Below are 113,631 nucleotides of genomic sequence, written 5' to 3'. Positions count from 1 at the left end.
ACGGAAGTCGATTCAGGTTCGATCGTGAACGGTGCGTTTGAAGGAGGATTATTACTTTGTTTGTAAATGAAAAATTAAATATTTACCATGTTTAAGGTGTGGTAATTGAAAATTAATAACGAGATAATTGAAAAATGATTTTGGGTCAAACATGATTTTAGGTCGTCGTTTTTCAATTTTTATTGCTTAAGTAATAAAAATGAATTCTTAATGGCCCATTCGCTCGTCGCGTCACTTTGCTCAGGTGCAAGCATGATAAATTATAGTTTTTTATGTTTGTTTTCAAGTTGAAAAGTTACAACAAGAGGAATTTAAATTTAGTATACGAGATTTAAACGGTTCAGTAGGAAACAATACTGAGAGAAAATCTAATTCATAAATTGATTTAGTAGAGTTTTGGGTGGAGGAATTAAATAACAAAAAACAATAATTCTAAAGAGAAAAAATTTGTTAACAACAATAACCACTTAAAAAATTAAGACAAGAAGAAATTATTTGAAAAAAAAATATATAAAAAAAGAAGAATAACAACAGATAATAAGCGAAAATATTAATGTAATGTTAAGCACAGAAAAACTAAAGACATACATTTTAGAAATGACCAATACAATGTCAACTTGTTAAAAAACACATTTTTTTTTCTTAATTAGCCAATATCATCATTTTGTGCAGAAAATTTGTTTTTACACATACGTACATCGTTATTCTACAGTACCCCAATATTTCGCCAATATTTTTTTTCCTTTTCAGATATTAATTATTTTTTCCCGGTATTTATTTAGCACTTTTTCTCCAAAAATATCACATTTGCTACTTTCTTCTCCCCTTAACTAGAGATCCAGAATGCGAACCTTTTCAACATCCGCTATTCATTTCCGGCGTAATATTCCTTTCATTAATCATGCAGACATTGACATAGCTGTGCGACGAGTTTACGATCCATTAGACATGTGCAAAGTATGTGACATGTGTTTAATAACTTCAATATTGAGTTTTTGAAGAATTGTACTTGATTATCGATGTGCGTGGAGTTTAAATTTTCCATTAATAAAGCAGAAGAAAGTAATTATTAGGATCATTGAACCAGAATTTCCAAAATATGTTTGATCAGCTAGTTTTAGAACTTGTCAGCATGTTATGAACCGTTCAATTTCGGTCATTTTATGCGAATTGGTTTCATTAAATCTGTCTGTGGCTACACGAGAGTTCAAATTTCAGGGTTTCTTAGTTGCACTCTACTTATATTATTCCTTCCTTGGCCGTGGTCATTAAGGGTTGCTACTACTTAAGATAATCAATAGCTTGAACCTGCACGTAATGGGCACTGTAAGCCAAGAGGGAAAAAGTGTGAGCAAATAATAGGTTTTATTACAGCCCTTCGTGTTCATAAACTATAAAAGTTCTCTTTCATGTGTATTTTTTAGATGAACATAATAAAACAACTAGTCATAAAATGTTGTCTTTAGTTGTAATGAGAAAGTTGTCACTGCTCTAGAAAGATAATCCTTTAAGACGTTTTTTTAATTCTTCAATAAACGGTTGTTTAGAAAGTTCTTACGAATGATCGTAATATGGATCTTTCATAAACTGTTGGAAATTAAAAAGAAAACTTTGTAGTAAGAAGTTTAAATTTCTACGTGAAGTTTTCTAACAGCTGCGATTTTATTTAAATCGTAGAAAAAAAACGTAAAGAGTCTCCATTTCCTTCAATAATTTACGAGATGTCTGCATAAAGATTGTTCATCGGAATTTATTTAATAAAATCCCGGATTGAGGAAGTTTATTATTTCTTGAATGCTCTCAGTTTGATAGAGTAACTTCCACAGTGCGTTTTATACGACTTAAAGAGATTGTTTGTAGTACACAGTTAAACATTGCTATGGTTATGAAAATGTCTGGATGTCTAAAAACCGCAAATTTCCACTTTAGTTCACTCACTTTTCAGCAAATTTTAATTCGTTCACTTGAGAATAGCAGTTTGGAAGTGGAAAGTTCCGACGCTGCCAAAGCTGCAGCAATAAGACATAATTTAATAATCTGGTTTGTGCTTTTGACAGCATTGCACGTATTTTTTCATTTCAAGACGATAAGATTCCCGGCGAAAATAAGAGAAATTGGGAGATTTTATTGCCAGTCTCGATCGTAGATCGACAAGCGAAAATCACTAGCTCAAATGTATTTGATAGCTATCAGCCCGCGTTTCTCGAAGCTATTAACAAAGAGGTTGTGCAGGTGGAAATCGCGTGATAATGAAATGAGAACTACGGAAAGCAGACAATTGACTTGTTTTCAATCCGAATATGTAAAATCCGGGATATATTAATAACTGTAAAGTGAAATACTCTTAATAAATTCTGAAGACAAATTTATGACGTAAAGTGGATCTGGTAATTTTAATATGAGCGAGTATGCTGAAAATGAGGTAAAACGTGAAGCGTAATCCGAACATCTCAGTAAAACGTGTTTAAACATTCATATGATAAAATATGCCGTATGGACCAGAATTTCACTATCACGTTTTATCCTACCATTTTTAAAAAGAAGAAGAATGCCGCAATTCCGTGGCTTCTGTCCTAAGTCCAGACAAAGCAGTTTAAATTTTTGCCTTTCGTTGTTGCAATCTGAAGTGTGTGGAAAATTTCCAAACTTTTTGCAGTTATATTGGCATCTTTTTTATTTCTTTTATTTCACAGACGTTCAGAGTGGTATGTAATCTCCGGAATCGTGAAACATTTTTCGATTAAACAGGAAACTATGAATTTTTTTCTTTCGAAATAAAAATCTCATCCTGGATTTTAGTCGTTAGGGACCCATGAAATAGTAATTTAGAACATAAACTCAGAAAAGAGGCTTTTAGAAAAGCGAGGAAAAGCAATGGAGCTCGGGGACGCAGAGGCGCAGATATCTAATAGATGTCTTCTCGTGGCAGGTATTTTTATAAACAAATAAATAACTTGTGTAAAACTTTACCGACACAACAAAACCAACATAAGCTAAAAAGCTGTTTTCTCATTATTGAATAAAAAACACAAGTCTGGTCTTGTTTCAAGATTAATTTTGCTCGGTGGAGATTAATTAGTAAGGACTTTCAGTTTTCTGGTATTTTATTTTGTTTTACTACTTAATTGGAAAACGACTGATATTTCTGATAGCTATTAAATTTTACGCCTTTATTAGAACGGTTTTAATATAGCATCTATTAAAAATAACAGATGGTGGCACTCATCCTAAAGCCACTTGATTCTGGTTATGGCAGTTTATTAGCCGATGATTTATGTGGTAAATTCAAGATTTTCTTCAAGGATATTGGGCGAATATAAGTGGGAAAACAAGGCATAATTTTTACTGAGAATTATAGAATACAAATCGAGCTAGTCACTCGTTTTTATTATTTGTTCTGAGCAGAAGAATAACGGATTAATGTGCTGACACAATAGAAATTAACACATGAAGGATATTTTCAGCGTTTTGCTGTGCTACCTTTTATGTGAGCACTGTTTATTATTGTCTGTTACTTTTTTCTAACAACAACACGGAATTATTATTAAGCATCAGCGAACTGTTTTAAACGTAATTAATTTTAACTTTTTTTAATTTACTTGTTGGGAACAAAATGTTAAAGGTACAAATCAAACTTAAATTAATTAAAAACACATTTATTTAGAACATAACACATCAAATTACAGTCATATTGTTTCTCAGCCGGATTTCGATGAATTGGAACTCCGCCTCATTGTCTCACCTGCAAACAAAAATGTCAAAAATGATACTAATTTGTTTGAAATTTACCATTACGTTTTTTCCTGTCCGCTGACTTCTTCAATTCGTACGATTTCAGCAGCGACTTCTTCAGCAGTCGCAGTTGGAGCGGCTTCTTCTGTCCTTCGATGCTTTTCTTCTTCACAATCTTCAGCTTCTTTTTCCGTTCGGCCACTTGCTTTTTCTTCTTAATTTTGTATGTCTCCTTCTTGGTGTATAAAATTTGAATCGCTTTTTCTCGTCGCAGCGCTGGATCCTTCACTTTTTGACACTTTTTGCAATTAGTAATTAATTTCTGCACGAATTCTTCAAAGCGGGAACTGAACAATTTATCGACATGGTAATCGATGGCGAAATTGTCGTGGACAAATTGGTTTGACATGTTCACTGGTGGAAGGTTTGACCTTTGGAGAGCGTGCTTTGAAGCTTTAAAGGCTTTATAGTGGGACCAAAGAAGGGGGATGAATTTGGGGTGGTAAATGACTTTATTATCATCAGGTAAGGATTATGGCAATGACCTGGCAAAGGTAGTTAGTGTTGATCTTGTAATGATAAAACTAACTATGCGTCAGAGGTGGGTGATAACGCTGAAATTCAAGATAATCACTGGATAATGGGAATTGAAGGTGTTAACTATTATACCATGATTGCTTGTTTAAATTTAACTGAATATGTTGCGACCTGATTTGTTTTTTTTTTATTACACGAAAGTGCGATGAAGCTTTTTGTCGGTGCTGTTAAATTTTGAATAGTCAATTTTTACAATTATTTACATATAAATTATTTATTAGATAAATTTTAAAGTGGTTTTAAAATTTAAGCAGCAGTACTACCTCATTGCTTTTGAATTCAACGGGTAATTAAGCTTTGTTCAGCAAAGTTAACTTGTTTATTATCGGCAATTATTCAGTTTAAACGGCGGCGTGACGCGTCAACTTCAAAGAAAATTAGATTAATTTTTTATAATTAGTTTTGTTGAGTTCAAACGATTTATGATATTGTATAAATTACGGAGTTCTAGTTATTAGCATCATATGATCAAAAAAATCAAAAACTGGGAAAATTGCAAAAAAGCTTGACTTTGTAGAGAAATTTTAAGTTTTACTTAAATTTTAAGGTCAATCAAAAGAGCTCAAAGAAAATTTGCACGTACAGAGTTGCACGTTTAAAGGATCAGAGATAGCCAATGTCCATGTCCTTGATGATTGTGAACCATTTTACAATTTTTTCTTAAAATCGATAAAAGCTTTCAAGACCGTTTTTTCAACCCTCCAAGTCAATTATTTCGTTTTTTTATGGGACAAATTTTACGAATTGCCTCAGGTTATGTTTGAAGCCTGTTTTGACGATGCCGATGTGAAAAAACTCACCGTTCGGGCAATTAATTACATTTTATTTGTAGCAGTCAGTAAACAGATTGTACGTGTCTGCAATGAAATCATTACAATCCTTGCTTTGACAGGGATTAAGAAACATGTACTGAGTGTTGCATCTTAAACGTTTCAGCAGTGCTTATCTATTGATCAATATACTTTTAAATGTTTATAGAAGTTAAATTTAAATAAATACAGATGAAATTTAGTTTTGCTGCTTAGAAAAATAACTAAACGAAGCGTTTGAAAGGAAGTTAAAATAAATATAATTATACCTAAATCTCTGCACTTTTTGGTGGGGCGCTTAATCTGATTGTGCCTTCTTCAAAAACGCCTTCTAAACTTTTAATGAGTAATCCTGCCACGACATGTTCCATAAATCCGACTTTCTGTCTTGATTTATTTTAATCAGATATGTGACGCTGCTACCCCCAGTTCACAATCTGACATTTAAAGTTTCAGAGGGTGAAAATTTTTAATGAAGTTATCCATCCCAAACTTTCAAAAGTATGTAAGATCTATTTGCTCGTTTCCGTTTACTTCATATTTATAAAACTGTAGAAAGTCGGTTTGTACATAAATTACGATTTATTGACTTTATTGACAGGATTTATTAGGATACGAAAATGCTCGAAAGCGACCGCAGCTCAAGTGGCAATATAGTATTTTCAGCATTTTTACTTTCGATTTCATTTCATCGGATATCATTCCTAAATTGAACATGTCAGACACACTCCATTAAAAATTGATTCTTAATGTATGGTAGGAAAATGTCGTTTCCTTTTATTTGGCATCGGATATGAACCAAATAAAAATAACGGTGGTTTTATTATTATTAATTTGCGGCTTATATCCCAAATATTGACTCAAACATTTTCTTTCTTTCTAAAAGCACTTAGTGTGATTAAAAGTAGGTGACACTAATGGACCAGGTAAGTTCAGATAAGTTGTAAAGGACGTGGATTAAGCTCCAAGTTACCGCCACTCACACAATTGCTTTATGTTTTGAAATGTGGTGGTGGTTACAGCTTCGAGAGTGGCATGTAATATGTGTCGATAGCAGTGCAAACAACAATGAAAAGCGAAACGTTACAAACGAATTTTAAAATTTAATCACATGGAACGGTAATCAGCCTAAAAGTGTTGACATGCAACCGCAGATTGGAACAGTTATTTACAATACAAGCGCCGAAGAGCCGTCGTAGTGGAATGAGCTGCATGTGAACGAGTTTTCGCTGCGAGCGTTTCGTGAGAGTACTGCACATGATTTGCCAAAGTATCTACCTATTTTAATTCCGTAAATATTCTCTAATATTTAAATCAAAACTCTCCCACTAAAACGCATTTTGACAATATTAAGCAGAAAATATCGATCTGTATCTTTAGGAATATGATCTTTTTGTGTTAATATGCCATAGTTACAACTATTTTCCAACTGATTTTGGATTTATTTGAAAAAGTTATAAATACAGTGTAGAAATAAACAGGCGTTATTAGAAAATATCATTATCCATACCTCTTCTTCCATAACAAATTAATTGGAACGAAAACATAAATATTATCATGTTTTTATGAGATTCATATTTTCTTAACTCATTAACTGCAGTTAAAACAATATTTCTGCAGACGATAGACATTGATCACGACGTTTTCCGTTTCAGCGGTTTCTTATCAGTACAGAATGTCCGTTGGACTTTAGGCCCAATGTAAAAATTCGGTCACTGCACAAGCAATTCCTGTCGGTTTGTGGAAGCTCACATGGGGGTACATTAATCTGTGTAATCAAACGGTCAATAGACTTTAAATGAATAAAGACAAAAAGGGACATTGGAGGTGTTATTAATTTTAAAAACAATGCAAATGGTCAGGGGGTTTTTCAATTTCAAATTTTTTTTTCAGATTGATCGGAAATCGATAAAGGATTTGGCCGTCTGTCGCTACCTTTCATTAACTTTAATTACGTAGCATTGTTGCATTAATTGATTCTTTTTGATTAATGACATCATTTGTAGTCACAAGGATTTTATCTAAAAATAGGTGGAAAAATAAATTTGTGACAAAGCTTTGACAAAGTTTACTTACATTGGGTTACTTACTCGTCAATTACTTATTATTATCCACTACAAAGGCAATTAATCAGCACCCAGAGAAGAGAACTAGTATCATTTTTTATTCTCTGTTTATTTATTTACTTCAACTGCTATTTATTTCAGTATTTACTTCTAAAGAAAAATTGATCTTTGATTGAAGATTCATTTCTTTCAGGAAACTAAATTAACCATCAATTATCCTTTTGATTCCCTCTCTTCTGATAGCTTTAGAAATCGTTTAATGACCTCCTTGTTTTATAAGAACTGCCCACGCAATTTTCCAACAGTGTTTTAATTGGGAACTGTGATGATTTTGTTTCTCATTTCACCCTTGCAATTTGCCCACAATTTTAAGCTAATTATCAAGTACAAAATTACCATGAAAATTGCAAATGTAATGTTAAATTCTCCATGAAAACTGCATCATTAACCTTGAAAAATAAACCGGACGTTTATATTCCTAGTTAGTTTTACTAAAGTTTGGTGTTGGGGCATGTTTGCTCATTATTTATCACAAATAGCAGTTCATTTGACAAATTAACGTAATTCCAGACTTTGATCAAGTTCATAAAGTTTCCCGAATTTGCTAAATTGTGCGGAGTTTTCATTATAAATCAAAAGGACCGCCGTTTGATCAAATTGGTGTATGCTCGATTTTTTTTATTTGAATGTTTTCAGGACCTACAGAGAAAATCAAACATTCTAAAGTTTAGAAATTATATACCACTTTTCTGGCTCGAGCGTTGTTTCTACTCCCACTAAATATTTAGCTACATATAGGCAACCTAAAATACGCATTTTTTTATCTACTTGTAGGAGAGAAGTTTAATTTCACAGTTCGGAAGCAAATAAACTGGTAGTGAAAAAAATAACTATTTTTCACCACTTACCTTTTAATTGCATAGATGTCTGGAGAACTTTTTGGATCAAATTCACAATGAGGCCATAATAAATATTTGTACTAAATAAAATAGAAATATTTTTTGGTCTTTTACACCTACACAACTAAACTTCTGGCTAACGATTTTTTTCTTTTTAACAGATTACAGTTCTGTTGTACATGTCAATTACTTTTTATCAGTTTATTTTCACAGCTGCTCTCACTCCAGTACGTGTCAAAATGAAGAAACCAGCACATTTTTATATCTTCAATTAATGTAGAATTAAGAAAACGAGTTATAAAAAACATCTTTATTAATAACCAAAATACACTAGGGGGAAATCACAGACAGAACATCAAACGAAGATAGTTACAAAGAGTATAGCAAGAATGGGTTGGATTTACAAATGTCCTCAGTTATGACGAGGAAGTTGGAACTGTAAAGCGTATCTTGCTTTTCTGTATCTTATTTAATATATTTTACACAAACGGACTTAACACTATAGAATCATAAATGTCTTAACTAGGTGGAAATAAATCGAATGATATGATTTTTGATGTGAAAGGACAAAAAAAAATTACATTACAAAACCAAACAGTATCGAGATGAAGAAAACAATGCCATTGGGAAACTATTTAAATTCATACTCCTGCAAGTAAACATTTTCCAGGAATTTTGTTCTTGATAGAAACTGTCAAGTCCCAGTTTGAGGTTCCATTCGTCCATTGCGCCCCCATCAACCCAATTAATTTTAATATGTTTTTGTTCGTTTTCAATGTAATTGAATTCCCCAAATGCCGCTCATCAAACATTTAACTTCTGAGCCGATTAAATCTTGAATAGCACCCAGGCAATTTTCCCATCACTTACACAAAACAAATGATTGTGTTCATCAATTCATGTTGCAGGATTCTGAATTTCAGAACGGGATGTTGAGAAAATTCCACTATCTAGACCGCGCACGTCTTCGTTGTTTTCTGACTCGATTGCAGCTGGTTTTGGACTGTTGGGACAGACTTAATTCTATGCAAGTAATGGAACTGCGTGCCGGATCCCGAGCTGTCGGCCCACTGAATAAAAGATACAAAATTAATATGAAAGTTTCAAACGTGTGTGGTTGAAGCAATTTAAAATTTCGAGCAGACTTTTGACAATGAAATTCAGTGCGACTTTGTTTCAAGGCAAACATTTAAAGGATTCGAAAACAATAAGAAGACAGGGAGCTCAATTTTGACAAAATTTTAATTAAAATAATTTTCGGTTCAAACAAAGGAGTTCTGTCTGCACTTCTATTGATAGAAACATTAGTTTGAAACGTTGTTAAGCCAATTGTTGTTAGAAGTTATGAGGATTTACTCCAATCGTTATCTTTAGATTTTCAAATACGAATTTAAATTGGTAACAAAATTATAGTTTTTTCTGAAAACTTAAAAAATCTTGATCCCAAATTAGAAATATTTAATCTACATACGATTTACAACATCGGACGCTTGCATCACTTAACTTTAACCTTTGCTGAAGCTCCTTTAATATAATTAAAACTATGCAATTTAATTAGAAGTTAAATTTAATTAGAATTGGTGCAAATGCCAGTTAAACTTATAAAAAAGTTAAATCTTGATGTAAAATATGAAAATTAAATTTCAGGCGAGGTATATTTTCGAGTGTTGTATTTACTAAAGTTTAATTAATCGCTTTTTGCTTTCACGATAACTATTTTTGATCATTCGTCTAAAGTACATCATTTCGTTGGCTATTATATCTTCGGCCCAATTAAGTTTTACTGCACCAAATGGGTTCCAAACAGTTGATCAAGCAATTTGTATTAGCAAGTTTACACCAAAAGCAATTTTCTTTTAATCGTTTTGATCTAATGGAGATAAATGAATTTGCAGTATTACAATACCCCTGCAAAGGTGCGAGTTTAAATCTGTTCCAGGAAAATCACGTATTTATAATGAACATGAATTAGCTTGAAATTGTGGAGGTAATTTAATGTTTCTGGAATTTCTGAAGTTTCTTTCATACAAACGGAAATTTGCGCATTCCGAAAAGTTGCACGGTTTTATGAAATACCAAATTAATAATATGATCAGAGAAAAAGCTGAAAACAAATATTTATTATTCTATCCGTAGTGAGATAATGTTTAGTAAAATTGTTATTCTTGGAAATAGAAATTGAAAACTTTTTCCTTGAAGAAATGCAGGAATCATTGGAATTTCATTTGCTAATAAATGTAGGTGCGGGAAATTTCCCATTACTGAAATTACAGCGCTGCATGCGCTGATATTCTTGATTTTGCCAGCATTTCCGCTCGACTGCATTCTTTTTGTACCTCTTGTATAAAAAATGCACGTTCATACACTTTTAAATAAAATTACAGTAGAGTCACTCTTCCAACCTGTGAAAGACTGAAAGAGTTTACTGAAATAGAAAAATATGCTAACACTGTCAAAATATAAAGTACGGAAGCGGAACTAGAACTGAAAGAAGGTTACCACAACAGTTGTATATTAAACGAAATTAGTCTTAATAAATTTGGTTTGCTAATTTTAAAGCTCGAAACTTATGATTTATTCGTTAATTCCGAAATTGCCATTTATAACATTTTTATTACTTTATTAAATACCAACTCTGGTCGCTGAAAAAACTCATTTCGTTCAATCTTTTGTTCAATATTTTAAAGATGGAGAGCCGTTTATGAATTACGACTTATTTCGCTATTAATAAGAATGTCGCTGATGGGTAATTGGCAATTCGGGAAAAATGAATCTAATTTCTTTTTACTTACTTAATTTTAGTCTGAATACATCACAGGATCAAATTTGTGGCAACGCAACGAACTAATTAAAAATATATATATTGAATTTTGGTGAATGCGCCGGGGCAATAGTTCAAAAGTTGCTGACATTTGTTAAATAGGGAAGTATCATTTTATTTAAGAGTTGTTTGATTAATATTTATGGCTGTTTCAAATTTCTTGCAATTTAACTAGCCACCTGTTGATTTGGAATATTCCCGGAACATTCGCATACTGTAATAATTTCTACTTAAGACGGTTTCCTAATAAGAATTCTCAATTGCTGTAAAGTTATGATATTGTCTGTTGTCTGAAAATTATTAGAAAATTTTATGAGTATTTAATTACCTCGAGGATTTATTAATAGAGAAACATATCCGATGTTAATTAAGTTTCAGATTGTAATGTCATGTCATATCAAGCAAGATTCGCATTTTAAAATAACTAAGTTTGGAAACATGGCTGTTACTATTTCCAAATTTTAATTACAGTCGCTCCAATGGACGTTTAATTAATTTCTAAAAAAGTTTTCTTTCATAGTATTATTAATTACTTGATTCCGATATTTATAGCAAATTTGAAATTAAATTATACGTTGTGATTGAAAATAATTTATAATCAGGTCAGTAAACACGTCACATAAAAACCTGTTGGTTTTACATAAAATATTCCGGACTTAATACGAACTGAAGACTTGTTGAACTCTGTACAAAGTAAGAACAATCTTTGATATATTCCCAACTAGTTTCGCAAACTTCTTAACACTAATTCTAAGGAAGCCCGCGAGTTAAATTAATATCCTTAGTTATTCAGTTCTTGTAAGGTTCGGTTTAAACAGAATTAACTTATAAAAGTAGTTAGCCAAACTGATTAAATAATTATAGAAAGACTAGTTATTGTTATTAGATTACAGACTGACACATTTATGTGATGTTAAAATTAATTTCTTCGCACGAATGGTGACGACAGAGATTCGACTGATTTAATGGTCTGGCAGAATTTAATTGCTAAGAATTCACAAAAGCTGCAAATATAAAAGTCGGGGAGTCTCTTGTGAAATTATGCAGAGCAGTTTTATTTTATGTTGTCTGAGGTTGTCTGAAGACGCTGAAGATAATGGAAAAAAAAATCTTTAAAGATTGCGACGAGATTACCATACAACTTTTGAAAAAATGGTATGAGTTTCCCTTTTTTGACGATCTAAAATAAAATGTTAAATTTTTAAAAATTTTGAAAATTCTAAACAACATATGGATATCCAAAATTTCAACTTAGAGAAACTAAAAACTAATATGAACACATATATTATTACAGTATAAGTGCCGAGAAAGTGTAGTTGAAGCGAGCTTTTCCTGTGAGCTTTTCGCGATAGAACTGTTTTTTTCTACAATTTTTACGTTTTATTAAAAAAATTTTTAGTAATGTTAATAAATCAATTCATGTTGGTTAACATTTTGCGGCTAAGCGCTAAATATCAAAATTATGTCAAAGCCAAAAGGATCAGTTGAATCACTCCAGAAAAAAAGCACGAAAGACATCAGCACAATAAATGTTTCAATCGAAATTTTTAAACTGAATTATTAAATATAACAAAAATTGAAAATAAATACTTTTTTATTAATGTTTCCGAAGAGATTAGGTATTCTTAGTATTTATTATTAATAACACAAATATGCTAAGATGGCTATCATTATGTAGATACACCGAAGAAAAATGAGCTGCAGTTGTCGGCATTAATAAAATTCAAAATTTTGTTAGTAAACAACTTTGTGGCCATGGAATTTAAGATTAGCTTTAACGAATGTGGGCTTGGTTTTTCAGCCGCAATTCCCCTTGAAATCCCTACTTTTTCAATTAACTGCTTTATAAATCTTTGTGCATTAAATATACTCCTTCCAGTTGTGTGAATCTTTTGAACTACTGTGCTAGAATGAAGTGTGTTTACGTCTAATTCCATTAAACTTATAATTAAGCGATCCCCTCGCTACTCGAAGCGACAATATACCCAACGTAAGAGCTCTAAAGGCATTTTCGTGGTCACATCCCGCCTTTGTGCACCACATAAAGCCTACCTGTAATTGTTTGTTTAATGTTTGGTTAATAAATTAAGCGAATAATATTTATGGGAGAATAACAGGACAATGTACAGATTAAAGGAAACGTGTTTTGGAAAGGAAATATAATAACATGTAGTTAGTTTATAAAATAAAAAAAAAATAACGAAAGGACTTACCATTGGGGTAACCAAACACCTGAAAAAAAATTGCCAAATGCATTAAAACCGTCTGTTTACTCCTGGAAATTTAATACGATTATATGAAACTTTAGTTTGATCATTACGGGCGATAAAACGTATTAATTGGTGGTGAAGCGTAGCTTTACTATCCTCTCACAAGTTATGGACTCAATTAGGTCAAGTTTTATCCTTCAAAGTCTGGACCGAGCTGATTTTTGTCACGGACTTTAACCATCGATCGAGATGTCGCTGAAGTTAGCGTCATTTTATCGGATTCATTTTCATGAATTAAACGCCCCAGTACTTCGCCTCAAATGACGCATGCATGCCGGTCGCACTTTTCACATGCGAATTTCCACCGATCGTCGTCTTTTTTTCACACAATTTTCGACCAAATGACACCGTAATGACCTTCTGCCCCATCTTCAATCAAAATTCTCCTTCTACATGAGAACAAAGTGGTAAAACTCAACCCTTAACCTAACTAGAAAATTATTATTCATTTCAACCTTCAATAGTAATGTAGCTTCATAAATACGACATCGAAAAATTACAAATAAATCACTTAGTAATCCCCCATATCGCATATACGCCCACCACCCGTCAGAGGGTGGCAATCTCAACCCCTCAAACACGACCTCCGATTATTTTAAAAAATCCGCAATGTAGCCTTATGAATTTGACATGAAAAAATTACAAATAAATCACTTAGTAATCTCCCATATCGCATATATGCCCACCACCCGTCAGAGGGTGGCAATCTCAACCCCTCAAACACCACCTCCCACTATTTTGAAAAATCCGCAATGTAGCCTTATGAATTTGACATGGAAAAATTACAAATAAATCACTTAGTAATCTCCCATATCGCATATATGCCCACCACCCGTCAGAGGGTGGCAATCTCAACCCCTCAAACACCACCTCCCACTATTTTGAAAAATCCGCAATGTAGCCCTATGAATTTGACATGAAAAAATTACAAATAAATCACTTAGTAATTCCCCATATCGCATATACGCCCACCACCCGTCAGAGGGTGGCAATCTCAACCCTTCAAACACCACCTCCGATTATTTTGAAAAATCCGCAATGTAGCCCTATGAATTTGACATGAAAAAATTACAAATAAATCACTTAGTAATTCCCCATATCGCATATACGCCCACCACCCGTCAGAGGGTGGCAATCTTAACCCCTCAAACACCACCTCCGATTATTTTGAAAAATCCGCAATGTAGCCCTATGAATTTAACATGGAAAAATTACAAATAAATCACTTAGTAATCCCCCATATCGCATATACGCCCACCACCCGTCAGAGGGTGGCAATCTCAACCCCTCAAACACCACCTCCGATTATTTTGAAAAATCCGCATGTAGCCTTTTGAATTTGACATGAAAAAATTACAAATAAATCACTTAGTAATCCCCCATATCGCATATATGCCCACCACCCGTCAGAGGGTGGCAATCTCAACCCCTCAAACACCACCTCCCACTATTTTGAAAAATCCGCAATGTAGCCCTATGAATTTGACATGAAAAAATTACAAATAAATCACTTAGTAATTCCCCATATCGCATATACGCCCACCACCCGTCAGAGGGTGGCAATCTCAACCCTCCAAACACCACCTCCGATTATTTTGAAAAATCCGCAATGTAGCCCTATGAATTTGACATGGAAAAATTACAAATAAATCACTTAGTAATCTCCCATATCGCATATATGCCCACCACCCGTCAGAGGGTGGCAATGTCAACCCCTCAAACACCACCTCCCACTATTTTGAAAAATCCGCAATGTAGCCTTATGAATTTGACATGGAAAAATTACAAATAAATCACTTAGTAATTCCCCATATCGCATATATGCCCACCACCCGTCAGAGGGTGGCAATCTCAACCCCTCAAACACGACCTCCGATTATTTTGAAAAATCCGCAATGTAGCCTTATGAATTTGACATGAAAAAATTACAAATAAATCACTGAGTAATCTCCCATATCGCATATACGCCCACCACCCGTCAGAGGGTGGCAATCTCAACCCCTCAAACACCACCTCCGATTATTTTGAAAAATCCGCAATGTAGCCTTATGAATTTGACATGGAAAAATTACAAATAAATCACTTAGAAATCCCCCATATCGCATATATGCCCACCACCCGTCAGAGGGTGGCAATCTAAACCCCTCAAACACCACCTCCCACTATTTTGAAAAATCCGCAATGTAGCCTTATGAATTTGACATGGAAAAATTACAAATAAATCACTTAGTAATCTCCCATATCGCATATACGCCCACCACCCGTCAGAGGGTGGCAATCTCAACCCCTCAAACACGACCTCCGATTATTTTGAAAAATCCGCAATGTAGCCTTATGAATTTGACATGGAAAAATTACAAATAAATCACTTAGTAATCCCCCATATCGCATATACGCCCACCACCCGTCAGAGGGTGGCAATCTCAACCCCTCAAACACGACCTCCGATTATTTTGAAAAATCCGCAATGTAGCCTTATGAATTTGACATGGAAAAATTACAAATAAATCACTTAGTAATCTCCCATATCGCATATATGCCCACCACCCGTCAGAGGGTGGCAATCTAAACCCCTCAAACACCACCTCCCACTATTTTGAAAAATCCGCAATGTAGCCCTATGAATTTGACATGGAAAAATTACAAATAAATCACTTAGTAATCTCCCATATTGCATATACGCTCACCACCCGTCAGAGGGTGGCAATCTTAACCCCTCAAACACCACCTCCGATTATTTTGAAAAATCCGCAATGTAGCCTTTTGAATTTGGCATGGAAAAATTACAAATAAATCACTTAGTAATCCCCCATATTGCATATACGCTCACCACCCGTCAGAGAGTGGCAATCTTAACCCCTCAAACACCACCTCCCACTATTTTGAAAAATCCGCAATGTAGCCTTTTGAATTTGGCATGGAAAAATTACAAATAAATCACTTAGTAATCCTCCATATCGCTTATACTCCCACCACCCGTCAGAGGGTGGCAATCTCAACCCCTCAAACACCACCTCCCACTATTTTGAAAAATCCGCAATGTAGCCTTTTGAATTTGGCATGAAAAAATTACAAATAAATCATTTAGTAATCCCCCATATCGCATATACGCTCACCACCCGTCAGAGAGTGGCAATCTCAACCCCTCAAACACCACCTCCGATTATTTTGAAAAATCCCCAATGTAGCCTTTTGAATTTGGCATGGAAAAATCACAAATAAATCACTTAGTAATCCCACATATTGCGTTTTTTCCTACTACTTTTGAGAGGGTGGCAATCATAACCCTCTTTCTACAGTATCCGGCATTTTTCGAAACACCTCAATGTAGCCCGTTCAAAATAATACAAAAAAATGTATAAATAAAACGTCTGTTAATTTACATAAGAATTTGCCCCCACCGTCAAAGGGTAGAAAACCAGCACCCTTTATGTATTCACGTTCTGTAAATGTAAAAAATTTAAAATTTAGCATAACGTCATTAGTATCAAAAAAATTTAAAAAATTTACTGAATAATGTTTTATTTCAAAAATAGCTTTACTAACTCTCAAAGAGTATCGTTTTATTTAAACAAAATAGCCAGTTTTTTTTATCTGGCAACCCAGAATACAGCTTCTCTTTTTTAGATTTGCAGACTTTACAGGGGATACATTTTACAAATGAGGAGCAGACTTTCAAAATGCAGTTTGTCCCTAATTGCATATTTTTAGAAATTAATAAAATCTGCAGCTCCTTTAAGAAATAACTTGCATTTTTAAACATGTAGCAATAAAATAAGGAAAATTATGTACTATTTGCACACAAATTTCACGACTAGAATAGAAGAGAATTTCGCAAAAAAACAAAATGGCGCCAATATCTCAATTTGTGAAAAAATGGATAAACTGCACTTTGAAAGTCTGCTCCTCAAGTTGGATCTGAAGAAACGTTATTTCATTTGAAAACATCGTAGACAAAATGGCGGGCCGACTGATTATGTAGCCAAGTGCATTTCATATTGTAAATCAAATAAAGAGCTAGGTAAATTGAATTAAATTAAAGGAAATTAAATGGTTCCGTCACGAAACTAAATATTACAATTTCATGCGTAATAAGTGCTAAATGACAAAATGTGCAAGAGGTTACAAAATGTTACAAATCGAAATTGCAAATTCCAAGTAAAATTATCTATACGCATGTTCCTATTCCTTAAAATATCAATTATTATCCTGTGTAGGGTAGACACCACCCAGGGTTTTCCATTACAGTTCACCAAACGATCTAGTGCGGTTGTGGCTTTGACTTTTTAAACCGTTTACAGCAATTTTACCGCAAACCTTCATAAACATAATCGTCCTCAAGTGGTTGGGTCTTATCTGCATTAAAATAAACCCCTAGGATAGACGTATTTTGAAGAATTCTATTGTTTCGATTTGTAAGACTGACCAGCTGGGTAAAAATGTGTATTCCGGTTCAGATCTAACCACCAGAGAATGTTTATGTTTATGGGGGTTTGCGGTAAAGTAGCTGTAAACGATTTAAAAAGTCAAAGCCATAACAGCACTAAATCGTTGCGTAAACTGTACCTACGTGTCGACGCAGCTCCGAGCCTTGACAAAATCACGTACGTCTGATAAGTAAACAATTAATGATAACAATCACATACATAAATTCCTTGCTGGTGACGTGTCAACGAAGAGGATGGTCAAAACAAAACAACCAACTTAGCGAATTTTTTATTGTTATTAGTCTAATTAGATAATTAGGTGGGTACTCAAAACATATAACATCCAGAGTGTCTCAGAACTGGCGAAGATGAGTTAACAACAGATCCTGGCTAAATTTGCTAAAAACAAATTAATTAATGCAATATAAAATTAAACAATCAAATACGTTTCTTTTTATGACAAAAACGATGTTGCTAAGTATCTAACAATGTAAGGTACATTTGAATACTGATTAATAAAATATTTGTGATTGGTTAGCGTTACATTGCTCTAATGTAAAATCTAAGGAGCTATTTCAATTTCATTTGCTTAATGCAATAATTAGGCAGAACCTAAAGTTATCGAGTCGTTCAGAAATTCTGAGACACCTGCATATTATATGCATTGATTTTCTCAAAATTACTTGTATTTATTTACCTTAAAATAAAATAAAATAAAAAGTAAATTCAGTTAAGATAAAAATCCAAAGTCCATGCAAAATTGAAATTTCAAATGTGTTACGGAAACCTGTTGCAGCTATTTTTTAAAGAGACAGCGGAAGAGGACATAACAGATAGCTATTTCCTTTAAATAACAAAAAAGTCAAGCATACCTGCTTGGTAATCTATAATCTATAAAACCTCTATTTTTGTATCTAAAGTTTAAAGAAACTCTAAGGAAAATTTAATGAAAACCTCGAGACATTTTGCGTAAGATTAAACAGCAAAAACGGGCAGTTTTAATTTTCAGATAAAATTTCGATTTTAACGTATTCTCGTAAAAAATCCCATGTTCAGTAATTACTTCAAAAAAATTCTGGTGCATAGTCAAAAACACAATGGCCGTAAATTCAGTAAAAAAAAAATTAGAATGCAACTTACAATTTTACAAGGTGCATTCTGGGTTGCCAGACAAAAAAGTATTATTTTGTTTAAACAATTACACCTTTACCCTCTAACAGTTGGAGGGTGTAAACCGGATATAAGAAATTTTAATAACAATGTCATCGGACTAAAATAAAAGTAATAACTATAATAAAAGTTTTTTGAAAAAAGTTGAAAGTTGTGGAAAGGGGTTGAGATTGCCACCCTCTGACGGGTGGTGGGCGTATATGCGATATGGGAGATTACTAAGTGATTTATTTGTAATTTTTCGAGTTCAAATTCATAGGGCTACATTGCGGATTTTTCAAAATAGTCGGAGGTGGTGTTTGAGGGGTTGAGATTGCCACCCTCTGACGGGTGGTGGGCGTATATGCAATATGGGAGATTACTAAGTGATTTATTTGTATTTTTTCCATGCCAAATTCAAAAGGCTACATTGCGGATTTTTCAAAATAATCGGAGGTGGTGTTTGAGGGGTTAAGATTGCCACCCTCTGACGGGTGGTGGGCGTATATGCGATATGGGAGATTACTAAGTGATTTATTTGTAATTTTTCCATGTCAAATTCAAAAGGCTACATTGCGGATTTTTCAAAATAGTCGGAGGTGGTGTTTGAGGGGTTGAGATTGCCACCCTCTGACGGGTGGTGGGCGTATATGCAATATGGGGAATTACTAAGTGATTTATTTGTAATTTTTTCATGTCAAATTCATAGGGCTACATTGCGGATTTTTCAAAATAGTCGGAGGTGGTGTTTGAAGGGTTGAGATTGCCACCCTCTGACGGGTGGTGGGCGTATATGCGATATGGGGGATTACTAAGTGATTTATTTGTAATTTTTCCATGCCAAACTCAAAAGGCTACATTGCGGATTTTTCAAAATAGTGGGAGGTGGTGTTTGAGGGGTTGAGATTGCCACCCTCTGACGGGTGGTGGGCGTATATGCGATATGGGAGATTACTAAGTGATTTATTTGTAATTTTTCGAGTTTAAATTCATAGGGCTACATTGCGGATTTTTCAAAATAGTCGGAGGTGGTGTTTGAGGGGTTGAGATTGCCACCCTCTGACGGGTGGTGGGCGTATATGCGATATGGGGGATTTCTAAGTGATTTATTTGTAATTTTTCCATGTCAAATTCATAAGGCTACATTGCGGATTTTTCAAAATAATCGGAGGTCGTGTTTGAGGGGTTGAGATTGCCACCCTCTGACGGGTGGTGGGCGTATATGCGATATGGGGGATTACTAAGTGATTTATTTGTAATTTTTCCATGTCAAATTCATAAGGCTACATTGCGGATTTTTCAAAATAATCGGAGGTCGTGTTTGAGGGGTTGAGATTGCCACCCTCTGACGGGTGGTGGGCATATATGCGATATGGGAGATTACTAAGTGATTTATTTGTAATTTTTCCATGTCAAATTCATAAGGCTACATTGCGGATTTTTCAAAATAGTCGGAGGTGGTGTTTGAAGGGTTGAGATTGCCACCCTCTGACGGGTGGTGGGCATATATGCGATATGGGAGATTACTAAGTGATTTATTTGTAATTTTTCCATGTCAAATTCATAAGGCTACATTGCGGATTTTTCAAAATAGTGGGAGGTGGTGTTTGAGGGGTTGAGATTGCCACCCTCTGACGGGTGGTGGGCGTATATGCGATATGGGAGATTACTAAGTGATTTATTTGTAATTTTTCCATGTCAAATTCATAAGGCTACATTGCGGATTTTTCAAAATAGTGGGAGGTGGTGTTTGAGGGGTTTAGATTGCCACCCTCTGACGGGTGGTGGGCATATATGCGATATGGGGGATTTCTAAGTGATTTATTTGTAATTTTTCCATGTCAAATTCATAAGGCTACATTGCGGATTTTTCAAAATAATCGGTGGTGGTGTTTGAGGGGTTGAGATTGCCACCCTCTGACGGGTGGTGGGCATATATGCGATATGGGAGATTACTAAGTGATTTATTTGTAATTTTTCCATGTCAAATTCATAAGGCTACATTGCGGATTTTTCAAAATAGTGGGAGGTGGTGTTTGAGGGGTTGAGATTGCCACCCTCTGACGGGTGGTGGGCATATATGCGATATTTGAGATTACTAAGTGATTTATTTGTAATTTTTTCATGTCAAATTCATAAGGCTACATTGCGGATTTTTTAAAATAATCGGAGGTCGTGTTTGAGGGGTTGAGATTGCCACCCTCTGACGGGTGGTGGGCGTATATGCGATATGGGGGATTACTAAGTGATTTATTTGTAATTTTTCGATGTCGTATTTATGAAGCTACATTACTATTGGAGGTTGAAATGAATAATAATTTTCTAGTTAGGTTAAGGGTTGAGTTTTACCACTTTGTTCTCATGTAGAAGGAGAATTTTGATTGAAGATGGGGCAGAAGGTCATTACGGTGTCATTTGGTCAAAAATTGTGTGAAAAAAAGACGACGATCGGTGAAAATTCGCATGTGAAAAGTGCGACCGGCATGCATGCGTCATTTGAGGCGAAGTACTGGGGCGTTTAATTCATGAAAATGAATCCGATAAAATGACGCTAACTTCAACGACGTTCGATCGAGCACGTAACTGATAAAGGATCGAACAGGGAAATCATATCATAATCTCGAAGGAACCTGTTAATGGCAGCGAAAATTAGTTTTTGTTTGCAGGAAGTTAAACTCAGTAATCTTTGCATAAAAAACATGCGATCGAAATTGGTGTGTGACTGAGCGTGTTCAGCGGTTAAGTGTAAATTATTGATAAATTACGGTTTGGTCTCTAGGCACACATTAGGCTGAACTTATTGTTGCTTTCACAGGTTTAATAAGTGTGCCGCGGGCTGGAAGTTTGTAGTAACAAATTATGAAATAGGAGTTGGGAGGACTGTTGGCAAAATATGAGGAATTACGTATAAAGTTAAAGAAAATACATTTAAGTTGTGAACTCTGTACTTTTACTACAAAGAAAATTGTAGAAAACTAAAACGAAGTAACAACTTTTTAATTGTAATGGAAATGTTAACCACTCAGTTCTGTTGATAGAGTTTTTATAAAAATGTACAAATACTCTTCAGAGCACTTGGTTTTCATTTCATCTTCAGTGGAGCTTTTTTCCGGCTCCGTTCTGTTAACAAAGTAAACACAATAGTTATAAGAGCTCAGCTTCGCACCGATCGAAATAAAAGACACACTGAACTGCTATCTTTGCAATTCGGCATTATAGAGGTTGCTCCATTATTGGTATCATTGAAAATAAATAATATACTTACCAGGGTTTATTGTGGTCGTGCGCGAGAAAAAATGGAAAGGCTGATCTCTTCTAGAATAATTTTAAGCCTCCTCTAAAAAAATAAAATATTGTTTTTATGCGCATTTTTTTGTTCTGAAAGATGCGTGAGTTATGTACACAATGCGTTAAACTGAAGTCTGAGTGGGGTGTTATGTTTTAAGCAGTGTCCTAAAATAACTTCGGATGCTCATTATTTTGTATTTCGATTCCAATCTTGGGATAAAAAATCCGCTTTCTCTTAAATTTGCACTCTCCAGTGAAATTCTTGCAAATTGAAACACAAGCAGCGATCAATTCTCATTAAGTGTTATTTGAAGCAATCGTTCATAAAATCTCCAATTTAAAGAGAATATTTGCTTTGTCAACAACGGACAAATACATGCGCTTTGTCAAATTGATTAATTCTAAAATCATTCTACTATACTGCTTGAATACAAAGAAGGAATCGTTTAGAAGACCAATAACAGCAAACAAAATGTCCTGAAATGAATTTATTTTATTCGTATCATTACGGGACTACACAAATATAAAGCTTACAATTGAAATGGGGTTTGAAGAACCGTTATTAAGAGTGTTATAATAGTCATTTTCTGCTTTCTATAAGCGGTATTTGTTGATTTTGCTTTATGTCAATATTTAGACCATTTCACAGAACTGAAAGTTTAGCTATCTTCAGTACTTATGCATGACTCAATATTTGCTGGAAAACGTTTTAGTAAAAAGGAAATTATTGTGTTATTACAATGAAATGTATGTTGAATTACAAAAATCCGATCCAACGCAAAAACGCTTAATTACCGAGTGAATTAATGTTGAAACTAATTTTTGTCGCACCTCCACTTTCCTGGCTGTCGGGAAAAATGATACAATTCTTTGTTTTCTGCTTCCAAAAAAATGAAAATAAAAAATGGTCACTTCACCCGCCATCATTTACAACTCATATCCCTGGGGGTTAGATTCATTTCCTTTCAATCAGACTCCTTCAGCTCTTTTATCTTATTTGCTTCATTTGCAGCTCACATGTCGAAAAAACTCCCCGACATTTTGACTTTTATTAATGGGCCCTCTAACAGATAATAATTTAATCAGAAACTCTTTTTCAATTAGTGCGTTTATCCTTCCGTTTTTCCCTTTTGATAAATTAAATTTTTTACTTCCGTGAGAAGGAAAATTAATATGTGATTTAGGCAACGGTGCACACAATAGAGTGGTTTCGAGAGGGTTTTATGATAAATTAATGAACATCTTCTGACACTGACAAGTATAAATATAAAATTAAAGTTAGTTTAAAGCAGACTTGGCAAAGTTTTCATAATATTGTTATCTCATAGTGAAACTCCGTTTATTGTTGGATATTATTAATGTTAGTTTCCACAAAAAAGTTTCAGTTTTAATGAACCTAAAACACTAGTATAAGACGTGAAAATAATTTCATTGTGCAAAGTTGATGTGCTTCGCTATTATTTTCTCATTATTTTGCATACCCTAACAAGAATTTTATTTGTTTAACGTTTTTATACACGAAAACTTGTCCTAACAATGAATTATCCATTACGGCGAGTTGAAAGTTTTTTCTGAACGAAATAAACTCTTCAGAATGTTAGAACAGTAAGTTAGACGTTAGGAATTTTGTAATTTTTCTTAAATCAGTTATTTATTTTTGTATTGTTTTGTATCCGAAATTATTGTCAACACACACACTTATCTTTATTTCTATATTTATACCGCGGAGCGTAAACAGCCAACAACAAAGGTTGAAAAGAGAAAATTGCTTAATAATCGCTCTGAATGAAACCGTAGTAGGTATTCCAAATGTCGCTTCAACTTTTTATTGGGGTTTATTATTTTATGTGGGAATTGTGTAGGTTTTATCCGTCTGTTCTAAGTACATATAGGTATGTATTGTTGGTCAGTATTGTATTTTTCCGGACGCAGAGTTTTTTTCAGGTTTTATTTCAACCAGTTTAGGATCTGCTAATCTGATTCTACGTTAGTTCCATTGTATTTGGTCGTAAATTAAAAGGGGAATTTTGAATAGAACTAAAATGTAAAATGATATTGCACTGACTGAATTTATTCCACATTTGGAGACCACACTTCTGATACTTTTTGAATTACAAATTTACGAGCAACACTCAAAGTTTATTGTGGCATTTTTATGATTTTTGAATTTATTATTTGCGAAATTGCTTTACGAATTTTTCCCTTTTGGCCAATCGCCATAAAACTAAAACTTAAGTTAAATTTTTTGGTTATTGACCTATCATGATTTTATAGAAAAATATTTAACTGGAAGATATTTTGTAGTTAATAGTAATTAACACTTTTCTAGCTTAAGCGTTATTGTTTTTCGACGTTAGTTTCCATCCTCACCAAATATTTAGCTTAATATAGGAAACCCAAAATACGCTTTTTTTATCTACTTGTAGGGGAGAAATTTAATTTCACAGTTTGGAAGCATACGACGAAATCACAATTTCTCAAGCTAGTAGTAAAAAAATATAAGCACATTAATGAAACATCGTCGTTATCCATCATTTTTATTTATCTAAAGTTAAATGAAACGAAGTGGATTTTAACCAGGAAACAATTCCGACTCGTTTTTCATATCTTGCGTCCCTACAGACATTCGTTATTTTAATCGCCGAAAACCTTTTCCATTACATGCAATAAATTCAAACGCCTAGAAACTTTTTACTCTCAGAACCATGCAGTTTTTATCAGGACCAATGTGTTTTTTGCCGTTTGGTACGAGAACCGACGACATTAAAATGTCAAAATGGAAATGCCAGAATAACGAGTATTGTAGTTTTTTCACATAAATAGAATTTAAGACCTCAGAAAGGCGCTTCCGTTTACCGAACATCAATATCTATCCTAGTTCCGGAGATGCGATACCCTGAATATCTGAGGTGAGCACCCTAAGGAAATCGATTAGATTTTTCTGTTTTAACAAAATTTATTGAAGAGTCAATAAAATGTTCTGCGTGCAAACCAACGATTTATCTCTTTTACTCGATGAATATTTAAAGCATGTTTCATTTTTTCAGTTCGTCTGCATGCTCATATGTGAATATTCACACAAACCTTCCATCTTGTTGACATGTTGACCACAGAATTTACATGCAAAATTCAAGTAAGTATGTCAAATGGACACCTTTGAGCTGTCAGTTTGAAGCTTGGAATATAATAAATAAGTTATACAAGCAGCCTCCAGGTTCTTTACAAAGCAGAGTTAAGCTTCAAAGCCACATTGAGTTTAGGAGCTTTTATTTTATTATTTTCTTTATTTTAACGCAGTGAAACGTGTGATGTTTCCCACGTCTGCATTCCTGCATTTTTGTTATAGAACATTCTGCATAAAAATGTGATTTTAGGACTAAAATAATGTTCTGATGTCATTTTAACTCTTTATTTTGCTACTAAAGTAACAGTAACAAAACTTAAAACGATATGTAGAATACTGATTTGTGTTGTCTTAAGTTCCTTCGTTGCCTCTTTCATTCACTGAAATTACGAGTCTGCCCTTATTGACTCATTCATAGCGTCATATCGATTTATTTTCCTACTTTCATCAACTGATGAAAAAATGTTTCTCGACATATTTTTTTACATACCTGCATATTCTGACGTCGTCTTGGGAATTGAATGTCAATGCAGATTAAATCTCTGATAGAGCGTCTAAATCTGCGTGAAAGAGCGCAATAGATAATAGGATTCAAAGCGGAATTGGCGTGGCCCAACAGAAGAAGGTTTGCTTTCAACGATTGGCGATTCTTGCTGTTGATATCTTCCAGAAGGTTTATGACGTGGTAAGGAAGCCAGCAGGCGGCAAAGACGAACGCCAGAAGGAGGAGGATGCAAGCGACACGTCTTCGGCCGCGCATCAATCGATTTCTCTGAAATAAAGATGTTGGTGATTTATTATAGAAAATAAGTGATGAATGTGGACGACGGTGGTGAAATGTGCCTCGTTTCTTATTTTACTGCCAATAAAAGTCAGTGTCTTGTTGCATATTTTAGTAGCTTGCCGGCTGTAAAAGTATGAATTGTGGTATTATTTTTAATATTCTAGGAATGCATAAAATAAATTTACGAACAAAGAAAGATTTTCTAGTTGGAGACACGTTATTGAATGATTTCAGGATTTTAAACTGCAGAAGAAAATGTATTTTGTCGACTGGAGATGTATTTGAAATTCTTTGTTGTAAATAGATACACCCATTACACGATTTTCAATGGAAAAAATCTTTTTTGTTTACCGGTACTTATCTGGTCATTGTTATTTCTTTACGTTATAAATTGCAACATAATGAAATTAGCTTCATATTTTGAAAATGAAATAAAACGATTTTGAAATAAAAACATGGTGGATGCGCCGGGTCAAATTTTGAGAGTTATTTGGCCAGAGAAACACAGAAAGAAATTTATTGAGTATGAATTGTGTTGTATAGTTTAATGGGTGGTCAAATAAATATAGTGTTTGCACACGCTTTTTTTTTTCAAGAATTAATGTTTGCCAAGCAAAACTCATCAATCAGTTGCTTCAAAAATGTGGGACATCCCTCAGCCTCAATACACAGCTGACGTCACATTGGACTTTTATTACATAAAAACCCCTACATAATATTGGAATTGGATTAAATATCGCACTACGGACGCCACACAAAAACAAGATATTGTTACCATGACCCAAATGTAGGTATTGTCCGTCCAGTTAAAAAAATGCGGCTCGTAATGATGCTACAACATTTTCAGATTGATGAATTCTCTCACTTTCAGCGACGGAAATGTATAAGGCAATTAGATGCCAGCATTGATCGCAAATTCCGTCGAAACCAGATGCGAAACTGGAAGAGTGATTACGCAGACATTTGAGTCGAATTAACTAACGGCTTTTCGACAATGGAGAAAAGCGCACTTTGAGATTGAAAATTTGAACTAAGTGCGGCCCATTTCCCAGTGTAATAAGAATCTTTTTCTCACCTGTTGCATACAGCAAGGTCCATCGTTGTCGAAAGGTGGCACTCCTGCGCAGAGGGTGCGACTCATCATAGCGTAAGCGAAGAGCATTACAACTCCTGAAATTAAAAACAATCTTAATTGAATTACAGGAAGCAAAATCTTGTTTAACGTAAAAATGGCGAGTGATGGTTGAGCAAGCGATGACATTAATCTCAATTTTATCGCCATTCTTGGAAAATGTTGCATACTTAGGGCACTTTATTACTCGTTTTCTATTGAGGCAATAAACTTCAAGAGGAAATAAATTGAAAGAAATTCCCACAGTACATTACTTGCTTCATTTACTTTCCGCCACAATTGTTGTTTATATCGTACCTGGTACTACAAACATGAAGATGAACCAAGTTATTCCCAACCCTTGCCGCATCTCTGCTGCAGAGTCCCCGAAGTACATCTCCCAGTTTTCAACGCAGAATCTGATTGACACGTTTTGGTTGTTGAGAAGTGGAATATGTTCTACTTTTCCTCCACTTACCAGAAGAACTGGTAAGAAAAGTAGAAAAGACAGAAGCCATAATACAAAAATTACAATGACAGTGGTGCGTCTGTTGAAACACCGATAAAATAATCCGAGCGGTCTTGTTATTGCCAGATATCGGTCTACAGACATTGCTGTTATGGTGAAGATGCTGGACGCTACTGAAACACCTGCAAAAGATATACAACGTTTAAGAAAATGCGTTAGTTTAAAATCGTATATTTTGCAGGATTGGTTCCACACTTTCTTGTCACATTGAATATAATAGTTAATGGATTAGAAGCCGCGTAATAAATTGCTCTACGTTCATCACATGCGATTATGTAACCACAAACTAAAAGGTAATTACAAAATTGGCAATCAATTAACTGATTAATTAAAAAACGTTGACACGGCCTTCGAAGCGAATAATCATTAATTGAAATTGAGTTCCGAAAAATTTGGGGAAATGGGTTTTACAAAAACTTTATGAACTGCCAATAATCACATTTGATGGATTAAATGTTGTTCGGTTTGAATTTGGGGTAACAAATATTGGCATTTTTTTGCGTTTTGGTTGGGCAGTTTCTTAGGTTTTCATCAGATTTTCAATCTCAGAATAGTTATAATTAGATGCTTAAAAATTAAATTTTTACTTTTCAATTTTTATGGAAAAAGCTGAAAATTTGATGTCAGGATAACCAGTCATGCTTTAAGTTTTAAGAAACTGATTCTGCTTAACGCAGATAAACTTCAACGATTTTATAAAGCCCAACAAGGAGTCAAATTATGAATTCTAAAGATAATAAAACCGGGTTTAAAAAAACAAAGATCTTAAAACGAATCTAAAGTAATGAATGTAAAAATGGTAATATGAATACATATGAAGTATCCAAAAAATTAATTAAATCGATGGATTATGAAAAAATCGAAAACTTCATGAAACTGAAATAATTGGAACACAAATACAAAGAGAATCGCAAGGATCAAATAAATCTGAAGGTTTCAAGGCATCTAAACTATCTAACATAATGTAAAATGTACAGAATTTAGAACTTAATAAAAAAATGGAAATTTTAAGATTGTTAAGTAGGAAAAAATTTTAAAATTGTATTTCTACAAAAAAAAAGGGTAAAAATTTTTATTCGTCGAGAAAATTCACATTCTTGTTTTAAAATTGCATGACTTAGCAGAAGTGGCATGGCGGAATTATAGTAACGTCTCCATATTCTAGTATTTATTTTAAGAGCAAAATTGCCAAAGTTAAAAAGTTAGTAAAACAATCTCTGAAAAATTTTAGATTATTTCGTAGAAAAAAAAATCTAAAAATTGTATTTCTTGTCTAAAATTTTGTAACAGTTGATAAGCGAATCGACAATAGTAAAACCGCTAAATTTTACTTGTTTTAGGAGCAAAGTAGCTAAAGTTAGGGAAAATTTTAGTATCGACAGAATACGAAGAATCAACAGGCATCTAAAAACAGTATCAAAAGAATTTACATAAGAGGATTACAAGGATTTAATATTTGAACACACATTAAAAATTAAAAAATATGGAGAATGTAGGATCAAATAAAAAATAAAGAAACAAATGGAAACAGAAACACTGTCTGGATTTCATCTTCTTTTTTTTTATGGAGCTTTCATATTTCATATTTTTCAGCTTTGCATGTTTTAGATTTAAACCACACAACTCATGTAAGCATGTTGATTTAAATTGTGGCTTTATAATCTACAACGCCATAACGATTTTCTGCCTCTTGAATATGATTACTACTTGCCCCTAAAACATTTAACCCCATTGCACAATGTGTAAACAATCTGTCCATTTTCTGTATTCTGTTTAAACCTTCTAGTAACCACATCGGATGACACGCATGGTTTAGTTCGCTTTTATCTAGCCCAGTCACACTGTCTATAAAATAACTTTTTTGCATTTAAAGACAGAAAGATATTGCAGACATAAAAAGTAAGTCACTGCACTTTTACACAATAAGTTAAAGTAATTAGTGACACTTTCCATTTTTCACAATCGAAGAAATGAATGGCTTTTTCGACGACGAAGAAAAGGAATGCTTTTAGTCATTAAATATTCAACATGACGCTAAACCAATTTTTTTTAAATTGAGAGCTCACGTCAACAGTTATCATTTTTTCCCCATTTCCAATAAATTACAGAAATGGATTAATATAAATGACACTGCAAATAAAATACGATCTCCGTTAAAAAGCTTCAGTAATTCATCTTACGATCGCCACTTTAATATTAATAGGTATAAAATTTATGATCTCAAACCAATGGTTGTCATTCACTTTGTTTTGTCGGAAGGGAAATGTCGAAACCACTTCGTGTTTTATGATCGCTCATCTTTGCTTTAAATTGGTCGATTTTTCCATCAAAACTATCTTCGATCAGCAGAATTGATAGAACTGGCTGGTGATCCATGAAGGAAATATATTTCACTTTCTTACGTTTACATTTATTTGCATATAATCGGATTAATCTCGAACGAAATGCTAATTTTATTTATCAGCGACAACTTTATTGCTTTCACTTCTAGAAATGTCACAGGTTGAAGTTTTTACTCGTCGAAAATGGTTACTTACATTGGAAGTATGTTTGTATTTTACAGGTGTATTCTCCGAAGCTATAAATTGCAGTGTAGGCGGCATACGCTGCATTCGGCATACACACCAAAGTCACGAAGAGGTCTGCCACGGATAAATTGACGAGGAAGTAGTTGGTAACACTGGAAAGAAAAACATACTTAGGAAGTTCGTTCTGCATTAACATTCTTGGAGCTAAAAATATTTTAAACAAATAAGCCAAGACCGCGTCTTTTGATGTTAAGTTTTGTTAATTTCAATTTCAAACAGATTGAATAACTGATGATTTATGCCGGTTGTGTCAGGTATTTCAGATGAGCCATCAATTATGCTAAAGCTGAAAAGGAAGTGCACATCAAGCGATAAAGAATTTATTCAATTCGAGACGAAGCGGTGTATTCTTATATTTTTCATTTTTCATATTTCGTCAGGATAATTATTATCTTCGGGCACAATGAAACCTGCAGTGTTCGATGGAAGCACTCTTTGACAAAATATTAACAATGTTTTATGATTTGACAGTGAGTTAATGAAAATCAATTTTTCAGTTAAATTTTAATGGAAATTTTAAATTATGTGATTTGTACATTATATTCGCATTATTTTTAAGTTTTTCACCGGAAATCTAACGTGTGTGAAATGTTTTGTCGCCAACAATCATGTTTCATTTCAGTGCATAAAATTCGAATGAATGCACATATTTAATAGAAAAATATTCAGCGGTTTGAAACTGTCTGTTTTTATGTTCCAATGAAACAATGAAATGAAGTGCTTTTCATGTTCATTTTAGAGGATTAAAATGTAATAAAATGTTAAATCATTTTCTTCATTTAAATAAATTTATGAAAATATTTACTTTTTAAAGAATGCGAATATTAAGTAGAATATTTCTTTAGTTGCAACACTAACACTATTGAGATATACTTAGTTTTGAAGTTGGAGTTTGATTAATCGCGCAAACTTTTATCAAATTGTCAATAACACTAGTCAACAAATTATGCAGTGGAAAGTCATTTCTAAAGTAGAATTGCCTTCTGATTCTGAATCTGAACTCCTTTTTGCTCCATCCAGTCAGGACTCAGAGAATTTTTTTTTTTTAGCTCATCGCGTTCGGTTTTGTTTTTTTCAGTTTTGCTTAATAACTTGCAAAATTATAAGATTCTGTGACACATCAATAAAAATGTATTTAAATAAGCTTTCCGGTGGACTATATAGAAGTCGTCGGAACAGTTAGTTTTTGCCAAGATATTTGAGAAAAACTGATGAAAACTGAATAAAAAACGGTTGTTGACCCTGTAATTATTAATTTTAGAAATCAATTATCGAGCCTATTTACATTTTAAAAAAATATGTTTGGAAAATCCGCAAATTTACCCTTAGTAGGTGTATAATTCCATTTCGTAAACAAGTAATTATTGTTTTTAGAAATTGAACGTAAACAAGGGTTGTTTATCTCCTACACAAAGGAAAATTTTACAGCATGAAATGTTTATCTACAAAATTGCTTGGAATAATTCAAGAAGCTGACAGTCCCTAAAACTATTTTTAGGTCAAATGAATTAGCAATGCACAAGTTAAAACTTTTTGCAAAATTAGCGCCACATTTTCCGAAGAAATGTTACAGGAACGGATCTCTCATGTTTACGTAACAATCGGTAAACAATCGCTAAAAATATTCGTCCTTTTAGAACCACCAAATATTTAAAATCAATAAATTTTTACAAAGTCAACAGAAAATTAGTGAGATTTTACCATGATTGAAGGGAATTCGTTTTCTTGCGTATAAATTACATTTTCGTCTTCAAATTATACAAAAGCTCTGACATGCAATTGAAATAAATCACATCTGAATATGTAATAAAAATCGCATTCCAATACTGCTTGATTTCAATCAAATAACATTTGCATTAAAATTAAAGGAAAGCGAAGAAAATTGTGCAATGAGACCATAAAAATACAACACCAAAGAAGAATAATTGACAAAATACAATTCTGCTGGAAGTGAGTTCATTTCTGGTCGACACATTTCTATTCAAATGCACTATTGTTTACATTTTTGGCTATTTTTAAATGAACCACTTGCATTAGCGGTTAGTAATTTGAGAGGTGCGCATTTGCAGGTGTATTTTTAACTGCACATATTGTAAGTCTTTTAAAATCTATTTTAAAAATAATTAAAAAAAACATTACAACTTCAAACTGAAATTAAAATAAGCTTCTTATGCTTGCAAATAAATCGGTTAAGCGGCGTTTTATTGTATAAAATTCTAACTTCAGAAACAAAATATATAAAATTTAATCCTTTTGTTTGCAATTTTGCTTATCCCAGTTTTATTATGACGGAATTCTCTGAAATTCTTCTCAAATCAATTGCTGTAAAGTACAAGTGCGGTTTTAGTGCTGCGTTGAATTGGTAAGCAGAGAAAATCCTCCCGTCTTTCTACTTTGTTTCAAAGTCTCCATGTTCAAAACACAATTTGTTATTCTTAAGATAATGATCCTACTTCACAAAATCTGGCTATTACTATTATTTTTCTTCTCATTCCAGAGTTTTATGCGTATTACTTCAAATAAGCAATATTTATTCCGTCGCGACGCCTCGTCAAAAAGTTGGAACAACGTAACTTTGAAATATACACGACAACTTTTCAGGAATAATTTAAACTGCCAAATAAATGCACCCCATAACACGTAAATGTCATCTCAGTTTATTTTTGCGTGAGGATGGAAATTGCTTCGACTCTTTTTTATATTAAGTTTTTAACCTAAAACGCACGTCAGCCACAGATCCAGAATGTATGAAGCTCGATTTATGCGCGATCTTCTAAAAGCTATCGAAGAAATGTGTTTTTTCACACTTCTTTGTCATGTCACTTCGGCATCATTTGGAGTGTTTTACGGCGTAATGAATGGAGGAGAACGCGAGTTTAAAAATCGCGAGCAATCAAGAAAATAGTGAGATTACATTACAACAGAAATGCTAAGATATGATCTCGAACGCGAACAAAAAAGAAACAAAGTTTTTGTAGGAAAATAAAGAACACTTCTAGATTGTTGTGCGATGACAAATGGCTCTGTGAAAATACAAAAAAGCAGAGAAGTTGCGGCTTAAAATGTTTTTTAATCTCCTCTAGGTGCGGAGGTTAAAGTGAGAACTTTTTTTCATGCAGGATAAATTATTGAGGATGGGAATACCGAAAATTTCCCTGCTTCGATGGGTGCAGGTATGAACAAATTTACTGAATGTTAAAATCAACAACAAGAGTACAATCAGAACTTTCTTTGCTAATTTGCCTACTCTGCATGGAAGCCGCAATGAACTCCACAACTGAAATAAAATTGAGAGATTTTCCAGGTGGTAAAAACTGGGCGTGAGAAAGATAACTGTTGGCAGCACAAAAAGCTTATCCACCAGTTTAAAAGTATAATGTGCAATTAAGCTCGAAAACTTTGTCAGCATGCTAAAATCTAGAAAAGTCTATAATTCTGTTTACAGTTCCCTTATGCAGATGTCCTTTCTTTTCCACAAATTACACATTCGGTATGGATTATGTAAATGTAAACCAGATTTTAGCATGAAATGTAGAAATTAATTAATTTAGCGAGGTAATTTACCCTTACTGTGGAACATAATTCAAAATTTCTTGCGAACTGTTCGACACCTCTTGAGGTGCATTTACTCTCAAGTTTACCGTGCCATACGATAATTCCAAATAAAGGGGAAAGTTTGAAAGTCGTTACTCAGCTTCTAGTTATTTTCGTGCTAGTGGAGATGTAATTTCAACGAGACTCTATTTGGATTTTCACATAATTTGACTCGTTTAATGTGAAGTTATCTGAAATGAAATAGAGCGGAATTTACACGTTAAGGTACGAAGAAATATAAAAGCCAAAGAAGCTGAAAACTTTGCAAAGTGCAATGGACAAAGAAAGGACACATAAGAAAAATCAATAAATAAGTGTTTACTTGGCATGCACTTCATTGTAATACCACCTATCAAAACGCAGACAGGATCGTGTTCAAGAGATAACAAGCAAAAAACTACACTGTTCGTGGAGAATTTAGAACATACTTAACATGTCAACAGGAAAAATAGACTTGTGAAAAACCCTTAAATAAAAGAACAAAAAAAACTTTGTTCTAACTTCAGGGAAAAGGTAAAACATTTAGCTGGATGTTTCTCCACTTCAAATAAACCGCTCTTTACAGATACCTGTTTTCCCCGTTTCTATACATGTACTGAACAATTAAGATGTGATTTAGAACAACCCATTTATTCAGTTACCAAGTTTGGAGCTCTTTTAGTCTTGCTGAATTAGACATTTTCATCACCCTTTCAATGAGTTCGGAAGTTTTTATATAAAGTTGCAAGCTCGGGACATACTGTTTCCAGCTCTTCTGTGTGAGTAAGTTTGTAAACACGTAATTCAAATACTTGTCTTGAATTCTTATGTTTAATTTCACCAACTAAGGCTCTTTTCACTGCATATTTACTTTTATAAAGCACATCCTGCTATTTCAGGTCATTCAATTTTCAATAAACGTGGAAAAAGTAAATATCTATGCATTATGCAGTAACTTTAAAATAACATCTAATAATTTTACGCTTTTAGATTCATAACAAAATCCTGAATATTTCATTTGTAGTTTATATTATTGGATGGTCATAACGCCCTGTCGATATAAATAATAAATTCATTGATCAAAGGATTGTGCTAAATGAACGTATTTTACAACGTTTCCTCCTTCTGATCCAATTACTTCAATTAACACACACTGAAGGTTAGCAAACAGAATGGTAACACAAAGTACACACAAAACAGATTTCCTTTGGACGTACGTTTCAAAATACGTTATACTGAAGTGCGGCCAAGACAGAGTTCTGAAATTTCAAATAAAGTTACTGTTAAACAAATACTTTTGTCAGTTAAGATGAGATTTCTATTTTATTAAGTACCATTATTATTTATGTGACAGAAAATGAGATTCTTGACGCGGATGCAATATAACTTGAACAAGTTAAAAGTTGCGTTCGAGAAGTGAGAAATGACAGGCAAGATTGGTCCGTCAGTTTTGAAGACACTTGTTTAAAGCCAGAATTAAACTAAACCGCATTTTTTCTGTAGAAAAGTTTTTTAGCCGCCAAATTTAATATGTAGCTTTGTGATTGGTTGTTGAGCATTGCTCTTCTGAAATTCCTGCGGACACATTTGTCAAATTGTCACTAAATTCTTAAAGCATGACCAATGAACTTGTTTTTGTTATTTTCAGTGCAAATTAGCAGATATTTTCATTATAACTTTTTTATAATAATTCCATTTTGCTATTGCTAAAAACTTGACAACTGGTTGTGGAGTCAATAATCAAAATTGACATGTATTCGTTACAGGTATCTAACTGATTCATTTTAAATACTGCTGATTTCTTAAGTTGCTTATTTGTAAATCGGTAAATTCTCTGCAGGAAATATGTCAAATAATTAAGGTTTTATCTTTATTTTTAGAGAAACCAATATCAGTTCACTAGTTGTGGTTTATTCGGTTCAATTATATTTCCCACCACTTCTGTTTTGCGGTGGATTGATTTCTGTATATTACATTATTTAATATATTTTAGTATTTTTAAATGAGGGTTTATTTATTACATACTCATTAATTTATTTTGCCTTTTGGCATTTATTTATGAAAGATGCTCGACTTTTAGAATCTAATTAATATTAAAAGTGTTTGAAACTTTGAAACAAGCATGTACGAACTTAGACATTTTTAAAGACATAAAACTTTGTTAATTAGTGTAAAAACCGTTGATAAATAAGGAAAGCTTTGAATCACAACTTTAATAAAAACTTCTCGTATTTAGAATTAAATTATTATGTACCGATTTTGCAACAGCCTTTCTTCAAATAACTTAATTAAAATTAGCTAAAGTTTGCACTTTATAGTGTTAAATTAAAGTTCGAAATAGTGTGCTCTAGTTATTTAATTAACAGCAGGATGATTAAATAAGGCAAGTATGCATGTAGGAGAATTATTGCATCAAAATCAATTTTTTTCTCATTTGATTTTAGTTACTTACCTTCTCATGTATTGATCCCGTATGACAACCCATATCACCAAAACATTTGCTAATAACGCTATTATAAACACTGGTACATAAAGCCCAATTACCACAAAATTATTATTTTGAAAAAAACTCAAAACATTATCAACAGTAATTTCGGTATCATTTGTATTATTCATGTCTTTTTCTTCAATGTCCACTTTCAGAAATCACATTCTTCAATCCGATTAGTGGAGAATCCCTGAAACAAAAAACACAATAAATAATATTTTTTACCAAACGATGCGTCTAACTTTACAGTTAAGAAACGATCTTTTATTTTAAAGGACACTGCTAACCCCATTCTTGTACGTCAAGATAAGAATGTCTCATCGTTACACGAAACAACAGAAGATCAAGTTTCTGTGAAAATGTGCAGAAATCTGAAGAGGTCTTAAACTGGTTTCCAACAAACGCAATTAGTGCGTTAAGATACTTGAATAATTTTTGGAACACTGATAAAGCGGAGATGAGAAAGATTTCGTTTACAAATGATGTAGTTTGGTTTGATATTCCAGGCTATTAAGCTGTTTCCGAGGTTCTTTCCAAAGCAATGGACTGAAAAGTTACTGTTAATGTTGTTTATTTTATTTATAAGGGAAACGGAAATATTTACACTTCAAATACTTCAATAATGCAATTTGATAATGATTACACTGCTATCACACTGCTGCGAATTAGCCAATAATTAGCCAATACAGTTACAATAAAATAACTGGGCATAACAAATAGGAGTAAACATTTAATTAATAATATAATATAATTAATAAGTATAATTTATTATTATACTTTGGTTAGAATTCTTGTTTTATTAAAAAAACAATTTTTCGAATTTAATCGGGTTTTATACAATATTGGCAATAACAAAATATTGTTTTACATCAACTTTTTTTGCGCCGTTTTAAATGGTGGATGCGCCGGGAAAAATAAACGTTACAATCGTGGCAATTAAACCTTTTTTTTATAAAACACAAACACGTATTCCAATTTTCTAAAAAACACATTTTCTAGAATTAATGGCAATTTTCACAATTTATACTTTTACAAGTGATTTAAGTAAACAAAAAAATGCAATCATTCTATGAGAAATTACGGACCGTCGGGGTCGTGCTGTTTTATGCTTTCAGGTTTTTGTTCTTTTTTTTCTCGACATTAAGAATTAATTGCTTCAGATTCATGGGTTTTGGAATACAGAGCTAGCACCGAGAACTGTCTCTACCGCCATTTATCATAGCATGCAATATCAATCAAATTGATGTGGGATTAATTTTGTCTGAGAAGTGTTCCAGCACATGCAAGTGTCAAACTTACGTTTGGCATTTCGATGCAGGGCTGTTTCTGTGGCTGCACTTAATTACATTGGGATTTATACTTGGGAAACATTTTGAAAAGTTTTTTCAAAGAAGGACAAAGTAGGTGTAAATCAAATTTCGTGTGAGGATTTTTATTTCAGGAAGCACTACAAATAGAAGAAAATTTCAGCGCGAAACAATTTAAAAATTGTAGGCTTCATCTTTCTCATTTTATATGTAAAGAAACTTCGTTGTTTATTCGACAAAAGATTTTCATTGTAATATGAATACTTCGTTGTTAGGTTTCGGAAACAAGCTTTCAAATCGACAAAAAGTAATGATTTCCCCATATTCATTAAATTTCATGAAATTTAATATTTGACGTGTAGATACCGACGATGTTTTCAAGTTTTCATTTAATTACAACAGTGATTTAACATTTCAAATCTTTACGCGAATTCACAAAAATAATTAATAGGAAAACAAGCTGTAAAACTAATCGGTTTCTCTATTTCCAAAGTAGCAAGTAATGTCCCTTTCTGTTTTCCGGTCTTGCACCCACTCGAATAAATATTTAGATATCACAAGCTATAAAGTCGAGTAAAAATTATTTGCGATTACTTCACTGTCGTAAGAAATGAAACAACTTAACCTTGCTTAATCCCGGTAATTAGAAAAACCAACAGCGTAATTTACGACAGCATTTACATATCGTAAAGTTCGAGGAAAAGAGATTTGCTGAGATAATGGGAAGTCATTGTGTCCATTTTATAAGTGAAAATAAAAATACAGAGCTCACAATGTAATGTATCACAATGTAGAACCAGTTACAATATTATTACGGACGGAGCAAAAAATTCTGACATCCTTCACTAAAATTCGTAATTCTGCGAATTTTGGTGTATTCACTTCACTAAATTGCAAACTTATAGAACGAAAAAACACACAAATTCTAAATTTTTTTATTTTTTAGACGAAGCAAAATTTTTTGAAATATTTTACTAAAATTGTTATTGATATTGCTAATTTTAGTTTTGCAACAATGCAATTTGGATATTGCAAAATTGTAGAGCGAAAAATGCAAATTTAAAAAATTTTTACTTGGAAGAAGGAGCAAAAACTTCCGTGATCCTCTACTAAAATTTGTAATTTTGTTAATTTTAGTGCTACAGTTATGAAAGATGAATCCAAAATTTCCGACATCTTCCATTCGTAGTTTTGGTAATTTTAGTGGTGCAGCTGTGAAATTTGGAGAATTTACTATTTTTCAGTCGTGTACTTTCTGTGCTAAATTTCAGATTTATGCAGCGAAAGACACAAATTTTAGAAATTTTTATTTGAAGATGAAGCAAAAATTTCCGACATCTTCCACTTAAATTCGTAATTTTGGCAATGAAAACAGCGATTAAATTTGGGGAAGTTACAACTTTTGAGTCGTGTATAATCTCGTTGCCGATTCTTAGTTACTCAAGTTTTATATAAGATTTAAAGATAAGATTTAAAGGTGCAAGATTATTAGATTTTCAATTTCTAATTTTCTTAAGTCCTTTATTGAATTGAATTGAATTTAGATTTAGTTTGCAGGTTTAAAGTTTTTATAACAATTTTGAGAAGTTGACTAATTGAATTTTTGGGAAACTTTAGGACATGATTAAAATAATTAAAAAATATAAGAATTTCGGAATTCAAAAATGTGTGGATATTTGATTAGTACGTGCATTTGTAAGTTTCTTAAATCCTAAAGTTTAGATCTAGATTTATTATGTTAGTCATTTAAGTCTCAAATTTTAAAATTCACAGCTTTTAGAAGTTTTCTCTTAAAAAGCTTAATAAATCAACAGAATAAATAAAATTGAAAATTAATTATTAAATTAATTATTATTATTATTATTATTAATTAATTATTTAAGAGTAAAATTTCGTTCCCCTGATTGATTGTTGTTAATCTATTATAATTAGGTATAAGTATCTTATTACTGCAACGCAACTCATGAAATCTGATAATAAAAATGTTTAATTGTTTTACCTTGTTGTTCATTTAATATGCAGATTCTTGCTCAGATTAACTGGATATAAACTGTAAATTAATTATAACGTAGAAGTTTCAATTCAGTTGAAACTGTTTAAAAATGGCAAAAGCGCAAAGTTAGAGACTCGCAATTTTAGATATCGGTGGTTGTGTTTTTATTTTTCAGAACTTGTAAAAGAGAGATGACTCTAACAACGTATTCCTTTGACTAGTATACTTAATTAAAGCCACAGGGCTTACGCTAACAAGCCAAACACTAATAAGAAAAGTGTATTGACTGATACAATTAAAAACTTTCTTACATTTTTCTATCTGAAATAAAACTTTTAATTCACCAATTTGTTTAACCAAAATTAATCTTGGACCATTCTCAGAAAAACTCTGCAATCAGTCATCATTTTCAATTACCCTTCCATTTATCAACCGTTGAACCGAAATACCACAATGCAACAATATGTTGACAGTATTACGTTATTCTCAGCGTCCACAAACAGTTTGATAAAGTGCGTAGGTATATTGTTTACAATAATAGGATAACTTTACTTTACGAACTTATTGATGGTTGAACAGAACAAAGCTTTAGTGAGATCACTGTTTGGAAAGGTCCCTTCCTCTAAGCCGTTCTTAGTCTGCCCATTTATTATGAGAATCTCGCACAAATTTGAACCAGCGTTTTTGTTACAAAACAAACTAGCTAATATAAGTTCAACTAATGAAAGAGTCTTGTGAAAAAATATAACAAGGTTGTAACTAATAAGAAGGATTTTATTAAGAAAATATCTTAGTTGAATCAAAATGTAATTAAGCTGTCATAGACGAGCATATGCTGTTTTTACAACGATAAAAATGAGATAAAAGTTCACTGCTCGATAAAGATTTCAATATTATTATTTATTTATTGATAGTTCCAAATAAATAAATTTCCATGGAGCGATGAAAGAGTGAAATCAGATCAAAGCAGGTTAACAAAATCTAGACTTTTCTATCTAATTTTCATTTGACCCATGATATTAAAAAATATATTTTTAAAAACTTCAACAATGGTTTCGCTCATTTTATAAAAATTGAAGATTCTTGTCACGTTCTCAACGGCCATCCTTTCACTATTTTTACAAAAATATTTTCTGTTTTATTATCTTTTTATTATGTGAGGTAGAATTTAACAAAATGGTGGTCAGCTTTTAGTTTAAGCTTTAATCTCGTTCCTTTATAAAACAAACGGGAATTTCAGCTTTTGTGAATTTTAGTGGTGAATGTTTTCAAATCAAATAAAAAAACTCAGGAGATGCTGAAAAACCAACAAGGAGGGTATAAAAGGTTTTATGTCAAATTTTTATAAGAAAAAAATTTAATACAATTTTAAATTTCAATTTTTTACTGTCTTAAAAAATATTATGAATTACGATTTAATCACACAATAACATGAAAATTAATGTACAAGAAGTAATAATTTTATTCGTGGACGACGGTAATTATATTTTTGCATGCTTGAACTTTAGATGCCACACTATATCAATCGCATTTTATCGCTAATTGTCATTTTACATGAGAACTATTAATTTTTCTGCCAGAAATAATCTTTTCTTTTAAAAGAATAACATCAAAGTTTTTCGCCCAAAGCAACCTTTTCATTACATTTTATGAATAAAAAAACTGAACGATCTATTTGTAATCAATAATGTAAGTGTAGTAAGTAGAGATTACAAAACATCAAAGCTTTGTTGAGCTTTTGTTAACACACCGATTTATCAGGTCGTGATTAGAAAACTGTCTGAAAACCCTTCTTGCTAATTAAAAAATGTTGAGAGAATCCTTGGTTGATTGCAACATTATTTTAAAAATAACTCGGATAGGTATTCTAGCTGCTTTTCTTCAAGTTTGAGTTTTTGACAATAAATAAAGCTTAATGTAAATAATTTCTTTATTTAATAATAAAAATCTAAATATATGGCTCTTAAATTTAATATTTTTGTTATATTATTCAATTTATAAACACCATAAATCACGTCGGGTTGGATATTCTCCACTACTGTTTAACATCCGCTTCAAAATTATGTAAATGATCCTATAACATGCACTTTCAAACAGGAACTACGTACTCAAGTAAATCTGTAAAATTTCGGAATTTCGTTTTTTTTTGTTCTTGATTCCGAGAAATCATGACTCAGACGAACACTTCCACGTGAAGTTGGTAAGAATTTTATTTTTATCACGATTAATTTAGTGCAGGTAACGATTTATGCTCGATGTCGATGAACGATGTTATTTACACATGTTTATTGTCTTTTAGTCACGCATCTATAACAAATTAAAAATGTCTTTCATTACGTCGTAAAATCAGAAATTAATTCTGTTGATGTGAACCTGATGTAACGAGTAATTGGGTTCATTTATTCCCATTTTCGACACTGAAACAAGCAATTAGACGTTAAATTAAACAATGGATGTTTACTTTTGTTCTTAATTATGTTCTTGGAATGATTCACTTGTTGCGTATTTTATTTTCCACGAAATTTTGTGTTATAATGCAACGCATAGATGCAACTATATTATGTCCTTTTTTCTGCATTTTTTGTAGGCGCTAAATAAAAAGCGGCTGTAATTGATCGATGTCATACATGAAATCTTACATTTCTGAAATTGTCATCAAATTGTGGAAGCATCACTAATAAATTTGTTTTTGTTTTTTTTTTCAGTGTAGGTATTTTGTTATAATTACTTTTTGTTTTTCATCATTATATGTGTTTTACGAATACTAACAGGTACCTATCTAACTTATTCTTTTCAAATTTTGTAGATTTCTAAAATTGCTTCTTTGTAAGTCGAGAAATGTTCTGCAGGAAAAATGACGTACCTACAGTTGTTTACCTATTCATAAGAATGAATCTCAAAGTTTAGTACATTCTATTAAACATAATCTTTAGAGTACTGACTGTATGTATACATTTTCATGAAATAAAAAATAAAATTCTGTAAGAGACTAAGATAAACTAACTAACTAAGATAAACAGTTTTTAAAATTTTATTTTGTTTTATTTACTTTTACAATATAAGTACTATAAAAATCAATTATTTAAAAGGGCGCAAAGCGTTAGCTTTTATTTGGAAAATCTATTGACCAAAGTAAAAGTGACTATGGTAATATTTCAAAACTAAATCTATTACAGTACTTAGAAATTCTAGAATTAAACTAGGCATATTAGCATTGTTTTTATACGTATTATTTATTACGTTTGATAACAAAATTTGTCTTAATTAGAACAATAAAAATATCATTAAAGATCCACATGAAATGTATCGACGAGTTTATACACATAGACATAGTCACATACAGTTCTCAGAAGAACAATTCACTCAAATTAATATGTATTTAAATTTTTATGTTTAGGTCTCATTAATCATTTTGTCATTAACTGAAATCAATATATATAATTACAATAAAAATTTAATTAGTAAAACTATAAGTAAACATTTTTATGTATGAACAATTACTTCAATTGAGACGCTAAATAAGAATCCAAAACATTCAGAAAACTCAGAATCTTCAATGTTCAACAAACTAAAATTTTTTTCATTTCTTTAAATTTTTGATTTTTTGTTTAGGAAAAATTAATAACGTTGGAAACCTATAAATTTAGAGTTATGATTTGAAGATTGTACAGACAAGTCAAAAAATTTAACAAAGAAAATACAGAATTTGATATATCCAAATAGTCTAACCGCTAATTGTTCAAAAATTCACGATAATGAACAAGATGCTGTCTGATATGTGCAAAAAAATTCTAATCTAAATCATTTTAATGATTTGAGAGATGTCAAAGGGCTTAATCTGAACATTTACAAGGATTAATTACAAAAAATGATTAAAAAACATTTATGAAGAATATAACATTTATAATTAACTTTATTTAAATTAATTTTCTGTGAAACACAACACGTGTTTTATGTAGGGCTTTGCAATTTATATCCGAAATTTGATTCATTTCACTTTCAATTATTCATTTAAAAATTCATTTTCTTTAAAAAGCTCAACAAATTAATTAACCACAAGAATAGTTTTGTTATAAGATATTTTCATTTAAGGAGCTCTAATTTTCCACAGATTCATGTTGAGTACTTTTTATAGCAATGAAATTCGTTTAAAATGTTCGTAATAAATAGGTCTGAAATCTCCTCGACTTCTATTCCTGCTTTGTAAGTTTAAATTACAATAATTGTTTCCACTATAAAAGCAAAAAACATAAAAATTACAGAAATACCTAATTGCACGAATGTTCTTCGTAGAAATGAAATTCCACACTTTAATTAATTCCTCCAGGAAATCTGACGAACGACTACACGTTTTTCAGAAAGAACAATACCCACATTTTTTAAAAACACTGCTAAATTGGTACGAAAATTAGCATCGCAAATGAAACCATTTAAATTTTTTATGTATTTATAAAGCTAGGGTTAAAGGGATGTGGGCGAATGCGAAGGAAAAATTGGAATTTTTACAAGTTCTTTTAAGTTGTGCTTTGATTCCGACACATTCGTCTAAGATTTGAGTCACGAGTTGTGATGACTAAAACAATTATCATTCACACTAGTAGGAGAGGGTATTTTTAAATTATTTGCACGGTAATCGAAATTTAAGTTTTATTGACAATTCTAGTAAATTCTATTTTCGCGCTGGACATCAGATTCATCACCTACTTGTTTTTAAATTTAATCAAATATTTTGAAATTAAAATTCCGTAAATAAGCATGTATTTTATAAATTACAGACCTGTAAACGTTACAAATGCAGAAATTAGATTTACAAGCAATGTCAACAGTTTTGTAAACAAGGAAACCAATTAAAACTACTTGCTTTAATCATAAATCTCGCAATCTACTTTACAAAAAATAAATATGATCATTACCTATTTAACGCTTCTTATTCAAACAGAAGCGTGGGTAAGATTTTGCTGTAAATACAAGCAATTATCGTTGTTACAATCAAACATTTAAATTTGTTGCTCGGAAGAGAGAGACCTGTGTCAGATTTTTTTCCATAGATAAATTTAGGGTTGTGAAAGGTCCGATGTTGGAAAGCTGACCCAACCGCCTATTTTATTTTGATGAGGTTGCGCGAGTTGTGACACCTCATTTTTTACATCTCATCAGTAAAAGAAATAGACCTCAATCATACGTCATATGTGAAATTTATTATGGCCGCACGGGATGTTATTATTATTTTTTAATTTAATTCAAATTAGTTCTTATTAAGGTAGGTATTATTGCCACTATTACTTTTGTTATCATTTTTATGGACAACGCAATACGTTCCGACAAATATTAATTCAATATACACCTTATGTATTTACTCATGATAACTTGATAACAAAACAGCGCACTGATTTCTTTGTGTCATTTTTTTTAATTGAATATTTTATTAGCTATTAATCTTTTGTGTAATTTACACTTGGAAAATATAATACAAATCAACAAATTTTGGGAAAAATTCGAAAATGGAATGGGCTCATCAAGTCCGTTTTGCTACATCAGGATTCAGAGATATTCTTAAAAAATGATTTTTTTGGGGATCTACAGTACAAAAAGTATTTATTTTCTTCACTTATTCTTGAAAAATTGTTTAAGTTATGGAATTGATCGACATTGTTTAATAAGTTTTTAAGCGACTCATAAAACTGGCAAAAGCTGCCAAATGCATGGCTATCTCTTATAGTTTAAGTTACAGGATAAATGAAAACTTTTTCAAAAATTAAAACTTTTTTTTTGACGATTTCGTTATAAAATAAATACCATTACTTACAAAATCGAAATTTCTATCCACATATTAATTTTGAAAGTGACTTTTATGCAGTCCAATAATACATTTTAAAAAACTTCTTAATGAGAGTTCTTAATTTGCTTATGAACCACCAAAATTAGAGGGTGGAAATCTATAAACCTAATTGTACAAAATTTTCTGGGAAACACAATAGGTCACTATTAAATACAAATACTGGTTAATCTGTTGGAAAGTTAGCACAAAATGGGTAGGTGGATAATAATGAAAATTTCTTTTTTACATATTTACGCGAACTTCTTTTCCGGACAATCTGGTGGCAGTATATCAATTTTACAAAAATATTATCTGAGACGATGATAGATTAATCAAAAACAGTCTGCAAACATATTTAAAATATAAGAAACTCAACCAACAACTTTTTACCAGTTTTTATCTTTGATATTCCATATTCTGACCAGTGAAATCATTTAGAAATGCAAAATTTATCGAAAAACAATTTTCTGGGCATTCAATTTAAAATATTCCAAAGTTAATGCAATGTAATTTTTTTAACTTCAAAATGACAAGATATAATAAAGGGTTTAACACCGCGTAAGAGTGCAGATGTCTTAACTTTTATTATGAGTTATGTATTACATAAAAAATCAAAGTACAAATTTAGGAGTTCTTGCAAAAAAGTTCGTTTTTAAAATTTTAGTTTAGTTTTTTTTTTCAAATAGGTACCTTGCCAAAAACTAACTCCCTCAACAACTGCTATAGTTTGTTGGAAAACTTATTTATACATATTTATTTCAAAATTTTTATGATTTTGCAAATTGTTAAGCAAAACTAAAAAAAAACAAAAGTGAACGCGGCAAACTCAAAAAAAGTCCTGACCTAACAAAGCTAACGGGGACAGAAAGGAATTCTTCTTTAAAAAAGACTTCCCACGTACGTCTAAAATTTGTTGACTGTGTAATTATGTAATTAGATAACCCAGTAAATTATCAAAAAACTGGCTAATTTAATGATATTTTCAGATCAACATTCTCTATTCAATTCTGAATTTTGGATTAAGTCTGGAATATCAAATTTTAATAATGTAATTTAATTAGGCAATTATCCTAATTATGAATATTGTTTGAAAAAAAATCGTGGCATTTCTAATGTAAATATTTTCTTATTAAATACTATTTTTCATGTTAACACAAATTATGACAGTGAGTCATCAATTTCTAAAATTTGATTTCAATGAAACATAAAAATAAAAGACGTTACTCACACGATTTTAAAATATTTGCATAACAACGAACGACGTGTTTATGTAACGTAGCATAATGAAAATCAAATATTTAATTAATACAGATGATTGACATTATTTTATACATAATAAATTAGGAATAATAATTTGTCCACAATGACTATTTTAAGTAGGTACATGTACTAAAAATACTGTAATAAGTAAATAAGAACTTTGGGACCATCATCAGATTATATTTAAAAAAAAAAAAATTTATTTCGTTCTGATGTGTATGAACTTTTCGCAACTTTAAATACCTTGCAACTTTGAAAACTGTCCATCCCAAAACATTTCCTCGTTTTCACAATTGAAAGTGTACATTTGCATTATCAAAACTATGCAACTAAAACCGAAACTTCCCGCAACTTTATTTATTAACCCCGCAAACTTTCGGCATTGTCTCGTCGCGTTAGCTTTCCGAAGACGGTACGGAAACTGAATTTGCGGCTACCTATGCAAGCACCGAAGATAGCGCCATGGTGGTTGCGCTCGCGCTACAGCTTTTCTTTCGAGCTTTACACATTACGAATTCCGGGTTGACCGGAAATTTGGAGACAAGTAAAAAACTAATTAGGTTCGCAGACAACGCACTAGAAATGTACGTGTACATACTTGGATGTTTGCGTGTTTTTGTGGTGTGTTTGGATGTGGATTTCACACACTAGACGACAGCTGGAAGTCATTCATGACGCTAGCGAAATTGTATTTTTCGTTGGATGTTGGAGTATTTTTAACAGTTGTTTAAAATGTAGCAAACAAGAATGTGGGTTTGGATTATATTTTTATTTCCTTGAATTGAATTGACGGGATTCAAGAATGCGATTGTTTAATTTTGTACTTGTGTTGTGTTGTTTTCTGAAGGGAAGTGACAACGTAAAAACAATGATGTCATGTTTTGATAACAAATTAAACATTGAACAACTGTCATAACAATAAATAAAACAACCAAAACGGAACTGGGAATTGCTCGTTTATTTAGCAATCTTAATTTAAATTGGAGAAAGAAATTATCAATTGCGCACATTAGGCACGTTAAATTCATATTATTATGTTTGTAACTATGTATGGTATAGCATAGGTAAATAAAAACAAATTACATAATTCTACAAAAAAAATTGCTTTTGATTGCATACAAATTTTTGTCACGTGTATTATACATTTTTTTCCACTATCGTACGATAGAAAAAAATATTGCTTAGCTATTCTTTTTCGTAAATTTTTCTAGCAATAGGTACATCAGATATTGCAACTGTAGTTTCGTTCAGAACTCGGGGATGCTTTCTTTGATTTATTTATCATTTCAAACACACTTTCAGACTCTAAATCGACAAATTGCAGAATTTGCGTAGTGTCACGTATTTTACAACCAAGCCATCCGTAGCAACGAATATTTCAATGGTCTTGGCAAATTTTTATTTTTTTTATTCATCCTTTTGATTAAAGTATTATTTTAAAAATGGTATTTATTATATAAAATGAGAATTTTATTGATAGGAAAACCATTATACCCAAAATGGTTAAAACAAAATAATTTGCCTATTAATTGGTCAATTAAATTGAATTCCAACAATTTCAACCAATATAAAATCATGTAGGTATATTAAAATACACGTATTTTGCTTATATGTAATTTCACCAGCGTGTTTTCTGTTTACTGCAATTATTAATTACAGTCAGTTTTAACTCCTTTCAACCCCTCTATTCCACTTCTTGCAAGGTCTATTTCTTTTTCTTTTATTTTTTATACATACACCGTGGTCCACGAGTGATAATGAGCCTGACCAAACTCAAACTGCAACCCAACATACATTTTCATAGCATTCGTTGCTAAATTTAAATTTACAACCAGACAGCTGTCAGAGTTTCGACAAATTTTTTCACTCAAGACAGTTTCTAATCGCATGTGGAATGGCATCTCTTCTGACGAAACCTTAAGCAGGTAAAAGCAATGCTAAAACTTAGCCGTCTTCATAAATTAAAAGCATAACAGCGTGAGTAGATTGTTCTAAAAAATTTGTCAACTTTGACGTTCATTTCAAATATCTACGACAGCTATGAAAATGTAAATTGGGTTGCAGTTTGAGTTTGATCAGGCTCATTATCACTCGTGGACCACGGTGTATAGAAGCCCATTTTTTGTACTTTTCTGTTTTCAGTTGATCTGTGTTCGACCCATCCCACGATTATTTATTTCATTTTCTTTAGGGGATTTCTAAATTTAAATAAAACAACCATTTGCCGTAAAAAATAAAAGTATCCTATGAAAGAAAAAGTTTTGTTCAGTTCAAGAAAGGAAATGAATCGTGAATATTTTAAAATTGTAAAGTCACTATATACAGTGTTCTTTTATGTATGTAGAGCTATTTTGCAATGACAGTATATCGATTGTTTACAGTGCTTTTACTCGGAGGAATGGAAGTATTGAAATGTTGGAGACTGGCATCTTACAAAAAGAAGCACAGGACCGCTAGCTTCACATAAGAAGACACGTCAACACGCCTGCACCTGAACTCCGCCACGGAGTTTTACTTGCAGACGTTTTAAAGAAATATCGCTTTTAAAGGAGATCGCCATGTTTTTTTTTACATCTTATCTTTTGTGTATCAGTAAACTAATAATGTTAATTAATGAATTGATAAACTTAATTTAACTTTCTTTCGATTATTTTTTTATATAAATAGTTTGGCTATATTTTTTGGTGTCACCCTCTAATGTGTACTAACAAACTAATGTGTTTCAGAGGGGACTACCCTACTTTTTAACCATCTTCTATCATGTTATGTTAAAACTTTTTGCTGTTTTCTCCCATTTTATTTACGTGTTATTTATGATACGAATATTGCTTTCTTTTGCTTCTTTTGATGGTTAAGTACCTCATCATTCATCATTTTATTGTTTTTTATTTATTCTTTTGACTTTCATGTTTCATTTCCATCTTTCTTCATAACAAGTAATTTTAAATTTACCACTAAATTAAAAGAACGCTCTAGCACATTAATAAAATGAGTCGATAATTCTAAAAGCTGATGCGGGAAGGAATTTCGTCTATTTTTCGTGAAAGAATCTTATGAGTTATTTCGTTAATTACATGAGTAAAGCACACCCAACAGTTTTCACATTTTGAAAATGAGTTTTTCATATAATTTATACAGAGTGTATCTATGATAAATGAGTAAACAATAAGACATAAATGACTGAATTGATACAAAAATGTATGGGCTTTTGTTTCATCCGCTAATTTAAGTTTTTAGTTTTAAGATTGTAGGTAGTGATTATGTTATGAACAAATCATAAATTTCATAAAATAATAGGAGTATTAAAGTTCTTACCTGTTTTTATGTACATAATAATCATAAAATAGTTTTTATGTACATATATTCATAATTAAAAATTTTCATGTCTTTCACATAAAAGCTTCTAAAAGGTAAACTGGACTCAAATTTTTAGTACGTTTATGGGTTTGCCTTTTTAAATAGTTTACAGCAAAGCCCCATAATCGTTATCATCCTTAAAGCCCCGCTTTACGTGCAGTTCCGATCTTCGCTCCTGGAGTTAAGTCCAAAACCGTCATTCCAGGCGCGAAGCAAGTCTCCAAACTACACGTACGGTTTCGCGAAAATTTGTCGATATAATCATAACAAGATAGACTCATCAGTAGTGAATAGTGTGCAATCTTGTTACAAAAAGAAAAAACATAGATAGGTACTTCACAAAAATTAATTCAAATATAATATTGCTTCTTGAAATTTCTCGATGGCCACATTTTTTATAAGCAGTATTATCACTGCGTGCAATTTAAGTAATTTTTTAAATTATTTTAGGAAAGTTCTTGTTAAAAAATAACTAACTTTTTACCTTTCCTTTACCTTTATAAGGTAATACTACTCAGTGTTCACCATTAATAAAATTGAGGCGCAAAGCATGATTGGCTATCTTTCTCTTAAGCATACGAATGACATGGGTTTTCCTTTTTTACAAATGGAACGAGGCGCGATTCGAAACTACATGTTGCAGATTCGGAATCATTCAACTCGGTATGAGCGCTCCAGGACTTAAGACCGGATGCGAAGGCGCGTGGTCTTTTTCGTCCCTTCACGTTTGCATTTGGCGTGGAGCGAAGGATTGTACAGTCCAGAACTCACGTAAAACTCTACTCTACTCTACTGAATCTGAGAAATTTTAATATAATTTTTTAGAATATCGACTTTCCATTTCTAAGCTTATTTTGAAATTATGAGTAATTTATAAATTGTCTTTCGACAAGTGTGTTAAACTACGGGAAATATTGTTTGATTAATGATCATAATGTTATTATTACAGTTAAATGAAGCACTACACTAAAATATTTTGGCAGTCCTTTAATCAACGTAATAAAATTCTTGTTTTTCTACGTACAACATCGCCTCGTTTTGAATTTAAAATACTTGAATACAATATTTATGCTTTGTCTAAATAATTTTAAAATAATATTAATTTAAATTTTAATTCAAACGTCAATGCAATGATTCAAACATTACAAATTATAACACAGAACTGCATTACGACTTTGATGTCAATTTAAATTGTGAACTGACAAAATTAATTTGACTGAACAGTAAACTTGAATTAGGTATCTGAATTTCATTGGTTTAATCAGCGAGTTAACAATTGTTTGAAATAATATTTCGCGAATTGCATTGCGTCTGTGAATGCTGATCTACTTCATGTGTCCAATTCAATTTTTCGACTTTATGGAGCGATCAGTTTATATAAAATTTTAACAGACAGAATGTAAAAATATTTAGTCGATGTTGTATACTTTTACCCAAAAAAATTAAACCTTTGTATGTAGTACAGAAATAGTATCTAGTAATAATAACTACAGAGTGTGCGATTGAAAATATAATGAAAGTCATTACTGAATCCGTCAATTGCACAACTTTGCAATTTAACAGAATCGATAAAACAGAGTTATTTAAAGCGAAATCTTTTTGTCGCAGATTGGAATTCTTTCTACTGAACAGATGAGAAATATGACCTTTGCAATTTTCTAAAATCGACGAGTATAAAAGTCGCTAGTATAAACCTATTGAAAATGTATTGTGTTTTACTTTCAGAAATCAGTTTGGTTTGTTGTTTTTTGGCAATATCCCCTTTTTTATCTCTGATTAAATATTAATTAAATAATAAATTCAATAATTAATTCATAAAGGTCAAGTCTCTGCGAGACCAAACGCCCTCAAATCTTTATTCCCAAACTGAAAATGTCAGTCATCCCCAGTGCCACAATAAATTATCAACGACCGTACTCTTGTTCTTGCTGACTTCAATATGTCAACTATGATAGGACGGTTTCTTTATTTGAGGATGTAAATCAATGTTGACAATTCTGAATTCAAAAATTAGATTTGTTTTTATTCCAGTTGTATGTTAATAAATTTAAGTTGTGTTACAAAAGAGCACGTAACGCTGAATTCTACAATATAATTATTGCAAATTTCATTGCTTGAGATTATTAGAGTAAACCAAATAATTGCTTAATTAATTTTTAAGGTAGACGTAATCAAATCATTAATAGTCATTATGTGTATCGCAAAAGAATTGCTTAAGATTGATTTTACTTACTCAGTTTATCAATCCCTTTATTTATTGAATTTTATTTACAGCGTTCTTCCTTGTGTAAATACAAAACACGATAAAGGGTTTTCTTGCGATTCCCGCCTATAATTTTAAATTTGTCATAAAGCTTCGTACCCTGGCGACATCTATGATCTGTCCTTGAAGTTAAGAGTTTGGATTTAAAGCGATTGTTTTTTCTTTAAATCATGCCAATGAGAATACAAATCAGTTGTTATTGTTGCTTAATAAACATCATATTTAACAATATGCAAACGAATTAGTGTATATTAGCAAAAAGTAGCAAACAAGAGTAGACATTTTTAGGGACTTTGTCTAATCTTATCACTTAGGTTGGTAGTGAGATTGGTAGAAATGGGTTTTATAGTTTTTGTCATTTGTCAAACAAAACATATTAAAGTTTATTACAATTTTTACAACAATCCTCTCTAATTAATTTTTTCTTTCGTAAGAAACCAGTCAATATTTTTTTAGTTTACACATTTTAATTTACTAGGTGCTTTTCAAGTGCATTTATGTCACATTTTTTTTTGGAGTCATAACCTTATATGACCTGTCAAGTAAACTCTACTAAATAAGCTTATTATGTTGTGGTAAATTGAATTAACTCATGATATCAATAATAAATAACATTAACCGATGTTTATTTTTCAGAATGAGTGTCGTTTTGAATTGGTTCATGTTAACAACAGGAAGATTAATGACAAAACATTAATGTAATTTCTAATGGTAGGAAAATGTACATAACTAGCTGTTATTTCACTTAAAAACCGTAAGATGTTCAATTCAGGGATTAAAGGAAATCAAAGGTAAGATCGTTTTAAGATAGTATTTATCTCTCTATCATTTGTTGCTGTTGTAGGTGTAATGGGTTAGTTCCACCACCAACCATAGTTAAAGCTAGAACTTTAGGACAAACAAATTATTCTAAGCCGGTAAAATCATTAGGGACTAAGGACACATACAATAATGTTGATAGAAGCGTGGAACCAACATTCATCAAAAATTCATTGGGTTTTTCAAATTCTCCCAATAGTGATCTTGATACCAAGGTGAAAATTGAATTTGATGAAGACGATATCGAAACTAAAATTATTAGTCCCAGTATTATAGGTAAGTGTAACCATTAAACCAAAGAACGTGTGGCTAAGTGAGATTTTCAGGTTTAAGTGAAGAAAATTTTAAAACGCACAAATCCCCTTCAAGTGTCAAGCCTCGGTTAAAATGGGGCAGCATTAGGGCCACCCACCATGAAACCCTGCAGCGGATAGATAATATTGAGGACTTTTACAACCACTACCAACACTACTGGTTTAGTGCGAGTCTCGAAGTAATTATTTAGTTTTCCACCTTTTCCTTTTATTAATTGCTATATTTTTAACAGAAGTTTAAACTTGAAGACAGATCACGAGAGGAACGGATAGAAATTACTCGCCATGAGTTTATGAGGCATCTCCAACAGATCATGAGGAGTAATGTGGGTAAACCTAAGAAACTCCCAGAAACTCCTCTAAAAACTGAATCGACGAAAATTAGTCGAAATGTGCATCAAACAGGTTATGATAGACTTGTTGCACCCATTATATGTCAAGTGGAAAACTGTTTCCAACCGGCACTGCCTTGTACAAGGCATTGTACATTACACATAATGTTAAACACAGATCAGGTGTTGTTTGGTTATTGTACGGCTAAATTTGCTGATAACACTCAGTGTTCAGTACCTGTTTTTGATATCACCCATGAATTACCTTTGTGTCCTGAGCATGCTCGAAAAAGGGTAAGAATAATCATGTTATTGTTATACATTTCGTACTAAATTATTGCTTTTAGGATAACTACAAATTATACCAAGAAGCAAAACCAAAGAAGTTACGAAAGAAAGTAAAACCGTCTGCCATGATACGGCCCCAAAAACGCAATAAAAAGAAAAAGAAACCCATCAAAACACCAGAAACAACGACACCAAGTGCAATAATAAATATCCCTGTCGCATCTGGTAAGTGGGAAAAACCTTCGTGCAAAACAATCGTTGTTTGCTAATGTTTTGTTTCGTGTATTTGAGAAAAGTAACCTTAAATCCATTGTTTTGTAAATGTGGGTAATTACAGTATTCTTAGATTTAAACTGTAACAAAACATGGAATTTCATAATTAGAATCAAAATAAAATAGGCCATGGCGATAATTGTATTGGCAGTAATCGTAATTGTTATGATGGTAATTTTATCGCTTCTAATTGTTGTTTTTAAGTACTTTTTTACAGCTGAGGTAGGGTGCTTGCAAACATACTGATTTTTATTAAACAGTTTTTTTTTATTGAATCACGTTGTTGATAAGAAATCTGTTGAAAAAAGAATTTAAAGTGCAATCAGGTGGTTTAGATTAGCGCGGTAGATGATGATATAAGTATAAGACAACATCACTTTTCTTCTTATGCTTAAAAATCCATTAATGCCGTCATTATACGGGATTAATGAAGAACTACTGTATATGCAGCGTATTTCTCGCTGAATTCATCACAAACTTTTAATGCAATTTATGTTTTGTCAGATACTATATTTCTGCTACTATGTATATTATTATAATTTATATTTATTATCAATACTTATTGTTTATTAAATACAAAAAACAAAAAACAAAAACGCGCCGATGAAATTAAATAACACAATAAAATGAAAAAAAAAAAATTAAAATTGTAATTAGTCAATCAAATAATCAAATCAAATAAAATACACATTATACAGGGTCCGGCAATACTTGTGGCCACTCTTAAAATGTTCTTTAATTTTTAATGTAAAATTTAGAAAATTTGCATCCGCTTATAGTTGGCGAAACTCAAGAATCTGGTCCAAAAATTTGGTTTTTATTATCGACGCATCGTGACTTGTAATATTAAAATAAGAACTTGTTCAGTTTTGTTGTTTTTCGTTTTTTTATTTGTCTATTTTATTTGACTCTTTGTGCTTTTTGGTTTGATTCATTACTTCTTTGCTGAGCCTGCATTAAATATCTTCTTTTAATTACCACTTTTAATCACTGACTGTTCCTTTAACATGTCGAAATAGTAACAGACAACTGTTAATTGTTTCTGTGAAAAAACATTCTACTTCAATATTATGTTTTATGCAGTTTAAGTAAATCTAAGATAAATAAAGCGCCGGAAACTGTTGGTCGAGCTTAACTTGGCCATTTATTAAGCAAACAACGATTCTTGTTCACTTAACCGGTCTGTCTAACTAAAGTTCTTTTCATAACTTTCAGAAGTTGGCGAAATTGTACACGCGGCTTCTCCAGAGCTTGAAGAGGACATCCACATGGTTGATCAAGTACTAGGACTGAACGAGTCTGATGCTCTAGCACAGGTTCTAGAGACGCAAGCTTCTCATCTACTTGAAGAGACCGATATCAGTACTGTTCTTAGTACGATACAAGTCGATGAGTTTAGTGACTTCTTCGCAGGTAAAAGGTTTTGACACTCAAGAATTACGTTAATTAATTGATTTCTTGTAGTTAACCGAAATGGTGAATATGAGCCATCCCGTGAAGAAGCGGAAGAACTGGAAAAAGCATTGGCTGCCGTTGACAATGACGTCAAATCTCTAGAAAAGTTAAGCCAATCCCAGGGTCTATTAGATTCTTTATTAGATGAACACACGTTGGCAGAATCGTTAGTTCAGATTCCCGATGTGTTTCATAATGGTTATACTCCATGTGGTGATAGTATGGTAGCACAAACATCGTCCTTTCTCTTGCCTGTTGAACCACAGTCTCATTCTTAATAGATAATTTGCGTATGAAGTTTTCACCTTGACAGTACAATCTACAGTAATATAATTAATAATAACTGGTATAAGTCCATTCTATTTTGTATATAGTAGCTGTAGGAACGCTCATGGCAGAAACTGACCAGTGATCCCAACATTTTGATATCATTGCTTCGTCTTTTGTTTGGTTGGAAATAAAACGCTTATATGTACCTATGAAATTTACCAAAAGTTATGTAAACAATCAAATTTATTTATGTGACCACTGATTTCAATCTATAGTTCCAAGACTGAATAGTACGTTTAGCTTCATTAGGTTAACTTACATTCTAAATTGTTCATAACTTGTAAAAACATCACGTATTTGTTAATGTATGCTTATTTTTAGTTTGATTGTTGATATTGTGAATATACCAGTTATTACTTGTGCAATTACAGGCTTTTTTTAACACACAATTGAAAATGTCTTAGGAATGATGTAAATTGATTTTTTTTCCTAGTAAGAAGTGTATAGTTATGCGTCTAGTTTCGTTACTAGGACGCATATACCGAGTTGTTTCTATTCAATTAAACTGTTATTTATTTTTTATTTATTTCCAAACAACCCCACATTTTCCATTTGGTACTATTTATATTATTTTTATATGCGTTTATTTGTATTTTATTTAAGATAACTGAATAACTAGCCAACGCTATGTAGTCCATCTGAGTAGAACAGTTTTAAATTATAAACAATTCCTGTATTAGTTTTAATAATGTGATTGGAAGATGTAAAATAGTATTTTGTGAACTTAAAAAGTGTTGCTCTATCATTTGACTTCAATGTTTTCATTGGAAATTGTAATTATGGATTTTGTACAATAATTTTAGATAGTATTTTGTAGACAATGTTGTGAATAAAAATTGATCTTGTAAAAAGCGAATTTGGAATTATATTTTATATCGCAAATCTTCCACTTGAATACACTGCAATAACGAGGAAAACAGTAAATGCTTTAAAATTTGTATTGTGGAAAATGGCCTTTTTTTTAACTCATCAATATATTACTTTCATAATATCAACAAGTCAGTTTGTAACTTCATTGTTAAACATTTACTAAGTGTACGTGTAACAAGATTAGCTAGTTTCTTAAGTTGTTTACATGTAACATTTCAAGTTGTACATATTCTTAGGATAAACATGTTAATAAAAAATACAATAATTTACAAAGTGATGTTTAATATAGTTCAAAAATCACACAAAACGATCTGTTACAGTGCAAAAAGATTTATTACCTTTATTTTACACAATTATCACATAGTGAAAAGATGACCTTTCAATGAAACTGCGAAGAAAAAACTCTGAACATCTCAACTAAATAATTTGACACAGTAACAAAAACTTACATTCAACCAAACGTGATATTAAACAATAACTAACAACAACTGAACTGATTTCGTAAATCTTCTGCACACTACTTTACACTTGCTTCGTCGACAGTCTCTTACCCTTGACTACAACAGGTTTATTTTTAATTGTACCCTTTTTGCGTTTGGTGCTCTGAAAAAATAATCAATAATTTCAATAATCAATTGAACCTCCAATACTCCTCTTACCTTCTTCGAAACGAAGTTCGGGGACTTAACCACTCTATTTGCTACAGGAATTCGTGGCCGGTTGAACTCATCTGGTTTCTTCACCCTGTATATCCGTACCAACCAGTGCTCGGTGGTATACGCCTCTTCCAAATAGGTCAGTTGAAAATCTTTATTGCCGATAACAGCATTACGAGTGCGATCAAAACCACCGGGAGTACGGAAATCCAGTTTCAGTTCGCCGAAACGGTAATAACTCAGTTTGTACATTAAGGAATTCAAGAGCGTGGGGGCGCCCTCGGCGTCCACGCGGAATTCGCCGTGCTCGGTGAAGTAGTCGCTCTCCTAAATGAAACAAAAAACATTAGTTTGAAACCGAAGACAATAGTAACTCACTCTTATATCCTTCGGATGTTCACCCTCAGCGATTCTGACCATCCACAAGAACTTGTTAATATCATCCCCAGAGTACCCAATCACACCTCCGAAAATGACGAGGACGTAATCAACATCCAAAGCGGTCATAATGTCATATGCGGCTGTTTCGTTAGATGACATAGCCTTCCCCACCAGTGCTATATGACTATTGTTCCAAGTATTATTGTCCACTAGCGTTGTCCGATTCGCCATACCAGCAATTTGATAGCCATAATCCCACCTATACAACACCTATAGAGTTGTTGCTCAACAAAACTAAAGTAACGTACCAACTCATGACCCTCGCATCATCGGCCGTGTTTTGGGACAACCAGAAATATGCTTCGCGGAAATCGTCCAAAATTTGTCTAGTTCCGTCACCACTATAAGAAGCCAAAACTATGCTAGGACTCGAGTATGCGTTGCTGGTAACCCAAGTACAATGCACCGCAAACAACATCAGCAACAACATGATTACTACAGTAACAATGCTACGTATATTAGGACCAATTCCGTCCGATTCTTTATTTTGTTCGTGTTTCATTTTTGGCACACGTCCAGCAACAGCCTAAAACGACGATATGTTCCACCAGTTTCAAGAAAAAGAGACTCACCTTATCGTATAGTCTTCTATTACTAGGAGGCGATTGGTCTTCATCTTCGCTATCGTCGCTTCTGGGAGTGTCATCTTCCCTCAGGAATAATTCTAAGAGTCCAGAAAAGGCGATGCCGCTTAGTATACAAACCACGGGGGTTAATGTCAGCATCAAACGAACCATTACTCCGGCAAAGTATACAGCGCTCAGAGCGTAAAGAATTACTGAAACAACAAACGTGAGATTAAGTTTCCACGGACGAAAATAGAGTACCAAAAACTCTCTCGTCGTTCACGTTCTTGATGCAGTACCATAAACCGGCTGGGAAGGTAGCAACCAAAATGTGTAAGTCAAAGAAGAATGAAAACCAGGTAGTCGGTTGGTGCTCAGAAACCGAAGCAATGATAGGAATATGAATTTTAGCGTAACCCGTGTCCCATAGCGAATAAAATCTACAACGAAACGTCGTATTAGTCCCATAAAATGGTCTTTTCTAACTCACCTTCCACTCCAAGGAGCAATGTACCCAGCGTACGTTAGCCCCACAACTGTCAAAAATACAACTCCCGCCGCAATCAGCCCGCCGAAGATAACCAAAGACTTGAATTCCGACTTAGAGAGCATCGATTGCAAGTACTTCAAAGTAGCAACCGCAAATAATAACGCAAAGACGCCAGAAGCGGCCATGTGTTCGCTGGTACGAATTGGTTGGAAGCCGACAAATGGTATTTGCATTGAACAAATTAATCCAAGGATGTAAAAGGTTGTATAACTCGTAAATAGTCTATTTGAAAAACGCCCCATAAGTAGCAACACGAAGACGTGTAGAGGGATCAAGTTGATGATGAATACGTAGCCTCCCCATGCCGAAACCTGAAAAACACACACTAAATTGAGCAACGTAAAAAGCTCTTTTGAGGGCGATTTTAAATTGAATTTGAATACTATAAAACAATCGTAATTAGGTGTCATACATTTGCATTGCGATTTTAGGTTCAAGTTCTATTTTGAACGCTTCCTGTAAGGCGCATGAAAAACTGCTGCAAATATTGGATGAGAACCTGAAAATTCCCTCAGGAAATGGTTTGAAAATATTCGCATTATAACAATCCACGCAATCATTTTTACTACTCGGACAGATAAACTGATGCTGATGCCCAATATTTTTACGGCGGAAAATAGGTCAACATTATCGAACACTTATCGCATTATCTTATAAGGTTGATGTTGTAATACTTATAAATAATAAAAATATGAGTTATCAATAAAAATGCAAGTGCATACTTTAGCTTCCTGTTAATTAAACATCAATAAAGGTGTAATAATAATAATAATAATAATAATGCATTAAATGTAATTTCCGGCTTATTAGGCAATATTAATTGCTTGCAAATTAGGTATATCTTAAAACGTCGGCAAATTAATAACAGTTTTATGTATTTTTAAGTTTTTGCTGACATACTCACAAATTATAAGCTTATCGGCACAAAAATTATTTAAACGTTTTCTAGGTACATTTCAGTCCAGACTAGTATCAAATATAATGTCATCATAACTATCCAAAATGATGCATAAAACCACTTTTTGTTGTTGTTTTTGTTGTGTTATGAACCTCTTTTTTACAAATCGTTTGCATAAAATTAAATTGTATATTTATATTTACTAGCGTTCTATATAAAAACAATCAGCTCTTCACATTGTTTGTTAAACAACGAAAATAAACAAAAAATAAAGTGTATAAAATAAAATATAAAAATAAAAAAAAATAAAGAGTGAAAAAAGATTATGTTAGCTTACCATGTAAAAATAAGAGAGTGCTGCAGCCACAGCCCAAAACACAGAACCAGTCTTAACAGATTTAATCCAAAGAAAATACGTAAATTGAAGTGCAAAAATGGCGATTCCTTCGTTGTCATAACTTCCAGCAACAGACCGACTGATGTAACCAGGCACAATGGCGATAAAACATGCTGCAAAAAGACCAGCACCTGCAGACCACAGTTCCTTGGTCAAAAAGTACGTGGAAATGGCCGTTAGACCACTGCAAAAACATTATTAAATGTTAAACCTTATCACTTTAATCATCTTCACCTGAATATTGGTGCTAAAAACACGCAAATGTCACGTATATGTACATTTATATTCAGCAGGTGCAGAACATAGTGAATGCTCCCGGAGGTGATCATGAGGCCGGGATAAACCGTGCCCCCCACAATACGTCCCAGAGGATACCATGCTCTTTCATCGAACCAATTCAAAAAGTTGTAAAAACCATGCTTTACCATATATGCGGTCGCTCTGTAGTTGAACCTGAAACAGGGGAAGCAGCGTGTCATTCAGAATTGTGGATTTCTTCGTTTTCTTCTTACCATGGATCGAATTCGTGAATTATACTTTCAAATCTAATAACCGCGAATAGACGGGATGAGAAGCCGGCTATCCATGCTAGTAGAAGAACTACGAAAATTATTAAACTGTTTATTCCCGTTTTACTATTTATTTTGGTTATTTGTGACTTTTTCGAACCGGCTTGAACCATTTTTGACAACCAAAAACATGACACGCATACACACTCTCAGAGGTTACTTTGCTTTCAGACGGCCATTTCCCATTGGCTGACTTGTTGACAACCTGGCATTTGTCATTGAATCATTGGGGATTTTTAATTTGACACTAAATGATAATTTATCATTTGTGAACGCGGCAAAAATTTAAAACCGAAGAAAAGGGAAATGTGATTTATTAAAGTACAAAAACATTACACTAAACTATGAAAATTGACGAGGGGCGGAATGTAGCGGTATTTCTTTGGTTCAGGCACTCCCTTGTCTCTAATTTCCTTGGGAATTGCGGGCTGAGGAGTTATATCACTGATGACTTCCACTGGTCTTACAGAGCCAAAAAAGTCTGTAATGGGGACTGTGTGTGGATTTCGTGCAAATAAATCTCGTCGGACACCGACTGTTGAAATGCAGACTCTCTTGGGGCACACATTTAGCTGTAAATGTCAATAAAGACCAATTGTATAACTAAAAAAAACTCACAAATTCTCCCATAGTTTTATTTGTATGCTCGTCCACGTTTTCCAAAAATTCCAACGCATAATACGTGTAGCGATCAATTATGTAAACTCCAATAGCAGGGTCCACATGATGCTGAAAAAATAATGTCAACAACGGCCAAAAGTTAAGAACTTCTTACAGAGAGTGAATCTTCCCCAACCAAGCTACTTCCAACAGCTAGAATATTGGGAGAGTAAAATCTTTCGTACATTGACGCTGCCTGGCAAGTATCAATCATAAAGAATATTTCATGATATCTACAAAATAGGTAATGTGAGCTGAAGAAGGACGTTTTGAATTATACCTTTGCTTCTGCCACATTTGCTCCAAAGCATCAGCCATTTCCTGACTTGTGATTTCCTCAGAGTCTTGGAATTTCAAAAAGCCATCACCTCCATGACCTGTTAAGTAAATGAGAACGTTGCTCCCCTCATCTGTAAGCAACTGTTTTGATCTGGGGGTACCAGGAGGCAATCTTCCGGTCAAAAGACGTACGAAATTTTCAACAGTCACCTACAACAGTTCTCTTAGTTTATTTTTAATTTTACTGAGTCATTACTTCATATCCTCGGTAGTCTACTTCTACATCATCCCCATAGACATTTATATGTTGATTTGCATTGTTAAAAACCGTCGCTGGACGTGGATTTCGCGGGTTACAAGCCATATCATCAGCAATCATGAGAATTATTTGACTATCTGGTATTCCAAGTCGTTTCACACTTCGGTAAATCGACAAGACGTTGGCTACATGTCGATAATTAAACCAGAAGCGGCTGGTATCGACTAAGACGGCCCAATTGTTTGTATGCCCATTTTTTAGGATTTCAAGATCCGGCTAAAAATTACCATTACAATGTAAAATAATATTGACTATTAAAATACCTCCGCGTTACAGTATTGTAGGTTACTTAAGACTGCTAACAGAACGAGAGAAATTGTAATTTCTCTCATGCTAATGACTAGGTTAGGGCGTAGGGCTGTCACTGTCACGAAAATAGGTTAGGTCATAAAGAGAGGACGACACCTAAAAAAACGGTCTTAAAATCACAGAGATTGAAGCCCAAGTGGTGCGTGTCGTGTCAGTAAAAACACCCCACGTAATTCGCTTTACTTGTAGAGTTTATTCCACATAAACGAAAAGCAATCGCGTTGTTAAGTTTGAATTTGGCGCCTTTGTAAATTGTTACACAATAACCTTGCACCGGATGCCGCTATTTTTAGAAATATAAAATCTCCAACAAAATTGTCTACAGCCAATGACTAAATGTCAAAAGTGACACGAGGTAGGTTAAATTAAATCAAAATCTGACGTTTGTTGTTAAGTTTGGGCGAAAATCGATCACTGGAAGGTAAATCCATATTTCTAGTTTTAATTTCGCGCGTGTTTAGCGCCGGAAAGCAACTGTACTGGTGCGCAGAAAAATGCTCAGAACATTCATCTGGCATTTAATGCGCGCAGTACCGGTTCTCATCGTCGTACATATTTTACAAGTGTTTTGCTTATACACAACATATTTGACTCGAATGTGGCAAAGCTTGAGTGAAATAAAACTATTAATTCTTCACACAAACATCTTTACGTATCTAACAACTTGAACATTTGCCAAAAAGGTGAGAACTCTTCCTCTCTTTGTTAAGCAAGAATGTTTATTGTCCCGCAAATGAACCCAGGCATACACGTGGACTGGAAATTATTTCACTTTTACCGTTGCTTTATCGGATATTTTCGCAAAGTTTTAGCTCGTTTTCCACTTTTGTACACGTTTCGGGATCGTTTTAAGGCGATGTGAGGTTAAGCTTTTGGATTTTGGACGAACATCTTGGACTTGTATAAAAAATTCAGTTACTCGCAATGAGGTTAGAAAAATCATTTTCTATCTGTTTGTTCTTTATTTTCGTTGTTCATGTTTGCTTAAAAATTCCGAGCGTCATTAGTAGGTCAATAAATTTTTTTAGTAACGTGGTGGCAAACAAGACGCTATTTTCAATCGTAAACACGCGGAATTGGAAATCATAAAAATTTCGGTTTTTTTCATTCATAGGTCATAGGGTCAAGTAGTAAGCGGTAATTAGGGACGACAAAAACAGGTCCTGTATTCCAATCTAAAATCAATTGATTACCTCTCCTACTTTTCTAGACATTCATTTAGCGTGAATCCAAGATGAGTTAGATCAATAAAGCATAACTTAGAATTTTCTACTTTCTAGAGCGGTGGAAGTAACCACTCGCGAAATTTGGTAACAAAATCGATTTTTACCTATCAAATCAATTAAACTGGATTTCTAAGAAAACTGATAAGCGTGTAATTCCCCGATATTTATGCGATTACGTTTATCTGACCAACTAATCCTTGATCGTTTCTACATCTACCGATACCGAATTCCCAGAATGAATTACTCATTATTTCGTACTGAAATCAACAAGTTGTCATTAATGAGTGCACATTTTACTGAATTCACTAATTAATCCTTACCGTGGTCATTAAACATTTTATCACAACATGATTGCTCTTTACGACAATCTAACAGTACTTTGACCACAGGTATGCTGCATTATATCGTTTCTTCTAAATTTAACAATCAAACATTCTGTAATAACCTAATTTATTTAGACAAGGTCACACTTTTACTTAAAGAGTCTCCAAATGAAAGTAGAACCGTTCATTATTTCAAATACTGTGTCTGGTTCAACAGTTGGTTGAACCCGCGAAGTTGAGACACAATAATGTTGGTGAACGTTGAAACTGTCGCAGAATGATTTATGCAATTTATAAGGAGACGAATTTCCTTGTACAAGTCGCTCGATAGAATACTGTGAGTATTGTAGAACTAGCCAATAACTAATTAAATCCATTTTACTATAAATCGTTTTGAGCTTTGTCGAGGAGAGGCATTCTTAAAAAGCTAAGCTATTTTTAACAAAAGTTCGTAGCCAAATTATTTGGTGATGGAGGCATTTTTCCAAAACTATTCATTGCATAGCAGTCTTGATTGCTACTTATCTCATTGATTTCAATGGTTTTCCGAGCAATTCATGATAACGACTTGACGTCTTACAAGATAATTCAACCTGTGAAACTTATCGAAGGGAAAAACGGTGGCAGTCGGTAGAGCAACAAAAACGAAAGCGGTGTATATTTTTTGTAAGACCGAGCTTTCTAGTTAAACATGTAATCTTATTTATTTATTGATAACCATCAGAAGCTTATTTTTAGCTTGAAATGTTGGCTTATTTAATTTTTTCCATATTTGCGAGTTTGATAAATTGCTATGGAATGGCATATCCGGAAATTTTATCTAGTTGGCTGGTTCTAGCGATAAATATATTTTCGAAAAAGATTAAATAAATTATCATAAATTATAGGACTAATAAAACTTTTAAATTCCGCGCCTTACATTTTAACCTTGACCACGTCTTTTCTTATCACTTGTTAACCTCACTGTGCGCCCACTTGACGTTAAATGAAGAGGGACGCGTCAGTGATTTTTTATTTTTTACCCCAAAAAAAATACGGCGGGAAATTTGAAATTGTAGTTTTTATATCGATTTTCTAATCCAGCAAAAGAACAAAAAGTTACCAAAGAAAAGACCATATGGAGTTACTTTGCATAGGGAAGTTACAATTTTAAAGTCAAAATGTGGGCGCGATTGGATATAAATAAACCAATAATAGATGTTAGGTGTAAAAATACACTGACGTCAACCAAAAGTTAATGAAAAATTGTAAATTCAAGTGATTAAGAACAAATCATATTTTCCATTTTTTTGGTTATAAATAGAAAAAGCTCACGTGAGCGATCTTTTTAAAAATAGTTTGATTGTTGTCTTTAAATCCATTAAAAGGGTCTTCTCAATCATAAGTTTAATGTTTGCAGTGGCGTTCTTTTTATGTAAATTCTCGTTTGATTGGTTGTTAGTAGCACGACTTTGAATACAATAGTCAAATAAATGCATAAAACGCAAGTTATAATGAGTTATGACAATATGGGGTTTATTTAAAATTGTCGACAAAATGAAAACCGTTGATGATTAATTGGTTGTTTTATATTGTGATTAAACTTCCATAATTCGAAACCTCAACGGAGCTCCACATTACTTCCAATTACAGTTTTTTTTTTTGTAGAAATCGGTTTGGTTTAAATCAGCTTCACAATTACCTATAATTAGCAGTTCATAATATCTCTGTTCTCTATAATACGTGTACATATTAAATAAATCATAAATAGTGCTATTAAATGTTATTTATTATAGTCGTTATAAAAATAGTCTCTCATATAAATGTTAATTCAAATGACTAAGGTATTAAGATGACGTAAAATCCGCCACAAATATATGAAAAAAAGAGAAAGTTATTAACGGTAGTATTTGTAAAAAATAATAATCGCTCTAAAATGATTATACTTTGTCGCAACGTATGTTCAAATCTTCCACGTTTTCCTTGTTCTTATTTCGTATGAGATATCCAAAAATTTGAACCATTACAATTTATAACTTTTTTAATATCAGCCCAACTTGTAGTAAGTTGCTTCGGATATGAAAGAAACTTGATCAAGTATAATAGCCAAATCGATTTTGTTTCAGAAAGCCATGAGTTCCGGCAGTATATGCTACAAGTGTAACCAGCCAGGTCACTTTGCACGCGAGTGTTCTCAACCCGGAGGACGCGATGGTGGTCGCGGTGGTTTCAACAGAAACAGGGAGAAGTGTCACAAATGCAACAAGACGGGCCACTACGCCCGTGATTGCAAGGAAGATTCCGCGCGTTGTTACCGCTGCTACGGGGAAGGTCATTTTGCGAAAGACTGCCTTCAGAGTCCCGACATGCCGTCCTGCTATAATTGCAGAAAGCCGGGCCACATTGCTCGGAGTTGTCCCGAAGGCGGTGGCATCGCGAATGAAACGTGCCACAATTGCCAGAGACCGGGACACATCTCTCGGAACTGTCCGGAGAATACTAAAATCTGCTACTTATGCCACAAACCCGGCCACCTGAAGCGGGACTGTCAGGAGAACGATTACAGGAAGTAGTGGTTACGACGATGTTTTTATTTGTTGTATTTTATATATACGTTATGAAATTGTCTGTTTTCTGGACCCTATTGTTAAACGGATGTTTCTTATTTATATTTCAAGCTGTTTCCTATCTGTTTTTCCTGTAGACGTAAGGGAATTATTATAACGATTGGTTTTTTAATGTAATTTGAACTTTAAAACTAAAGGTTTTATCATATTTTTCGTTTGGTTTGTCAGTTCCTTGATGAGTGATGCCTGTCCATCCCGTCGCATGAAAAAAGGTGCAATTTGATCACGTCCTAACAGTTCTAAAACATTGTAATTCATCCATTTAAGAATTTTTGTTTCAGTTTATTTCATTAACAGATATTGTGTTTTCGTTTCATACAGAACGTCCCAAAATTGTAATTATTTTGATAAACGTCTTTATATTTGAAATAAAATACTTCAAATGTATTCGTTTCTGCTTCAAATTCATAATTTCCGTTTCCAGCATAAATGCTATTTTACACACAAACCGAAAGGAAAATCGAGGCGAATTTTCCATTTCATAAATCAGCATGCAAATCGCAAATTATTATATTTGCATATAAAAACACACATTATTTACTACAAATAAAAACGAACAGCCAACAGAGGTGCTACGTTTTTTAGTCCAATACTTTGGACAAACAAAACTAATTGATTCGAAAAACAGTTATAAAAACAGCAATAATTAAGTTTGACTTGGTTTTATTCGTAAGCATTGATAGTCATTTACATAGCTTTACAATCAGTAGAGAACGAGGTAAAACGAAATACAAATTATAAAATGGAACTATTGTTGTAATGATCTGTAACCCAAATCCGCCAAAATTCAAATGAACCGCCAAACTCGAGAACCGCGAAATTTAAAATAAATAAAATGGCCGAAAATCGTGATCGTCTGAAACGGCTAGGACCTACGTTGTGTTGTGAAGGCGGATGTTCGTTGGATACAAAGCAGTGCGTCGTCTTTTGGGAAGAGCGTACCAACACAAAGAAATAAAAATACACCAGACCGTATGTGGTTTAACTTGTTTTATTCAGATTTTAGAAGCTTGAATGGTTTTGATTTAAATTTTACAGCTAATTGTTCAAGAATTACAAGTATTTGAACAGACGAACTGATCATGTTACACAATTCTTAATAATCTTTAATGTCAAAAGAAGTCACTTTACAAAGAAACGTTTCGGTACAAAAATGCAATAAACAAATTAACGGAAAGTGAATTACATCAAAAGAACTACAAAAATCTCCCATTCGCTCTGTTGTGAGTGTGATCAAACTACAAACATTATTTAAAACAAAATAACAATGAAAAACAACACACAATTTACCAAGTAGACATATATAAACAATTTATCAATAAACATTAATAAAAGATAATTATTTTCAAAGGCGACACACAGAAACAGGACGAGATTAGGTTTTCGGAAGACCCGAAGACAATCTTTCCTATTCCGCAAGCATAGTACAGGCGGTGTCTTATCGAGAGTACTAACAAATTATGGCCAGATTAAGAGTAACCAACATCTCACCCGCGGAAGACCCGCTAGTTAGGTGAACCCTGACTACCCCGCGAGTCCCACGTAACAAGCTTCCAGCACTGGAGGGTTTTCGAAAGTCAAAAATCAAAGTTTAATTTTGAATTGATCACACTCTAAAAAAAAAACATACTAGCATTAACGCGAGAGGCTGTTTGTTATGTTGAGTCTTTTGTGACGAAGAAAATCTAGAAAGGAGAATTGGGTTCGGACAAGTACAGAGCAGCTAAGAAAACAAGGGACATACATAAAATACATAAACATATAAATTTTCAGTTTCAGTTTCAATAAAATACAATGGAAGAGAAAGTCGTGGACTTTAGGAAAAATGTACTCGTTTTTGCTCACGAATGACACAGAGCGGTTCAAAAAGACATTCCCAGTTCATTTGATGTATTTCACAATTTCTTTAAAATCCTATTCTATTTTTAATTCTTCGAACTCAACAGTATAAATTCCTTGAACTGCATCGAATAAAATTCAAGTTCCCAAAAGTATCCGGTTTCCACGAATCTAAACTGCTTCTGCACGTGCCTTATCGGACGGTGGGCGAACACTGATTGAATCCAGACGCTTACGTCAGCGGAAAAACGCGTTACTTTAGAATTGTGCAGAAAATAGCTACTTTACATGAACCCGGAGTGACTTCCTTCTTAAGACAACAAATGACAAAAATTATTACATACCAAAAGGTGACAACACACAAGCGCTTCTACAAGAAGCCCTAAAAGAGTCACTACACTCCCGTCAAAGTCAATGGGTTTAAACAAAAAGAAAATTATTTACAAGATTTTGACAAACTACAAATAACACAAAATGAAAAAATTAAACCAAATAGGAATTAAAATGAACACTTGGAAAAATTTGGCGAAACGCACTCGATAACACAGCACCTTGGTAGTTCCGAAGTCGTACCCAGAATGACTCGCCTCCGGCGTCTCCCGCCTCCTACGCTGCGGCGGCGGTGAACTCCCAAGTCCACCAACTTCTTAACGCAAAAATTCCTGCTGTCGTTGTGGCGCGAAAAGTTTGAAGTTTGAATTTGAAGTGGGACACTACAGTCGCCCCCAAGTGTCTTCGGAGCGGAAAGCCTTTCGAGGAGTCCATGTCGATTGGTGGTTTGGTGGTTTGGTTGAATTAGTCCCGTGAGGGATACACTACCTTAGACAACAGGTAACATTCACCGGTCAAAAGACTCGGCTCTGATGATGCCTGGTCCTAGGTGGTGTTCGGAAGGCATAGAGCGCACGGAGACACTTTACTCCTTAGATGGTGGGTCGCTCGAAGGTTCATGAAACAGAAAACTTGTGGAAGCATCATTCTCGTTTAAAATATAATTTTAAATTAGTGATGTTATATTTGCCTTTGATGTTATGGTTTTCCGGATCCTTCAAAGTGTACACATTGGGATGTGGTCTGTCCGAGATCTGATAGGGTCCTGAATAGAGAAGAGAAAATTTGGCATAGATCTTGTTTGCCGCATCTGAAATTGGATTTTCCCGAAGCAGGACGAAATCCCCTATTTGCAGTTGGTCACATCGTGTTTTCTTGGCGTTTTTCCTCTGTGTTGCTGCACGACGAAGGTTTGACAACGCTTCCTCGCGAATCTGAAATAAAGGTTTGGGATTTCGAGGTGGAAGAAGCGGGTCAATGAGTCTGGAGAGTGGATTAGGAGGATTCCTTCCGAAGAGAATTTCGTTGGGGGAAAATCCTGTGCTCAGATGTGGAGTGGAATTGAAAAGCATTTCGATGTTTGGTAAAATAGAACTCCAATTCGCGTGAGAATTGTGACAATATGAACGGAATAGACGACTGAGTTCCTTCATCACCCGCTCTGTTGGGTTTGACTGTGGGTGACGAATGGAAGAAAAAGTTGGTTGGATACCCCATTGTCTGAGAGTGTCTTGCCAATAACGAGATTGAAATTGAGTACCGTGATCACTCAGAACAACCTTGGTCGGGAGAAGACGATTAAAATCTTCGACGACCTTTTTGGCAGAAATTTTTGCTTTGGCCTGGCGAAGGGGGTAAAGGCGGACAAACTTGGAGAAAGCATCGATTACAACAAAAATGTAAGCAACCCTTGAACGACTTTGAGGAAGTGGTCCATAGTAATCAACAGTGACAAGGTCTCCAGGATTCTGCGCAATGATGGAATGTATTTCACCAGAAAGCGCTCTGTTTGGAAATTTACACTTTTGGCACAAATCACAAGATTTAACAAATTTTTCAATACGACAACGCATTTTTTGGAAAAAAGAAACTTTGGCGAATGAGGGAGAAGATCTTGGTTGTTCCAAAGTGACCATACTGTTCGTGAAAAGTTCGGATGACATCCTCGATCAACACTTCTGGAAGTGCCAACTTTGGACGGCCATCCGCGGGGTTGAGGAAAACGAGAACATTTTGATGAATTTCCATGTGGGGGTAAAATCGATTGCCTTGGAAATCGGCTTGACCTTGAATTTTTGCGCGCATCACCGGTCCCAAGACCGCATCCTCGGACTGAAATCTTTCCAAATTTTTCAGATGTCGCTGAAGTTCTCCTAAACCAGAAGCCTCAAAAATGGCCGAGATTAATTGAACCTGATGAGTCGCAACAACAGGAAAGTTGTGAGATCGTATAGGAAATCCTGTGGACTCGCATGGATATCTAGAAAGAGTGTCTGCGACGATGTTTTCCCTGCCCGGAATGTGTTCAATTTCGTAGTCAAACTCATTCAAGAACAAAGACCAACGAGTGAGACGCTCGCTCAAAAGACGACATTGTTTCAAAAATTTCAAAGCAAAATGATCCGTTCGAATGATTATTTTGTGACCCAAAAGAATTGTGCGAAACTTTTGTAAACCGAAAATGATTGCTAGTAGTTCTTTTTCCGTGACGGTGTACATCAACTCTGGACCTCTCAACAACCTGCTAGCAAAACCAATCACACCGTGCTCACCCTCCTCCAACAATTGGTACAACTCTACCCCTAGAGCCACACCTGAACCGTCGGTTTGAAGATAAAACACCTGATCGAAATTCGGGAATTTCAAAATTACTGTATCAAGAAAAAGTTGTTTTGTCCTGTCAAAAGCTTCCTGTTCGATAGTCGACCACTTCCAACGAACGTCCTTTCGTAACAAGAGAGTGAGAGGGGCAATGCAGTCACTATAGCGATCACTGAAACGCCTATAATAACCACAGAGACCTAGGAAACCCCGGAGATGTTTTCGAGTTTTAGGAACCGGGAATTCTTGAATGGATTTGAGTTTCTCTGGATCGGTAGAAACTCCGTTTGAAGATAAAACGTGGCCGAGAAAATGTACCTCCCGTTGGAGAAATGAGGACTTGTCAAGATTGATGGTTACTTTGGCATCACGAAGGCGAGTCAAAACCATGTCCAAATGAACCAAATGTTCCTCAAAAGAGTTGGACACAATTAACAAATCGTCGATGTAATTGACGGTGAATTGACGAACCTCTGGGCCTAAAATGACGTTCATCGCTCGACTGAAAGAACCAACCGCAGTTTTGAGTCCGAAAGGCAAAACCTGATAAGTGTATGACTGTCCATTAAAAAGAAAAGCAGTGTATTGGGTACTTTCTGGGCTTAAAGGAATTTGCCAGTAGGAAGACCTCAAATCGATTGTAGACATGAATTTGATTGAGTCAAAAGATTGAAAAAGATCTTCTGGAGGACGTGGTGCTTCCCAGTCTGCTACCATCTGTGCATTTATCCAACGAGCATCGAGACATACTCTCACTGAACCATCCTTTTTGCGCACCACCGTCATTGGGCTAGCGAAAGGTGAGGCTTCACGTTTGATGACACCTAACTCAAGCATCTGATTGATCACTTTCTCCACTTCAGGTCGTAAACTGAAAGCAATGGGGTACGCTTTTCTGTGAAAAGGAGTGGTGTCGTGCATTTTAATGACATGCATGTACTTGTCTGTTCTTCCCGGAAGTTCGTTAAAAACAATCTGGTGTTTGGAAAGAAGTTGAAAAAGAGTGTCCTGCTGTGGAAGAGTCAATGAGTCGAGAGAACGAACCTTTGATTCCAAAAGAGGAAGTGGAGTTATCGTTTTAGAAAGATCATGAAAATTTCCATTCGTTGGGTTTGGGGTGATCTGACAGATGTCCGTCCTGGCTTCTTTTTCGCGAACCGCTGAGTCTACCTGAAATGGAGTGAACCTTCTGGAGCCTTTGAAATCGACGTGGAGATGTTGACTTTGAAAATCGAGTAAAGCGTCAACACTGTTGAGCCAATCCATTCCTAAGATGACTGGACGAATTAAGTTTTTAACAACCAAGAAAACACCTGAAGATGACAGGTCCTGACCGAAGGAGAATTCAAGCCAAACTTGCATCTTGATCCGATGGCTTTGGTGTCCTGTGGCTCCTCGGATGAAAGTGTTAGAAACTGGAAGACTGGGGATCTTTTGAGTGGGGTTCAGAGCCAGAAAATCGTCTTCATTTATGCAGGTGACTTCGCTGCCGGAATCAAGAAGGGCCGACAAGGGTTGTTGAAAAATGGAAATTGCAATGTGAGGTAAAGGGGAACAACCGCCTAAATCGACTGAACTATCAGAAAGCTGCTGTTGGAGAGTGACAAAATCAGTCTCATCCATTGGAATGATGGCCCGCTGCAAAATGGTAATCTGAGGAAGTGACACGACACCAAGAGGAGACAAAATTCCGCAATTGGAACGACCTAAACCTTCCTGATTTTTCTTCCAGCCCATTTTCACGATGAGTGATCTTCCTTTGGTGTACTTTCGTTTTAAACCTTGTCTCGAAAGTTGAGGTAATGGCGCTACACTGAAACCTTGCACGATTTGAGGTGACTGATCGTCAGGAACGACATGACCTTCCCGAACAAATTTGATGAAAGGGAAATTTGAGGGTTTTGAAGCCGCAACCAGACGTGTTCCCCTCTTCAACACGTCCTTCTGGAGTTTCCCGGGAGTGTTGGGGGTGGAACCGAAAACGGATTAAATTGCACCGTGGCAGAAGACACGGTGGGCGTTTGTTGGAATTTTTTGAGTGGTCTCTCCACCGATTCGAGCTGCGACTGTTCGGCGAGGAAACCTTGAGCGCGAGAAAGGGTGCGTTCGCTGTATGGAACCAACGACCACACTGCTTGCAATTCTTTTGGCATTAGCCGCATGATCGTAGCTACCATGTCCTCCGTGGACATCGGCAGCAGAAGTGTTGACAACCGATTGAATCGTTGAAAGAAAAAGTCGACAACATTTAATCCGCGTTTAGGGTCAAAAGGTTTGGAAAGTATCTCCATTTGAATTTTCTGGCGCCTCGCTTCCGACCAGAAAAAGGACAAAAATGCCACACGAAAATCTTGAAAATCAATCCAGTGAGTACGATTCGCTGTGGCCCACTCTTCGGCGCGTCTCGAAAGACATTGCATGACCTCATCTAATTTCTGAGATTGAGGCTGGCGTGATTTTTGAAAAAACAATTCGAATTTCTCAAGAAATTTTAAAGGATTCTCCCGGAAAGAATCCGAGAATCGCGGACGTTCCAAAATGGAGTGTCCTTGAGGAGGTTGGGTTGACACGTGGGGTACATTGGAAAACAGATCGAGCGCCAATTGTTTCCAATCGGGCTCTCTAGCAATTTCACGACTCACCGTATTACATGCTACTCCAGAAGAGGTACTCGCCCCCACTTCCGGCTGGTTGGTCGCCCCCATTTCCTGCTGGTCAGTCGCCCCCACATTCGTCATTTTCCGAATCTCTTCTTCCATTCGGGCCTTCTCTTGAAGAAGAACGGACAATCGATTTGGATTAATCGGTCCCGGTTGGTCCTTGGGTGTCCTTTTCTTCCTAATTGTTGTTGCTACCAATGGTCCTCCTTTGGAACTTCCGGTGCTCCAGGTGCCACTGGAACTAGCTTGCTTCTTCTTGCCAACCATCTTCGATTGCAGCTTACACCTGTGACGATAACAAACCAGTATGCGTGCAATCAAGTAACAGACGCTCTTTCCACTACGATACACTATCAATGTATCCTGGTCACGGCACCAAAAATCTGTAATGATCTGTAACCCAAATCCGCCAAAATTCAAATGAACCGCCAAACTCGAGAACCGCGAAATTTAAAATAAATAAAATGGCCGAAAATCGTGATCGTCTGAAACGGCTAGGACCTACGTTGTGTTGTGAAGGCGGATGTTCGTTGGATACAAAGCAGTGCGTCGTCTTTTGGGAAGAGCGTACCAACACAAAGAAATAAAAATACACCAGACCGTATGTGGTTTAACTTGTTTTATTCAGATTTTAGAAGCTTGAATGGTTTTGATTTAAATTTTACAGCTAATTGTTCAAGAATTACAAGTATTTGAACAGACGAACTGATCATGTTACACAATTCTTAATAATCTTTAATGTCAAAAGAAGTCACTTTACAAAGAAACGTTTCGGTACAAAAATGCAATAAACAAATTAACGGAAAGTGAATTACATCAAAAGAACTACAAAAATCTCCCATTCGCTCTGTTGTGAGTGTGATCAAACTACAAACATTATTTAAAACAAAATAACAATGAAAAACAACACACAATTTACCAAGTAGACATATATAAACAATTTATCAATAAACATTAATAAAAGATAATTATTTTCAAAGGCGACACACAGAAACAGGACGAGATTAGGTTTTCGGAAGACCCGAAGACAATCTTTCCTATTCCGCAAGCATAGTACAGGCGGTGTCTTATCGAGAGTACTAACAAATTATGGCCAGATTAAGAGTAACCAACATCTCACCCGCGGAAGACCCGCTAGTTAGGTGAACCCTGACTACCCCGCGAGTCCCACGTAACAAGCTTCCAGCACTGGAGGGTTTTCGAAAGTCAAAAATCAAAGTTTAATTTTGAATTGATCACACTCTAAAAAAAAAACATACTAGCATTAACGCGAGAGGCTGTTTGTTATGTTGAGTCTTTTGTGACGAAGAAAATCTAGAAAGGAGAATTGGGTTCGGACAAGTACAGAGCAGCTAAGAAAACAAGGGACATACATAAAATACATAAACATATAAATTTTCAGTTTCAGTTTCAATAAAATACAATGGAAGAGAAAGTCGTGGACTTTAGGAAAAATGTACTCGTTTTTGCTCACGAATGACACAGAGCGGTTCAAAAAGACATTCCCAGTTCATTTGATGTATTTCACAATTTCTTTAAAATCCTATTCTATTTTTAATTCTTCGAACTCAACAGTATAAATTCCTTGAACTGCATCGAATAAAATTCAAGTTCCCAAAAGTATCCGGTTTCCACGAATCTAAACTGCTTCTGCACGTGCCTTATCGGACGGTGGGCGAACACTGATTGAATCCAGACGCTTACGTCAGCGGAAAAACGCGTTACTTTAGAATTGTGCAGAAAATAGCTACTTTACATGAACCCGGAGTGACTTCCTTCTTAAGACAACAAATGACAAAAATTATTACATACCAAAAGGTGACAACACACAAGCGCTTCTACAAGAAGCCCTAAAAGAGTCACTACACTCCCGTCAAAGTCAATGGGTTTAAACAAAAAGAAAATTATTTACAAGATTTTGACAAACTACAAATAACACAAAATGAAAAAATTAAACCAAATAGGAATTAAAATGAACACTTGGAAAAATTTGGCGAAACGCACTCGATAACACAGCACCTTGGTAGTTCCGAAGTCGTACCCAGAATGACTCGCCTCCGGCGTCTCCCGCCTCCTACGCTGCGGCGGCGGTGAACTCCCAAGTCCACCAACTTCTTAACGCAAAAATTCCTGCTGTCGTTGTGGCGCGAAAAGTTTGAAGTTTGAATTTGAAGTGGGACACTACATTGTCTTGTGAGCGATAAGTAATTGGACAAACTTTACAAAAATGATGGTACAAACCAGGTTTAACAAAAGAAGATTTTATCTTCGTTTGTACATTATGTTGTACTGTGTAGCAGCGGAGACTTCTTGACTACATTGAGCATCTAGGAAAGTATGAAGAAAGAAATTATGATTTTATTGTAATTTTAATTGTCCTATACACTCGTCTTTTGTTAAGGAACCTAGGCTTGACTTGGTAGTTGCAGTTTAAATGCAAATTTATCACTAATTCTCTCGATTATTAATATGCAATTTCTTAATTTGTATAAGTTGTGTATAATTTTAAAGTTGTTCAGCATGAAAATTTATTCACGTGCAAAGTTAAAAATTTTATTCATTAGACACAACTTGGTCTCATCTGATAGTTCCACTTAGGATCAAAAAATGTAAAAAAAACTTGTTATAAAGATTTTTACAAAATGTTTCTACATATTATGAACAAGAACGATAATAGAATTCACCCTTGGTGTGACTTAGTACCTGGCAGTAGCTAAGAATACATTTACTCTAAGAACTCCAGCAACCGCCGATTGGAACATTTTTCCTGGAATTGTTCCAGTTTATCCATACATTTATAGTTTTTACAGTTCAGTTACATAAAAATATTTGCAACTACTGTAATAACAATAATTATTAGCACATTGACAAATGTATTCTAGTTTTCCGCAACATTAATAACAATGCTTGAAGGTCTTTATAACTTTTGGGCATTGAGTTGAGTTGAAAGCTTTTTAGAAAAAAATATTGATTCTGTAAAAAAGGTTTTTAGAAAAAAACTGCGTTTTAGATGCCCCCACATTTCCTTCTTTTGGAGTGTACATAACATTATTTTAATTTTATTACATCCAATTAGATAACGAATATAATTAAAATAAATTGATTAAAATGAAGACTGCGACAAAAAACCTTGTTTATGTTTATTAATGCAATTCAGTGTAATGACCGTGCTTGAAGGCCAAGATACAAGATCTCTCAACATATTTCAAGCTAGTTTTCCTTTCATTTGTTTTCAAAAACTTGGAATACATGCAAATTTAAAATTCGCGCCGGTTTATGTTGCCGACTGCGTCTGTCACACAACCATCAATTTGACCGCCATATAAACTGTCATCTCGAAGCACGCGTGACATAAAATTTCTGACATTTTTCTGTAAATCAGTGAAAAGTTGTAACATTTTCGCTTGAAAAGTTCAACTATAAGAAAAATGTGCCGTTCCAGTGTACCTGTAGTGTTTTAAAAGCACCTGACATCGCTGTCACTGAATTATTTACTGCGTTAAATTTTGAATGTCACTTTGTGGCATAAAAAGTACCGCGGGCAGGAATTCTGACAGTGATTACTTGCCACAATTGTGCTTTTAAGTTGAAAGACTTCTTTGCCACAGCAGGGAAGAAGATAAATAGAAGCGTTACGTAAATTCATGTTTTGATCTGACGAGCTGTCAGCTTTGAAAATGAAAGTCCGTAAGTTAAGAAGTCGTCAAGTTTTATTGAATGAATGAGTTGTTTTTTGGATGTTTGATGTCAAATGAATGCATTGTTTTGTGTGGCACGGATGTGAATTAATAATTGGTTGTTTTTAATTAGCGGCATAATTTTTGTCGCGACCACGAGGTAGCCATTTCTGTCATGTGGTGTTAAACGCAGGACCTAATCAGTCAAGAATGTTGAAGTAACACAATGCGCACCGCAAGCACAGTGGCGAAAACTCGTCTATTTTTAAATTTTGAAACTAAACGCGGTGCAGATGTCTGTATAAATATCGTTTATAAGCTATTTTGGCGTAAAAATTCATGTTCAGAGACAACTGACGCGACCAATCGGGCGAAATGTCAAATGTCACATGGGTGACTTGATTTTTTTTCGAGATTAAATATAACTCACTCAGGATGAGATTGTTTGTGGATGTTTTCGACGTATTTTTCATGATACCGAATTTTTTTTGTCTCTGCTTGACCAACAACACTTTTTGGTTGGTTTCACTAAAAATTACTTTTGAAAACGAAAATTCGGGCATGCGTAGTGGAGGATTCCGTCCTGTTGTTTACACATTTTGTTTCGCTTCTGTCATTTGTCAATTTCAGTTGTCACTCAAACGTGTTTGTGTGTTTCTTTCGAAAAACCAACAAATATCGGTAATTTGGTGTGATTTTCCAACAGAACTCATTGCGATCGCGTTTGTCAAAGTTTCGTAGATACAATGACCGAAACTTTATTACCTGAAAGATGTAAGTACAGTGTGAAAATCCTCTTGATTGGGAAACGTGCTTCGAGCGCGGCAAATGCCAAAAGTTGACTTGGAAATTCAACTGTCAAGTTCTTCACTTGTTATTTTGTTTACGTTTTAAATTTGCACATCGAGACGCAAGTGAATTTCTTTGAATTTCTTTTTAATTTTCATCTTCCACTTTTCCTGATTCAAGCATGACGGATTTTGTTCCAGATCGGGAAAGATTCCAATCAAGCAGCAGCACTGATGAGAATGAGTCGGGGTCTGAACAAGAGGACCACCATCAGCTTATGCAGATTGCGAATCTCACCAATCTTTCTGTGGAACCCACCAGGAAACGAAGAGGCAACTTACCTAAACACTCTGTCAAGATCTTGAAAAGGTGGCTTTATGAGCATAGGTAGGTGGAGGTCATTTGCTGTTCAGGGGGGTCTTGGAGAATTTACAGTAGGGCCCAAGGTGCGGAGTATGCTTTGAATTGACGTGAATTTAACGTACGAAACAATCGTTTTGGCAGTTTTTATTTTTGATACAAGAATTTTTTTAATGTCAAACAAAAAAATTATTTTGGTGTAAAATGTAAGCTCGGGATGAATAAAATATAAAAAAATGGTATGGACAATGAAAATGAAAATATAATTTCTACTTCATAGCGCATTTTAATTATCTCGAAAAAAAAATGTAATGAAGGTTTTACTACTGCGAGTTTGAAAATTTTCCAGATATAACGCATATCCAAGCGACGCCGAAAAGATGACCCTTTCCCAAGAAGCCAATTTGACCGTCCTTCAGGTGTGCAATTGGTTTATAAACGCTCGCCGACGAATTCTTCCAGAGATGATAAGACGCGAAGGCCACGACCCGTTGCATTACACAATCTCACGACGAGGCAAGAAACTGACCAATTCAGCATCGATGGGCGTTGATCAGGCTCGTGCCCAATGGGACGAAGAAATCGCAACTGTAGGTGGAAAACGCATTCGTTTAGACCACGACTACGACGACTCAATGAATCTCATGTACCGCTCCGAAGAAGATAGTCCTAACGAATATGAAAGTTCAAGTCCCAGTGAAGAAGAGAAATTCAACCCGTGGCAAACCGTCATTAGGTATGGCGTGTCGAAAGAATCGGCGTACCCCGTGAAAAGAGGGTAAGTTATCGTTTTCTTACCAATTTTTTGTAATAATGAGTGTCGTTTACAGTCCTCCTGAGGAGGCGCAGATCACAACGACCCAGTATTGGAACGCCTCCCACCCCCAATTGTCTCATTTACCGCAGTTGCCCCACCCGCTGTCAACTCCAAAGGTACAAGTGATGCCGGCCCATCAAATAAACCCTTTACACACAGAAACTGATCCGCTTAGCACCAACGAAGAAGAGGATAAGGATAAGTTTAAATGTCTGTATTTATTGGTGGAGACAGCTGTAGCGGTGCGACAGCGCGAAAAAGAGCAAGGAAACGTGCAAGTATAGCCGCGATGTGGGCATCGTTTCACTCGTGCCTTGCTTAGTTTAGTTCGCGCGGAATCCGATCAGTCAGTTTTATGGCAAAAAGTTTAAACACTACAACGAAAGACTGCTGAAGATTTTTGTAGAAGTGTGATATTTGTATTTTTAAACGATTTGCCAAAAACACGATTTTTGCTACGAGGATGGCCAGATACGAGGTTTGTGGTGTAACTTTTTGTTATAAGATTTCATATTTTACTTAGACCGTCTAATGTAGTTGTTTATGTTTTTTGCTTTAGTTTTAGTGTCTTTGGAGTGACATTTTTAATGATTTTTCATTTTTCTTGAAAAGAGTGATATTATTGTGGTGTTGATTTGACGAGTTTTGTAATACCACTACTGGAAATCTTGGTTGTTTTTCTTTATCATTTTTTATCATGACAGATTATCTCATTAAAGTTTCACTTGAATCAGGGTAGCATGAAGCAATTAATGTGTTCTGTGATAAATAGACGAAATAGAACAAATTCTCATTGTAGTTTCCAAATTCATGACAAAAGCAGCGTGCCATAGAATCGTTTGATGGGATAATCTGTGATTTGAGTACTTACAATTTGATCTGAAGGTGTCATAAAATCAGTCGTAATTCAGTGGCAAATGTAATCTTTAACAGCGTACCTGTTGTGGCATTTTCCTCCTAACATTTGTCTCGACCCATATAGCAGTTTAAAATTTTGACGATACATTTTAAAGTGTATTCTACTAATCATAGTTTTCTAAGAAATTTTTATATGCAGACGATGTTGTACATTTTGTAAAATCAAGTTTCATGTTTAATATTGTTGATAAGATGTAGTTAGCATTTAGCTTTTTTTAAGTTCTGAATTAATTTATGAGGTACTCTGAAGTGAATTTTCGTAAATATCTCGATTTTGTACGACATGTTTTTGTAATTTTCATGCATATTTCTTCTCATTTTTGGATCGTTTTATTTGGCACAAACAACGTCGTTTTTATGGTAAAACTGAAAATTTTCCGTGTCTATACTTGTGTAGACCTGTTTGCTCAAATACAACAAGTACAAAATCTTGTATATATACTTAATAGACATATTATATTAAGCAATATTGTAGAAAGTAACTATTTTGTGTAGTAATTTTCTATTTTTACTATAAATTTGATGGATCTTTCAGCCACAGAGAGAAATATGTGTGAAATACTTCCACTGCCAGAATTACTATAAGTATATTGAGGGATGGCTATATTTACCTCAAATCTTTGTATCTAGGTAGTGTTGTTAATAAATATGTTTGAAATGCGATACGTGTCTCACTTCAACCCCTTTAAAATGGAACACTTTTATTATTGAACTTAATACAAGATAAAATCTAATATACACCCTTACTTATTGTTAAGTAACATCTTCCTGAAATCTTCATTACTCTTGCTTTGCACCGGTTTTGCCTCCCCGTTACTTCCGTTACTGCTACCTTTAACTTGTACAACTCTTGGTACCAAAGGTACTTGCAACTTACTTCTCGCATGACGTATTGGTCCTGTGGGTTTTGGAACAACGGGTTCTTTCGGAGGTGGTGCACTTATCGCGACGGTAATTGTATGTTCTCCAAATTTCATCTGATCGGTTTTGCTCATGGCTTTTTTAGCAGTTTCGTCATCCTCAAACACTACATAAGCCAGACCTTTGGATTGACCATCTCTACGTCGTACCAATCTCACATCTTTGACGTTGAATGCCTTGAAAATTTCTGTGATATCGTCTTCATTTTTATCAATGGGAAGACCTTTTATGAAAAGTTTGTTAGTTTCCGGTTCCTGCGAATACTTGAATCCGGATTTTCGTTCCGAACGGTTTGGTTTACAGTTTGAGACAAATACGGGACGACCGTCAAGAACTTCTCTATCTCTTGCTAAGGCATGCATGACTTCCTCCTCCATGTTAAACTCGACGTACCCATAGCACCGAGACTTCCCTTGGCGGTCTTTGACGATTTCGATGCTGACACAATTGGGAAACATTTTCTTTAGTCGTTTTTCATTGACGGTTGTGTGAAGGTTGCTGACAAACACGGCCTTAGTGGGATCTCGAACAACTTTCTTTCGTAGAGGCTCTTCAGGTTCAAATTTCGTCTTCTTGACACTGGTTTGTGAAGTCGGTGGTGCAGTTTGCAGTTTTCGTTTTGTTCCTTTATTGGATGTTTCTTCTTCGGTTGAAGGTGGGGGTTGTTGCACCGGTTCAACTTTAACCAGTTCGTTTCGTTTCTCTATACATTTCATGACATCGGTTAGTTTCCCGTGTTCTCTTTCAAAAGCCAACCATTCCTCTGCGATGTATTGCGACCAGTCGCCACAACTACTCAAAGCTCGCTGGAATAAACTCCTCAGTTGATTGTGTTCGCCGTATTGCTTCTCTAAGTTAGCTAACTCCAACCAAATATTAGCAGAAGTTTTACTTTGTGGGTTTTTAAGAACGCCCTTATAAAGTTTCCGCGCTCCTGGCATGTCACCGTTTTTGGCTAAAATCCTAGCGTACCACTTTGTGACTTTGACAACTCCTTCGTGGTGATAGTGGAGATGCTCCAATGCTTGATCGAACGTTTTGTACAACTTTTCTTTGTTGTCGGAATTTCTGCATACATACTCGAGATAGGACAACCAAAGTTCAACTCCCGGATTTCCGCTTAAATTCCCAATTCCTAGTTCAAAGCACTTCATAACTTCGCTTTCGTCTTTATTGAGATGTTCAAGAACTCTTAAACGTGTGACCCACAGTTCCTCACTCCAAGGGCAATTTCTCAAGGCGCGACTACTGACTTTGTCGGCTAGTTCACCCAATTTCAACGCGTATTGACAGTAATCCAACCAGATGTTAATGTTAAGACACATATGAGCTGTCGCTCTTTCATAGACACACAAAATTGTGGAAGGGTCCGACAAAATTTTAATATAATCTTTATAAATTTGAAGCAGCTCTGTTTCATCCTCCGCGATTTGCAGTTTTTCTTCAAATGGCTTGTACGTTTCTAACGTTTTCAGAGCTTTTTTGTACCCCCAATCTATGGGTTCAGTTTTGATATTATGATCAGAAGGGAGCTGTTCCAGCCATTGCTTCCATTCATAGTAAGTTTTTTCCATGTCGAGCAAAGGAACGGAGAGTTGCCGTCGGTACACTTCCACAACTTTTAAGAGTTGTTCTTTCCATGGATCTGTGCCTTGTTCTGCTAAGCTTAGATGGGCGAGCTCCAATTCTCGGAGAGTGTCCCATAAGAGGGAACCATCAGCTGTGTGTAAGCCTGCCGCTGTTAAGCCTCTTTCGATTATTTGATGAGTGACGTCCAAGCTGCTGGCGCCTATTGAATACTGGGCGTATTCTATCCACAAATTGACCGCTGAAAAAATAAAGCTGAAGCTAATTCATGTCGTAAATAACACACGCACGTTTAAAAAATTTCTTGAATATAACTAAAGCTGCTATTATCAAAGCTCAAGATTTCTTGCTCACAAAGTTCTCAGGAGTATGAAAATTTAGATTTTAAAATTTTTGTAAGTTCTTTTTCTCTCTTATAGCTTAGTAATAGAAAAAGGATTATTGAGCAGCAAAATCAGCGATAAGTGTAGAGTAAGTTTCCTCAACGAAAACCTGATTAAATTAGACACTTTCATTAGCAATAGTACAACAACAAACTCATAAATAAATAAAGAAAGAAATGTCTCCATACTCACACAAATAGTCATCAACAGCTTTATCAAACAGCGCAAACACGGCTTTGACTTCATTTTCTGAAACTGCCATTTCCTTCTCCACATTTATCCATGAAAGCCAAATTTCGGGAGTAAGAGGAAAGTATTCATGAAATCTCTCATAAGCTAGGCGCATAGATGTTAAGTCTCCAAGTTGTCTATACAACTTCACCAACTCGTCGTGTGCATTATACAAGTATTTGTTGTCTGAAATTTGGCGTTCCAATTCCTCAGCCTTGCTCAGGAGGAGCTAAAAATGATTTTTACAATTTTATTCATAATTTGGTGCTTGCTTAAACTGTACCTGTTCCTGTTCTTCATCATCAGAACTTGAACTATCGGAATCTGCACCAACGTCCATTGGTTCATTTGCTTCTTCCATAATTTACTTTGAGAGGAAATTTCGTGGCGAAACGAAAAGTTAGATGAAGGTAAAATTAATAAGGTTATGTTTATTGTTGTCGGGCAGCGGTTCTCAACTTGTTAATGAAGAATATGGACAAGGTCTTCATATAAATTGTAGGTTTTAAGACTTAAATTACAATAGTCTAGTGTCAAAATTAAAAATTAATTAGATTTTGTACCATTTCTTCAAAAATGAATTCAAACGAATTTGTTGTCGCAACATTTTGCAAAACTGTTTAGAACTGTTGGTTTAGAAGCAAACTGCGCATGCGCAACTGTCAAAAGCAACTGTCAAACAGAAACGTCAATTTTTAAATCCAAAAAACTGTTTTGGGGTTCATTCTTTATTGTGACTGTGTGTTTTAATAAATTTGAGACCAAGTTTAGTGTTTTTGTCAGTACCATGTCGCTAGAAGTGCGAGTGGAAGAGTGGCTCAGAGAAATGGGCTACCACGGCGAAATTCCTCCAAGTTTGCCAAAGTTTGTTCTAGTTCCAGCTTTATCAATTTCTTTTTATGCTCAATTTTTAGAATCTGCAATCCAACCAGTGCCTTTATCTGGGAACAACTTATTTCAAATGTTAAACCTCGCCAAACAATAAAAGCTATAAAACATAACATTTTAGTTAACAGATTATCACAGAAACCAATGGAAAAACAGGTGGGTCAAATAAACAGTAATGGACAAAATAATTTCATATTTGCTTAAAGGATGAGTTTGGTTATCCAATAAAAGAAATTGAGACATACATGGAAAAATTAAAGTTGGAAAAAAAAGTGAGAGGCTTAGAAAAAGTTATTGAGGAAAAGGAAGCTGAAATTGATGAAATGTTAAATAGGAATAAAGTCATCTGTAGGTCAATAATGCTTGTTTTACACTTCCTAAGATATGAGTTTCAGATACTACTATTGATAACATTAAAGCAAGGATTAAAGAGAAAAAAGAGAGAAAGTTTTTATTGGCCAAGAAGTCTCAATTAATTGAAGCTGATATCCAACATGCCCAGGATGTTCTTTCTTTAGCTAGAAATTTAACACCTGTGGAGATGGAAGCAAGCGCGAATGCAGAGGAAATTACGGTAATTTATAAATAATTATTTATATTTCCCCAAAAACTGTTGATCACAATATAAAACTTGAAAAACAAACCTATGTATTTAAATTGTTTTTGCATTCAGCAGTTATTTAAAGTTCACGTATTTGTATGTTTTTTTGAATATTTAATGTTTTTTTTTATTCTAGCATTTTATTGTTTTTTATTTTTTCCTTTGCAGAAGACTTTACAGCAATGTGCTGAAAAACTTCAAAAGCTCTCAGACACAGTGTCGTTACCAAAGACAAATACTTCCAGATCTCTGATATCTTCAACAATAACTCCCAAAACGTCAAAACATTCAAAAAAGAATACATTATTTCAATACGTAAACCAATCAACGGTGTTAACAGACATCGCGCCTTCTTGCAGAAAACATAATTATATGAACAAGGAGAACATCAATTATAGAGCTATCTGCAGACCATTAAAGTTTTCTGATAGTTTAACTGAAGAAGAAAATAAACCAGACAAATTTAGAAAAAAGAACAACAGAGAATCTTTGGGTCTTCTAGCGCCTGATTGTTTGAATACAACAGATGAACTCGATGTATTTTTATTGGATAGTCCTGAACATGAAAATTGGACTTTACATCCTATGACGGACTCTTTACACGAAACTAAAGATACAGGTGATGAGTTGCTGAAGAAACTGCGTGGCCAAGAAAAAGTCAAAGAAGTTTTAACCGACTTGTTACATCAGAATAACAGATATTTGATTGTAACTCAATGTAAAAATATTTATGAAGAACTCTTCACAGAATTGAACGTAACTTTTATGGAGTGTAGTAATCTGACTGGGTAAGAATTTTTTTTTCTTAATTTTTTAATAAATTTTTGCTTTACAGAGCAAACAGCACGATTGGCCAGTCTGATATCACTGAGTTATATTTCATTCATGTTGAAGAAGAACTAGAAAAAGAAAAGAACAGACTTGCAAAAAAAAAACTGTCTGACACGATCAAAATTAAGAAAAAAGAAATATTAGTAAGACTCATTCAAGGTTTTTTTCAATTATTTAATCATTTTTTAGTCTCAACTATGCGACGTCACTAGAAACAAAGAAGACGCAAGAAGACTTGAGTCACAAATCGAACAGGCTTACGTGACTGGTGCCAACATCTTTTTGCGATCAGAAATTAATTCCTCCCAGAAGCCAGAAACGGGCAACGAAATTGAATTGTTAAATCTCAAGATCAAACAGAATAAAGATGAAATTGTAAGTATGAGTCTTTCGTGGCTTATCTTAATAGCGATCGTTTCAGGCGAGCAAAAGTAGTGACGTTCAATTTCTGGCCTCTATCATATTTAAAGTATTTCAAGAAATTCGTAAAAATCGCGAGGAAACATCTTCATGTGTTCAAAGTTTATTGCCTTGCAGTCATAACTTAAATTGGGCTACTGACATGACTAAGAATATTACTTCTCAAGAACTAGAGGTGTTCAAGAATTTTCCTTTGGAGTACAATAGGAAATTCATGAATAAGTACGTTACCGTTATCGCGGTTAAATTTACTGATTTTATTTCTAGAAACTCGCAGATTTATTACCGGGACATCAGCGATACTAAAATCCCATCATATTTAAAGATGGATGCTAACGACGTAGCTATGATAACATCGTTGATGGATGCACCGTTCAGTTCCGCTGAAAACGTAATTTTTGATGTTCTCCAAACGAAAACTAGAGCCAAGATGCTGCAAGCCATGCAACCACGGCTGGATTTTTCAGATACACCGTTCAATAAATGTACGTATTAAATAGAAGTGCAGAGGAGTTTTACAACGTTGACATTTCAGATTTATTGGAGGATTTTAGAAGAAGGGAAGACTGTCTCGAACCTGTGATAAATAAATTAGATTGTTTTGTTAATTCAAAGTCTGTGAAGGAAGTTTTGTCAGCGGTCGTTGTGCAGGAAGAAGTTGCGCGCTTGTGGCAAGAAATGTCTTTTCGGAGTTACATCTCAGGGAAGAGACAGGTTGATGGGCATAATTATTCTTTTTATGAGCAGAAATTGGAGAAGTTGAGGGATAATTGATTTGGGAATTTTTCGTTTTTAGTGCTGTTGTCTTGATTTCGTGCGTAATTTTACAATTAATTCTATTCTGGCATTTTTTTAAGTATCTCATACGTGAGAATTTATTATTCAAATGCAACTATTATTTATATCTAAATTACTGTTTCCTTTTAAGATCGTCATATTTATTTTTGTATAGTTTATGTGTTTTCTTGATTTAAATGTCTTACATATTACATTATTAATCTAATTAATTATTGCTAACTAATTTTCACCTTTTAAATTCAATTTATAGGAAATCCGATTTTTTTTTTAATTTTGAAACGAAGGGGGTGACTTGTAAACAAGTTCGTAAAGAAAACAAAAGTTTATTGTTCAAATTAAACTATCAATAATAATTGGTTTAATTCTAATTTTATTTACATTTGTCAGCCAGCTGAAGCAAGCAAAATTACAATTAAAATTAAATTTGTTTTATATTCCCTATCATTGAAAACAGTTTATACGTCTGTACAAATTTATCTGAGTTGATATATTGCACTTTGCGCTGTAACAAATACGTTAAAAATTAAGAATTACCTATACAAAATATAAGCTCTGGTCATTATATTTATAACATTTGAAAAAATAAAATACAATAATTTTGTTGATATCATATACTTATTTAAAGTATAATCACATGCTTATATTACAGTACAGTTAGAGATTGATGGATTTTTAATATTGGTATATTTCTACTTTCTACTAAAAAATATATTAATCTTTATCAAATTCAACAAATAGCATTGTAGGTCAATCCCGTACATCGTTTGGAAATATATTTGTCAACCCATAAAATAAATGTAGAAAGAATAGAACAGGAATGTCACAGATTACATTTTCATTCGATTTTCATGAGCCTTTTTTACTATAGCAAGCTTAGAATGAGGATCTAAAACTGATAGTTCTGTGTAAGGTGGTTCTCTTGTGCCGTGGAGCATCAGAGTCCATTCTTTAACAAATCCCGTTTGGGGCATCTGCGAATTGAAACTTGCCTGCGAAATAAAAGTGTAAAGATTTTTGAAACCCACAGAAAGAAATCATTACCTCGAGCAACCAGGTACCTTGGGGATACTCTCCCCATGTGTGGGTTGTCATGAAAGGCCACTTTGTAAAACCGTCTCTGGAGTCGTCGTCGTTTTGGCGTTTACTCAAAATCATGGATCTTGTGCCCATTGGGGATGTTAAAAATAGTTCTAGGTCGCCACGTCGGCTTGCGTTTACCGTCAGGACGGCTTGCACGTGCTCCAAGTAGCGCACTTCGGTGTTCTCGTCCTGACAGGCGTTGGTGGTGATTTTCATTATCAGGGACTTCGAGGAGGGGACTTTTCTGGAAGAAAATGACATCTTTCACTGTTTTGGATTAGGTAATATAACAGACATTTGTGTAATCAGAGGCAGAGGTATGGAGTTCCGCACGAGTGAGAAAACGTCGTCTAATTCCATGAATAACAACTTCGTCAAAAATTAAATTTGCATATTAAGCAGATATTTACATAAACTTCTCATATTCGAGGTGGAAAAATTGCGTACTTTCCGAAAATAACTTCGGTAATAAAATCGTTGATTTGCACAAACCTTGTTACATAAGAAGTACTTGAAAGAATACTTTTTAAATAATTCTTAACGCGGTAAGGGCTGAACCCTTTTTTCATCGTAGTTCATGAGAAAGATGAATAAAACTTTCTGGTAGAATAATCTTGTAGTCTTTGCATTTATTTGCTTTAGGAGCACTCATAAAATTTAACTTAAGCGCATACATTCACATCGATTTTATTCTAGGCTACAAAAATTCCAAAACAAAGAACATCGTAGAAAATAAAAAACTTAATTCCCTTAAACTAGAATGTTGAATTGAATTGGATGGGATTTTTACGTGCCTTTGGAGAAATGCAGTGGATTGAGCTCTGATTAAATCAGAGAAACGTACGAAGAGGAGGAACATTCCGTACGATATAAATTTGACTAATGTCTGTTTAAAATTGCATAACAGTACAGGATAGAATGTTATTTTAGTTCCTTGTATTCAATTTAATTTAAAACCGTCACTTACAGAACTTCAGTAACTGATCCCGCTTCACAATGAAACCGCGGAGGAACAGTTTTCCACTGTTTAGCAAGAGCAACCATCGCTCCCGCATCCAAAACCCCGAATCCAAAGAGATGGTTAAACTCTAATCCAACCCCATTCATCGTCCAATGGAATCGACCTTTGGCATCAAAGAGCGAGTTTCTTTTAGACGTCAAAACAGTCAAATGTTGGACGTCTCTCCATGTTAAATTGTTGCTGAAAAAACATTCCTAATTAAACCGTTGCCGCAAGGGAGAAGCTGTTTATTTCTGATAAATCTTTTAATTAGGATAGTCAATTAAAGCGGCACAAATGTATTTTATTTCGCTACTTACTTAGCTTCCAAAGCTAGCGCGAATACACCTGCTGCCTCGGGGGCAGCTGCGGATGTTCCAGAGTGCGTTGTCGTACATTTTCCGTATAAATCCGTCGTTGCCTGAGAGAAAAGTCAATTAATTTTGTGCAGTTGGATTAAAAATAATTTCTTTGAGATGGGCGAGACGGAAGCGAAATATTTCCACTTCCGCTTGATAATTGAAATTTTTTGTAGGAAGCTAGTTTTTATTTTCAAGCGAAACACATTTTTAAGATGACTAAATTGTTGCGAGAGTGGCAAAGCGTTTTCTTGAAACGGAGCTTTTAAATTTTAAATGAATGTTAAGTGCGACTGTAACAAGCTCGTTCGTGGAATTTTACTTATTAATGCAAAGCAGACTCTGACAGGCAACAGATAATACTTGACTATTATTGGACATTGCAATAAATGTAAAACTGCAGAGTTTGATACAAAATTGAATTTTATTAAGCTTCAACTGGTTAGTAAATTGCATTTTCTTTTCACCTTGTGACAAAATTTCACCTTACGCAGAAATTGTTTAAATTTTAATTAGAACGCTGCTGGGTAACTTACCACTCCGGTGTTAGGATCCTTCGCCCCATTACTAAACGTCGAAGCCAGCGTAGACGAGCAACTTTCATCATAATGCGCATTTTGTCCATCATTGATAGCACTATTTATGCTAATGGTCCACATGCTGGCTGCATAACCATCGCAGTTACAGTCGTCATCTTCTCCTCCGTCTCCACTTGCCCAGACATAAATGTTTCCCAACCCATTACGTCCCTTATGGAAATCGTTTGTGAAAATATAAAACGACGCTTGCGTTGTGTTTTATTACCTCATTTACACCTCTTACGATAGCTCGCATTGTTGCATTTCTTGGCCCGTCGACGGTTTTTCCATCATCTGTTGGGCCCCACGAAGCGCTGTAGATATCGATAAGTCCTGGTTCATGGCCCATTGAGTTGGCCTCGATTAAGTCAGTCATGTAGGGTTGATCAAGCATTCGGATGCCTATAAGGAAAAGGGAAAGGCTATAAGGCTGCATTATTCAGAAGCTATTGGAAAAGTCCGTTTAAATTCACAAGCACTCGCAGGGATTTTTCAAGGATGCCTAAATCTGGAGCATTTAGAATCGAATGAATTGTAAAAAGGTTAATTTGTAGTTAATGCCCTTATTGTAGATTATTTTTTATATATTTATTTAATTACAAGTTAGGCAACGAATGCCCTTAAATCTAGGATAAAAAAATAATGTAAAAATGAATAACTGTCTCTACGGTAGAAAAACCAAACCAGAGAATTTTTGAAAGAAGCCAAAAAATGTCTTCAAAACCTAAAAAATATGAATAAATCTACAGGGTGTTTTTGAAATGCATGGAGAAATTTTTTGTGCTATTCCAGAAGGAGTATGAAGTATGAAAAACCAATTTTAGGTCAAAAACTGACAAGGTATAATTAACCCCAATCCACGAACTTTCTACACTACTGGCAAAAAACGCACCTGGAATGGCTTGTTTCCAAAGCAACCAGCAACTTGAGTTTCTTATTTTTTAAAATCAGTTGCGCACAAGCAAATTTATTGAAATTTTTGTGTAATTTTAACTCGAAAACGACAAGACTTTTACTATAACTTTTTTCTCTTAATAGGCTCAAATTGTGTCAAGGCATTACTACACGCTTTTTGTAGACGCATTTCAAAAACTTCAAAAACACCCTGTATGATTTAAATACTAAAAATTTTTAGATTTCACATTCTGGGAACTTTCATTTGAGAGCTGCAGTCTTTTATAGGTTTTAATCTTCTTCCTTTTTTGGTATATATTACAAATTGAGATAAAAATTGAATTAAAAAAGTTTAAAAGGTCTGTAGAAATATATGTAAAAGACCTGAAGAATTAAAAAAATACAAACGAAAATAACTCAAATATTCATTAAGTTCAAGGCAACAAATGTAGTGCACAATCGAACACTTTAAACCTTCAAAAAAAAGATCAAAAGAAGAATTCGCATAATCTAAAAAATCAATAATTTAAATTTTATCTAACAAGAGGTGTCTATAATAAAAAAAATAAAAAAAGTTTAAAAAATCTATAATAGAATAAGTATGGCTAAAGCTTTCAAAAATATTCAAAAATATTAATGCTGACGTTTAGATCTAATTGTGAAATTTTAAATTATGGGAAGATAAACTATCGATTTTGAAATTTGGAATAATAAAATTTATACTCGTATCTAGGAAAGATATGAATAAAAACATTTAAGAACTTAATGATAAAATCCGTTAATTTATAGTTTTTTAAATTTGTCAAGATACAGAAAGCTGGATTGCAGAATTTAATCTGAAAAAATTTTTAACATTTATAAATGAAAGTTATTAAGATGAAAATTATTTGAATAGTTCAAGTTTGATTAGGACACTCAGAGAACTTGCAACTATTTAATGTAACTTTAATGTAACTGTTCCAATTTGTCTCTGTTATTAATTTAACCAACATTCCATTCCAGCAAAAAACAACAAAACAATAAGAAATGACAGTTTTAATTAAAACTAATTGGTTTTAATGCCTGATAAGTATTTATAAAAAAAATTGAATTTCTGAGTTGATAAAATAATAAATTTAATTTTGACAAGATTTTAGTTAAATCTTCATTGCTGAGGATCTAACATTAAAAAAACTTAATTTATTTTTTTAGTTTATTGTCTTGTTGGTATAAATACTTAAAAATAACATTGTAATAAGATCTAAAGTCTATTAATATTTGATTGAGATAGAATCTAGAGACAGACAATAGTTCTCTATTAAACGCCCCCAAACCGAATGAAATCGATTGAAAATTAAAAAAGTTACGAGTAGGAAAATTATTTCAAATTTTAATTTTTAAATCGCCCTGCTGGAAATTGTAAAACGGTCCGTGTATTGTTTATTTTTAATTTTAAGTGATTTCCAATTATCTCTACAGAATACGCATGTTACACAATCAGAATATTTCAATTTTCATAACGGTTGAAAGTATGCCAGGGGAGAGGAAAAAATACAAATCTAAATAAATGTGAGAGACAAACATTAATTCGACAATATTTAAAGAGCAACTGATTTCTTGACGAGTGTTTTAAGACTAAAATATGATTGCTTATTTACTTAAGAAAGTGAAACTAAACAAAATTGCAAAATTCCATGATTCTGTTTGCATGTAATTTAACTAATTGACAATTCTTGAATACGTCTGAGGGACCAACTGCAATTATTATATCTTCAATATTTTTGGCGTTGCCACCCAATTTACCTCTTAGTTTAATTCCCAAAGACATGAAATGAATTGCTAAAATTTAAATCCGAAATCTTTCCTGCTTGCTACTAAGATCAGTTCAATTTTTCTGATCATTATTTTTAAAAGAAATACGGAAGCTATTGCTTCCGGAATGAAAGCTATCATTTATTACCAGGCGCCAAGGATTTCAATTCGATTAGTTGATTGGGTCAATATTTAAGACTTAAGACGCGCTTAACAACCCACGCTTCAATATAACTACGATTTACCATTAAACTTAAGGAGATTGCATTAGAAATAAACAAACTAATTCAAATCAAACTACTAACCTGCGATTTTTGAGTCGTAGGCAACTCCAACACCGCAGATGCCATTATCTCGGGCAGCTGCTACTTCTCCTGCACATCTTGTTCCGTGACTGAAATGGATTTTATTAGCACAGTATTTTTGTTAAAATGTGGGATATCTCAAGTAGTAATAAAAAGAAAAAAGTATGTCAGATTACGTTCTTTTGGATGAAGAGAATAGGCATTATTTCAGACTTCTGCTAGTGTCGTCGTACATTTGGTGTAGACGAGAGTTTAAAAGCTTTGGAGAATTTATATAACTTTGTTAGAAATTCAATTAGAGGTGGAAGTTGTTATTGAGCAGTGATTCTATTTAGAGTCGGTTGAAATAACTGGGGTTCAGTCCCAAGTTACGTATAACGATTTTTATGACATAATTATAATTATTAAACAGTAACATCCGTGTTATCACATTTGGGATTTACTTTGTGTGCGTTGACATAATTAACTCGATAATTCAAGCAGAAAATACGAAAATGGCTTGCTGTAGCGTGAAAGTTTAAATTGTGAAACCACCAACATGGATTTAATATTTAATAAAAGTTTTTATAACTTAGATTATGACGATACTGTGCTTGACGTAGAACTTGTTATCGTAAAAGCGAGTTTTTTAATCTCTAATTAGAAATTTAAATGTTGCAAATACCTACTACAGGTTGAAAACAATTTTATTTTGATTTTTGTAAATCCAATTATATTCAATAACAAGATCATGCGTATTTAAATTACTATTCACCCTAAAAACAATGAGTAGTTATCTAAATCTTACAAAATTACTGTTTGCTTTACGCGCTTTTAGTATTTTTTACCGCTTCGATAAACGATTTCAAAAACAAATATTTCATGTGAAGTGTTTATTTTCTCATCCTAGAGCTTATAAAACACATACCCGATTATGTAAAAATTGGGATTAAACAGGCAATATAACCAAAGTGCACGTTATTTCCATGTTACATTAAATCGATTTTACGTCACTTCCACGCTCAGCAAAATATGCATAATGAAAACTAAACATGTAAAATATCAGCATGAAAATTTATTTCTGACAGATTTCTTTCAGCATCCACCGACTTCGAGTAATTGTGTTACGGCAATAAAAACTTACCTGTTAAACCAGTCATCTGTGTAGCGAGGATAAGGATAAGGATCGTTACTGCTAAAATCGTAGCTAGCTTTCGCGTTCTGCAAAACGTTACAATGACCTTTGGCTAAAATGACATGTTTTATACTCACGTAATTGTATTTTAAATCGGGATGCATGTAGTCGACTCCTGTAAAAAAGGTTTGTTAAGTTTTAGTGGTTTCGCGTTTATTTTCCTTGTGTTAGACAAGCTGCTTCATTTAGAGCGGTTGGCTGCACTTATTTTGGAGATAAAAGTGAAATTTTATGTGTTCTGTTTTGTTCGTGCTCTTCTACAGTTATGAACAATAAAAGTAGAAAACAAAATGTGTGTTTTTATTAATTTTGGCCTTTTTAATATTTCACAAAATTGGATTGTGTCTAAACAAGATTATTTATTGAATTTCAAACCTAATTGGCAATGATGTGTAATCAAATGAAGCTTTATAATGCACACAGTTTTAACCAAATTTGTAAATAAATTTGCAATTATTGAATGATTGATTTTCTATGACGTGTCTAATTAATAATAATTAATCTAGACTCTATTCGTTGTATTGTAGACTGATATATCAACTTCGTTGTCTGTATAAACTCCACGTTTTCTGCTTTAAAACCAATAGAAAATGTATAAAAAGATTATGCGCTCTTAAGGAGTTATTTGTTCCTGAAAGCTAAAAATACTAGACAAAACAGTTCCTTAACAAAAACCGATTTAAAAACATCAATTTGCTCGACTCTGCTTGCAGTAAACCAAACTGTCGTCCTCGTCTTAAACCTTTACGTATTGTTTAACTGGAAAACGACTTAACTCTTATTGAAGTTAGTAATAAGACTTTTTTCGTGCTATAAGTTTCATTCTCTTTTTGATTCTGATCAAACTTGTAATTAATTGCATTATTATCGACAGAATGACTCGAGTGAACTTCCGTTTGAACGAAAGGAATTTATTCCTTTTTTGCACCACAAGGATTGAGGAGGTAGACGATATTTCCAATAAATTTTTAGCGAGTGTCTTTACAAGTTTCGACAACTTCAGAGAGTCAGATATTACTGCTAATAACGCTTCTTGTTGTAAGTTTGAACAATTTAAAAGTTGGGTTTGAGATTATACGCTTCACAAGTTTTCGAACAAAAAAAATCTTCTGACGCGAATTTTTTCTTTACTAAAAATTTATAGCTCAAGTAGAGTAAGAGTTTATTTGTTGGTATTTAGACATAAAGGAAATTGCAATATAATTTCCTTTTATGGATTTCATGTTGTAGATTTTAAGTGAAAGTTATGTACCATGCGTGGGTATTATCAATGTGATTTTGTTATTTTAATAAAAACGAATGCTTATAATCTGGCACGTCATGTTTGCCTTTTTATTAAAGGTAATACATTGCAGAAAATATTTAAGGATAAAGTTTCCGAAACATGCGGCATTTTCCCATTTTACTTTAACTTACGCAAAAACGGTATAAAATTACATGAAAATTTGTGCTGAAGCTTCGAGCTTGTTAAGGGGGAAATTCGAGATGACGAAATTAACGTTTTGTTTGTTCTTATATCAAATTCAAGTTTGATGTTAATTTTTATAATAATCACAAAATGACACAACACAGTTAATTTTTTTTGTTTTATTTTCAAAGTCAAACACTTTGAATACATATTTCGGTATGTGCCTCCGACGAAAATATTGCATTCAGAACACATTAAGAAAATTAGTCTGTTTTGTATGAGGCAAAATTGGAAAACTGACAACGCTTCTAGTCAAATTGCTGATTTTTTGTTTTGTTTCTAAAATCTTACGCTCGAGCAACTGCAATAAAGATAGGAATTATTACGATAAAAGCGAAAATTTACGATTTAGAAAAATTTAATCTTTACTCATAGAAACGAGATTATTCCTTTTACATTGCAAAAATATCTAAGTCCGTGATTTTCTGTTCTTACAGATTAAGATTACAGGAAGTGCATCTCATTTAATTCTTACTGTGGACGTGCTTTTTACAGAACCATTTAATTCCAGAATCACATATTAAATTTATTTTGTTCAGTGATGTGAAACTTTGCCCGGCGCATCCACCATTTCTGCACTATTAAATTTACTTTGACTGCTTGCTAAAGTTAAATTTTGAAGAATTGGCTATTTTACACTATTATTAGAAAAGTTCTTAAAGTATTTAATAACGTAGGAATATGTAATTTAACTTTTTCAAATACCATCTTTGTTCGCTTTATGAATACTATCTCTAACACAAAAAGGAAGCCAAAGAATGTTTGTTTGACTCTGCCGGTACAGTTCAAGAACAAAAGTTTAATTAAAAGAAGTGCTTTGAAAATTCCCTGTGGTTTTATTAAATATCTTTATGAAAATTTATTTGGACCAGCATTAAATAAATAATTTTGTACAAAAAGCGTATGTTTGGATTGAAAAAAATGTAATATTTGATAAAGGAGTAAATGTATAAATGTATACATAATCAATTGGACATTGTACTTTTTAGGAAATTACGTATGAATAATTTATGAACTGTTTTACATTCAGTTTCTGGTAATTTTTGTTTCAATTCGAGCAGTGAAAGACACCAATAAAATTTTATTGTGTTCGTAAAATTATTCTTAATGTTAGAGATACCCCTCATTTGTGGGATATATTTTCGTGACATTGACAAATGTTTGCACAACAACCAAAATCAATATGAGCGATTTTCCTTCGATTGATCGAACTTGTCAGCTACAACTCCATGTTATTATAAATAAATAAAAATAACTTGCCGTCATCCATTATAGCTGTAGTAATATTTTTGCCTGTCACTCCTTGAGCCCATGCTGCTTCTACGTTCAGGTCTAATTTGGCTTTTCCACCGTTCTGACCAGTATTCTTCAGATACCATTGGAATGGAAAATACGGATCAGTTGGATCTTTGTGTGGTTCTATATTTCTCACGAGGTTTTCTACTTTTAGTGGTTTATATCCTCTTTTCACTCGAATAAAACCTGGCTGTTGGATAGCCGTATGAATCTGAAAAGAAAAGGAAATGTTGAAGCAATTTTACGAGATCCAGCGAACATATTGAAAATTTGATTAGAAAGTCTCGTATATTTGCGACTGTGAGATAGAATCGCCCGGTGTTAGCAAAAAAACTTTAATAAGTGGCTTTCTCTAAAAACTCAAGACTTATACTCTATATCACAGTTAAGACAAAGTTTGTTTCATACAAAAAACCGAGAATCTGATTTATTTGATTTATGTATGTTCCAACTTTATTTCCGTTTTTATGGCTTAAGAATGATAATCCCTGACCTTTAATTATTCATTTTCGATGTTTTGTTCTGCACTTTGTTAACGATATTAAAATGTGCTAGTAAAAAATCAATTTAATTTAATCGTTTTCTCGTTGGCGCTGTTTTATTGGAGTTGGAAACTTTGGCACTTTCTATTCTATTCAACTTCGTTCTGTGACATTTGACAGAGTTTTTAACATTGTTAAATAGCGAAACAGAATTAGAATTTTAAAGCAAAGGAAGCAAAATGGGCAGCTGGTAATGTTTTACTGATGTAAACATAATTAAGTTAATGTCGCTAAATAAACTCGTACTCTAAAAACTAAACAATGAGACTGAAGGAAATGATGAAAATTCAACTTTTTTTGTCTTGCAAAGTTAGGCATATTGATTTCGTGTATTTTTTACATCTTACGCTAAAGTTGACATTACGAGATTTTTCTCACTGAGATCTCAAGATGTGAGGTTCAAAGAAGATTAAATAAATGCGTGGATAGCTGGAGGAGCTGAATATTTTGTGAAAACGTTATCTATATCAAAGAACTCTTACAGAGCAATAAATTATTTGATTTATACATAAAGAAAGGTACTTCTTTATATTCGTCTGAAAGAAAGTTTGTAGGTATCTTTTCATAAGTAATTTATTGTAGATTATTACAGTCCGATTTGTTAAATTAAATTGAAAACATAAATTATTTTGTTTCTAGAATTATTAAACGTTGTTTTGTAATAATTACGACTTAATTCTCGTCACCTAATTAGCAATTAAGGTTTGCTTGCGAACATGACAAAAGAACATGCTATTACTGATATTAGCGTCTTGTGCGAAACCTTATGAGAGTAAGTCTTTGGTAAGTCAAATTATTGCGTGTTAATTAATAAAGTAATTTAATAACTACGCATTAATGGGTACGACATAGTTTAAAAATTCCGCCAATCACTTATCTGATATTATACCAATTATTATAAACAGATTATATTTTTATTGATTACTTTTATTGTACTGAGAACAATATTAAATTGGATCGTAATTATCAGTAAGAGCAAAAAAAGTTAAAATGCAGATTTTTGATAAGACGGAAAAATTGGGCGCTCATAATGGTCTCGAATACCTTTCGTTAGCCAAATTGGAATTCGAGACCAATTATTAGTGATTATCAGTGAAATTTTTGCTAAAATATAAAGTATAGAAATGGGTCGAGATAAAAAATACTAAAGATAAGATTCCAGTATAGATATCAGCTTCGAGAAGTTTGAGAAAGATTGCGGCACAATGGCGGTATTGATAGGAATTAGGTAAGCTAAAAGTGAGCCAAAAGTAAGCTGAATTCACAAAGTGCGGAAAGTGCCAAATTTTGCACTAGTGAAAGTGTCAATGCACGAGGCGCCAGCCGAGTGTTGATATCTCACGAGTACAAGAAAGTCACTTCTCGACGTGTTATGCACACTATTTTTCTTCGATGCTCTTTCTAAAACAAACCATGAGTTTCGACTGTAGTCTATTTCTTAATTATTTTAAACGACTATTTAAAAAAAGATAAATGAATATATCCGCACAGGTCGGTCAAAATTGACTTATGTCAGAAACGACCTAAGCAATTCTTAATAAAAGCCAAAATGTTCGTTCGCTCGTTCTCCAAGACTAAATAACAAAATAGCCAAGAAGAATGTAATATGTTTCGACTGGAAGCATAAGAAGACGGCAGTTTGCGTGGTGCTAGTGGATCGCCAAGTCGTGGTGACAGGAAAATCGCGAAAATTAATGCGACGGATCTTGTCGCACGGGTTCTAGGCAACGATCGTTATTTGGTGAGTGACATACTAGGGCGGAAAGATCCAGACGCGCTTTTAACTCTGTCGTTTTCGCAGATACTTTAAAATGATGATGGGGGCTAGAGACAACTTTGAACTTGAAGAAGAGGATCAAGAAGACGATGATTAAACTTGGAGTAATATTGTTTAAGCTTTAAATATTTAAGTTTTTTTTTAAATACTGCCGTTTGATTTTTAAGACTTTTTTTATTTTAGGTGATTGTTAGTACTTGATTAAGTAGTTTTTTTACTTACAATTAAATTAAGTCTTGAAATTTAACAATTTAAAAAAATAATAATCACATAAGCTAAATAATTCTTTCTCCAACACCACCCTCTTACCTTTAGGAGCCGCATTAAGTAATTCGCTTCTATTGAAAATTTATTTTCTTGGCATCATCAGCTCCTTTTGGTACTTATTCCGCATGCAAGCTTTTATCATATTTAATCAGTTTAGTTCTCATGAACGATCCTTCTTTTCAAGGTTGGCAACCTTCTGACGAGCCTCTATTAAAATTGAAGATTTCTGCTAGCCACAACACGACCGCTTATTTACAATTTTGGAAGAAGCTTGTCTGTGGAGGTTTCTTAATTAATTTTCGTCTTGCGTCAAAAGATATAAATCGTACGAATAGATGAAGGGCAGCGCCTATTCCTGCGTCACAGAATAGTTTTGTCACTATATTTTGAAGACTAATTTTCAAGGAACAAAGGGCGCATTTGGGTGGTAGCGTGCGCTTCTTTCTTTTCACATTAACATGGGGCTTTATTGACCTGTTTTTATAAATTACTTTCCGTTCTAGTTAGCTCGGAGTATAGATCGGAGAAAATAAGTTGATTATAGATAGATTGCAGAAGAGACTCAATTCAGTATTTTTTAGCTGACTTCGACAGAAATCATTTCTTATTTTTACATTGTTTTAATAACCGCAAGCAAATTCTGAAACTATTTAGATAAAAAAATTTCAGGGATTATGTGTGCAACAATTTCACGAGCTTAATTATAAATTGGTTTCATACACGATTTTACACTTGAATTAATATAATTACATACTCAGAATCGATTTTGTTGGGAGTTTAATAACAGTCCTTAAAATCGAACTGTGTCGTTGCCAAGTTTTTTCTTTAGGTTTAGGAGTAGTGGCAAAAATCGAATCGTAAATCACAGAAACGGCAATTTATATTGCGTGGCATTAAAAAGCAGGTCTTTTATTTTTATTATTCGTAGGCGTGGAAACCTTCTTAACAATTTTTTAGTTCTCCAACCTTTTTTTGTGATAACCATTTGAATTAAAAGAAAAATGTCACAAAGAAGATTGTGGTATATTTTGTAATTTAATGGAAATGATTCAGGGATTTAATATGAAAAAGATAAAGGACGACTTGAAAAGTTCTCATCAATTTAATTGCACTGTATAGCAATGCTCGTTATGAGTTGCTTGTTTAATTAGAGTAGTTCATTTTGTCAATTAAAAAAACGGAAATTACTTTTTATTGTCTTTTTAATTGTATCATATTGTTGGATAACATTTGTCCCAGTTTGAAATGTACCAGATATTAAGTGACATTTATTGTTCACCTGAAAATGTCCAGTTTAATTTCATTGTAATCGAAACCTGATTACAATTTACTGGCATAGAAGACAATCCACGCTCTACATTCCGAGGATGAGTGTCATTGGAACAAAATTTGAAGTCACACAAAACTAAAACTACATTTACTGAACTTTAAAACTTCGTGCGAATTCTACCATATTCTGGCGCAAAGCAGCTTTCATCTTCAAAGAGTTGTCAACTTAATCGGAAAGCTTTATGAAGGTGACTTGAGACAATTTTTAAAGTTTTTTCATCTTAAAAGCTGATTCTTTTGTCTATGTTAGAGTTTTCAAATTTTAAATATAAAATTTCCAGACTCAGGACTATGTGTTGGGATAAAACAGTAGATTTTGTTATACGGCACAAAAGTGGTACTGTTTGTCGAGCAATTAACACTCTTTCGGTTTTAAAAAATACGCAGAAAAAAGGAAAACAAGTACGAAAAAATACAAAATGTGACAAATATTGTTAGCTTTTTCATAAAAAAAAATATACTTACGAAGACCAGTTTATTAGTGTTTATGGTCCAAGCGTTGAAACGTTGAAATAGTATATTAAAAAACAAGTTTTATAAAACGTGTATTAAAATACGACTCCAGATTGCTTATTGAATCTTTTTTTTTAAATTTTGTTATAGTAACGAACCTATTAGCGCATTTAATGCGAAAACAGTTTCTTAAGGCACTCAAAGCGAATGCAGAAATAAGCCTGTTACCACAGCAAATTGGGAAAATAGTTTTTTCTGGCAACCTGGACTTGTGTTTAACACACGGTTTATAAAACTGGGTTTTAATATACTATTTTATTTGCCTAATATAGGTCCAAACTCGAACAAAGTAATTTTTTTTATTAGATAGCTACCAGTAACGTTCGTCACCTGGGAAATCCGCTTATTTGCGACTTCTGTATTTTGGTCGGCTTCTAAAGTGAAAAATTTTGTTCTTGGTTTTAAATTTTTATAATTTGATTTTTTTAAAAAGTATGCCCAATAGAGTAACGTCAGCAAATGTTATTACATTAGCTATAAAACTCCCAGAGAAATGAAAATTAAAAAGAATGTTAAAATTTTTGGTCGGCTCTAAACTGAGAAAAAAACTGTTTTTTGTTTTAAATTTTAGTAATTTCACGTGTTTGAATCAGTGTGTTCGAAGGATTAACTTCTAAACTGGCCAAATCTCAAATAGATTTGTAATTTTGGTTTTGTATTGCTGTCTGCAGGTGCCTGTTTTCTCTGGGTCACGAGTTTTGGGACACTTTGTATAATTTTGTTAAGATGTCGAGCCAGACGACAATCAAATGCAACACAAAATAAACGTTTCACTGATAACTTTACAAAGTATTCAGGCAGCTGCTTAAAATGTATTTTGGGTTGCATTGCGATCTTGTCAGGCTCGTTATCTTATGTAAATAGCCCTGTTGTATATTTCTACTGAATCATAGATGTTTTCTAATGAAAATAGATCAAACTAAGTTGCAGTTTTAAGTCACCTCCGCTTACGACATTACAAAAGAATGAACGTATTTTTGGCCCAGCAACACGCATTTTGTTTGAAGATCCAATTTTCCAGTCAACGAACTCGCAATAGCCAAATTTTTACTGCTAAAAATGTGACGTTGACGAACAGAACAATGTTTCGAATTTAAAGAGACATTTTCCCAATAAACACTGTTTTACATTTTACTAACTATATAAATAGTCTGTTTAACAGATAAACATGTTCTATCACGAGTTCGTCAGGCACACAAACCTGATAAATGATTAGATCTGAATACTGAATAATTAAAATACGTGTTAACATTATAATTTCGGAGAGAACAGGTGCACAACGGAACGGGGATTTCCACAATGCAATCACATCCTGTTCAAGCTTGACACGCTACTTCGAGAAAAGCTTTCACATCTATGGGCTCAACTTTGAGTTTAAAAATTTCTGATTGCGGTGTGACAAAGCTGCTGGCACGCCAATTGCTTTATCTCTCTTATGAACATCTTTGAATATAAAACTCGACACGCGTTCTTTATTACACGATTTTAAGAGATTAGAATCTATCAGATTAGTTTTATTGAAGCTTTTTAAACTTACCAGTGGGTCTACTTTTAGCTTCCTCATGTGCGGTATACTTCTTTTGGTTCTGGCAAGAGGGATTGCGTGGTTTATAAAATGGTACTCTTTCTTCGATCCTAAGACCTGCAAAACAAACGAATTTTAGCAATTAGGAGCAGCAAGGATTTTAATGAATTTGATTTGCTTAGATGTTTGCTTTCTGGTATTTTTCTAAAGTCGCTCAGTCAACTCAATCATTTCGAAGCTTGGGTAAACAGCTTAGGTCGTAGCGAAAAGTATAAATATTGATGAAGGTGTTGAAGAAAATCTACAACGAAGTGAAACCCAATTTAAATGTGGCAGTGACACAAATTGAAAGATAAATTGAAGCAGATATTTAAAATTGATCCTCAGACGAAAATGTGCAAGGAATCTGTGTACAAAGCCGGAGAAAATTGAGCTTTTTTTCGAGTCTACTAACTTTATTTCATCGTCATAGAGAGACCCTAAAATTAACATCATATTAAACCCACCACTTAACGTCACGAACACTATTAATCTTAGGCAAAATCGTTTAATTTTCATTGTAATATGAGCTTGCACACAAATTTAGTTGGCCTATGTTGAAACCTTTGCAAAAGGGAGAGACGAAGAGTCTAGACCAGACTTCAGAGACAGTAACAAATGTAAGCTTGACTGTGGTTGGAGCTGAGAGCTTTTATGATAGTAAATGAGGACAACTGTCGAGAGCATATGTTCTGAAATTTTGTTCTACATATTTTAAGGGTGCAATGGAATTACAAGATTACACATGTAGTGCAACACAAACGAAAGAATTTTTTGTCATCTAAATGAATTGGATCAAAACAGTGAAACGATGTTCGATCGATAGGAAGTAAAAGGCAGCTTTAATTTATAGTAACAAAGAGAAATTATGAATGAAAATCATGAAGCACCTTCACAACAGTTAAACGATTTGATAACTTTAGTAAACGTTATGGTTTCATATCATGTAAATTTTTAGACAAACTGATACAATATGTGAGCGAGCTTTCGCTATAAGCAGTTCGCGGTAGGACTGTACATAATTTTTATACTACTTTTTCTATAATTATTTTGTTTTTATTACAAAAAAATTGTAATGTTATCTAATGCATTTTTCCGTTTTAGATTCTTAAAAAATCTGCTTATCCTCGGTGAAATGCTAATTGTCGTTTTCGAAGACAGCAGTATAAACATTGTATTTATATAGGAGTAATTCATTTGTAGTATCATCACGTTGCAAATAATGTAAACAATAAAACAATTAACTCATAAAAATTACAAACCCGATTTGCCACAATCGCATTGTATTTAATTGATTGTGGCATATTCCAATAAACTTCGTTATTTCATTATCAATTTATGGTCAATATAACCGTGGCATCACGACACTGAAACGAAATATCTAGTGAAATCAGTTGCGTGTGGGTAGTTTATACGTATGTGCATACACCATTAAAAGCACATATAAAAAAGACAGCTAATTTCTCTCTGTTCGTCGAATCGATGATTGCCATTTTCAAATGTGTTGATTCTGCTTACAAGTCTCCTCACTCACATTAATAATAATTGACGTCAAGCTCAACACCCACTAGAAATAAATTCATTTCGGCATGATAATGTAAACAGGCAATCAAGCAAAAATGATTTCATAGACACCATTATTAGAGAGACTTTCTCATTTTACGGTTCTCTCAACGGATTATGAAAGTTTGGCCTGCTATGATGTTCCCTTAAATTACAATAAATCCTTACGGATTAGAACAGGAAAGTGGCGAAACTGCTTTGAAGTCGTGAAATTATAGGTACGTGTGTCTCAAATTTCTGATAATCTAAACAGAAATAAGATGTAATATAACTCTCAAAGAGGCGTTAAATTATACATGGAATCATGTTAGCAACCAGAATAGATAAGATACAGGAAATGTTGGAATAACTATAATTTGATGACGTACAGATAATTATGAATGAAAGTATTGCGTAAATTCGTCGAATGACGTCATTCGTCCATTCAATCAATGGCAGAACTGCAAGCTATTCGAATGATTTTCGTTGAATATGGGACGGACATTCCGGAAAGATTTTTTTACAGTATAGATTTAGAATGATTTATAAGTGCTCAAACTCAAATATAGCAATGTATTTCTAATTTTGATATGAATTTAACCTGTGCCGGGTAATCTGAATTAAATGACAGATGGATTTGATTAATTTAGTATCGATTGGTGGCTGCAGGAAACCGCACAAAATTTATGTTGAAATAAAGGTTAAACAGTGCTCGCTGTAATTTGCTTTTGGTTAAGTTAAATCGAAACTAAAATGCTTTTCCCAACGGATTTCACTAAATACGGAAGTTTACATTCTTTTAACTTTAGTAAGTTTAAATTGTTTACAAAACGTATTAAAAAATCTACGATAATTCTTGTTAAAGGTGAAATTTAAAAAAAAAAAATGTGTTTAGTAAAATGTTATTTCGTATTTCTATTTTTCCGTAATTACAGGTTTTACTATTGAAAAAGTGACTCAATAAACCTGAATAATAATGACATTATAATATAATATTGCAAAATATGCAAGTTTTTAAATGTTCAAAAATATGTACGGCGATACAGTATTTAAATCCTCCATTTTTTAAAGTTAGCATGTTTCAATTTTTTTTAAATATTTGTTTTAGATTTTGATTTCTTAAATCTTCCAAATTCTTAATTTTTTTTATAAATTTTATTAGATGAATAAATAAATTTTCTCCTTCGTCTTGCAACTTGCAACGTTTCTTAAATTCTTTTGATTCTTTTGATCTTTTTAGTTTTTACAAGCCTTATTATTTTTTGTAGAATTATTAATATTGTTCAGATCCCCCGTTTTTTATTGTTTTTTATATATTCAATTGCTTGAATACTCCGGATTTTTTTAAGTTTGTAATATAACTAAACAGTAAAATATTCCGAAACTTAGTATTCGGAGAATTTTGGAGTTCCAAAAGTTTTCCTTTTTATTTTCTTTTTCAAGTATTAAATTCTTTTGGATGTGTTGGATTTTTTACTTTTACACTTAGTATTCCTGAGACATTATGTTTGGCTTTGGGTGTTTCCAATTCTCAAAATTTTTGATTTTTTACACTTCAGAAACTGAAGAAAACTTAAATTTTATAAATCTGAATATTTTACGAGTAAACAAGTAGTTTTAGAAAAAGAAACCTTTGAAAATTGCTTCAGATCATTCGTTTTCAATCTTATATTTTTATTTTGTATTCTCTAATTGACTAATCTCGTGTCCTTAGGTCTTCAGATCTTTAATTCTTAGGTTCTCGTATTAATTGCTTAGATAAATTTAGTTTTTTTATTTTCTCAGTACTTTTGATATTTCCGAAATTTAATTATTTTATACTAAAAACTGTTGTGTTAAACATCTTTAATTAAAAGAATTGGTCTACATAAAATAAAAGGTTTAAGAATTTCAAACCATCGTAATTAAAATGTAAATGTAAAAAATTCGAAATCGAGAAGTCAAAGGTTTAAAAATGTTTTATTTAATAATTATAATAATATATTAAAACACGGAGTTTCATAAGGCAATTTTTTAGGCACGAATCCAAGTTTATAAAACGAGCGGCAAAGCCGCGAGTTTTATAATGGATGAGTGCCTAAATGGCCTTATGAACGAGGTTTTTATATTATTTTTCCTAATTTGTTCTTGTAACAGAGCTATTTTCGCTATTTTCCAATTCGTTTTCAGTGCTAGAATATCCATTTCGATACGGAATGTTAGAATAGCTTTGTTTTAATACAAATTAGGAAAAAACTTTTCACTAGTGGACTGCAAAATTATTCTGTTACAAAACAGAAAGTTAAGCTAATTAAAAGTTAGTTGCAATTAAAACATGCTTCTCATTTTTGTCACTAATGAATTATTTTAATTAAATCACCCTGTCTTTGTTAAACAGCTACTTCGCGCTCTTTCCGCGTTCAGTTCGATTTTTGTATTCATTATCCTTTTCAATCCTAGAGTGGTTTCCAGTGGTCTTGTTCTGAATTTAAATGTGAGCTCTACTTCTTGGTTCTGCATTGGTGGAAATGCAAATTGCTCGAATAACGAACGAAGAGTATTTCGGGAATGCGAAAGTAAAGGCACAAGAAAATTGTTATCATTGTAAATAGACAGAAATGTTAACGTTGAAGAATAACATGCTTGGAGTGAGAAGAGAGCAATTAAAAACGAATATTTTATTGCTATTTCCGCTTGGTTTCATTAATCTGCGCCACTATAAATATCATTATTCTGTTATTAGCATTAAAATTTATAACTATGGCTATTACTATAAACTATAATTTATCATTTACTATCATTGTTGTAACGGTCCGTCTGTGCTTATAATAGTCGTTACATTTTATGCAACAATTTATCATCGGATGAAATTAAACAAGAAACACAAACCAAACGCATTACGTTGGTGGCTCAATTCTCATCATTTATTCTGAGAATTAATTCCCTGTCCTTTTTTTATCCACACAGATAAAAACGAGCTTTACAGAAGTGAAATTCTAACACAAAATTATTGCTTGCCAATATAACGTCCATTTATAATCTTTTCCAAAGCTAAAAAATAAACTCCTTTGACAGCTCCAGATTAAACGAAAATATGAAAAATGCCACAGATAAGAGCATTAAATATTTTTTGCTCGAATTAAGGACAGCAGAAATCGTGTCGGTTGTCCCTAACGTCTTGGACGTTGAGGAGCTTATTTTGTTGTGCTTTTTTATTGATGAGGAAGAAATAACATCAAGTGACATTTACTTTATCGTCATTTCTAACGCCGTTTGTTCCACGTCATCCTCTAAGCAAATATTGCCCAGTCTATAAAAACAAACCTAAGAGAATATCAAATCTTTTTTCATCAAGTGAGTTTTTCTGATACGAAAGTTGAAAAATCTTCAGGGAAATGTGCAAATATTGATGCTTAAGGACAACTTCTGGACTTTTGCTTGTTAGGCATAATAGTAGTTGTTAAAAATTCGTGTTTTAGAGATGTGAATAGAATTTAAGAGACACCCTTTCAGTCGTCGCTTAATCGATTTTGATATAAATTGTAGGATAGAACAGCATTAAAATTTCTGGTTCTCAATATATCTATTGTAAACGTAAACTGAAAACCGAAAATCGTCTTATGAAAGACTGAAGTTTATGAACTTTTCCAAGCACACCAAAAGACAGACTTTTGGACTGCAAAATTAACAGCATTTAAATTTCCTCACCCAAAAAAAGAATACAGCCGTTTAAGAAGGATTAGCAGTTGTGTCGATTGACAGTAAAAACCATGAAAAAAGATAATTTCCAGAATGTCCATCAAAGAGAAGCTCATTATTTCAAATTCACAGCGAGAGCACTTCAAAGAAATTTTAATGGAATTACGCTAAAAACATTTCGTTACACATTGCGCTACGATTCGAACGTCATTAATTTCAGTGTCTACCAACAACACGAAATTTCACACATCACAAACAGGGCTAAACTGCTGTAAAGAACATCTCCATATCTCGTTGGAGATAAATAGGCAATTTGTCTGTGTTAACTCAACTATCTAAACGGTATTTGTGAAAAAATAAATCGGAACTTTGCTATTGATGTTAACAGTGTGAAGTTTAGTAAAGCTGTAAAGCACACATAAAATTTGCTGAAAACGTGCGAAATTTTATTAAATGCAAGGCCTATGATATCGTGTTTGGCAAAACTTAAAATTGGGTTGCTTCGTAATGCAAATACTGAACCGAGCTTATTTTATGTGTAAGTATCATGTGATCGAATAAAAACGGTGTCGAAGCACGGTATGGAATTGAAATGAGCTGGCAGCCCCCTTGTCTGGCTATTGAGTCTGACATAAAATTATATTGTTAAAATAGAAAAATTTATGGAGCTGAAGCTTTAAAATTGGCAATAAAACCTTCTAAAAATTTTAGGAGTTTCAATATTGAAATCCGAAGAAGTAGAAATGCTCTAGACGTCAGACCTTATAATATTTTATTATAGGTTTTGTGAAATGCTTCTGAGACTCTTTGACATTATGTATATTGTAGCAAATGAAAACTTTATGTGCTTTTATTAATTCATATAGACTTTCGATTCTAAACTTTAGCTTATTACCGAAAAGAAAAATAAAATTTTAATACTTCATTTGGTAGGAAATTTAGGGATATGCTAATTTATAATTAATAAACCTAGAGCTTAAATTTGTAAACAAGACGTTGCAATAATTTTTATACAAGGTTATTTTTAAAGACAAAAATTAAAAATTTGCACAAGCTTATAATTTTGTTTTTAGCGCTTCCGCAATTTTTCATGGTATTGTGGAAGTTTTATGTTGCTAGTTGGTATCATTGCATAAATGTCAGGTGTTCCAATGACTTTTGAAAATAATAAGGTAAACTGATTAATTAAAGTTACACCAAAATTGATCAGAAACACGAAATTCTGACATTTAATTTTAAATTGTTTCTAAATAAATCTTCCTAAATTATTTGATGCCGTTTTGAATTTACACCTGGAAATTGATTTTAAAAAGAATATTTTCCAGCTAGTGAAATAAATCACTATTTTATCACCGAAAGTTTAGCGTCGCGACGACGACGTCTGGAAAATGCATTTTTTAACGATTTTTGAGTTATCGGTAAACATTTTTTTTTTTGGCGAGTTCTAGAGTTTGATCAACTGTAAGCGTATGCAAATTTTCAAATTTTAGTTTAAAATTAAAGACAATTTTAGGGGTAGCCCCACACTGTACTAACTTAAAAAAGTGATTTAATTTTGTAGAACCTTGCATCAAGTTACTATTTAATTGGCGCATTCACCATTTTTACAGTAAGTAACTTAAAACTTTTTGTTGACAAATAAGATTTATAAGATTTCTCATTTATGTGCTTACAAAGAGCTCATTTTATCAAGATGAAACTTCTGACAAAAATATTTGCTTCGTCTAAACATATTTTTTCCATTTCAATTTGTTGTGATTTCAAATATTTATGGTATCTTTGTAAAGAGGTAAAATAAAATACACAAACCCATTTAATATAAGGAAGCTTTTATCAAAGATGATACATTTTAATTATATATTGGTATATTAAACTTTATCCGCCCATGTCTGGAAAATTTATGTTTTTTATCCTCCATTTTAGTGCACGTATTTGAAGAATTTCTCAACTTGTGCTTAAATAAGACAACAAAATAGACTCATCATATTATAAAATTGGTAGAAAATTGAAATATGTAAATAGTACCCCTTTAAATTTTAAAGCTAATGTTAAAGTCATTGATAGAATGACTTATCGTAAAGCGTGTTTTCCGGCGACGGCCATTTTTTAAAGGTTTCAACTTTCATATTTCGTCTTCCCTGCTGATTCTTATTTTTTTTTTAAATAAAAATATGTAATTTAATAATTAAGTAAAAACATTATGTGTGTAATTTCCAATTATTTGCATTTTTGTGTAGTGTTTAATGAGAATATGCTTTTTTCAACGTCTTTCTTAGTAAAATTGAGTTTTTCTTGAGAAAATACCATTTTAAATAGTAAAAGTAAAGTGAACATTTCTTGAATTTGAAATCAGATTATTGGCACCTAAAGGAGCTTTAGAATACGTGCTCTTCTTTAGATTCTCGGAGAAATACGAATATTTCTGTTATTGCAGACTAAAACTAAGTTTTTTTTATTAACGTAAAGATAATATTTGAATTGTCACTTGGTTATTCCATGCATTTTAACAAGAAATATATTGCTTAGAAATAAAAATCCAAAACAAAACCAAAAGTGTTGAAGATCGCTTAGCAAGCGATTATTAAACACAATTTAACTACAGTCTCTGAACGAAACCATCAACTCCAATAACCAATCGTTTCATTTTTATTTAACACCGATACAAGAAGATACAATCATATTGTCAGAAGAAACAGCTGTTTTTCAGAATACATACCGGTCCCATGTTGACAAAGCCGTGCTTCTCAGCCACCGCGTGTGCTTCTTGCTGGTCGACATCACGGCGAAATCTAACGAGGAATGAATTGCTGAAGAGGTCAGCAGCAGATGAGAGGCCAAAAATCGAAACAAAAAGCAGCAGAAGTTGCCTCCAAGAAAGAGGCATCGTCAGGTCACAGCTGCAAGTACTCGACTGACGCCGACGGCGACGCTTGCGACGCGCAACTCATTTGACGTCACGTGCATCGATTTTACCAAACACGCGCTATTACTATTTTACATCAATTGATGGATTTTGATATCAGAATATTATGTGGACTTTGGAAGCAAAGCGTTAGGGACAAAATTTAATCATTAGTACCTGTATTTTCACTTAGGGTGAAAGGATATTTGGTCCTGAGCAAGCTTTTTATTTCGTAAATTAAGAAAACCTGGAAAACTGAAGAAATTATAGCAGTCAGCCTTTTCTATTCTTTCATTTATTTTTGTTGAGCTGAAGTTCTCTAATTCTGCTTTTCATGAAACTGAAATTATTGCTTTTACAGGGACTAAACTGAAAAGTTATTATTGTGAGATTAAAACTTTCCTCGCGTAAACGCAGCAAAACTGTTTAATACCTTTCTGTTATTTTGTTTGGTTTATACGAATAACAAATCCAATTTTACTTTGGCTTTGAACAGGTAACAAAGTTGTTTCAGTACATGATGTTGCTATGTACACATAGCTTACTCCAGGATAAGGTCTAAAATTGAATAGCTAATGTAAATTAGTTTAAGTTAGACCAAAGTTGCCTAAACTATATGAACATCATTGATAAAACGGGACCTTCACTCGTGTTGACTGTTTGTGCGTGTTACCACTAAAGCTTGTGACGTTACAAGTAAATAAATTTTGCGCGTTCTTTCCATTACTTTTATTGCTCTTCAATCTAGGAACAGATACACTTTTGGCCATTACCAGGCGCGTCCTATTTCGCAGAGGTAATTCAATATATTTCGAAAAAAGATGGAGCTTTTTATTGATTTAACTACAAACTGAGTCCCATTTTGTGTTCGACGAAAAAAAGGGAGTTTTATAACGTTTTTTGTAAACTTTAGGAATATCTAAATGTTAAATCAGAGGGGATTCCAAACGCAAGTTAAAAAATTCTGTGTTTGGTTTCCACTTACCAATGTAAATATTTTTCTGCTTGAGATATGTCGCTGTTTTTAGAGAAGTAGATAAGTTAATTTTAGGTTGAAAGTGATGATTAGTGTTTGCAGCGGGGCGTAATTTATATACCTCCCTAGGGGATTAATAACTTTAACTTGGTTTTTCATTTCTCTCAGCTCCCTGAGAGAGATCTCTTTTGCACCTTACTTGAGCTGGTTTTCTTTACAGGCTAAAAGGATTCCGGCAGAGCAAAAATGGTTTAAGCGAATGGCGTGGAATTAGTTTATTAAAAGTAAATTTGATACAAAGAATTAATATTCAGATGAAAAAAGAACGAAGAAGTGAAGTTATTAATTTAGGATTTAATAACATACGGAAGAAGAAAAGAATAAAATGTAAATTGACAGATAAAAAATATGAAAGATAATAAGAAACTATTAAAAAGATTAATTTTTTTCATTCTAACTTGAAAATTAGCGTAAAAGGAAACATAAAAAGCTATCGAAAAAAAAAAGTTCATAAATTTGAAATAAGAAATGGAGGCTAAAAAATGATTTAAACGATTAAAGAATAAACAGAAGACAAAAACAAAGAAAAACGGATAAAATTTCAACCAACACAGAAATAATAAGAAATACTTAATTTTTGCACGAATTCTATATCAAAATTTGTGTCGTCGGTTCTAGTGACACTGATAAAATTTGAGGAAGTCACTACTTGTAATGTATTTATTAATAATTGTACTAAATTGCAAAATTTTAGAGCAAAAGATACACATTTTAGAATTTTGTTATTGTACGCAAACAAAGAATTTCTGTGTATATGTAATATTATTTTAAAAGCTTTTGTGTTATCTTTACATAAATCAAATATGATGTTTTAGATGTGGAATAAAGAAAATAAAATTTTTTGAGGTGATAAAATTAGACCAGAAGTTTGATAACAGAAAGAAATAAAATAATTTAAAAGCAAATTATTTTGTGAAATGAAATGTTCAGAAAAACGTACAGGCGATTCAAAAAATTATGATTTTGTTATTTCTGCTAAACAAAGTGCATTATTTTTAATTTTTTATGCAATTTTACTGAAGACGTGTTTAACTGATTTTATAGCATTTAAATATGATTTTTAAAATATTCTGACAAAAAGGTTTTCCGTAAAAAATGTTTAAATGAGTTTTTTAAAACCGTAATAGTAGGTATGTAGGTACGTACATACACGTGGAGTTTGTCTATCCAAATTACTAATCCAACTTTAAATATTTTATTAGTTTTGTTTAAATAATTTAGAGAATATTAACACACAAATTTTATTTATTAATGAATATGCGGCAATCATATCAGTTTTCTGGAAAAGATTAAGTGTTACGTGATTGAGTTAAATAACCAACGCCTAATCTTCATTTTCTCTGTTTACTATTATTAAAAGATTTGCAAAAGATTTCTTTGTCTGAGCAAAATGGACTATATAACAACAAAAGTATTAAAGAGTCATATTTT

At 33.4% G+C, this 113,631-nt stretch overlaps 10 protein-coding genes across 15 annotated transcripts; 4 read left to right on the top strand and 6 right to left on the bottom strand.

Annotated features, from left to right (window-relative positions):
* Positions 1-8,442: 8,442 nt before the first annotated feature.
* On the bottom strand, positions 8,443-47,050 carry LOC148181238 (orexin receptor type 2-like). 5 transcript variants are annotated; one of them, XM_088039722.1, is made up of 8 exons: positions 46,877-47,050; positions 36,220-36,445; positions 30,144-30,286; positions 27,396-27,728; positions 27,042-27,136; positions 25,673-25,954; positions 13,138-13,156; positions 8,443-9,173 (listed from the first exon to the last, which is right to left on the bottom strand). In XM_088039722.1, exons 2-8 carry the CDS (start codon positions 36,381-36,383, stop codon positions 9,127-9,129), a joined length of 1,083 nt encoding a protein of 360 aa, XP_087895848.1. In that variant the 5' UTR covers positions 36,384-36,445; positions 46,877-47,050; the 3' UTR covers positions 8,443-9,126. The 5 variants fall into 5 exon arrangements, with proteins under 5 accessions (XP_087895848.1, XP_087895839.1, XP_087895856.1 ...); XM_088039713.1 differs by lacking the exon at positions 13,138-13,156; XM_088039730.1 differs by lacking the exons at positions 8,443-9,173; positions 13,138-13,156 and adding an exon at positions 22,036-22,107.
* Positions 47,051-52,548: 5,498 nt separating this feature from the next.
* On the top strand, positions 52,549-57,207 carry l(3)L1231 (zf-C3Hc3H domain-containing lethal (3) L1231). Its single transcript, XM_088031610.1, has 8 exons — positions 52,549-52,828; positions 52,890-53,044; positions 53,098-53,348; positions 53,399-53,565; positions 53,620-54,012; positions 54,066-54,231; positions 55,495-55,692; positions 55,744-57,207. Exons 2-8 carry the CDS (start codon positions 53,013-53,015, stop codon positions 56,010-56,012), a joined length of 1,476 nt encoding a protein of 491 aa, XP_087887736.1. The 5' UTR covers positions 52,549-52,828; positions 52,890-53,012; the 3' UTR covers positions 56,013-57,207.
* Stt3B (catalytic subunit 3B of the oligosaccharyltransferase complex) lies at positions 57,197-61,233 on the bottom strand. Its single transcript, XM_088031606.1, has 10 exons — positions 60,955-61,233; positions 60,677-60,895; positions 60,383-60,626; positions 59,088-59,458; positions 58,859-59,037; positions 58,604-58,809; positions 58,280-58,557; positions 57,969-58,230; positions 57,594-57,917; positions 57,197-57,537 (listed from the first exon to the last, which is right to left on the bottom strand). The coding sequence occupies exons 1-10, from the start codon at positions 61,122-61,124 to the stop codon at positions 57,457-57,459; spliced, it is 2,334 nt and encodes a 777-aa protein (XP_087887732.1). The 5' UTR covers positions 61,125-61,233; the 3' UTR covers positions 57,197-57,456.
* Positions 61,234-61,309: 76 nt separating this feature from the next.
* On the bottom strand, positions 61,310-62,864 carry PIG-K (Phosphatidylinositol glycan anchor biosynthesis class K). Its single transcript, XM_088035686.1, has 7 exons — positions 62,762-62,864; positions 62,533-62,674; positions 62,207-62,485; positions 61,952-62,160; positions 61,787-61,904; positions 61,630-61,740; positions 61,310-61,583 (listed from the first exon to the last, which is right to left on the bottom strand). Exons 2-7 carry the CDS (start codon positions 62,599-62,601, stop codon positions 61,344-61,346), a joined length of 1,026 nt encoding a protein of 341 aa, XP_087891812.1. The 5' UTR covers positions 62,602-62,674; positions 62,762-62,864; the 3' UTR covers positions 61,310-61,343.
* Positions 62,865-63,051: 187 nt separating this feature from the next.
* LOC148181234 (uncharacterized) lies at positions 63,052-67,120 on the top strand. The gene is made up of 2 exons (XM_088035729.1): positions 63,052-63,261; positions 66,233-67,120. The coding sequence occupies exon 2, from the start codon at positions 66,239-66,241 to the stop codon at positions 66,677-66,679; it is 441 nt and encodes a 146-aa protein (XP_087891855.1). The 5' UTR covers positions 63,052-63,261; positions 66,233-66,238; the 3' UTR covers positions 66,680-67,120.
* A 6,024-nt stretch (positions 67,121-73,144) lies between these two features.
* On the bottom strand, positions 73,145-76,066 carry LOC148181233 (uncharacterized). The gene is made up of 2 exons (XM_088035699.1): positions 75,697-76,066; positions 73,145-74,170 (listed from the first exon to the last, which is right to left on the bottom strand). The coding sequence occupies exon 2, from the start codon at positions 74,149-74,151 to the stop codon at positions 73,156-73,158; it is 996 nt and encodes a 331-aa protein (XP_087891825.1). The 5' UTR covers positions 74,152-74,170; positions 75,697-76,066; the 3' UTR covers positions 73,145-73,155.
* Positions 76,067-77,184: 1,118 nt separating this feature from the next.
* Positions 77,185-81,106, top strand: LOC148181232 (uncharacterized). 2 transcript variants are annotated; one of them, XM_088035718.1, is made up of 4 exons: positions 77,185-77,571; positions 78,551-78,737; positions 79,060-79,488; positions 79,541-81,106. In XM_088035718.1, the coding sequence occupies exons 1-4, from the start codon at positions 77,562-77,564 to the stop codon at positions 79,809-79,811; spliced, it is 897 nt and encodes a 298-aa protein (XP_087891844.1). In that variant the 5' UTR covers positions 77,185-77,561; the 3' UTR covers positions 79,812-81,106. The 2 variants fall into 2 exon arrangements, with proteins under 2 accessions (XP_087891844.1, XP_087891835.1); XM_088035709.1 differs by lacking the exon at positions 77,185-77,571 and adding an exon at positions 77,746-78,335.
* Positions 81,107-81,134: 28 nt separating this feature from the next.
* Positions 81,135-84,137, bottom strand: LOC148181231 (spliceosome associated factor 3, U4/U6 recycling protein-like). The gene is made up of 3 exons (XM_088035658.1): positions 83,851-84,137; positions 83,529-83,796; positions 81,135-83,194 (listed from the first exon to the last, which is right to left on the bottom strand). The coding sequence occupies exons 1-3, from the start codon at positions 83,926-83,928 to the stop codon at positions 81,189-81,191; spliced, it is 2,352 nt and encodes a 783-aa protein (XP_087891784.1). The 5' UTR covers positions 83,929-84,137; the 3' UTR covers positions 81,135-81,188.
* Positions 84,138-84,217: 80 nt separating this feature from the next.
* Positions 84,218-87,528, top strand: LOC148181230 (uncharacterized). The gene is made up of 10 exons (XM_088035666.1): positions 84,218-84,431; positions 84,482-84,611; positions 84,662-84,803; positions 84,851-85,029; positions 85,225-85,844; positions 85,892-86,030; positions 86,077-86,262; positions 86,309-86,529; positions 86,575-86,792; positions 86,843-87,528. The coding sequence occupies exons 1-10, from the start codon at positions 84,355-84,357 to the stop codon at positions 87,079-87,081; spliced, it is 2,151 nt and encodes a 716-aa protein (XP_087891792.1). The 5' UTR covers positions 84,218-84,354; the 3' UTR covers positions 87,082-87,528.
* A 173-nt stretch (positions 87,529-87,701) lies between these two features.
* amon (prohormone processing protease amontillado) lies at positions 87,702-111,178 on the bottom strand. Its single transcript, XM_088035676.1, has 12 exons — positions 110,979-111,178; positions 103,016-103,120; positions 97,015-97,261; positions 94,364-94,401; positions 94,236-94,312; positions 93,113-93,201; positions 90,349-90,524; positions 90,081-90,293; positions 89,506-89,606; positions 89,153-89,386; positions 88,147-88,429; positions 87,702-88,094 (listed from the first exon to the last, which is right to left on the bottom strand). The coding sequence occupies exons 1-12, from the start codon at positions 111,144-111,146 to the stop codon at positions 87,933-87,935; spliced, it is 1,893 nt and encodes a 630-aa protein (XP_087891802.1). The 5' UTR covers positions 111,147-111,178; the 3' UTR covers positions 87,702-87,932.
* Between the last annotated feature and the right edge of the window lie 2,453 nt (positions 111,179-113,631).

This window comes from Gnatocerus cornutus, chromosome 1 (genome assembly GCF_029298725.1).
Source record: "Gnatocerus cornutus isolate USDA-ARS CGAHR chromosome 1, icGnaCorn1.1, whole genome shotgun sequence".
Taxonomy (NCBI): Eukaryota; Metazoa; Arthropoda; class Insecta; order Coleoptera; family Tenebrionidae; genus Gnatocerus; species Gnatocerus cornutus.
This window is presented reverse-complemented; position numbering and strand designations above follow the sequence as displayed.

Coding starts and splice junctions, on each gene's coding strand:
- LOC148181238 (XM_088039713.1), bottom strand. CDS start 36,383: ATGAATAATACAAATGATACCGAAATTACTGTTGATAATGTTTTGAGT. Junction 30,287..36,219: donor CGGGATCAATACATGAGAAG/GTAAGTAACTAA, acceptor TTTTCTTTCCAG/TGTTACCAACTACTTCCTCG. Junction 27,729..30,143: donor AATACAAACATACTTCCAAT/GTAAGTAACCAT, acceptor TATCTTTTGCAG/GTGTTTCAGTAGCGTCCAGC.
- Stt3B (XM_088031606.1), bottom strand. CDS start 61,124: ATGGTTCAAGCCGGTTCGAAAAAGTCACAAATAACCAAAATAAATAGT. Junction 59,038..59,087: donor ATTGCTCCTTGGAGTGGAAG/GTGAGTTAGAAA, acceptor GTTTCGTTGTAG/ATTTTATTCGCTATGGGACA. Junction 58,231..58,279: donor GATGCGAGGGTCATGAGTTG/GTACGTTACTTT, acceptor GGTGTTGTATAG/GTGGGATTATGGCTATCAAA.
- PIG-K (XM_088035686.1), bottom strand. CDS start 62,601: ATGAGAGAAATTACAATTTCTCTCGTTCTGTTAGCAGTCTTAAGTAAC. Junction 62,486..62,532: donor TACAATACTGTAACGCGGAG/GTATTTTAATAG, acceptor GGTAATTTTTAG/CCGGATCTTGAAATCCTAAA. Junction 61,584..61,629: donor ATAAAACTATGGGAGAATTT/GTGAGTTTTTTT, acceptor TGACATTTACAG/CTAAATGTGTGCCCCAAGAG.
- LOC148181234 (XM_088035729.1), top strand. CDS start 66,239: ATGAGTTCCGGCAGTATATGCTACAAGTGTAACCAGCCAGGTCACTTT.
- LOC148181233 (XM_088035699.1), bottom strand. CDS start 74,151: ATGGTTGGCAAGAAGAAGCAAGCTAGTTCCAGTGGCACCTGGAGCACC.
- LOC148181232 (XM_088035709.1), top strand. CDS start 78,308: ATGACCGAAACTTTATTACCTGAAAGAT. Junction 78,336..78,550: donor AACTTTATTACCTGAAAGAT/GTAAGTACAGTG, acceptor ATTTTGTTCCAG/ATCGGGAAAGATTCCAATCA. Junction 79,489..79,540: donor GCGTACCCCGTGAAAAGAGG/GTAAGTTATCGT, acceptor TGTCGTTTACAG/TCCTCCTGAGGAGGCGCAGA.
- LOC148181231 (XM_088035658.1), bottom strand. CDS start 83,928: ATGGAAGAAGCAAATGAACCAATGGACGTTGGTGCAGATTCCGATAGT. Junction 83,797..83,850: donor ATGATGAAGAACAGGAACAG/GTACAGTTTAAG, acceptor AATCATTTTTAG/CTCCTCCTGAGCAAGGCTGA. Junction 83,195..83,528: donor AGCTGTTGATGACTATTTGT/GTGAGTATGGAG, acceptor TTATTTTTTCAG/CGGTCAATTTGTGGATAGAA.
- LOC148181230 (XM_088035666.1), top strand. CDS start 84,355: ATGTCGCTAGAAGTGCGAGTGGAAGAGTGGCTCAGAGAAATGGGCTAC. Junction 86,031..86,076: donor TTAAGAAAAAAGAAATATTA/GTAAGACTCATT, acceptor ATCATTTTTTAG/TCTCAACTATGCGACGTCAC. Junction 86,263..86,308: donor AACAGAATAAAGATGAAATT/GTAAGTATGAGT, acceptor CGATCGTTTCAG/GCGAGCAAAAGTAGTGACGT.
- amon (XM_088035676.1), bottom strand. CDS start 111,146: ATGCCTCTTTCTTGGAGGCAACTTCTGCTGCTTTTTGTTTCGATTTTT. Junction 93,202..94,235: donor ACAGATGACTGGTTTAACAG/GTAAGTTTTTAT, acceptor AATCCATTTCAG/TCACGGAACAAGATGTGCAG. Junction 88,430..89,152: donor GGATCAGTTACTGAAGTTCT/GTAAGTGACGGT, acceptor ATTTTCTTCCAG/AAAAGTCCCCTCCTCGAAGT.